The 144,179-nt window shown below is 47.7% G+C and overlaps 1 protein-coding gene and 4 long non-coding RNA genes across 10 annotated transcripts in view; 1 reads left to right on the plus strand and 4 right to left on the minus strand.

The window, feature by feature from the left end:
- Positions 1 to 4,645: 4,645 nt before the first annotated feature.
- On the minus strand, positions 4,646 to 20,341 carry LOC309626305. Its single transcript, XR_014243099.1, has 2 exons — positions 16,795 to 20,341; positions 4,646 to 8,973 (listed from the first exon to the last, which is right to left on the minus strand). It is a non-coding gene; the product is annotated as an uncharacterized lncRNA (long non-coding RNA).
- LOC309626310 lies at positions 17,226 to 41,020 on the plus strand. The gene is made up of 3 exons (XR_014243106.1): positions 17,226 to 17,344; positions 39,593 to 39,829; positions 40,632 to 41,020. It is a non-coding gene; the product is annotated as an uncharacterized lncRNA (long non-coding RNA).
- JCAD (junctional cadherin 5 associated) lies at positions 26,769 to 64,777 on the minus strand. Of its 6 annotated transcripts, none has more exons than XM_082386854.1 (6): positions 64,515 to 64,777; positions 50,090 to 50,425; positions 44,407 to 44,539; positions 41,030 to 41,214; positions 33,117 to 36,769; positions 26,769 to 28,488 (listed from the first exon to the last, which is right to left on the minus strand). In XM_082386854.1, exons 1-5 carry the CDS (start codon positions 64,664 to 64,666, stop codon positions 33,142 to 33,144), a joined length of 4,434 nt encoding a protein of 1,477 aa, XP_082242980.1. In that variant the 5' UTR covers positions 64,667 to 64,777; the 3' UTR covers positions 26,769 to 28,488; positions 33,117 to 33,141. The 6 variants fall into 6 exon arrangements, with proteins under 6 accessions (XP_082242980.1, XP_082242981.1, XP_082242982.1 ...); XM_082386855.1 differs by having other exon boundaries at positions 33,186 to 36,769; positions 64,515 to 64,775; XM_082386856.1 differs by lacking the exon at positions 64,515 to 64,777 and adding an exon at positions 63,411 to 63,583.
- Positions 64,778 to 77,470: 12,693 nt separating this feature from the next.
- LOC309626312 lies at positions 77,471 to 105,357 on the minus strand. The gene is made up of 2 exons (XR_014243109.1): positions 103,956 to 105,357; positions 77,471 to 98,112 (listed from the first exon to the last, which is right to left on the minus strand). It is a non-coding gene; the product is annotated as an uncharacterized lncRNA (long non-coding RNA).
- Positions 105,358 to 134,605: 29,248 nt separating this feature from the next.
- Positions 134,606 to 144,179, minus strand: part of LOC309626306 — an 11,773-nt gene continuing 2,199 nt past the window's right edge. The window contains exons 1-3 of the long non-coding RNA XR_014243100.1: positions 143,247 to 144,179; positions 137,841 to 137,969; positions 134,606 to 135,027 (exon numbers count right to left, since the gene is read on the minus strand). The exon at positions 143,247 to 144,179 is cut by the window's right edge and continues 2,199 nt beyond it. This is a non-coding gene — a long non-coding RNA (uncharacterized lncRNA). The remainder of the gene's footprint in view (positions 135,028 to 137,840; positions 137,970 to 143,246) is intronic.

Below are 144,179 nucleotides of genomic sequence, written 5' to 3' on the forward strand. Positions count from 1 at the left end.
AGTGGTCAATGGGGTTTCTGGGGTTCAAGCGCAGTTGATAGAGACGGGTTAGGCCCCCTGGCTAACCACAGAGAGCCAGGTCTGTGGAAAGCCAGACTGACTTCTGAGGAAACCTTTAAAAGAAGCAGGAATCAGGAAAATGATTCCAGCCAGAACCCCTAGGATTTCAGCCCAGGACAGGAGAAGCTCTGGTGGCTGGGAAGGCGCTGACTTCCTCCCAAAGGACGGGCCCGTTTCCTCCGTGGAGCATTAAGTCCCTGAAGCTTGGCCGATGGACCACACCGTGGACTCCCTCCATCACGGCTGAGAGGAGAGACCAGACCAACCAGAATGTCATGCCCAGACTTGGAGTGGAAACCAGATGATGAAGCCTGTAGCCTGTGGCAGGTGTGAGGAATGCTCCCAGGTACCAGTTGCAAGGTTGGGGGTTTGTGAAATGAGTCTGTGCTTCTAAGCCCCATCCAGTGGCCTCTCTTCAACACCCTCCAACAGCCTTCTCTGCCTGGTCCCAGCTGTCAGCACACGGGCCAATTCTAGTGCCTGACAGGTGATCTGCCAGTGAGGCTGAGCAAATGGAAGCATTAGATGTTGGTGAGACTTGCAGCAGAGTTAGCGAAGGTGGCCAAAGCAATGTGCCATGACATAGTCAGATACGCTTCCAGAGAAATTCTCTGAAAAGGCTCTTTGGAGCCTGGATAGAGAATAGCCATTTAGAGTGGATCTAGAGAATAAAATGCTTTATTCTGTTCCTCCTTTCCAAGCGGAATCCATTCTTGTGTTCATTTATGAATCCATTATTATGTTCGTGTATGTATTTCTTCTCAGTGTGCACCAAACTTTTTTCAGTGTGCACTGAACTTTGTTGGCCTTGTGAATATTATAGTACATTTTATTGGCATTTGTAAGCATTGCAATAAATTAGACATTTTAAAAAAATACACATCTCTGAAAATAATTACTGGAGTTTTGGCTAACGGAGAGGTATCCCCAAGAGAAGCATCAATTTCTTTTGTTGGAGAAAAGGCAAATATTTTTATGAAAACAGTGCTCACTCCACGTAGCGGTAGATGTGGGAGTATACACAAGAGATGATGCAAGTTCTTTTCCCACGCAGCTGAATTGAAAAACAAGACAAATATTTGAACAGCTTATATGTCAAGGAGACATGTGCAGACTCCACTTGTTAAAATAATAACGGTATCACGGTGCACTGATGTGGCGCTTTCATCTTCAAAGCAATTTATGAGTGTTCATGAATTGACTTGGAACAAAAGATCAGGAATTGGCGGGAGGTCCTGGGTATATGATTTTAAGAAGAATGGGTGGGATAGAGATCAAAGAAACAGCCATCCACCCCCGAGGCTTTGTTAAGTGTCCCTTGGAGCCTAAAAGGAAGCCTGTGATTCTGCCCTGGGGGGTGGTTTCTTCTGGATGTGGAAGCTGACAATTCAAAGGCAGGAAGAAAGGTTGTACCCGTTTTTCACCAAATCCCGCTTCCCTAGCCCCGTGTGGTCACGGTCCTAGAACCAGGGTGGGCCAGGAGATACATTGCCCACCAGGGTCCCAAGGACCACCTCACACCCAAAAGAGGGAAGAAATTTCAGCTCCTGATATGGCCTCTACCTCACTCCAATCTCCTTGGGCCAGGATGGGCCGTACAGCTTGAATCCGATGTCATAATAGTGATTCTGGAGGCAGGTAGGGGTGGGAAGGATAGATTGGGAGTTTGGGATTGACATGTACACACGGCTATATTTAAAACACATAACCAACAAGGACCTACTGTATAGCACAGGGAACTCTGCTCAATATTCTGTAATAACCTAAATGGGAAAAGAATTTGAAAAAGACTAGATACAGGTGTATGTAGAACTGAATCACTTGGCTGTACACCTGAAACTAACACAACATTGTTAATCAATATAAAATATTGATACACCAATATAAAATAAAAACGGAAAAAAAAATAGTGATTCTATTTACTGAGAGCCTATAATGGGCTAGGCCCATGTCACTCTTCATTTAGATTAGCCACTTAATCCACACAACTACTCTTTGAGGCAGGCACTCTGATTGTCCCCATTTTTCAGATGGAGACAGTGTGGTTAAATAACTTTCCGAGGTCAACAGCTATAGGCCGTGGAGCTGGGATTCATTTGCTGGCAGTCAGCCTGCAGGCCTCATACCAGCAAACCTGCACCATGATGCCTCCATATGATAGAGAAAGAAAACTCAAGTTTTTAAGCTTCAATATTCTGTATACAATAAGCTTGTCAGAACCTCAACTCTAGGTTTGTATTCGATCGTTAGGCTGTCCAAGGGTATTTAAGAATGTTGATGCAAAGGGCAAAAAATCCTAAGTGGCCTTTGGTACATCACATACCAGGGGTGACAGGGAGTTGAGCAGCAGACTTTTGATCTTAACTTGCTGGGTCAGGAAACGGTAAGAAGAAAGCCTTGAACTGGCCCTTGGTAAAACGTGTGCCTGCTTCCGCTGCCTGCTCTGTCCGTCCCCGGAGCTGTCCTGCTTGCCCCTGGGCCTGGGCTTTCTGTTTGTCCTCTTCCGTTGTGCACAGAGCTGTCGCCCTTTGCCCACCCCTCTCTGGGCTGAATGACTCTCAAGGTCCCAGTCACCTCACTTCCTTCTTTTCTGTTAACCTCACCTAACGATGGTGCCCTGGGGGCGGAGCTGATTCCATCGGGCACCCCGTGCCTGGATGTGTTTCCATGTGTCTTAATGGAGTGTTTCCGGAGTCCCCACTCTGTGCTGGGCTCCTTGCTGGGTGCTGGGGCCATGGCGTGAACAAGGCAGTGTTGTCATGGCCTTCATGGAGCTTCTGGTCTCGAGGAGCCAAGCATTCCACGCATGAGTGAGCACTAACTTATCAGGGGAAACGCGCCCTACGGATGAAGACTCCGCGGAGCCAAGTGAGCCAATAGCAGGAGGTCCTGACCTCATCTGGGAGTCAGGAAAGCCTCTCTTGACACGGTGTTTGAGGAGGATGCTGTGGGATCAACCGAGGGGGAAGAGGGGTGGGGGTGGGGGCAATTCCAGGAAGAGGCAAGGCCTGAGGTAGGCGGGAGCCAGGGAGCCGGGAGACTTTACAAAGGTTAGTGTGGCTTGAAGCCAGGGAGGGAGAGGCAGTGGGCGAGGGAAGGGGGGCTGGGCCAGGCCCTGCAGCATTCTGGGGGTCACAGGGCAGACTTGGGTTTTAAGCCTAAAAGCAGCGACAAGTCATCCAAGGGTTTTAAGTAGGAGGGTGATAGCATCTGATTTACATTTTTAGAGATCACCCTGGCTTCTATGTAGAAATCAGTTGCACAGGGCGGGGGAAAGGGATTCCCGAGCAGGACTCCACTGTAGCCGTCCAGTGAGAGAGGGTGGGCTTGATGAGGGCTGTCAGACGAGATGGAGGGGACTGGGGGGATGTTAGTTTCCACAGGCTCAAGAGAGGGTTTTTGCATATATTCTCGGTCAATAATCAATGTTTTATAAATGTCAACCATCATCATGCTTGTTATTGGTCCACGTATTTGGTTTGGAAATACATAAAGTAACATAACCTCATTAAGGGAAAGAGCATTCCAGATCAAGAGTTGGCAAACCACAGCCCATCTTGTGGGCCAAAGCTGGCCCACTGCCTGCTTTTGTAAATAAAGTTTTATTGGCACACAGCCACGCCCACTTCTTTCCCTATTGTTTATGGCTGCTTTTACCTGGCGAGTTGAGCAGTTGTAACAGAGACCACATGGCCTGCAAAGCTTAAACTACTTACAATTTTACAGAAAATTTGCCAGTCCCTGTTCCAAATCTTTATGCTTCCTGTTGATGAAAGCTGGATTTCTTAATACTTTCTCTCTGGCTTGGCCAGTTCTGAGAGCTATGGGCTCCTCTCTCACTTCTGCTCTTGAGGTGAAGGCAATTGCCAATCTTCCTGGGTAAAAGGAGAGCTGTAGATAAGTGCATACACTAGTTATAATTCTATGTCTTCTTGTTTTACAGAATAAGTAAAAATATAGTAGGAAGGCCACTGGCCCTGGTATTTTATTTTAGGTTGATGTTATGGGTAAACATACTTAGAATATTTTGACCAGACCCTACAAAAGTCCAAGTTGCTGGTAGGCACTTTAACAGAGGGTCTGCCCCATGGCTGCTCTCAGAAGCTCCTGGTTATCCAACAGGTGGGAAGCAGTAGCACACCTGTGTCTCACAAAGTGTTTTAACATCTTTGCCCCTAATAACAGGCAGGTGGAATGGCTCAGGTTTGAAAACATTTCTCAAAAAGAAAATGGCAGGATGGGTAGCTACCAGAGAGTTTTAAATGTCCATGTTCCATGAGGCTTAAACAAACAAAAATATATATACAAACGCATCCAATCACAGAGGTATTTTATTTGATTTTCCAAGAAGCAGTGACCTTCAACACCTATGGTCAGTGGGAAACTTTGAAGGGCAGAATCTTCAGCTTTATGTGACCATAGAAGGAATTAGAGCGGTGGCCTGGGGACAGCACAGGATTTAGAGGGGACAGAGCAGGCTTCACCACTCACTGGCTGCGTGAATTGGGGCCATTAGCAAATTCCTCCAAAACCTTAGTTTTCCCACTTGTAAAATGACGATAATGACAGCACTAACCTCATAGGGTTGTTTCAACAAATATTTATTGAATACCTACAAGGTACTAGGCATTGTCCTTGTTTTGGAGACTACAGTGTGAATAAATCAGATAATGTCCATGCTCCTGGAGCTTCCAGGGTGAGAAGAGGCATCAGTAGTGCCCAGCAGGGACAAAGTGCTGTGTAAATGAAGCTGGTACAGTCATGAAGGATTACCCATCCCACCACATCATTACCCGTCATCACCTGGACCTTGGTAGCAACCCAGGCTTCCAGGCTTGTTGCCATCTGAGAATCGTACACAAACTCAAAGCCGGACTAGGGTGAGGGAGAGGCAACGATCTCAGGTGCAAACTTTAAAGCGACCCCAGGGTTTCCCTGGTGGCGCAGTGGTTAAGAATCCGCCTGCCAGTGCAGGGGACACGGGTTCGAGCCCTGGTCTGGGAAGATCCCACATGCCACGGAGCAACTGGGCCCGTGAGCCACAACTACTGAGCCTGCGCGTCTGGAGCCTGTGCTCCGCAACGGGAGATGCCGCGATAGTGAGAGGCCCGCGCACTGCGATGAAGAGTGGCCCCCGCTTGCCGCAATTAGAGAAAGCCCTCGCACAGAAACGAAGACCCAACACAGCCAAAAATAAATAAATAAATAAATAAAGCGACCCCCAAAAACTCCAATTAATGAGACATCATCAAAATAAAAATTAATGCAGGGGGCAGAGTCAAGATGGCGAACTAGGAGGACGCGGAATTTGCATCTCCTCACAACGAGGGCACCTACCAGGCACCGGTGGGGGAACATGGACACCTAAGGGGACGGGAGGACCTCCAGCGACCAGGTAGGACGTGGGGCGTGGGGGGAGTGAGGGGGGAGGAGAAGTGGAGGTGGGATGGGACCAGCACCCCTGAGGGGTGGCTGGGGGAGGGGAAGGGATCCCATGCCCAAAGGGGGAAATCGGGTGACCATTGGGAGGGCAGAGGATCAAAAGGGAGCATGGCCAGTTTTCCCCTGCCCACTTGGGCCCCCAGGAGCCTGCTGAGATCCCGGGCCTGATCCTCTGCCCACCGAGGCCCCCTCCAGCCACTCAGGTCCTGAGGGAGTTGGGGGGGGGAAGGGGGCGCAAAAGTAAAGGACGGACCTCCCGGACGGCACCCCTGAGGGGCGGCTGGGGGAGGGGAGGAGCTCCTACACCCAGCGGGACCCACCCACGGTTAGGGGCCCAGCGGGCACGGGGGAGACCCTAGGAGAGACAGTGGAGGAGGGGCATGAAGGAACGGAAGGGAAGGGGGCCAGCGCTCTCCCTGTCCATTTAGGCACCGGGGACCCTGTTGGGCTCCCAGCCTAATCCCCCGCCCTCGGAGCCTCCCTCCTGCCGCGCAGAGCCCAAGCCCCGCCCCTACCCCCCCACCCAGGGCCCCACCTCTGCACTCGGAGACCCCCTCTGAGACCCCCTCCATCGCGCTGGGCCTAAACCCCACCCACACACCCGCACTCAGGGCCCTGCCTCCAGACCCTGGAACTCCACACGCCAGAGACCTTCCTTTCCACGGGCTGCCTCTCCCCTTCTGGCAGGTCCTAAGCAGAGGCCCCGCCCCACGCTCAAACATCACCCCCCACCTGCCTAGACCCCGCCCCACACTAAACCCCACCCCTTCCTAAGTTCCACCCTGCCTAAACTCCGCCCCCATAGCCAAGGCTTTTTTTTTTTCTTTTTTCCTCTTCTAGATTGGGATTCTGTTTTACCTTGCTGATTCATTGTTGTTAGTTCTTTTATATTTTTATTTTTCCTAATATACCTTTTATTTTTCTAATTTTATTTTATTCTTTATACTTTGATAGTGATCTCTCCTTTTGGCTTCTTGCCCTCCGCCCCCTCCCCTTTTTTTTTCTTTTTTCTGCTGTGGTTTTATTTTACCTTATTGCAGTTGTTTCAATTATAGTTTTATTTTTCCTAATATATTTTTTATCTTTGTAATTGTATTTTGTTTTTTATTCTTTGGTATTGAAGTGCTCTTTTCCTTTCTTCCTTTTTTTTTTTTTACCACAACATGAAGCTTGCAGGATCTTGGTTCCCAGGGCAGAGGTCGGGCCTTAGCTCCTGTGGTGGGAACTCTGAGTCCAAACCACTGGACTAACAGAGAAATTCAGACCCCAGGTAATATCATTCGGTGTAAGGCCTCCCAGAGGTCCTCATCTCAACACCAAGACCCAGCTCTATCTAACTGCCTGCAAACTTCAGTGCTGGACATCTCAGGCCAAGCAACCAGTAAGACAGGAATACAGCACCACCCATCAAAAAAAAAAAAAAAAAAAAAAAAAGAAAGAAACGACAAAAAAATATGTTACAGACAAAGGGGCAAGGTAAAAACCTAAAAGACCAAATAAATGAAGACAAAATAGGCAACCTACCTTAAAAAGAATTCAGAGTAATGATAGTAAAGATGATCAAAAATCTCGGAAACAGAATGGAGAAAATACAAGAAACAAGGATTTAGCAAGGATCTAGAAGAAATAAAGAGCAAACAAACAGTGATGAACAACACAATTACTGAAATTAAAAATACTCTAGAAGGAATCAATAGCAGAATAACAGAGGCAGAAGAACGCATAAGTGAGCTGGAAGATAAAATGGTGGAAATAACTACCACAGAGCAGAATAAGCAAAAAAGAATGAAGAGAATTGAGGACAGTCTCAGAGACCTCTGGGACAACAGTTAATGCACCAACATTCGAATTATAGGGGTCCCAGAATAAGAAGAGAAAAAGAAAGGGACTGAGAAAATATTTGAAGAAACTAGAGTCGAAAACTTCCCTAACACGGGAAAGGAAATAGTCAATCAAGTCCAGGAAGCGCAGAGAGTCCCATATAGGATAAGTCCAAGGAGAAACACGCCAAGACACATATTAATCAAACTATCAAAAATTAAATACAAAGAAAAAATATTAAAAGCAGCAAGGGAAAAGCAACAAATAACATACAAGGGAATCCCCATAAAGTTAGCAGCTGATTTTTCAGCAGAAACTCTGCAAGCCAGAAGGGAGTGGCAGGACATATTTAAAGTGATGAAAGGGAAAAACCTATAACCAAGATTAATCTACCCAGCCAGGATCTCATTCAGATTCGATGGAGAAATTAAAACCTTTACAGATAAGCAAAAGTTAAGAGAATTCAGCACCACCAAACCAGCTTTACAACAAATGCTAGAGGAACTTCTCTAGGTAGGAAGCACAAGAGAAGGAAAGGACCTACAATAACAAACCTAAAACAATTAAGAAAATGTTAATAGGAACATACATAGCGATCATTACCTTAAATGTAAATGGATTAAATGCTCCAACCAAAGGACATAGACTGGCTGAATGGATACAAAAATAAGACCCATGTATATGCTGTCTACAAGAGACCCACTTGAGACCTAGGGACACATAAAGACTGAAAGTGAGGGGATGGAAAAAGATATTCTAATATATACAATTACTCACCCATGAAAAGAAATGAAATTGAGTTATTTGTAGCAAGATGGATAGACCTAGAGTCTGTCATACAGAGTGAAGTAAGTCAGAAAGAGAAAAACAAATACTGTATGCTAACACATTCATACGGAATCTAAAATAAAAAATGGTTCTGATGAACCTAGGGGCAGAACAGGAATAAAGACGCAGACATAGAGAATGGACTTGAGGACACGGGGAGGGGGAAGGGTAAGCTTGGACGAAGTGAGAGAGTGGCATGGACATATATACACTACCAAATGTAAAATAGATAGCTAGTGGGAAGCAGCCGCATAGCACAGGGAGATCAGCTCAGTACTTTGTGACCACCTAGAGGGGTAGGATGGGCGGGGGGGAGGGAGGCGCAAGAGGGAGGGGATATGGGGATATATGTATATGTATAGCTGATTCACTTTGTTATACAGCAGAAACTAACACAACACTATAAAGCAATTATACTCCAATAGAAATGTTAAAAAAAAATTAATGCAAAAGAATCCACGATGAATAAACCATCGAAATTTTAAACAAAGATGGAATCACCTTTGCTGAATTCTCCTTTTGCCTCAGGGTCCAAGATGGCTTGGCCCCAGCTGCACAGACTCACAGACACAAGTCCAAGTGCATTGCTCTGCTCTTGGGTACGCACGACCCTGTCCTGGGGTGCAGGCACGTGTCCTCACTTCTTTGTGAAGCATAACCGTTAGATGGAACCCCGATGGCTGGGCACTCCATGTTCTGAAACTCTCTTTCCCTTTCCCCTCTTTGGATGCCTCGGAAATGGAGTTTTGCTGTGTTTTGTTTTGCTTTGTCGACGTTTGCCAGAACATAAACCAGAGAACTTCCAATTGTTATTGGCTTGGCCTAGGAAAGTAAAAACACATAAATAATTTAAATGGCACCCCATCAATCTAGAGACGCAGCCTCAGAGACCTACGGGCCGGACAGGGGCGACGTGCAGACCTCACAGTCGGGTGGGAAAGAACCCAGCCTAGAGACCTGAAGCAGAAGAGCCTTCTCCTCTCAGGTTCCCGGGCCTCCTGTGGGTCTTCCTTGTCTGTAACACACACACACTCACACTCACACACACATACACTCACACACACTCTCACACACAGACACACAAACACACACACACACACACACACACACTCACACAGACAAACAAACACAGACACACACACATAAGATATTCACACACACACACATCCATGTTGGTTATTTAATTATTTGTGTTTGCCAGAAAATTGAAACTCACCCTTTTAGGGAGTTGAAACAACAAAAGTTGAAATGATTTGTGTCACATTGAGTATATGTATTAATGCAGAAGACTTAACAAGTAAATTGTGTGTGCGTGTGTGTGTGTGTGTGTGTGACAGAGAGAGAGAGAAAAAATCCTCCCAGGAGCACTGAGGACCCTGATGACGTCATCCAGTGGCTACTGCGGTGCAGACATGGGGTTCAGGGCCGAGCCCCTCGCGGCTGCCCCAATGCCAGGGTGACAGGGAGCAGCCCCACGTGGCTGCTGACATTGGGAACAGCCAGGGCGTGGCCCGGCTTCTGAGTCACCCGGCCTGCGGACCCAGTTCACCAGAAGGGGATGGTAGGTGTCCAGCGCTTTGCTATAGATTTTGTTTCCAGGCGCGAGGCCTTCTTTGTTGCAGGTGGGAGAAAGTTCGATACATCACGTCCAAGAGGAGCCCCATGATGACGAAGGATGGTCCAGCAGGTGAGGGGGTGGGAGGGAAGACTCGGCTTGTCTGCCTCCCCAGGGGTCGAAAAGTGCACTTAGAAATCAGTAGACGGTCGGGGTGGGCTCTTCATCTCGGAAAATTACCTGTTTATCACGTGTTCATCACAGCCACTTGTGGTTTACTCTCCTGGGAGCTTTCGGTGAAAGGGATGGACGACGTGATTCCTGCCTTTGGGGGGCTAATAGGATCATCGATAACTAATAGAATAATTGATTATGAAATAATGACACTGTTTGAGGACCGGTCTGCGGAATCAGTTTTTTGAATCGGCACGACCCCTTCTACACACACCGTCATTGACTGGTAGAGACGGGACTCGGAGTGGAAGGACACTGGGCTTGGTTTGGCCAACTCTGTGACTTCAGGCTGGTGCTTCGCAAAGTGTGGCCCCTGACAGGTGGCACCGCCAGCATCACCATCATCACGGGAGCTTGTGAGAAATGCCAGTTCTCAGGCCCCACCACTGCCCTATGGAATCAGAAGCTCCAGGAAGGGGTCCAGAAGACTGTTTTAACAAGCCTTCCAGGTGGTCCTCAAACACACTCACACGTGAGGACATGGCCTTAGGCACGTGTCTTGATCCCTTTGGCCTTATTCCCCTCAGCGCCCACAGTGGGAAAGGGTGCATGTCACAGTCTATGCCTTTAAGTGATGGGGATCAAGGAGGCTAATCAAAGCACCTGATAGATACTAAGGACATCAACAAATTATCACCATAAAGAAGATGTGGTATATATACAACGGAATATTACTCAGCCATAAAAAAGAATGAAATAATGCCATTTACAGCAGCACGGATGGACCTAGAGATCATTATACTGAGAAAGGCAAATATCATATGGTATCACTTGTATGTGGAATCAAAAATTAATGAACTTATTTACAAAACAGAAACAGACTCGCAGACAGAAAACAAACTTACGGTTTCCAAAGGGGAAAAGCAGGGGGAGGGGTAAATTAGGAGTTTAGGATTAGCAGATACAATCTACTATATATAAAATAAACAACAAGGACTTACTGTATAGCACAGGGAACTATATTCAATATCTTGTAATAACTTAAAATGGAAAAGAATCTGAAAAAAAAATATATATATATAACTGAATCACTTTGCTGTACACCTGAAACTAACACAATGTTGTAAATCAGCTATACTTCAATTAAAAAAATAACAATTATCACCAATGCAAAGCATACAGCTTAAACCAGCAACTTTTGGCAATGACTAGGGCGTTCTATTTCAGGAGAGGCCCTCATCACAGAAGACGTCCCAGAGGTGCCTCCCACACAAGACCATACTTTAAACACCCACATCAGGATAAAACCCATCACGCATCCTAAGCAGGGCTGGTTCAAGGGGCTCAGCAGCCCTTGAGTGGACGGGATTCCACATCTTCAGATGCACAGGCCCAGCGGGGGTGGGTGCCGGGCCAGACAGGCTGGAACATTTTTCTTCAGTTCCTGAGGAGGGAGTGGTAATAAACTCAGGAGAGAAACGTCCAGGAAGGCTTAGGAAAATTACCCTATCACCTTAGAGGCAAGTTACATGTACAATAGTGAATAGAAGAGAGGAGTTTGCTTTTTATGAGACACTGGGGAAAAGATTACACAGACGGGCCACAGAAAACCACCCCACCATTAAAACCAGAGTGTTAAATCTACAGGCACAGTGGAGTATGAAAAAAGAGGAATTTTAGGATAGAAATTCTCGAACTGATCAAATAGTCTGTTTGTAATATCAATTTCTCACATGGCAGTATTTTTACTTTTTTATCGTGGCAAAATATATATAAAATTTGCCATTTTTTTTCATAAACATACTTGTCTGAGTACATTTTTTTTTTTTTTTGGCTGTGTTGGGTCTTCGTTGCTGCGTGCAGGCTTTCTCTAGTTGTGGCTCGCAGGCTTCCATAGTTGTGGCACGTGGGCTCAGTAGTTGTGGCGCACGGGCTTAGTTGCTCCGCGGCATGTGGGATCTTCCCAGGCCAGGGCTCGAACCTGTGTCCATTGGCAGGTGGATTCTTAACCCCTGTGCCACCAGGGAAGTCCCTAAATGTCACCATGTTAACCATTCTAAGTGTACAGTTGAGTGGCATTAAGCACATTCACATTACTGTGCAACTATCACCACCAGCCACCTTCAGAACTTTTTCATCTTCTCCAACTGAAATCTGTACCCACTCAATACTAAGTCTCCCCCTGGCAACCACCATTCTACTTTGTTTCTATGAATTTGACAAGAATTTGACTAGTCTAGGTACTTCACATAAGAGGAATCTTACAGTATTTACCTTCTGTGACTGGCTTATTTCAGTTACCATAATGTCTTCAAGTGCTTCCAGGTTGTAGTGTGTGTCAGAATTCCTTCCTTCTTAAGGCTGGGAAATATTCTGTTGTATGTCTATACCACATTTTGTGTATGCGTGCATCTACCGATGGACAGTATTTTTGACTTTCAGTCTCCTACATGCTCACTACGTGGAAAGGTGGAAAATAAATGAGGCGTCTGTAACACACTTTGCATAGCTGGAAGGGAGTCATTACCCCAGGCGGTTAGTCAGCGGGCAAGCGCACCCCAGATGTCACTGCTCACGGCTGGCTTGAGAAGTGATGGAAAAATGTGACCTAAATGTCCATTCGTATAAAAACAGATATGATCAGGGTAATGTGAATGGTGATGTCAGCTCTTCTGTCAAGAAGCTCCCAGCAACAGCATTCTGAAATACCAGAAATAATGGCACCGTGGTATACACTTATCTGGCAAAGGTTTACATGCACACACTGAGCCTGCGTCCACTAATAGTGATGACGGTGATACTTAGTGTCGGTGTTGATGATTCTGTTTTCAAATTAGTACTGTGTTTATTTCAGAAGAGCTACCGTCTTTCTAAGTGGTGTATAAACGCTTTTAGGATGGAAACGTTCAAAGTGCTAAATCATTGGGGAAGGAAACAGTGCATTTTTGCTTTCTCCTTTGTTCCAAAGTCTGCCTTATTAGGGTCCTAGTAAAGAGTTAAACTTCTGTTCAACTAAAAGGGAAGTAGCCAGGAAACAGGGGCTACCAACAGGCTGACCATCAGTGGGCAATGGCTTGGATGTGTGTGTCAATCAATAAACAAGAAGCATCACTGTCTATCGGCCTGTGATCCTGTCTCTGAAACCTCCCCATTGCCTCTTTTGATAAGAAACAGGAGACAAGGCCCTGCTGCTCCCAGCCCTCGCTGCCCTTGGCCCCTCACACACCAGCTTCCCTCCCCGTTGGCCCCCGTTGCAGACTGAATAGGATGCAGGTGTCGTTATTCAGGGTCTGCTTACTCAGCAGAGTGGAAGGGGAGAAGAAAAGTTCAGCTCCACATGTGCAAGGAAGCAAATGGCTCTCCAGGGGGGGGAGAGGAAACCCCAGCCAGCATTTGTGTAGGAAGAGCTGTGTGCTGGGGGAATATTTCATTCATGTGAGCTAGTGAGGCAGCAAAGGGGTGATTAACACATTATTCACCTCAAATCAGGAACCTAAGGGAACCAAGAGAGATGAATCCCTTTCCATCCCTCATGGGATCCCCCACAGAACAGGTCTTGTCGTTTTCCTTTGTGCCTCTATGTTTATTAATAAAGAACTGGACCGATGTAGACCTCTCAGGTGTCTTACTCACCACATCTGGGCTGAGCAGGTGAAACTATTCAGGGTTATCCCCCATCTGGGACAATTTCCAGCACATAACTCGTGGAAGTCTACGCCCTTCACAAACTGACCCCACGCAGATCCCGATGCAATGCAGTGGGAATGGCACGCATCACCAATGTGGTGTCCTAGTCCCAAGGAACAAGAGTTGGAAGAACTCCTTCAGAAAAGCCCATAGTTGAAGAATGCCAAATGTCCTGCTTCACTTCGGGGGACTTGAAATTCCCACCCAGCTATGAGTCAAGACATCCCATGCTCTGTGCTTTCCTGTACACTGTTCCTTCCTGTAGAAAGTTCTTTCCTCACTTCTCCCCCTAGAGATCACTTGCTCACTGTTCAAAATGCATCCCAAACTCTCTGCTCCTCTGGGAAGTCTCCGTGAGCCTCGCCAAGCACTGAATTGTGTTATCTCCCCTGATTCGAAATCCATTTATTTATAGATACCTCTACTCTGCTGCTTACAATCTGCTCACTGCACTGAAATTCTCTCTGTCCCTCTCTCAGTCTCTCCGTCTCTGTCTCTTTCTCAGAAGACATTGAGTATCTCTGGCCTGGGGACTAACTGCGTGCTTGGCAGAAGGTAGTTGTTGAATGAAGGAACAGTAAATCACCATGTACATCCAGAAGGCCACGTGGAATTGCAGAGCTGGGACATAGAAGGGAACAAGGCATTAATCCACCAGCTTATCAGTTCAGTTGGCTGCCACCTGGCACAGAGCAGAGACCTGAAAAAATGGGATTTAATCAGAAGGGAGGGATCTTAGGCCTCCCAGTACCTGGGCCCTACTGCTTTCTCCACCTGCCACGCTCGGAGGAGCCTGCCTGCAGTGGGGTAAGGACACGCAGCCACCGGCTTACAGGTGCTTCCAACACGTGAATGTCTGCACCACATGTTTTGGGATCTCCGGGAAGCTCAGCCATCAGACGTCATGCCGCGTTTTGTTCTCGTCTGTCCCCACCGTGGAGAATCCAGCCCTCCCCCAGTGCCTCTCAACCCATCACTGCCACCTTCCCCGCGCAAATTCACCCCTCAGCCTGGAAGCAGGCGGTTTAGCACAGAGCAGGGAACACCTGGACCGCAACAGACTTGAGCTAGAATTTCCTACTTGAGACTTCCGGTGGCCCCGCAGAGGACCGCTATTCGGGAATAATTCCGTGTTGGGCAAAGACCAGGGGGACCCCGATTTGTAAACGGGGACTCTTTCCTCAACCGCTTGAGGATGTTTGGACCCAACAACTGCTGCTCCGGGGACGGGGAGGAGAGGGTCGCTGAGGACCACCGTCAGCTGGGGAGCGTTAAACGTGGGAGTCGCACGTGTTGCGCACACACACCATCACGCCCACACACGCACACACACTGCACGCACGAGGAACGCGCTCACGTCACACGGGCACACGGCGCGCCGCGCACACCCCCGGGCTTCCGAGACCCGGCTGGGCACTTCCTACAACTGGCCAGCAGGGGGCAGCATTGCGAAGGCTGGAGGACAAGGACTGCGCGTCGGGGGCGCGCGCGGAGAGGGAGGATTAATGAACTGGGCAACCCGCGTCCGGTGCGTATGTGCCAGGCCCTGCGCTCGGTGCCTCGGGGCCCGCGGTGAAGAACACGGGGACATCTCCTGTTCCTGCCAAACCTCTCCAGAGTGGGCTTCATGCAGAGCCAGCGCGTGGCCGCCTGGCTGAGGCCGGAAGGGCAGGGGAGTCGCTGCCTTAGATGCAGACGCTACAGGCTTGTGACGCTGGGCGAGCACGCCACCCCTGCCCCTTTCCGGGAACACGTCGTGGCCGACAGAGCAGCGTCACCCAGGAGAGCTGTACTGTGAGCCACATATGCAGGCCTCGTTGGTGACTTTCAAACAGGAGAAGAAGCAGGTGAAACTAATTTAGTACTGTGTTCCATTTAACCCAATATACTAAAGTAGTATTTCCATGTGTAATATGCAAATACTGAGCTATTTTGCATGTGTGTTTTGAAGTCTTCAAAGCCGGGGCGTAGTTTACGCTTTTACAGTGTACGTCCCCGCGAGGACAGCACACCACAGGGGCTTCTCCGTGTGGCGCAGGTCCGGCGGCCGTGGGAGCCCGCTGGGCGCTCTCCCAAAGCCCCCGAGCCTGGGAGGAGGGACGAGGACCCACTCTGTGCCCAAGCCCCACAGTACGAATCTGGTGTCGTTCAAGACTTGTCACCAAAATACCAGATGCCAGCCAAGCCCATTTCTTTTCCTCTTTCCAGTGTGCACCCTACCCTTCTCTCCACACACACACTGGTACACACACAAATACACACAAACACACACACAAAATGTTTGGAACCTGCAGTCGGAGTTCCCTCAGAGGTCTCTTTTATTAAAAAATACACAGCAAAGGGACAGAAGGTTGGCCACTGTGGAGAACAGTATGGAGGTTCCATTAAAAACTAAAAATAGAGCTACCGTATGACCCAGCAATCCCACTCCCGGTCGTATATCCAGAAAAGATGAAAACTCTAATTTGAAAAGATACCTGCACCCCAGTGCTCATAACAGCACTATTTACAGTAGCCAAGACATGGAAGCAACCTAAGTGTCCATTGAGAGAGGAATGGATAAAGAAGATGTGGTACGTATATACCATGGAATATGACTCAGCCATAAAAAAGAATGAAATAATGCCATTTGCAGCAACGTGAATGGACCTAGAGATGATCATACTAAGTGATGTAAGCCAGACAGAGAAAGACAAATACCATATGATATCACTCATATGTGGAATCTAAAAAATAGTACAAATGAGCTTATTTACAAAACAGAAACAGACTCACAGACATAGAAAACAAACTTTTGGTTACCAAAGTGGGAGGGAGGAGGGATAAATTAAGACTATGGGATTAACAGATACACACTACTATATGTAAAATAAACAACAAGGATTTACTGTCTAGCACAGGGAACTATATTCAATATCCTGTAATAACCTGGGAAACAAACACAGTAACTTGAAAAGATATCTGCACCCATGTTCATTGGAACATTATTTACAATAGCCAAGATGTGGAAACAACCTAAGGGTCCATAGATGGATGAATGGAGAAAGAAACTGTAATAAATATATATATATATGGAGAGAGGTTTGGAGGAAATGCTGTTTTTAATTAGGTAATTAAATTTTCCAGATGTCTCCTCTGATGTGTGTTAGCTGACCTGGGAAATAGCTCTAAACTTCCGGAACCTCTGTTGCTTCGCCTGTAAAACAGGAATAAAAATATCTGCGTACCTGGCTCGCAGGATTGTGGTGAATAAGGGTTTTTCGGCTTTGGCTGAAAGGGGTTCCGAACTGTGAAGGCTCTGAAGCTGCCGCCCGCCCTGTAAGCGCGGCTGTCCCAGTGTCACAGACGGCGGCAGAAGACAGAAGCGTCCTGGGTCAGGAGGAGGGGCTGCGCAGCTGTCAGCAATGGCATTTAGCGGGAAGGCAGCATTTTCTTGCCCCGGATCCAGCTCCCTAACTGCCAGCTGGCACAGGGCGGAGTAAAGAGGGCCAGGTGACACCTGCCGCGGGACAGGAGCCCTGAGCTAAGGAAATGCACCCGGTCAGAGGGGCGATCAGCCTGAGCTTGGTCCCCGAGGGAGATGGTCTTCATCCCGCTGAGCCGTCAACAAACCTGCCCTTTGCCCGGGTGACAGATACTGTCTCTGTCTTTCCAGACTGTTCATTCTGTAAACATCCTTGGAAAGCTGGTGGAGAGCAAAATCTAGAACAAGAGCAGTCAGCAGCAGGGCAGGGGCCCCACAGAGAGCTGTCCCCCGATAAAAGCGCCATGTGACGTGTAAGTACCGGGCGTCCATCTGGTGTTCTCGATGCACTGATGCTGACAATTGTCCCCTGTGAGGGGAGGGGCCGAGACGACCCCACTGTGTTGCTTATGCGGATGGGGAGCTGGGGCAGGAAGAGGTGAAGTAGTTGCCCCAGGCCGCCTGGCTACTTGGTGAATGGCCGAGTCTAACCCTGAGAAATCTGGACTCCGGGCCACTGGCAGCATGATCTCTGATGTCACTCGAGCCCCGTTCATCCCCACGACAACCTACAAGTTACAGCGCCGGGAGCACTCAGCAGTCGCTGCCCTTGGAAACTTCGGAAGCTTCTGAGGCGGAGCGCCTTTGAGAACGGGTGAGACGTGTGCTGAGTAACCGGGCTTCGTCCCGGTCGTCGTGCTGCAGGGGTGGCAGAAGGCTGCAAGGGCGCTCAGGACCCCCAGGAGCAATCCGGACCTGGAGCCGCGCGGGCGGGGGGGCTGAGCCGGGCTGCGGGACGGGGGGCTGGTGGTCAGCCAGCCGCACTCGTGCCGGCACGGCCGCTGCTGCTCTGCCCCCCAAGGATCCGTACCCGAGGGGCAATTGCTCTGCAGTGAAGGTGGCCAGGCTCGAGAGGTCGAGTGGTCTGGCCTGAGGTCTGTCTCCGTGCTTCAACAGGCGTCGGCAAGGCGCTCTCGCCCGGGCAGGGCTCTGGCTGCGCCCCTGCTGGGAGCGGGGTGCCTGCAGGAGCCCCAGGTCCTGCCCCGTCTCCTCCGGGGCTTGTGCTCGGCCTGGCCTCTTCTCCAGGCCACAGCATGACTGCTGATGAACTCTGATTGAAGAGGGCTTTGCTAAGCTCTCCGCGTGCATTATTTTATCTGATCCTCGTGAAACCCTCTCCATGACAACATGCTGGAGTCACACAGTAAGTGACAAGACGCCTATTCGCCCAAGGCCCCACTGGCTCTAAGGCCCGTATATGCTTTTAACGAAAGGTTTGTGGTTATCTGCGTATTTTCACAGATCAAGTCCGGGTCCAGCAGCAGAATCCCTTAAGAGCCTTTCTTTCGTGCTGGCCCGTTGCAGCAAAGTACCTCAACCCGGATCTTAGATGAGTAGGTCTGGGGGTTCTGTTTGCGGGAAAAGCTGCCAGCCCTCCCCGCAGCCCCGAGGGATCAGATGATCTGGACCAGCTCGCTCCTCGGCATGAGCCGACGCTGCCCTCTAGTGTCTGAACACCGGTGGGACACCTCCTGTAAGGATGCTCTGGACGGCGGCCCCCGCCATCCCTGGAACCACAGAACAGAGCCCACACCTCGGAGCCCTGAGCAGTGGGCCACTTCCCAGCGTCTGCCCACACAGACAGCCAGGCGCTGCCTGCAAATCCCAAGCATGCCTGGCCTGAGCGGGGCTGCCAGCACCCTCCAGCAGGCTCTGCTCTACGGAAGGGCTTTTTTCTCTGGTGGGGATTTTGGGACACCCTTTGCCACAGTCGGTCATCCCTGAAGGCGTTTATCTCAACGGCCAAGGGCCAGTGTTGATATTTGGCTGGGATGCCAACTCGGATTCCATGACCCTCAAATGTTCTGTATTTCCTAGTCTCTCCCAAGTGACCATCCCTTTAGAAACCAAGGATATTTCCAAAGACATGAGTCTGAGCACTAAGAAACACAGCCGCTCCTTGTGTGAGGCTTTTGGAGAATGCACAAAAAGCAGAGATGCCTCTAATGATTTTTAGCCTTTGAAGAAGTGTCAGAGGAAGGCTCTGAGGTCAACTTGACCCTCAGGTATAAACCGGGTGGGTGAGAGGTGAGATATCCCAAGGCACCCAGCCCAGGTCAATCTAGCACTGATGGTTGCCAGGTAGGCACAGGGTCAAAGGGCAGAGAGCCAATCTCTTGAGCACACACCCTCTCCGGGTGATTCTTGATATCCCTGAAGGCCCTGACCTCAGGCATTTGCAAGTTATAAAAATTCCTGGATGCCTTGAGAGCACACGATTCTCCCTGTAAATGCAGCAGCATATAATGAACAATGGAATTGCCCGTGTCCCAGTCAGAAGCTTTGTCACTGTCATGCTGTGTTAACAAGCAAACAAGAACATTTCAAGAACATACACAGTAAGCACTGGTTTCTCACTCACACTTCTGTGGGTCAGCTGAGATGACCCTATTTCAAGCTACAGGTCTTTGGATTGACTGGGGTAAGAATGCCATTCATTTTTCCAGAATGAGGGGCTGCTGGGGTGTATTTTCGTGGCAATGGGAGTAAGCCAAACATCACATCCTGTGGACCCCAGTGTGCCTTTGAACTAATTGGTGGGTGGAACACACAGAGCTGTGTGGAGGCCCACGCTGGGCTGGTTCCCTAGTCAGTGATGTACTGAGACCCACCAGCTTCAAACCGGAGGATTTATGTGCAGCCTCAGAAAAATGACCAATTGCCACTTTTCATAAATATCACTCAAGAACAGACAAAACTGTGTAACCAACTTGGCAAAGGCTGAGGAGTGGCCCAACTTCCTAGGACTGGGAGTCTCCACCCAGGCAGGCGCTCGCTGTTGCCATTGTGGGGTTGCCTGTGGAGACGGCTGCTCGGTGGGAATCCTGGTTCTGATCCCAGAGATCACTCGAAGCAAGTGGCCCAGCGGAGATTCTTCGATAAGCCATGAGCAAGGCATATTGAAGAAACCTGCCCCAGACAACCACCTGTTATTTTCATAAGAAGATGTTTTCTCTCTATTGCATGTGATGGCAGGATCTAGGCAATGATTCTGTGACTTGAAACGTCTCTGGATAAAGAAAAAAATGAACCCCTTCACAGACACCATCCATTAGAGGTACCCAAACTTAATAAAGATGATCTATTGTAAATGAAATAAATTCTGCAAACTTTAGCTTGTTATCCTTCATAGTACAATCTTATGTATGTGGATTGTATCTGAACCAGATATGATATGGGCATGATTATAACTTCGACAGGGGACCCTCTGAGAGTAACAGACATTTATAATAAAGAGAGTCATTTTAAAATATTGGGGGCTTCCCTGGTGGCGCAGTGGTTGAGAATCTGCCTGCTAATGCAGGGCACACGGGTTCGAGCCCTGGTCTGGGAGGATCCCACATGCCGCGGAGCAACTGGGCCCGTGAGCCACAATTACTGAGCCTGCGCGTCTGGAGCCTGTGCTCCGCAACAGGAGAGGCCACGATAGTGAGAGGCCCGCGCACCGCAATGAAGAGTGGCCCCCACTTGCCGCAGCTGGAGGAAGCCCTCGCACAGAGACGAAGACCCAACACAAACAAAAAATAAATAAATAAATAAATAATAATTAAAGGTGCTAATAATTAAAAAAAAAAAAAAAAAAAAAAAATTGGTATAACCTGTGTGGCACAATATTGGTGTGACTCAAACACAGAGTTCTGTCCAAGTTCATCCATGTAGGGCTTCCCAAAGCAAAGTAACTCTCCTGACAGCTTGTATACAAAAAAGGCAGACCCTATGGTAAAATTACAAAACTCTCAAAATGAATCCTCCCAGGACCCATCTTACATTTCTTATTCTTTCCCCAATAGCCATTATAAGTTTCCCTTTTGCTTTCACTTGTAACAGAACTCTGATTATATTCAGATTCATAATGGTGTCCAATTTAAAGGATTACATTTCCCAGCCTCCCTTGCAGCTAGTTTGACCATGTGACTAAGTTCCAGCAAATGGAATAAAAAGCAGAAGAGTGTAGGACTTCCTGGAATTCTCTTTAAAGGAGGCTAACCTACCTGGGAGGAGAAGTCTTCCTCCTGTCAGCTACCTGGAAAGTGTCCGAGATGGCTGGCACTCTGGCAGCTGTCTTGGACCATGAGTTTACCTCGAGGATGGAAGCCACCATGTGAGGATGCTGGAACAGAAAGACGTAAGGAGCCTGGTTCCCCAGTTGCCATGGAGCTGAGACGCTAGCCCTGGACTGCCTGCCTCTGAACTCCATGGAAGTGTGAGAGACGTAAGCTTTTATCTCATTTAAGCTACTGTTGTTTCCAATTCTCTGACATAAGCAGCTGAGCCTGATTCTGACAGATGCATTTAGTATGGTAAGATGTTACCTTTGAATTTCCTGACTAACTGGAGGATCATTCTCTTGTCCTCCTGGGATGAAGCAAGCTAAGATGAACAGCATGCACTTTGGGGTAAAGAAATAGGTTTAAACCCCTCCCCTGCTGCGAGCTGCATCTGTAAGCAATTATTTGTCTTCTCTGTACCTGTTTGTCTTTTGTAAAGCATTGTACATTAAATTAATGCTATAACCTACCTGGCACACAGTAGGGACCCAGTGATGTTGGTTTCCTTGTTTTCCTCCATCCCCATGTTGAGCATTTAATTTTAAATACTCAGAAGAAACTCCAGGTAAATGCACATTTGGGTTTGTTTCTACACGAGCGGACCCTGCTGTGATAACCTTTGAAACTCCAGTGGGGTGAGGCGAGGTCAAAACAACCACAGTTAATGCAGCAGGAAGCACAGGACAGAAGGAGGAACCACGAGAAGGAACAGCAAATAGAGCCTCTATGTGATCCGGCACAAACCTCTGCCTCAAAGAAGAGCTGGGCTCTCCTGCTGAATCCAGACGAAACACCTACTGGGCCTGGGAGGAATAATGCTCAGTTTTCCACGGAGCTGTTGTCCCCCAAATGCCGAGCGATGGGGTGACCGACAGCATTTCCAGCCTGTGAAATACAAGCTGAGCAGCTGGGGGGAGATTTATGCTCGGGGCAGAAGCAGAAAGGCCGACTTAGCTGGTGAGACACAACTTCTCCCAACCTGCGTGCACTGAACTCGTGAGAAAAGAAGGCTACTCAGGCACTGCAGATTAATGCCTTGGACTGACTGCCAGGCTCATAAACATCCCGGTGCCCTGCGCTAACCTAAGAAAAATGTTTGGGAGAATTCAATGTTGTCAGTCTCTTGGCTGGTCCATAACTATGGCAGCGGAGAGAGAAGCATGATAAGTTATTGGAAGGGGGACGTGGACCACCCCGGTGAAAGAATAAGTCATGGCAGGGCTGCCTGCCCCAGCAATGACCCGGTTCTCTGTCATGCGCAGCCGTAATTTTCAAATTATTTTACTCTTGGACCGTTCTGGCAGCGCAAAAGACCCTATGGACTTCCAATTTTGCCAAAAAATAGTTATATCATCTTAGAGTTGGAAGAAACCAGCTAATTTAATTCAATCCCTTTTCTCCACTTGTGAAGTGTTTCCAGGTGGGTAGAGGAGGTGGCCTCAGTCACAGAGGGTTTATGCAGAGCCAGGCCCAGGACTGGGCCCCCGATTCCTGGCTTGCGTGTTTCATGTCATAGCATTAATTTGGTCAAGGGACTTCTTTTTCAGTTAGGTTCTAATATGTGCCTTGAATTACCAGCTGGCTGGGAATAGCTCTTATTTTAAAACCCGCATCTTAACATGATCTGAAATTTCAGGCTACCGAGAGGGCACTGGAGCTCTTGAGCTTTGAGGCCCACACACGTGGAGCCAGGAAAGAATGAGGGCAACGGTCTGAAAAGCTAATGGGAAAGAGGAAAAAAGAACCACACTTTCTTACAACTCAGAAACAACAGCTTAGCAGTTTACTGGGCTGCTAGAAACACACTGAGAGCCCGACGGGGTACCGAATTTGCATCTACCTCCAGACCCGCGATACTGAAAACAAGGCAGTAAATCCCTGAAGGACCAAGGCCTGGATTTGAAAACCTTCTGTCCGCTTCCCGTGAGTTGCAGGTCTTCGTGCATTTCCGTGCACTGAACACCCATCACCGGTCAGGCCGGGGCTTTTTCATACACTTGATTATTATGTTCAAGGGGTAACAGAGGCAGACGGGGAAACAGAAGTCAGGGAAGGGGCGTGTGCAAGGCCACACGGTTAGGGGTGGAGCCAAAATACAAACTCAGTCCCCAGACCGACTCCAGGCCTCTTCCCACCTTGCGGAAGATGCAGAGAGAAGCTGGAACACCCAGGAGGCGCTCGGTGGGGACCAGAGGTGCCCCAACTCCCTGGGCCCCATGTCCCTGCATCACCGCCCCCATCTGAGCTGCCCTCCTGCAGCCTGCTACCCTCCAGGGGCCAGCCTTTAAGGCTTAGGGGGCGGCTCTCACCCCCAAGGCCAAAGACAACAAACGCAGGTACTTGCAAGCGAAGTCTTTATTTGGAATGCGTGTCACCGAGCGGGTCAACCATCCCGAAATAGCCAGTATTTACATCGCGCAGGGAAACACAAGAAGAGCCCCTTGAAGGCAGTCAGCTGAGCTCTGCCGGGGCCACTCGTCTCCCCCGCTTCACCTCTCCCCAGTCAGGAGGGTCTCGGGGGCAGCCTGATGGGGGCCACGACCGCGGCTGGGAATCGGCCGTGACCCGCCGCGTCTTTTCCTGGGACCCTCTCTACCCGCCTTACTATGTTAATACATTATACCGGTGCCCCCAAGAAATGATGGGATTACGGGGCGCCGCCTTCACCAAACGCCCCGCGTTTCCGCCTGTCCCGCTTTGCGTCTCGAGGGCTTCGGCGCAGCGTCGCGCGGGCCGGGCGCGGGGCTGACTTCCATCGCGCGCGCGCGACGCTTCTCCCAGGGCTCTGGCTTCCCTGCCGAACGCACCTGCACTGGGACTGGCCTCCTGTCTCCCTCGGGCCCCTCGACGCTGGCCCCGCTGCGCGTGGGACGAGGGGCCGGAGACCCAGCGGGCGGGCTCACCTCGAGCGGGGGCTCCCCAGGCAAGGCCCTGGGACGCAGCGCTCGACGACCTGGACTTGCCGGAGGTTCAAGTCCAGTCGCTGAGCAGAGCCCACAGAACAAGGAGCTCCCTGCCCTGTGCAGTGAACGCCGCCGCGATGGGCTCTCAACAGCCGCGGGCGGGGATCTGCAGGCGCTCTGCCCCGTCCCTCGCGGCCCGCGGACCCGAGACTCTCCCGGGGAGCTGTGAGCTGGGCCCCGTCAACCTTTGCCAGAGGCTGAATTATAGTCTTCACCACTCCCCACACCCCCCTTTTCTTTTTAAAACAAAACATGCAGGCTGGGGGACCATTCTATCTTTCATGTTATTTTATCATCTCCCCCTTCTTGGCTTGGCGGGTCCCCAAGTGGACCAACCCACGCTCCTGGCAAAGGACCTCCCACCAGGCAGACTCTTAAAGGTCACTTGGAATCTGTCTCTTAAATCCTGTCCTGAGAAGCAACTCTCCTCCCACACACAGATGTACAGAATCTGCAGTTCAAAACAAAATAAGAGGAAAATGCGAAAATCCCCCAGGCCTGCAATAGCTTCAGCTTCAGAAACACAGTCCCACCCTTCACTCCATCCCTGGAGCACCAGCTCCTGTGCACACGTGGACCTGGCGGAACAAAGACAGTCCCAGCAGTAAAGTAACTGCGTACAAGTCTCTAAGCCCAGACCTTCAGAGAGGGATTCTGCTGTACTGGTCACTTAACTAGGAGATGTTAACCTGACACTGAATTGTGTATAATTTAGTCATTTTTAAACAAAACAAAAGAATAGCCAAAACACACAAACAGAATCTTGGAGGGTCACGGATGAGGTGGTGGGTTAATCTTATCTTCCATCAGCCCTTTTTGCTCAGAGCTGGGAAGGAGTCGTGTCAACAGAGGACCAGATTCATCACTTTTCCCCAGAAGGCCTAAACCAAGGTGCTATCAGAGCAGGTCATTTCACTGCTGTAAAAAGCGGTCGGTGTCTAGTTTCAGAGTCATTTGAGTTCAAACACTCGGACTTCCATTAACGACAGACAGCCCTTCACCAACAGTCACGTGGAAAAAAAAAGATCTACTGAGAATCTCCACATGAATCAAACCTCAACCTACAACTCTCAGAAGGAAGCCAGGATCTCAGAGAGCGCATACATTTTTAAGGGAGTTTTAAAAAAGGAACCCAAATAGTTAACGTACAACGTGGAAAAGGATTCTGAAGATGCAATCAGGGGCTGTGCATCCTTAGGTGTTTTCTGTGGTCTGCAGAAACGGAAGGTTCAAAACGATACTAAAGATATTTGGTTTTCAATCATTCAGAAATTTTCTTCAAAGAAAGGTAATTGCAGCTATATTAACAACATTTTCCCTTTCTTTTGCAAATCGAGAAATACAAATACATTTCAAATGTGATTCCTCATATAATTTTTTTAGTCCAAACAGCCAAAATTAGAACTTTTGATTTTATAAGCCACCAATTATTAAACAGTAATAGTAAGTCATCTGAATGAGAAAAAGAATGACAAACACAAAATATGAAAACTTCTTTTCCAGCCACAAATGATAACAGAGGGTTGTGTGTGTATAAGAAACAGAAATAATAAAAGAATAATCAGCTGAACTCCAAAACCCCTGGAAAAGCTATTTTTGATTAGAGACTGTATTATTTACCTCAGAATATGCAAGTTTAAAAGCCACATTTTCAAAGTTACCATCCCCACACCTCCCCACCCCTGGAAGACTTATGTACAGGCTGGAATCCAGAAATTAAGGTTAGAAGTATAAATACTGATAACTTCCACTACATTTTCAGAACGCTTTCAGAATGCTATGATACAACAATTCAGAAGAAAGGAAGAGTGTCGCAGTTTGGTTGGTTTGTGATATACATAAGGTTTGGTAATTTCTTCCCTTTAGGGTCCTTCTCTTTCTCTCAAGGAATAAGCTGTAATTGGATTCTTTGGGTTCAAAGAAGTGTTAGATGGGACCAACAAAATGTAAGGGGAGGGCTTCCCTGGTGGCGCAGTGGTTGAGAATCTGCCTGCCAGTGCAGGGGACACGGGTTCGAGCCCTGGTCTGGGAAGATCCCACATGCCGCGGAGCAACTAGGCCCGTGAGCCACAACTACTGAGCCTGCGCGTCTGGAGCCTGTGCTCCGCAACAAGAGAGGCCGCGATAGTGAGAGGCCCGCGCACCGCGATGAAGAGTGGCCCCCGCTTGCCGCAACTAGAGAAAGCCCTCGCACAGAAACGAAGACCCAACACAGCCAAAAATAAATAAATAAATAACTCTTTAAAAAAAAAAAAAATGTAAGGGGAAGTCAGAACCGTTAAGAGGTATGTACATGGATGACACAGGCATGTGTCTATGTGCATACGTATATACACACATGCCCTCCTTCATCTGCACTTAACAGGGAGGCACACCCCACGAGGACCCCCCCCCCCAGGAGCCGCCCTCACTGAGTGCTACCAGATGACCCCCGTGGTTCACCAACTACAGCAGAGTCAAGCGGCCTCTTCCCCACGACATCTTTCCTGGGAAAAAACAGTTTCAGCCATTCCTGGCAGAGGCCTGGCCCGTCATCCCCGGGTGTTGTAAGAAGCAGAGAGTCCTCTAATTTCACAGGAACCAAAATCTGGAAAGGAGTGACTATGAGTAACAGGTAAGAACCAAGGCTGCGGAGAAGTGTGTTTGAAAAGACTTTTCAGGACTGCTTGGATTCTGTGTTGTTTATTACCATCCAAATACATGAAGTTCTGATGAAATAAAATCATAAGGTACAGATAAAAACAGGCCATGAAAGCCCAGAGTCATTTTAGGGCCAAACTGCAGACCACCCAATAGTTCACATTTTAGGAATTTGAAATGCCTAAAAATAGATAAGGTGGTTTCTGAAAAAGAGAGAGAGAGAAGGAAAGAAGAAAGAAAGGAAAAAAAAAAAAAAAGGAGAGGAAAGGGAGGGAGGGAGGAGACAAGAAACCATTCAGGAAATGTTAGCTCACAAGAACGCCCGACTTAGAAAGAAGTGACAAATGCATAAAAAATGCATAAACTTTGTGCAGGTTAATGCAATAGTAAACAGTAGAATACATAGGCCTCATAATACTTTTGTAATGGCATACATATAATGTCTCTAGCACTTTTGAAAACTATGCAGATGCTAATTAAGGATGATTCTAGATAAAAATACATATTTCTTTAAAGGGGCGGGGTGGGAAGAAGGGAAGTATGGTCTCAGGGCGGATCCCCACAGACATACAAAGATGAAACTATGTTTTTTGGTAATTCTAGTGGATATGGCAGCAAAAATTTGTCATAAGGATGTTGGCTGGTTTTAAGAGGGTTATTTCCAAATATAACCGTACAGCTCTATTTGTAAAAAAATCTTTGTGAAAAGTTAATTTTATTAACCCTGAAAAATGCCTATATTGACATCTCTTTCTAAGATAAACTAAAAGTAGCAGAGTTGTGAACGGGTAAGGGCTATATGCTTTAAAGCAAATGTGAACCCTCTTTGGGTTCCTCTCACACAAAGGGATACAGACTCTTAAATACAATAAACTTCCTTAAAAATCTGCCACCTAACAATTGTTTACATCATAGAAAAATAGCATTTTTGTAAAAAGAAATATAGTTACTTTGTTAAAATGGTCTATTTTAAACCAGCAATTATTTTTCATATAAAGAATTTCTAAACATCCATACAGGAAATAAAAATAGATAATACTGAGTGCAAAGCAGACAACATCATGTTTGCAAACGATCAAAGTATCTCATTGCCAGATAAATAACACTCTTAGTTCATTATGGTACAAGTTTTAATCTTTCGGGAACTTAAAAGCTACAGCTTTATTCTCTGATGGCAAGTTACTTATACGTAAAGTGACTTCAGCAGAAGGCCAGACTGATGAGAAATGGATCATACATATGCGTTCACATTTCCCCAGAACTCAAAGTGCTGACACACTAGCAATGGCCTACATTCCAAACTCCGTGACATGAGCGTGGACCGCAGGCCACGGGGAAGCGAAGGGGGTTTTGCGACATTCACGGTCCTTTTAAAATCATTCATCATATCATCCACGTTTGAGTTTTCACATACAGCCAGATTAACACCAAACTCTTTACCAGCTTGGCTAAACCCATCATTAAGGAGGGTCTTTGTGACTCTTTTCTAAATATAGGTATTAACTCTTCGTGCTATAAAAACAGATGGTTTCAACGGACTACTGCTTTACTTCCACAGAGTGACTCTTTAGGGCTGATGAGTTTCCTGGCGGCAGTGGGGACAGGATATCACAGCGAGGGTCCCAGCTTCCTCCCGGGCGGCGGGGCTGAGGCCAGCTCGGAGATCACTCCGTTAGCAGATGACACAGCCCCGCACCCCACTCGCGCGTCATCACACCCTCTCCACCCTGCTAGGGTCGTACGAGTCTGCAAAAAAGAAAACAAAAGACAAGTAGCGGTATATTCAACTGGTCTGTTGTCTGTTTAATCCTCAGACCAGAAATAAATATGTTTAGGGAACCAAGTCCACATGTGTAGAAACGTTCATTTTCAGACATCTCACCCATCTTATTGGTATTTTTCACTACGGAGTAAAAAGCTATCTAAACAGTCTAAAGGCTGTTTTAAAGGGACGTGTATGACCACTACCTAATCACAGATGGAAAAATGGGAGTTGCTTAGTATTTTGATGGTCCCTTCCTGTTGTTCCCAGTGGAGCATAATTAACTTTAAATGCAACTCTTGTAAAGCAGCAGTGACGCTCTTAGCTGACGGTAAAGAGGATATTGCGTGTGCGTGTAAATTACGACTCTAAGGAAACCTTGCTGCAGAATGCGTGTCCTTGTGATCAGTGATGTCCCAGAAGGGCCTGAGGACCCTGAGACCCTGAGAGCTGGGCTGGCAATGACGGTGCTCCTGTCTCTGACCCGACAGCCGCCAGCAGGCCCTGGGAGTCTGGGCTGCCACGCTGATCTGTTCTGCAGGCACACACACTGGGCCCAGGTGGCCTGGGTTTCCGAAACGGGACACCACACGAAAGAACAACCGTCCTAGACCGTCATTAGGGCTGTGGCTAGGCCCTCGGGGGCCACAGATCTCTGGGGTCCAGGCAAACCTGAGGCTTACGCGTGTGGCTCCCATGGTCAGAATTTCCTGCCACGGCAGCTCAAACGGTTCCTAAGTTCTCAAGAGAAAACACGTAGGAAACCTGGAGGGGTGGTACAATTCGGCAGTTACTACAGCTGTTGCAGAGCCATCTCTTCCCAAAGCCTCTGGACCACGTGCATCCTGGAGGCCGCACGGAGGCCCACCCCTCTGGCAGCAAAATGTTTTGCCGCCTCCTCCGAACACCTTCTCGACGGCCCACGATGTGTTTACGACAAGACACCACAACCGCGATGACTAAGGCAGCGTGTGTCGCACTCGAGCCGCATGCCACAAGCCAGACAGGGCAGGCTCTTCCTGTGGGAAGCAGTCTGCTGCTCTATAAACATCTACTGCACCAAGTGCCCCTCGGTCTGGAAGCAAGCAGAGCTCCCGATGAGTCAGCCGCCTTCCGAGGGTCCACGCTTCACAGCCACCGTGACAGCGTGGGGTGGCAGCTGAGCTACATCTCTGTGCTCAATCGGCCTCATCTTACATGGATTCGGAGGGACCCCCTGTGAGCAAAGATGCCCTTTTCTCCGCTGAGAATGAGGCGGGTGGGCTCACTGCCAGCAGCAGAGAGGCCTGGAGAGGCTGTGTGTCTATTAAGCCTCCAGTGACACAGCCCCGGGGCCCCGAGCAGCCCACCCGAGGGCGGGTGCACGGAGAGGCCTCCACAGGACATGCCTGCTCCCTGACCGCCACTGCGGAAGCTGAGGGCCCAGAGACAGGGGGCCACGGACAGATTTCTGTAGAACAAGGGGCTCCTTCTTCAGATCATGGGGGGTTGAGGTCCAATAAAAATATAACGTGAGCCACAGCATGTTATTTTAAAGTTTTCAGTAGCCGTGTTAAAGCAAACAAAAGGAAATAGGTGAAATTAATTTCAATGATGTATTTTATTTCACCAGATAAAGCCAAAAGGTTATCATTTCAATAGGTGATCAATATAAAAATTATTGAGAAGTTTTAGATTTTGGGGGTGAATGTCTTTGAACTCTGGCGTGTGTTTTACGCTTACAGCACACCTCAATGTGGACAGGCCACATTTCAAGTGCTCAGGAGCCATGTGTGACCAGGGGCTACCACACCGGCCAGCAGAGGTCCAGAGAACAGAGAAGTCATTACCCTCGGTATTTGGAATCCTGGTTCCCATGGGCACCATTTCAGGTGAAGACAAATCACTAAGGCCCGCCCTCGTGGGTATTTCGAGTAGGAACACCCTCAAAAGCTATTGCCCTTGAGGACGTGCTGACGCCCAGCCTTCTAACGGCATTATTTGGCATCATTAAACTGCCTCAGGTTCCCCACCGCGGGCCCAAGCAGATAGGCTCCCCCTACTCTTCTCCTGAACTTCTATTAGGAGAGCAGCCAGCAGAGGCTGATGGGACCAGCAGGACCTGATGTGCCAGGATTACACTTCTGACCTGGAACGTAATCCATCCAGCAGAGATGGATTCTATGACCTGAATTAGTTTTGAGCTGCTGACTTCTTAGCTAGAGTCCAAAAAACCACTAAAAAATGTTCACTGAAATGACCATCTTTAAGCTGAAGGAAAGTCTTTATGACACAATGGGTACACAACATAGATAATAAGCTTCTAGAAGGGTGTGTGTGTGTGTGTGTGTGTGTGTGTGTGTGTGTGTTGTTACAGATATACACGGTATAATCTTGTTGGAAAATTCCAGAACAAAATCTGAATTTAAGCGGCCTGTGAGTTCAGGGGCAGTGAAGGGGGTCCGGCGCACTGGGGTGACAGAGGCAGGGGTTGGGCGGGGACGGAGATGATGACTCTTGTGCCTAAAATGATAAAATACATCAAAAGGAAAGAGTCCAAAAGCTTACGAGCAACAAGCCTTTACTATGTCAATCAAAGAACTCTCAGAAGGACTGGCTTTGAATACTGAGGCCTGGCGACCATCACCTGAAAGGCTGACGGCATCACCTGAGCTGCTGCACGTGCGCGAAATCGCCCCTGTGGGTCGTGCTATACGGCCACTTCAGGAAGCTCGAGGTAACTATCACCACGAGGAGCTCTCTGCCTTCAGATTTCTGCTCATCTTGTTGTGCGTCAATAACAAATGCACCAGATGGAGAGACAAAAAAGTAATCAAAGTCTCGAACTGTTGGAAACTATGGTTAAAAAATATAAAAGTCATGGGGGTGGGGTGGAGTTTGAATGGCTGGCTAAAACGAAAATCAACATTACCTAGGTGATTTCAGACACCTATCTGGCCCCATTCACGTGTCAAAGGGTCAGGCTACGAATTGAGGGAGTACTGAATTGAACTAGAAAATTTTTGTAACAACATATTCCCCGAAATACGTGGCCATGGACAGAGGCATAGCGATCTTTACAAACCGGTGTTTTCCTTATAACAGGATGTGTCTTACTTTAAAATCCTTATAATTCTCAGGAGCACTGACAAAATCATCCTGATTTTATAGATAAAGAAACGCACTTTAAAAGCCTGTGACGATGTCCTTTTAACCAGCACTTTAAAGCCAGGGGGCCTATTTTTGGTGGGGGGAGAGGGTCTCATGCTGCAGCCTGACAAATCCCGATGGCTCACAAAATGGGTCATGGAGTTCTTTCCACCGTAACGGCAAAGGCTCCACATTCCTGGTATTCTCTTCCGCAGCAAAGACCAACTTTGTCAACTCAGATGACCCAAGAGGGCGCCGACAAATGAGTTCTTTCGATCATGGATGCTGTGTGAGGGTGGGAGCAATGTTGGCTCGTAAGAATCACTCTGCATTTGTGGGAAAACTGAAAAAGTGCCAAGGAGATTTTTTTGTTTAACCAAAGTTTCGGGACTCTTCCAGCTGAAACCAGTGATCTTCTCCGTCTCCTTTTAAACCCTTGGATTTCAAAACAGGAAGCAGAGCAGCGAGGGTTGGGGGCCACCCGGTCGGGGCAGCTAGTCAGATGGGAGGGCCTGGCTGATGAGGCCGGGCTGGGGTCGGGGTCCGGGGACAGCGCCGGAACACTGAGGAAGGGGCGCGCTTCACCCTTCCAGCAGAAGGGGCCCTTCTAGTCGGTAGTTTATGATGTGGACTTTGAATTTCCTCTAATCGTGTCTAGGGTATATAATCGATAATCCCCGGCGCCTGAAACAGACATGCCTGAAACAGAGATGCCAAGGGCTCTCTCGCCTGTTCATGTCAGAGCCGAGAGGGTGAACAGGTGTTTGGGGGCGTCACTGTCGCTGTCATGGGAACCTGCCTTGTGGTTCTACATGCTGAAGAAGGCTCAGGGGACACGTGAAGGTGAGAGGACGCAGGACTCATGGGCCTGCAGGATGCTGCGGCCAGAGCCAGCTCCCCTGGGTCTCAGCCATCGGAGCTCAGGGGCTGGAAGAAAGAGGGTTGGCGGGTGAACTTCCAGGGGTAGGTGGGTACTGAGAAAAGCAAACTGCTAATTCTTTCTAGACCTCTCAAGTCTTATGAATGGTGTGGTGGTGAAAACAGATAAAAATGGGGACAAAGGATTCTGCAAGAATCACGGGGCAGGGAGTTTATTGAATCGACTGGTACGTCTTTTCCCATTAGGTTAATAAAGCAACGAGGGTTATCTGGGTGAATGGCTATTATTTGGGAAGAGAATACAGAGTACAAATGCCATGGTCTCCTACGAGACTGGTCAAGGGGCCTGCACTAAAGCTGGAATACTTTACTGATGGACCTCTTCACAGTTAGGGGCCCCCAAGTTTGTTTATGTCTGGAATTTTACCTAGTTGCTTACACAGATAATTTCTATCAAGACTGGATCATTTAACATACACTATAAGACCTCGCTTTTTAAGGAAAGCTTCTGGATGATTCTTGGTAAAATGAAGACTCTTTTGGCCCCTAATGCACAGGGTCAATTGCACCTTTTCTGAATCTGCAGGTGTCAGCATCCACCAACCTTGTGTTCTGATGCTCTCGGGACGTCAAATGAACACTGAACGCGCCCGCCCGCCTGCCCGATCCTCACCTGGGCACCAGAAGTCCTGACCGCCGTTCTCCTCCCTTTGTGCTGTCGGATGCCCGTCTTCCTCCAGCGGGAGGGCACCCCTGGGGTCAGAGAGCTTGTGCCTGGCGCTCAGAGCCCCCGGGCCTCCCGGCCGCGCCCCGGGGCCCCTCTCGGCCTTCGGCTCCTCGGCCTCCTCCGCAGCGTCTGCGCCCCGCGAGGTCAGGAGCCTCAACCGAGACACAGAGCTCACCTCCTTCATCCTCATCAGGCGGTCGGGGTCTGCCCTCCGCGGGGGGGACGCCAGTTTCTCCTGTAAACTTTCAATCACTTTGGACGTGCTTCGGAGCCTCTTCTCTGAGGCTGCCAAATTTGGGGTCCTTTCTATAAAATGGAACAAGGTGGACCTGAAGGGTGGCTTTGTCCCCACGTCCTTGGGATGGAAGGGCTGGCACTCCTGGGGGCGGGGCTGAGGCTCAGGGGCCTTGCTGGCGACGGCCCCGTCCACGCCCGCGGGCCCCGAGGCCCGGGGAACCTGCCGGGCGCTGGCCCCTTCTCCCACAAACAGCGGGCTTTCGGTCCAGCCGCACCTCCTCCTGCTGTAGAAGGCGTCGGCGGACGCGGCGGGGTCACACCGCTGGGCTGGGCCAGCCGCTGCCTCCTGCCTGGGGGCCTCAAGCCTGCGGGCACCTCCGTCGGCCTCGGGGTCTTGGCTCTGCCCTGTCCTTCGGGCGCCTGGCAGCAGGGACTCCACGGCCACCTCAATGCCCAGGATCCTGGCAGCCCTGGCTTGGAGAGACTCGTTTGGGGGTATTTCTACTGCACTGGCTTCCCCCGGAGACCCCGCTACCTGGCCGGCGCTCTGCTCCGGCCCCGGCGTCAGCCCCACAGACCTCAAGTCTGGCGCCGACAGGCCTCGGGGCTTGCCAGCCAGAGAGAGGGGGGCCCCCGTGGCCCCTTGCTCCCCACCGCCCTCCGTGGGTGCGCTGGCGGCGCTCAGCTCCGCAGCAGCGAGCCCGCCGCGGAGCTCCCGACTCGGCGGGGGCGCCCTCGGTTCCGCTGCATCGCGCGGGGGCCCCGCTCCGGCATCGCTCGGCCCGGAAGACGCTGCTCGTCTCGCAGGCCTCGGGCTGACGGCCGGCTCGGGCACCCCGGCCTCGACCTCCCGGTCCCCCTCCTCCGCCATCCAGCTCCCGGGGGGCGACGGCCCCGCGGGGCGTCCGCTGCCTTCTGCCTGCCGGGGCCCGGGGGACCGAGGCCTCGCCCCCTCGCCCCAGCTCTCGGGCTTGCCCTTGACGCTGCCCGGCCTGGGCTCCGGGTCCTCGGGTGCCCTGCCCTCCGGGAGGCCTGGGCGCTCGGGCGCGGGCTGGGCACGGCCTCCCCAGGGCGGCTCTGTCTCACTGTCCTCGCTGCCGCTGCCGTCGCCACCGCCGTCCCTGCTCCCTTCCTCCTCCTGAAGCTCCTTGTTGAAACTTTCCAACTGGCTGATCAAGTCCCAGGGGCGGCGGCTAACGGGCTTCAGGAGGAACTGCCCGAACGGCTGTCTACTGTTGCAGGGGCCTGTGGTCGCCCCCTTGACCACCTCGGCCCTGGGCACCGGGCTGCCTCCGCGGCCACGGCCGTCCACGCGTGGCTCACCCGGGCTGGGGGCCTGGTTCCTGGACGAGGAAGACCCTGAGAAGGCGCTGCCGCTGCACGGGCTGAGGGGCCCCCCTTGGCCTTTCGGGGAAGGAGCCCCGGGCCTCTGGCTCTGGTCACTGGACGCCAGCGCCACGTGCATCTGAACCCCGAAGGCGTCCAAACATCTTGGAGGCAGCGCGGCGTCGGGGGACCCTCCCCGCATCTCCCCGGGGAGGGCCCGCGGGCTGTGGGGTTCCTGGGCGAAGCTGGTCTGCGTCTGCTGGTCTCTGTACTGCTGCCCGGGCCACGAGCCAGGACACGCGAGCGCTCGGTGCTTCGCAGGCTGTGGGAACCTGGGGCCGTCGGTTGGCTGGTCTCCTCCGGGGCCCCCCGGGTCTGGTTCCCAGAGCTCCGTCCTCCCGGTCATGCCACCCGTGAGCGCCTGCAACTCCAGGTCGGTGGAGGACAAGCTCAGCAGGCTCTGCTCTGGCAGAGCCGCGCTCTTCTCGGGCCCAGGCCTCTTATCCGCGCTCTGCTTCAAGTCGTTGTTGTTCGTATCTGTAGCTGGCAGATGTGATTCTGACTTAACTGGGATGGAAACCAAACAGAATATCGTCTCGCTCATTTTTTTCTTTGAACTTTTCTTGGTCTGCAGCCCAGCTTCGAACTTTCTGAGCTGGGTTTGTGTCTCGCAGGTACCCTCGCCCTGGGGGCTCGGGGAGGAGACGAGGCTTTCTTCGCGCACGTCGGGCCGCTGACTCCGAGTGACGACGCAGGCGTCTCTTTGGTCAGCAAAGCCACCGTCTTCTCCACCCCTGGGGAGCCGGTCCCACAGCCAGGGGGCGCTGGGATCGGCCGGGGTGGGGCGGCTCTCGCTCCCCGAGGGGCCCCGAACGGCAGCCTCCCGCTGCAGGCTTCCAGGCGCCGGCTCTGGGGCAGGGACAGGGCCGTCCAGCTTCACGTCTTCCCAGAACCCGTGGGGTCGGGCGAGTCTAATGTGTCGTATCCGTGGGTCGTCGAAGGGGATGTACAGGACGGAGCCGTCACAAGCCGTGGCGGGGCGGGGCTGCGGGAGGACCCCGACAGGAGAGCACGGGCCGGGCCCCCGCTCCTCCCCGGCTCCCCGGGGGCCCCAAGGGGGCTGGCCGCCGGCGGCATCCTTCTCCATCGGGCGCCGCTGCGCACGGCGGCCTCCGCCCTCGGGCCTCCGCCCTCGGGCCTCCCCCGGGCAGGCGGGTGCGGCGGCCTGGAGCGGCCGGTAGGAGGGCGGAGGCACGTACACCGGGGGCTCCAGGCCGGGGTCGGGCGCGCACGGCTCCTGCCTGGCGGCGGCGTTCGCCTTGGCCGAGGGGGCAGCAGGCGAGTCCGGCTGCCGGCTGTCCGCGGAGCTGCCGTTTTCCGCGCCGGCCCTACAGTGTCGGTGGGAGCCGTAAGATGGAGGCTTGAGCGGTCTCCCAAACCGAGGCCGGGGTAAGGGGGCCAAGGAGCCGCCCTTCTCGGGGTTCCTGGTGGATTCCAAATCGCGAGCACCGTTTGGAGGCTGAAATGGCACTTGAGGGACAGCCGGCAAGTGCCCGTCGCTCAGCGGGATGGGAATCTCCACGCAGCTCAGGTCCTCGGGGGAAAGAACTCTCGGCAGCGACTGGGATGTCCCTGGGCTCTGGGAGGTCAAGCCGTGGCCTCCGAGTACGCACGGGTGCAGGTCTTGGAACAACTTCTCCCCGACGCCAGCCGGTATCTGCCCCCCCGGGTTCCGTGGCTGGCTCTGGCCTCCGACGCGGACGCTCTGCCATCTGGCGGGACCCGCCAGTCCCAGCCCTTCCTCGCCAAGGGCCTTCTTCATCACGTCCTCGCTCCTTCCTCCAGCCTCCCGGGGCCCCTGGGTGGCGTGCGCGGGCGGGCTGGGGGCCCGGGCCGGCTCCTCGCGGGCCTCCTGCTCCCTCCTCCGGTAGGTGTGGCTGCGGCCGGCCGGGGGCTGCTGGCGGAGCCTGCGAGACAGAGAGGCACGCGGTTACGCCAGGGAGGACGCGCACAGGGAGCCTGCCTGGGCCGCGACTGCTGAAAACCACACCCCGGGGCTTCCCTGGCGGCGCAGGGGTTAGGAGTCCGCCTGCCAGTGCAGGGGACGCGGGTTCGAGCCCTGGTCCGGGAAGATCCCACGTGCCACGGAGCAACTAAGCCTGTGCACCACAACTACTGAGCCTGCGCTCTAGAGCCCAGGAGCCACAACTACTGAGCCTGCGCTCTAGAGCCCACGAGCCACAACTACTGAGCCTGCGCTCTAGAGCCCACGAGCCACAACTACTGAGCCTGCGCTCTAGAGCCCACGTGCCACAACTACTGAGCCTGCGCTCTAGAGCCCACGAGCCACAACTACTGAGCCTGTGCTCTAGAGCCTGAGAGCCACAACTACTGAGCCTGCGCTCTAGAGCCCGCAAGCCACAACTACTAAGCCCGTGTGCCACAACTACTGAAGCCCACGCACCTAGAGCCCATGCTCCGCAACAAGAGAAGCCACCGCAGTGAGAAGCGTGCGCACTGCAACAAAGAATAGCCCCCGCTCGCCACAACTAGAGAAAGCTCGCGCGCAGCAACGAAGACCCAACGCAGCCAAAAATAAATAAATAAATAAAATTAAAAAAAAAAAAAAAAAAGCAATGGACTATAAAAAAAAAAAAAAAAAAAAACACTTCCAACCCCAGCACATCGACTTGGAAGAAGACACGGCCCACGAATGAGGGCTGGAAGGCAGCCAGCTGTTCTGCCATCGCGCGCCTAGCGACAAGATGCGCACAACAACTTCAGGACTTCGCATGCACGTGAGCGAGACCAAGCTCAGGGCTCTGAAATGCCCCAGGGGACCGGGCTTCCCGAGTGTGGCCCTGGGCCCGGGACTCCATCCCCAGCTCAGGCCGGACGGCCGCTTGCTCTCTGGGGGCGGGTCTGGGAACCCGCTTCGAGTGTGGGCAGGAATCACGAGGGGGCCGCTCAGGCGAGGACCCTGGGTCCCAGTCCAGAGGCTGACTCAGCAGGCCTGGCTGGGGCTCCGCAAGAGGCACTCCCGCCAGGTCCCTGGGTGCTGCCTGTGCTGTGGGTCCCAGCACCCCCGCTGAGCACCATCACTGCCGGCGGGCGTCAACCACGAGCGCACGGCAGTCGGGGGGCCCCGCCTCCCCACGCCCGCAGGCAGCACCCCAGCTCCGCCCCGTGAGAGTCTCCGAGGCAGGCGGGCAGCCAGGCACCGCGTCTCTCGGGGGCCCCCAGCTCTTCCCAGCGTCTGGATGAGACGGAGGCTCTAGCAGAGTTCCCACACCTCCCCGAAGGTAAGAACCACCCAGTGGGCTCGTTAAACATACACATTATCCATGTCCCTGACCCTAAAAGTTCAGATTCAGTAGCTCTGGGTTACGGTCCGGTGTCTATCGTGTCTATGCCCAAGGGTGGCATCTTGTCTTCAGGGGACGTAGGAAACACGCTCGGGCCGCCTTCTGAGACTGAGGGGCTCTGCTCCGGAGAAGAGCCCTCTGCCAGGCAAGGGATGCTGGCACCTGCGGCCGGCCAGCTCCAGGCTGTGGCCCACCGCCCGGCTGTGCACCAGGGTTTCCCTGTGAGCCTTTAAGCCATACCACCGCCCAGGGCTCACCCCCAGACAGGGGTCTAATCAGCGCCGCCAGGAGCCCGGGCCCGGATATTTCCAAACCTCCTCCAATGACTGTGGCAGCCCGAGTTTAGAGCTGCTCTACTGCAGCTGAAGGAAGGATCTGAACAACACCACTAAACTGTGCAGAAATATTAAGCTCCTGCCTACAAAGCGGCAGAGACCAGGCCTATAATGCAGAAAGCCCATGAGGCGGGGGGAAGCCCGGGGCGCCCCACTACCTCGACGAACCACGGGCTAAGCAGGAAGGGTTCCAACTCTAAAAGTCCCGAGTGCTTTTTAAATTATAAAAGTAACACGCACTCATTGTTGAGAATGTGGAAAAATATAGGGAAGTACAAAACCCCAAAATCGCTCGTAGTCTTTATACCCAGAGACAGTCATTTTGATGTATATCTTCTAGTCTCTGTGTGTGTGAGGATGTGGATTTCCAAACAGCCTTAGGGTTGATCTCCCTTCTGGTTTTACGTCAACATTTCCCAAGATCTGCAGCACAAACGACAGCCGACACTTACATAGTGGTGACAGTGTGCTAGGTCCTTACTAAGTGCTTTCCTAACCCATTTAAGCTTCACCAGCACCGCTCCGAGGTAGGAACTGCTGTCAGTCCCATTTTACAGGGGAGGAAACTGAGGCACAGAGAGGTTGAGCAACTCTCCCAAGTCACACAGCTTGTAAGTGGTGGGAAAAGAATTCAAACCCAACAAATGTGACCATAAAGCCCAGTTGGCCACCATGTTTTACTTCTTCCAGCATAATGACAAATTCCTCACGTGCACAGTTTCGATGGGAGAATAGTAGTCTGTCATGTGTACGTGCTTTATTTAACCATCATATTGCTATCAGACATCCATGTAGCTTACGTTCTAAAACACTTTTGAGAAACGCTATTCACCAACACTAAGCACGTCTCGGGTTATTTAGAATCAATCCGTAGAAAAGGAATCGGCAGATCAGGGGATCACGCTATCCCTGCTGTGCAATCTGACCTCAGATTGGCCAGGCCCGTGTAGTCTCCCACTCGCAGCGTGGAGCAGAGCTGGTCCTGCTGAACTGTTTCCGGGTCTGGTTATGACAGTCGATTTGTTTCCTTACTAGATAAGTGAAAGTAATCTCTCATTGGTTCTCTCTTTTTTTTTTTTTATGTGCTTAGGTGTCACTAAACCACATTTTGTGGTTTGGAACGATTTCTACACCATAGTCCACTCTTCAGCTGACAGGACGGCAGAGCAAGGGTGGTACGGAAAGCGGGGAGGGGCTCCGGGCCACTAGCTCCGTGCGGCCACAGCAGGTGGAGGCCTGGGGACCAGCAACTGCATGGGATGGGCTGCCGGAGCACCCTTCCCAACACACAGGCAGAAAGAAGGGCGGTTCAACAGGAGCCTAGATGGTGAATAAATGGTAAAAACCTACTGTTGTTACTATTGTTATTAATCATTATTCTGGAATTACTTCTCTGCCTTAAGAAGTGAGGGTAGCTCTTCAGGTCCTGCATCCCCACCTCAATGACTTGAGCAGCCACTTCAGCAAAGCTGAGTCATGGGCTGAAAAAGTAGAAAATGTATGAAGTGAATTTGAGGCAAAGCATTTGCTGCACAGCCGCCTAACTCCTGCATGTACTTTGCCCACACGCTGCAAGCTGCCTTAACCCTGCGCAGAGCTGACGGTTTCTTTGCTGCTTCTGTTGCCATCAGATGGCCATTCGAGCATTTAGGTTTTGAAGGCTGGCACAGCCCTCCTCGGGTCAGGTTCTACAAGGACTGGTCCCTGTGGAAGCCACCATGCTGGCCTCCTAGATGTGCCCCCCGCCACCAGCCGAGCTCCGGAAGCCGAGGTCCCTTCCCTTAGGGATGCCCTACGGCCGCCCCTCCGGAGCCTGATGCAGACGATGAACCGTGCAAAGGTCCTCGGCACCTACTGGCTTCAGGGTCTTAGACTCTATGCCAAGTCCAAGGGCAAGATTCAAAAAGTGCAGCTTAATAAGATGTCACAATTGTCACAGACCCAATTAAGAGAGAGTAAAATAAATCACTAGGAAGTAGGTGGTCAATGCCCGGCGTCAGAATCTCCTTTCTCACCTCTGTTCTGCAGCTGACGGTGAGCGGGCTTCCTTACAGACCTGTAAACATCTGGGGTGCCTGGTTTTTACAGAAGAAACCACACTGCATGGCTTTTGCTCACTTTCTCAATAGATATTCTGGTTTCTCGGCAAACGTCAGGAGGGACTGAAATCCTGAGGTGCAATTTGTCCACGTTTGGGGCACGAACATAATCAGAGACAAACAAAGAAGGACATAAACAGGACGAGGATATAAACAGGCTGTAGTTACCTATGCCAGTAAGGGGGCCAGTTTTCTTCCCCGCCCAAAAATGTTCCGTTATCACCTTAACTTTGTCAAAGCTGCCATCTGTGACTAATCAAAACGGCTAAGCATTCTAGGCAAAACGTTTTTCTATTTGCACAATACACCGAAATCCCAGTTTCAAGAAAACACAGATCCACCCGGAGAACTTTAAGTAATCTATTTTAAAGAGTACCCATGACACAGAAAACTATAAAGCAATTATTTCACAAACATCTAGTTTGTACCTAGTCTGAGCCTGGCTCTCACAGGCACACGTGGACCCACGTGGTGACAGTTCTGGTGAATGAATTTCTCCTTCAGACAAGTTATCAAGTTGGATATTTACTGGCTTCAGTGTATGACGTCCATTAGCAGCTAAAATGTGTGCCACTTCACATGGCTTCAAAGCCAAGAATGTGTTTTCCGGTACCTTTGAGAAAATAAGCTGAGATCAAATTTTTCTTTTTAAAAAATGAGACTAATAATTTACATTTACAAAACGTTAACAATGGGACGTTTCACAAAAAACATGCTGAACGCCTTAATACAGGGTGGGAAAAAGATAAGGAAAGCCAAGTGGCGTGTGAGAGCCCAAATAAACGGTGTCGACAAGGTCAGTGAGACAAGCAGGGTCTTTGTACAGAATCCCTGGGAGAACAGGTCAGAGAGGAGACAGAAGCCACACCTGCGAGCAGCTCCCTGAGTATCAGAAAAGAGACACGATGACGACAGAACCACTGATACGCGGTGTTTGGAAAATCTCTGAAACATGAACATGTGAATAACAACATGTCTCCAGGAAAAGAGGCAGGTCTATTTGCTGAAGATATTTAAAGGCTGATGATGAAAAAAGTGAGGAGACCTTTCTGTCTGTTCACATGACATTTTCAACCGCAACAGGAAATCCCACCATCCTTTTAAAAAGGAAAGCCTACTTAGAAGGGCAGCGTGGGCCATGATTTTTAACCATGGCTGTACCCACTGCAGGATTATCCCCTCCACGGTCCTCAGAGCTACACCAACCTGTGATCGCCTGGGCTCGATCCAGCCTAGCTCTGTGCCCGATACCCCGCGGCGGGGGGGAGATGCCCTCCTCCCTTCCCCACAAAATCCTGCATCTGGTCCCCCAAGGGCAGCCCCCAAAGTCTCGTCTTCTCTGTGGAGGTCGGGGTGGAGGGCGGGAGGCCCCACCCAAGTGGTCCCCAGTCCAGTGACTTCTTCCCGTTGGCAGGGCCACCACCCTAGCAGATGCTGGTGCCGCCCCATGACCTTGAAACCCTGGTGGCACTTCCTTCAGAGGCCACGCCCTCTTCCAGATGGGCGGGTCAGTCTTACCCAGGGGCACAGTCTGAGCATGAGGGTAGTACATGTCGCTTAAAAGACCTCCCACCCCATGAAGGAGAAGCGCTTTCCTTCTAGGTTGGGAGGGGCACCGGGGCATCTCTTCAGAGTGACTCAGCGTCACCAGCCCAGTGTTGGGTGTCTGGCATGTTTCTGGGATGCGGTCAGCTATCTAGTGCTACAGAATTTCCTCCCAATCCTCTCTGGGCCTGGAAGCCTGCAATTTTACTTTCCGGCGTGCCGTGGTATATTCAGTATACTACACCGTGTGACTAACCCTCTGACTCAGGGTAACAGATAAGCTAATTTTGGAAAGGGGAGCTATAAGTTCAGGAAGAGATCACGACTAAGGTTTAGAGGTTAGCGCAAGTTAAGATCAGTCAGAAAAGACAAAGCTGCTCTGGGAGCATAATGGACAAAGATCGCTATTCAGCCAAGCTCAAGCTGAACAAGAACTGCAGGTTGCACTGGCATAGAGGTAACTAAGAGACACACAACCGTCCGGTCAGACGCTACTGTACTGTTACGCCTGCTTTTCACAGTGTCGTGATAAGTGAGTGCCAATGATAAATACTAGAGATTCAGCTGAAATAAAGGACCAGGGAGACTATTCCAGGAGGTTACTGTTTGGTTATTTTTTTTTAGATACACACACACTTAACAGTGGGTCTGGAAGAGGAAGCATGATAAATGACAGGACTGAGGAATGATGCTAACTTTAGCGTATGGGGGAGGGGCGGGGCGGGAAGACAGTCCAAAGCGCTCTAGGTATCCACACGGACAGGTCACTAAGCAGTTCCACCCGGGAAGCACATCTGCTGACGCAGGGGACGGAAGGCCCTCAGTCTGGTCCTCCACCCGGGGGTTTGAACGCCTCAGCCCGGGTCCAGGGTCCACAGAGATGAGCTCAGGTTGGGCAGGGGAAGCTGTGCCGTGGGGCTGGCTATCAGACCGCGTCACCAGCAGTGGACACAACTTGCTCTCGTGGCGGCCGGCAGTTTTCTGCATCATCTTCGGGGTAGGACTTCAAGAGATTTTTGATTCTGCGAGGTCTGGTGAAGACCTTTTATCCAAGTGACCTAAGTCAGAGGCCCCGCCCAAGAGGCCCTGCTCCGGGGAGGGGCGTTTAGGGTCGTTGCTTGCGTTTTACAAACCAGCGCCTGGAGCTGCAGTTCTCGGGGATACACGTGGGGCAGACGCCGTTCCCTCCCTCCCAGATGTGGGACCCTCCCCCCAGCGGCTGGGCAGCTGCCCTGCACTTAGTCTGGGTGACCTGGCCCCTTCTGATGGATTTCCCAGCTTCAGGAAGAAAGGGCTGAAGTGGGGAGGAGTGGGATGAGAAGACAGGGCCTGCGGTCAGGTTGCCGGGGAACCTGCGGCGGACCCCCAAGGAGGGCGGCTCCCCGGCGATGGAGCTGCCCGGGACCGAGGGGCCCCTCGGCGGCGCCACCAGGGAGCGGGGTGGGGACGCTGCCCGGAGTGTGTGGGCGTCCCCTGGGGCGCTGGGCGGCGGGGGGTCCAGACGCCTGCAGCAGGGCTTCGTGACCACGTACCCTCGGCAACACGCCTCACCTCCTCTGGCCTCTGACTCCTCGCCCCTGTCCAGTGGATGGTCCGAACGCCTTCCTTTTCATGAGATAATACAGTTCAACTGTTTGGCAGAGTGTCTAACATACGAAACCCCTGTTTTTAGCTATTCGTACTATCATGAACCCCATTAAAAGAAATTCTCAGCAGAGTGGATCCATTTCGAAAGTCTTCGCCTCACATGGTACACGGAGGGGGTGAGGGGCAGGCAGGAAAGAGACAAGTTGAGTGTCTGTCTTCGAGTGGGGTTATTTTAGACCCGTACTGTCCTCTCCTAAGCTGTAATCAATGGGCCTGCACAGCAGCAGGGAGTCAGGACGCACTGACTGCCGTCACAAGACCCTGACCCTCCGGCCAGGCTCTACGGGAGGGTCCATAACAATGATGTCCAGCCAACCACTATCTAGTCTATTCAACCAAAGCAGGAAGAGCAAGCCGGGACCCATTTTCTCTCTCATGAATCCACTAGGTAAGGCAGATTATTCCAGAATTTTCCCATGTTCTCGTAATAAGGACATATCCTTATGGATATATATGGGTATTTCCTCACCTGCTAACTAACCCAGTTCTCTAGCTAAAGAAGGAACTCATCACCAACGAGTCTCCTCTTGGTGATAATGTGGCTGCCAAGACAAATGGAGCTCTTGGCTGTGCTGCTGATGTCTTCCCCCTAATTCTAGAAGCACCTCCTCACCAGTGTTCTCCCTGAAGTCTCACGTTCAAAGGGTCCAACCTGATTCTTCTTGGGAAAACATGGTGACGGCAGAGCAACATGGGAGCACGTGCAGGGAGAGGACCAGTGTCCGGGCTTCCGGAAGCTTACACTGCTGATGAACAAGAACAAAGTGCCTCAGAAGAAGGGTTTACAACAAGACAACGGGGAAGTCGGAGGTCTGAATCTTCACGTGCGTTGATGAGCACTCCAGCTCCCACAGTCCATACTTTGCTCTGTGAAGAGGTCAAACTAACAAGGCCTAACGCTTAGGAGATGAAGCAGCAGCTACAAGACAAACGATGTTTGTGGAAGTGTAATTCTGTACAGAGAAAGAGATACATGGAAACAGATGTTAAACTCGAGGCATTCCTTTTTTGGAAAACCATTATAAGCAGGATATGATTGGAGAGAAGCTTAAAAAGCCTCTGAAAAGGAACTGTTTACCATACCCAGTAGCACCACCTAGAACGATGTTCACTGATCAGATGTAAGGCTCCCCAGGCGAGGCCCCTCACCCCACATCAGAGATCCTCTCAGACTGCTGAGTCTCTAATTAGCTATGACTGCGCTGACGGCAGGACATAATTACAAGCTATTCTCAGGATTTCTGGGGCTGAGCAGAAAAGAGCTTATTGTGGTGCAACTTTCAGATTCAGACCTCTGCTATGTTACGTTATTTTACAGTTTCCTCTGATTATAACATTTCAAAGGAAACACAGTAAGGAAACAGGGAATGCCTGATAACAGTGTTTCACAAGTTTAATGGTAGCTGAGTATTATTCAGTGATGGCTACTTGCATTTAAGCATGCAGTTTCCTCCACATATAGATAACAGCTAGCTTTTCTCCTTTGCGTGTTTCCTCTGTTTCCCCTTTATCTTTGTGTGTGTGTGTGTGTGTGTGTGTGTTTTGGCAAGCACACCCTGGAACAAGGCAGTATGTGCAGAAATAATTAAACTTGGTATAAACTGAAGGACTGAAAGTCTACTCATTATAAGCTTTGAGCACAGATGTAAATACCAGCTTTCAGAAGCATCATTTTCATGTTGCCATGGGGAGGCCAGAGAGGCCACAGAGAAGATGCACATAGTTAGTATCTGTTGTTGGTTATACGGCCAAGATTAGGACACAACAAAAACCTAGCATTAAATCATCTGACATCTAGAACGCTGTCTGCAGTTTTACAGACATCCTCGGTTTTCCTGCTGTGAACCCAGGAATACTGTAGTGACATTTGACATGACCCGTGAGTTTTCTTCCGTACCACATGGGTGACTCTCACACAGCCAGTTTCATCACCCCAGTCCGATCCCTGAGATCATTTAGGAGTGGTTTAGCACCCAGGTGACCTCTCTGCGGAGTGAATGACTCAAGGGGGACGTGCCAGGGCTTTAGGGTTCCTAAATCAACGGTCTGGGAAGAGAAAAGAAAATATGCGTGGGGTGCACGGTCAGCCCCGCGCCCACCCTGGCCTGGGAAGCGCCCTCATCCGAAGCCCTCCGCCAGAGCGGGTGAGGCTCGGACACCCACCACCGTCCAGCCGCCCTCCCCTGGCCAGCCCCTCGCCGCACTGACCGCCGATCAGGACAGGGCCGGCACGCTCACCAAGCCCAAAACATCTCTGGCTGCCCCAAACGACACATACGTTCTCTCGGAAATTTAAACTAAGACCCAAGGGCGGAAGTCGGCGGGGGCTCTGGAGCCAAACCTCTGCCTCCATGCGGGACTGAAGTCCCGGGGAGCCCAAGTCAGCGGGAAGTGGGACCTGCTGGTGGCGTCTGCGGAGGAGCTGCAGTGCAGGGAGACGCAGTGACAGGCGACACCTCGGGCGGAGAGGGTCCCGCAGGGACGAGCCACAGCCTGGAGAGACCTGGGCTAGTGGCCCGTCCTGGGCCCAGCTTGCTCATCCCACATCGGGTGAGGCCGCCAGTCTTCGTGTCCTGCGGGCCAAGACCCCGTGGTATCCTCACACCTCTCCCCTCACGCAGGTGCCTCTGGTTCCCCGCACCCGGAGAACCCACAAGGACGGACGCTTTCCCGCCAGGGACCAGGCGGCCCCCTGGGGGTTCTGCTGAGCCTGTGATTGTCACCTCCTCCCCCCGCCCGTCCCCCAAGGTCGGCATAAACGAAGCCACCAAGACCACGACCTCAGAGCTGGGGTCGACGGCGCAGGTGACGGGGCCGCACAGCCAGGGTTTGCGCTTTACACGCTTGTCGCGTCGCCAGCCCTGGGAAGGTCGGTCTCGGCAACACGTGGGACGCGGCTTTGGAAAGCAGTGACTCTAACTGTCATTCTGGATAAACTGTGCCGAAGGAGAATGGTCTCGCCACTTGAGCCAAAGGGCTTCTCAGCAGGTTCAGCCGGTCCTGCACCCCTCCTGCCATCCCAGGAGCTCGGGATCGCTCGAGCTAACAATAGCGACAGCTCAGAGCACAGCCTCTCCGCCCACTTAGGAAGCGTGGATCCTGCCTTTGGGAACCTAGTGCAGGCTCCAAATCTGTTCCGTGTTCCTCCCCGCCTCTTTTTCAACATTTTGCTGTATATAACCAGCTCATACACGAGAAACTCTAAGGTGATGTGAGTTATCAATCCCATCATTCTTCATTCTCACCCCGGAATCCTGATGTTCTAGCCATGCCCAGATGACGGGCGACTCTGCTCCCCACCTCCGTGGCCCCGGCCTGTGTGCGCAGGGCGGCACCACTACCCGGCTCTGACCTGGGAGCACAGATGCCGTCCCTACGCAGCTCCCCAGACAGGAAGGGGCGCGGCGGCGCGTGGGAGCTGGTACCCCCGCCCACGGGCAGGGAGGGCAGGGGAGGCGGTGAGGATGGCCCAGCACAGGCGACGGGCCCCGCCAGGCACAGTGTGGCCAGGCCCGGTGCTGCTGTGGCCCGAGCCGGGCTTCCCTCCACGGTAGCACCGAGTGAGTGGCCCTTGCAGAGTCACTGACGTTCTCTGAGCTTCAGGCTCTTGGCTATAAAATAACGACATTGCTAACATGCCTACCTCTCCGCCATTCCACCAGAATAAAACAAACCAGTCTCCTTTCGGCCCCTGTGGCCTTCCAAACTGCTCTGAGCCCCCCGTCCCCAGGCGGTCCAGGGGTGCTGAGGACCGGCCTGTGGTGTGGGCACTCCCTAGGGCAGACCTCACCCCACCGAGGAACCGCAGGATGAGGGGCCCCTGTGATGCTCCTCAGTCACCCCGATGGCTTGGAGTTGGACAGCGCATCCTGGGGCCCAGCGGCCCCCCAGACCCGGAGACCAGCCCGGCAGGGTCACGGTGGGGACCAGGCCAGGTGCAGGACCACGGCTGCCTCGCCAAGTGACTAAAGGCTGGGATCTGGCTGAGTACCACTGATGCATCCAGATTCAGAATTCCCAGGAGCCAAAGAATTTGGCAGTTTCCTTTTTCTTTACATTTTTAAGCTTTAACTATTAGCACCTATTTATTTCCTCTCAAGGCACGCTTCTTCTGAAAGGGAAACACAATCCCCTCCCGCCTACCTTTCCGCTTGCCTCCTCTTTCCAGTTCTCTACTGGCCACTAAAGAAAGAAAACGTCTTTTCACTTCCAGCCAGGAAGCTGGGCAGCGGGTCTCTGAGGCGCTGGGCGCTGGCATGGATCTTTGCAAACATGAGTGCATTTTCTCTTTCTACCCTACAAGGCAACCTTCAATCCAAAAGCGCCTCGACACCTCCCAAGTTAACCGGCCAGCCTCAGAACCGGGGGGGGAAGGGCCAGATCTCTCAGAACTCTGTCAACAGGCAAAGACGTCCCAGCGCTGCTCTCAACCCAGCTGAGCCCTTCACTTATGACAGAAAGAAAGGCGCCTACAGGTCTGAGGGAGGCTGGGATGGAGGGCCTTGAGATTCCCAGGCCCCTGTGATCACACAGGGCTAGGGAACCCTGAGCGAGCTGTGAACGGGGCTGGGGGCCTCAGTGCCCACGTGGAATCCTCAAGGGGATTCTACTGCTTCCCAAGCGGGACCCAACTCTGATCTCTGATTCAGCCCTTTGCACTGGGATGGACCCCACTCGTGGCACGTGTGCAGGGATTCCAAGGCCACTGTCTTTACCTCGTTAGAAACTAAACCTTCTGCTTCTCAACAACTGTTACAGGGCTGGATGGATGAACTGAATCGTGGGCTTATACTGGACACACTGTGTGCCCAGCACGTAGCAAGCTCTGTAGGAAATGCAGGAGGAGGAGCAAGGCACAGCCTCGGTGCCCTGAAACCCAGGGCGGAAGGTGCAGGTGTACTCAGCACAGAACCTGAAGCGCAGGAGGCGGGGTAAAACCCAGCACGCGTTCATGCGGCAGCAGCTAAGGCTGTCCTGGCTCTCGGACAACATACCCACAATCACCCTCCTCCAAAACCCACGGTGGGCATGCTTTTCAAGGAATATGGCTGCAAAGGCAGTAGTGGACATAAGGGCAGGTTTTGAAGGGCAAGGTTAAATAAAAGCAGCTTCAAGCCCTTCTCCATCCTGGGTTCCCTCCTAAACCCGCCCCGTCAGTGACAACGCTTGCCCTCCACAAAGAGGCAGCTCTGACTTGGCAACACAAACCTGCTTCTACTCCACTGGGTGTGAAGAGGGGTCCTCCCCTTTGCTTCTACTCAGTGACCAAGGTGCTGAACGCTCCGACCTGTAAGAGCAAAATCCCTCCCCTGAAGGCTGTCGGCCAACAAGGAAGATCCTCCCTGTGAAAGGCGACCTGTCACGGTGGAAGCTAGTTCATTCCCTTTGGACTTGACTCACTGCCCTTTTTGTTTGCATGTCTGTTTGTTTCCCTTAAACAGAGGCCCTCTGCTCCCACCGGTTTGGGTGGCCCGTTTTGCGTGGCTGTACCCAGCCTCGCGCTCTTTGTAGGCAGGGCCCCTCCGCCGGCCTGAGCCTGGTCCCCAGGCAGCATTAAAGGCAAACACAGCTTTAGGAAGTAATGGCAAAGCGTTTCCCTAGGTTGAAACTGCCGGGTGAGGGCTGCGGAGTCCTCTCCAGCGCAGGCTCTGGGGCAAAGCCGCCGAAATTCCCTCTAATTTACCTCCCCTCTCCTCCACCAACCCTCCCCGGTCCACCCTCTTTTTGGTTATTAAGAAAACACCCACAGACGCAGCTGTATTCAGACGCGATCTCCACACTAGGGCCCGTGTGTGACGTGTGCGTGTTCGCGTGACGTGTGCGTGTGCACGTGTGTGAAAAGATGGGGTGGAGGCCAGTGGAATTACACAAATACGCGAGAAGAAAGGTTTGCTTCGGCATGCGTGGGGGAGGCGCATCGTCTTCCAACTGTGTAATGTACAAGATATTGAAACATGTTGAAGAGAAAGCAGAATGTGTTAGGAATGTGTGCCTGACATAAACGGGCTTCTCCAGGGTTTTCAAGTGATTCCTGGCTGGGGAGATACGAAGAGATTACACGGGAACAAAGCGGCTGAGGATTCAGACGCCGCGCCGCGGGGCAGAACGCGGTTCCTCGCCGCTCCGGGCTAAACGCCCGCTGCTCCAGCCCTGCGTCCCCGCGCACGCCGCCTTGCGCCGCTCTGCTCCTCCCCCTCCCAGGCCCCCAGCCACACCGGAGGCGGCCAGCGACGTACTCACACCCCCACTGCCAGACCCCCGGGGCGCAGGGAACGGTGGCTTGAGCTGGAGCTTACCCAGCCTCGGGAATCCGCGCAGCGGCAGCAGCGCTCGGGGGCTCCCCGAGGCTCCGAGGCCCGCGGCTTTCGGGCTCACTCAGGCGGCCGGTCCCCAGCGAGGCCTGGCCGCGTGGGGAGGCGGCAGGGCCATCGTCACAGCCGTTCAGCAGGCCGGGGCCCGCCGGCGCCCGGGGCCTCACGGGCTGGCGCCCCTCGCCGTCATCCTTGCGCGGTGCCGGCAGCTCTCTGGACAGCTTGTAGCCGTGGGAGATCAGGAGGTCTTCTACGCTGTACATAGCGCTCGGGCCGCGTCCAAGCCCCGCCGCCGGGGCCGTCGTGGTGGCAGGACCCACACTGTGGGACAAGGAAGGAGAGTGTCTGTGAGCCGTCACCGACTCCCCCTGGCGCCCAGCGCCTCGCCCGCCCTCGACCCCGACCAGTCCGGACCCTGGGCACGGTGCCAGCAGAGGAAGGGAAGAGGGGCTCCTCCAGCTCATTCAAGCCCGGGCTTGGGTGACTTGGCCCCTCGTGGACCAGAGAGGCGGCATCTGTTCTTTGATTCCACTGAGCCAGGGTGCGGCGCCGACTCTGGGGACCCCGCCCTCGGATGGCCGCCCCTCGCGGGAGAGTCCAGACTAGCGATTTAAGCCATGAAATGGTGACAGTGTCCCCAGCGCCCACACCCCAGACATCTGAGGACAACACACGTTACACCGGAGAGAGGACAAAATAACGAGAGACTCGGAAGCTGCAGTTACTACTCCATGCTGCTAAAAAGAGACATTCCCAGCTTAATCTCACTGTACTTCCCTGCTTTCATCTTGGAGACACACCTTTTGCTCCAAGAGGGCAGAGCGAGATCTGTAATCAACCCGGGGCCATGATGCACTTCAGCAGAAGCAATCAGCCGCTGAAAACAGATCTTCAGTCCTTGATGAGAAACGCTGGCCGAGCCTACGCACCCAACGCGCTACACGATCCCAAGTTTCTTCCCACACGAAACCTGTAAGAATCAAATCTCTCCGCAACACATCCTGGGGAGACGGTGTGCACCTCTGAGCCCAGGGTGCCCACGTCCGAATCCTGCCAGGGCACCTTAGTTTAACAGTGGCAACCTCCCCAAACAAACTGTCCTAAGACAACGGTACCGGCCAAGAAGAATGAAAATGGACAGAGCCCTACGTGAACGCACACGTGTGCACAGATGCGGCACTGCCATGTTTACTTTTACACCAGAGGATCTTCTTTCCTGCGTCTTCCCATCGCTAATAGGGTGGAAGGCGGTTTGGTGAGACCTGCCGCTGCCTCTCCTTGGGCTGTGATGCTGGCCTGGGAGAGCAGCACACAGAAGCGGGCCTGGAAGAGCCCGGCCAGCTCCAGCCCCGCTTGGCTGGTGGACGGAAATAGCAACGAGCACCGTGGCAGCCCCTGCAAACAATGGCCAGGAAATGCCTGCCGCCCGCGTGCAGGTGAAAGGGGGGCGCAGGGGGCACATGTGCTTCCTGCTGCCGGGACCGCTCACCAGGGCCCATCACAGGATCCGCTGTGCGTGTGCTCAGCCTCATCACACGCTAGGCCCGGCAGCAGCGAAGTCTCCACTGTCAGCACGGAGAGGGTGGGGGGACCAGACTGTGGAAGTCTGTGATTCTCCATCAGGCACCTCCAGGTCATGGGACATCCACAAGCTCCTGCTGTGACTATACTACTAGCAGAACCATCTCCACAGCAACTCTGCCGCTTCTGACCCTCCTGCTGTATGTCTTCTAGGGGGCTTGCACAGCACGGCCAGAGAAATGGAAGGACCAGAGAGGCGAGCATTTGTTCCGATTCCACTGAGCCGGGCCCTGGGCTGGGACTGCAGAGGAAAGGGATCCCCTCACAAACCCAGGGCCGTGGGAACGCGGAGGCAAGGTGTGTTTTGTTCAGTGCTAGGCCCCTGGCATCTAGCACACAGTATGCTCTCAATAAATCACTGTTGAATGAATGCACAGTGGGAGAAAGGGACATTTGAGCTAGGTTTTGAAGAATGATTAGGAGTTCACTCCATAAACTGCACATGCATGTGTCTGAGATGGGGAACTGGCATTTAAAATAGATTTGGGGTACAGTCATACCAGGAGTAAAGAAATGACATGGCAACAGAATCCTGGTAGCCTAGACTAGGGTCCCCAGACTCCCTGGCTCAAGGTCACACAGCCAGTCGGCACCACGGCTAAAGTTAGAGTTCAGGTCCGAGGACACTCAGTTTCTCTCTCCGTTACTACGTCAGGCTCTTTAAAAGCAAAGCAAAGTGCGCTGCACCCCAACTGGCCACCCAGTACGCGGAGGAGCAGGCCGGCGTCCGCCGCAGAATCCACTGTGAGAGTGGCAAGAAGCAGCGGCCCTCAGGGAAAATGTCCGTGGGTCACTGTCCTCCCGGGATTAGGTGAGCCGGTCCATCCTGGCTCTGTCTGTGTGTAAGTACAGTTAGCAAACCCTTCAGTGGCACGCCAGATCAGGCCAGGCCGTGAATACCTTTCAAAAAAGATCCAAACTCAAACAAGCCGTACTTGACCTTAGAGGTTTGAGGTCAAAAGTGTATTGATCTGGGGGGACCCCTAACCTGCTTGGCCTCAGAGGCCAGCAGCCTGGGGGAGCAGGAGGGTGGAGCACAGAAGCTTCAGCACACAGGCCGTGGGGCCCCACGGGAGGGGGTGACCCACAGGCCCCGCCGCCCAGGTGGGGTGCCCAGCACCCACCCAATCCCCAGAGGACCCCTCTCCCTCTGGCTGACACTTGCCACTTCTCGACCCCAACTCAGAGGCTGGTCTTCTACCTCCTTTCCACCCCAGGCCAAACATCACCCCTCCCCTCAGACAGAGTTCTCAATAGCCAGACGGCAGTTCCAACCCCTCTCGGATTCAGTGTCCTTCCCGTAGCATCCTTACCTACTGCAGAAGGACCGGCCCGTCCCTAATGCATCGATCCCCCCGGCCACTAGGAGGGGACGCCAAGGTGCTGAGGAGGAGATGCGCCCTTTCAAACTTTCTGCCCAGCCCTGAGACAGCGGCCTTCTAAACGGATGGTACCCGAGGTCACCCTCGCCCACCAGCCCAAAGGGCTGCTATTCAGACAAGCACACAGCAAAGCTGGACATAAATGCAAGTTATTATAACATGAGGGTTTACAACTTGGAGAGATGTGTGTGTACAGCTGACCCTTGGGGCACCAACGCCTGGGTCATCAAAAATCTGGGGGTAACTGTACAGTCAGGCCTCTGTACACAGGGTCCCTCTGTATCCTCGGTTCCCCATCCGCGGATTCAACCGAGCCTGGGCGTGCAGGCTCACACCCTGTAAGGAGGCGCTTACTGAAAGAATCTGTGTATCTGTGGCCCCGCGAAGGTCAAACCTGTGTTGTTCAAGGGCACCAGCACAGTCCCCGGGCATGAGCCTTTTCATCACCACGGTGGTGCTGTGTTGTTCAAGGGCACCACCCAGCCCCAGCCATGATCCCGGGCGCAAGTCGTTAACCACAGCAAACCTCAGTTTTCTGATCTGCAAAATGGCAAGGCCACTCTCTTCTTGGCTCACCAGACCGTTCTGAGGGCCAAATAAGTACAGGCAAAAGCGTAAATTGCACACAAATGTGAGACTGCGTTTATCATGCAGCGATGGCTCCTTTGTCTCTGAAGGGTTACCTGCCCGATGAAAAGCTTTCACCTTCGTTATTCATTGTGACCACTAGACCGTTTCCTGATTCCCTTCGTATCACTTGGGATGTGACTCTTGATTTCCAAAGTCACTCCCGCTTTCTATCACCCAGACAGCTGTCTTCCAGGAAGGGACACTTCCATCGCCATCCGAGTCACTGACAACAGCAAATGTTAATTTACAGAGTCCCAAACGTGGGAACACAATTCCTGAGGGCCTAGGATGCGCTGGACACTGAAACTATAATAACGAACCGGACACGTTCTTTGCTCTCGAGAAGCAGCTCACTGGCTTGCTGGAGCGACAGCGGGAAAGCAGGTCGCTGAAGCATGGCACACGCGTGCACACCGACGGGAGCTTGCCCCTCCCCACAGTGTCATAGCGCTGCGACGGGGGCAAGGACAGGAGGAGAGACGGGACCCTCACCCAGGGTCTCCAGGGGTCAGGAAGGCCTCTGGAAGATCGCTTCTAAGCCACACAAATCCCTCAAGGTACAGCTGCGCTGTGAGATCACCCTGTTAGTATGATTTTCTAGCCAGTCCATGTAAGAAATGTTTTTCTTTGCTACTTTGTCACCTTGTATCAAATACTCATAGTGGAACATCTAATAAAGAGCGGTCCAGTCAGCGCAGGTACCTAGATGCACTCTCAGGGAAGGAGTCCCAGGACACAAGGACAGAGACAAAGGAGCCCACTTTCAGTATCTTTTTCATTCTATGACTATCTGAATACCATTAATGCAGAGGAGACATTTAAGATAAGGACACACGTGTTAACAGGACAGCCCATCAGGGCCTGGCTGCCTCTGAAAGTGGGGAGTTCGTGGCTGGGAGAGTCTTCAGTGGTGGTCAAGGCAATGGATTTGTAAACTCTGTTGTTTTTACAGCAATCCACTGAAGGTGTGTGTACACACATTAGTCAAAACTTGAAAGGAAAAATATTTACCCTCACATCCTGATGGGTGCTGTGATGTTTTCTATTCTATTTTCACTTTTGAAAAATGCTGGTCACTACCCACTAAATTCAGTGCCACACGAATCGGTCACAACCTACAGTTTGGAAAGCACTGATGTAGAAATCAATCCTGCGCTGGTCAGGATGCTGGACCAGATGACCCCTGAAATTTTGTCAAGTTCAATGATCCCATCAAGCTATGAGAAATTCCTTAGTCTAACAAGTTCCTTGCTCTGTTCTCAACAGCAAATACACCTCTTCTATCCTATCAAAAATTTCCTTTCAAGAAAAGTCACAGCAACTAAGTGAAGCTACTTTCCTATTCTTAAGAGCATAAGATGAAAAGAAATAAATCTCCTTAAGGGAAAGTACTGTCTCCTGCTTCCTTCCTCTACCTGTGATGTACCTGGGGCTTGAGACCTGAGGCCTTGGAATACAGCATCACTGGTTGACAGATAAAACCCAGTGTAGCAGGAGCTAAGAGGGCCACCAAGGAACCCTCGGCATGAATTGGACCTGCAATGCTGCCGCTTTTATTCTTTTTGGTTTGAGAGAGCCAGGAAGCAGCATTTTGTCTCTTTTGAGTTCACTATGGCTCTTTTCATCTTTTCCTACTATTCTCTGCCCCATAAATTGCTAGAGTTAAGTCCATCATTTCAAAGACAGAATTGAGAAAGCAGTTTAAAAACTCTACCACCCCAACAAAAACCTGATGGCCTGGTAAAAGGGCCATGTATCCTGGTGGGTCTCCTACTCTGGGGGACGTGTGTTCAGCTGTTTCTTCTCATCTCAGGTGGAAGGTGCCTGCAGACTTCCACCTGATCAGAGCGAAAACGGAGCAGATCAGAGAGCTTTCTTGGCAGAAAGGCCTAGCTTTCCATCCTGGCTTCTGCTTGGTGGATGGCCTTTACCAAGTGACTTAACTTCCAAGCCTCAGTTTTCTAATCTGTAAAATTGATGGATCGGCCACTTATTCCAAAGAAAAGTGTGTGGCTTCTAGTAGCTATTAGGATGTCAGGATAGCAATTGCTACTGGACTTCGTGGCGTTGCTCAATGTTACCAAAGAGAAATCAGGGCCCAACCTGGCCGCCCGGCTCAGAGAACTTCTCACCCGGTTATACAACTTGAGTTGGGCGACACAAGCCATTTGATTAAAGCAAACTTTGTAGGACAGTATACAGAAAGAAGGAAAACTGGATTTATAGCAAGTCTCTTTTTACAGAAGAAAACTTTTGTGCTGAGTGTGCGACAACACACCAAAAAATAGTTACACTAAATGCAAACTATTGCTTTTTTCCCCCTCTGTTCTGTTGTTAAGATGCATACTTATAAGCATCAAGACTCCTAACATAATTGAAGAAACAGTGAAGGAAATAAAAAACAAGGAACACTGAGCTGGGTGAGAAGACTGGGTTTAGTCCACAGTTCTCTTGTTCACCTCGACAGGACTGGTTTAGATTAGATTAAATTCATGAGATGAGGCCCAAAGAGAAATGCTTACGGCACACAGGCTCTGACGGAGGTGGCTTAGAGGGGTAGGGTGGGAGGAAGAGGAATAACAATGCTGAAAAGCTCAGTTTCCCTCCCGGGTTGGGTTTTTTCATTGATTCATGACATCACTAGGTTTATATTCTATTACTTTTCTTCCCCTTGAGGATGCTTGGGCTAGGTGGTAAGATGCTCAAATACCCTCCAGGAGATGCATAATGAATTCACCAAGAGCATCTTCCAATGTGTGGTTAATTGATCCCCCTGCCACCGCTGCAATTAACTCTCTCTGTACAAAGCAGAAGAGCGAGCCTGTGCTATAAGCTCAGAATAGCAGCACATGAAAGATAATAACATCATCCATCCCCGGAGTATCTGCAGTCTGCCAGCTACTCTGCTAGCTGCCTGGCACACTTTATTTTCTACTCCCAGTAAATGTCCTGCTGTGGATATGAATGTCTCCATTTTATAGACAAGAAAACCGAGGCTGAGAGTCCAAGGTTACCCAGCCTGTAAGCACAGATCCAAGGGTCAAACCAAGGTCTGTCTAGCTTCAAAGCCCGTGCTACTATCTTAGGCTCTAAATTTCCTTCCTTAATAAGCAACAGAAGTTTCCTAATTTACCAAATAATGCATAAATATAAACAAGAAAGGAGAGAAGGCATGGTGGCATGAAGATGAAAAACTGTATTTAAAAGGAAAAAATTCTTCTTTATTCTCTTGGACTAGGATGGCTCTTCCAGGCGATACTTCCCTTGTACACTGAGCACACACACCACACACACACGCATGTACACGCACACACACGAGGGCTCACGCCTCGCTGACGGCAACGTCTTGATGGCCATACTAGCACTGACTTCCAAACACTCAAATACTCAGTAACGCAATTCATTCACAAATACACCACACGATGCTCTCTGACCTTCAGCAGACCTCTTCAATTATTTTGGGTTCCAGGCTCTTAGTCGGGGACCTGGTGTTCTCATAAAAGCTGCCATGTGAAGCTGAAAAGCAGACAAACTGCACATATGAGAAATGGGAGGGGAGCTTGTAACTTTCAGAAAAAACTAAATTCTAAAAGAAAAAAATTATCTACATAGAAATAGCCACCCTTGGGACTTCCCTGGTGGTGCAGAGGTTAAGAATCCACCTGCCAATGCAGGGGACACGGGTTCGAGCCCTGGTCCGGGAAGATCCCACATGCCGCGGAGCAACTAAGCCCGTGTGCCACAACTGCTGAGCCTGCGCTCTAGAGCCCACGAGCCACAACTACTGAGCCCACGAGCCACAACCACTGAGCCTGTGAGCCACAACTACTGGGCCTGAGCTCTAGAGCCTGTGAACCACAACTACCGAGGCCTCGCGCCACAACTGCTGAAGCCTGCGTGCCTAGAGCCCGTGGTCCGCAACAAGAGAAGCCACCGCAATGCGAAGCCCGCGCACCGTAAGGAGGAGTAGCCTGTGCTCGCCGCGGCTAGAGAAAGCCCACACGCATCCCGATGCAGCCAACGCAGCCAAATATAAATAAATAAATAAATTTATAAAAATGAAAAAAGAAATAGCCACCCTTATCTGCAACGATAATAGGATCTGGACTTAAATGAGCACACGGTGTGAAACCACGGAAGGGTTTGGGCAGATAAAGGAAAGGCGCTTTACACTGACTCTGGCAGGAGAGTGAAGGACTAACACGGTCAGAACAAGGACAGACGTGCAGACAAGTAGTCACGAGTCCCCTCTTTCGTAACGTGCAGGGGTGGTGGCAGAGGGGTAAGGAAAAAAGGGAATTAATGAGAGTAACTTTCGAGGGAAGAAGTACAATGGATCTTGGTCTTGGTGACTAAGACTTGGTCTTGGTCCTTTCATTAGCAGAAACACAGAAATCGGAAATAACTCTCGGTTGGAGAAGATGACAGGTCATTCGATTTTAATTTAACCAGCTTATTCCTGCAAAATTTCTTTGTGCCCAAATCATTCTCGAATGGTTTTTCATCAGAGTTTTTGTCCTTTCCAAAGAACCCGAATGAGACCACTTAAAGCCATCTTACTCTGTGGTGGGCTTCTAAGTTCTCTAAGTATCGGCTGTATCCTTTATATTCAGGCTGAAGGGACGGTGAGGTTAGGAAAGCACTGCTAAGAACCCATCAGATTTGAACATGAACTTGAGTTGTCCGCCCCCTCGCTGTAGGGATGAATTTCCGTTCCTCCACGTTGCTCAGTACACATCTGCTGTGGGGAACGAAGCCTGAGATGATGCACAGGAGAAAAGGAGAGAACCTATGGGTTTCAGTCTTCTCCCAAAAAAAGTAAATTAAGAAGGCTGAACTAGAGGTTCTTCGGGGTCCTTCTAGCTCTAGAAATCGCCCCTCTCTCTAGCCTCTTCTCCCCTGTGTTGAGCAGCAGGCATTTCTAAGTCAGCCGGCCCCGGTGAAGAGAAAACAGCTTGTGGCTCTGACACAGAACAAAGCTAACTGGGTCACAGGGAGATAGACCCTCTGACCTTGGCCTCGTAAGTGGCACCCATAGAGAGGCCAGCCCGGAAAGCAGAGCTAAGCGGCCACACGCTGAGAGGAAGAGGAGGCAAGTAGGGCTGGGGAGTCCACCATCCAGCACCCCCCCTCCCTCCCAGGAGACCCCGAGCACAGCAGCGCCCACTGACTGCTGCTTGCTTGGCACCGGGTGTGCAGGCCCCGCGCTCTGAGAACACAAAGACACACAAGCCCCGCCGACACCCTCGCCTGGGACCTCCTAGGCTGGGAGGCGTGACTTCAGTCCTGGGGAGGTCGAGCCTTGCAAACGAACGTTACCCAAACAGGTTCCACTGCCTCTTCCCTTCCCATTTATAAAAATGTTCCGTCTTTTCATATTGACGGTTAGCAGGCTCCGCTAGACAGCGAAATGCAACAAAATATTCATGAACTCATGAAATCAACCAGCACTTTTCTGCCTTTTTAACATTTGCCTAGCACGGAAAACTAAGAAAGAGACAAATACCCAATTAAAATTATGAAACAAACGTTCGCCCTCACCTGTGATCAAGGATATGCAAATTAAACCCAAATGCCACTATTCACTTCTCAAATTACTGAAGCTTCTAGAAGGCAATAGCTGTTCTTGGTGAGGGCACGGTGAGTGAGCTGTAAGGGCTCTCCTATTTGTGTATGAATGCGTGCAGGGATCTGTAGGTAAATGCTATTTCCTTTCTTGAAAGTGATTAATGTTATAAAATCTTTAAAAATCTGAAACCCTATAGACTAATAATCTCACTTCTTGGGATCCATCCTAATGAAACCATCCAAGATACACACAAAATTTTATATAAGGATACTTATCCAAGTTTTAATTATGATAATAAAAAAAAAGCTAAACTAAATGTTCATTTAAGGGATGGTTAAAATTCTGGTGCATCCACGTGGTAGACTATAATATGCACACAGGTGTATAAAATGATGTTTTCAGATATATAATGGCACAGGAGAAAATGCTACTGGTACCATGTTAAACAGACAGTTTACAAAAGCCTAGATTCAGTGCATATAATACAATTTCATTTATATACACACACACACACACACACACACACACACACACACACACACACACAGTGTGGGGAAGAGGAAACATACCAAAATATCAACAGTGGTATTGGATTCTGAGTTTTTAAAAAAATGTCCTTATTTATACTTTACTGTATTTTATGATGTTCTGTCATGAAATGTATTAGATCGAACCATATGAAGTTTTGCGGGTAAAATAATGGTCAAATATCGGCACTTTCTTATACTTTTAACTTATTATTATTTCATCATCAGGGAAAAAAAAAACCTTAAAAACAAAAAGCTACATAGGTAGGATTAGGAAAATGTACCACTGAAAACGTACTGCATATTTGGAAGACTCAATGAGCATAAAAGAGACACAGAAGAAAAGAATAAATGAATAGTAAATTACGTAAGGCTCAAAGGGTCTGGTATATGGTATTTGCGTCGTATCTGCTACAGATATACTTAACCTGATTATAGTAGGCTCAAAATCACGCTCTGCTGATAGAATTGGATGTAAGATTACAAGCAGCATTCTGAAGGTCTCGATGAGACATTGTTACTCTTCTAGAAAACCTTCTCAGTTGCATTCCCTGACATTCCAGCCTTAAGATGCAATTAGTCCCTCAAATTGTTGGCAGTTGACTGTAAATATTTCTTCAACTGACAATTTTTTGGTCAAATGTTATGATTAATATATAACAAAGTACTTTCTTTAAACAAGAGGTGAATAGCCAAGACACAAAACAAACCAGATTGAGGCATGTTGCTAACTGATGCATGGATTTTTATTGCTTTCTACAGCTTTTTTTTTGGTGTTTTTTTCGATGGTAGAACCATGTATTTTATTATGAGCAAGAGAATTGCCATTTCCCTTTCCAGTCTTAATAATTAAATAAAGAGCTCAACAGTTTAAGTTCTGGGACAGTAAGTTCTCACACACTGTCGTCACCACACCACAGAGGGATGACCAGCTCTGCCAGGGCCCTCAAGTGGTGAAAACCTCCTAAGACATAAAAAGCATATTGAATCTGGGAAGTAATAGTTTTTAGTAGGGCAACCATCATGGAGTTGTTTCTTTAAGGTGACAAAAAAAAAACAAAAAACAAAAAACAAAGAGATGGAAAACTTGGGTCTGAGATCAAAAGGTTCCTGGAACACTAATCTTGCTGGGTTGGGTTGGTATTAAGGCATTGATTCAAAAAGAGAAGAAAATAAAGTACCAAATATTACAGACTTTATTTTTTTCATAAATATTATCTCTTCTAACTTCTTTGTCTCTTCATCCACAACTTGTATGAACACACATACCTACACATTCACACACACACACACACACACTCACACTCTCCCGTTGTCTTCTCTTTCACCTCTAAATTCTGTCACACAATTATTGCTTTGGAGACCTCACCCATTTGTAAGAGACCCTAACTATCTCATTAACATTTCCAAAAGATTAGCAGTCATTAAGAAAAGGACTGAAATTGGATAAGATTTTTTAAACTTCTGGAATTGTTGGCTATTTGCAGAAACAACTGTAAAACTTATAATAGGTTAGAATTAAATTCCACTATCATCATAGACATCAAACTCCACATCTAAAGATTCCTAAAGTAGTCTATTAAACGTATAACACACTCGTTTTGTTTTGAATAAAAGAGCCAACATTTTAATATTTAAAAATGTTAAAGTTTAAATTATTTCATATAATTCTTACATTATTTATTTTCTAATTACTAAAGTCATATAATGTTATTCTAGAAATAAACACTGAAAAATTCAGCGTTTAAGTAAAAAGTAAAAGTTCCCCCAAACCCCACTGTGTCAAGAGATAACCATCTGGTTTCTATTTCTCCAATTAGTCTTCCTATACATACAGTTGCTTTCTCTCTCTCCCTTTTCTTTCCCTCTTTGAAATATGTATCTTGGTGTCTCTTTATAATAGTATCTAAATTCTTAGACTTACATACAGAAGAAACAAGCTGAATGAGAAAGCTCTAGAGAGATAACCAAAAAGCAGCAAACTACAAGGGCATTTAGTGGTCTGATAATAAGGCTCTGTCGGTTGGGCCAGGCTGTTCCCAACTATCTATATATTACCTTTAGAAAGTTTCTGGAAAATATATTTAGTTAAAGAAAGTTAAGGTAATAAGCCAAACTAAACAAAATATCACAAATTCAAAACAAGATCATTGAGGTTTTAGCGTCCGGACGGTTCCTGTATTTTTCAATAACATGTAAGGTTTAAAGACTATATCAAAGTATTGGAGACTGTTCTAGCCCCTCTGGGCTGCTGGCTTTAGCAAGTGAGTGCCCCTTTAGTGAGTGCAGCATTCCTTAAGTCAGCCCGCCCCCGAAACAAAGCACAATAGCAAGGTTTCAACGACTGAGATAACACTTCCCATCCAAAAGGTGAACAACAACATCTGCTGAAAAACCAAATAAACTGCAGTAATGGGTTCAGCCACCGGCCTAGAGGATTTCAGAGACGTAGTCCTTGCTTCTCAAAATAAAAACCACAACAGAACAATTGTTTCAATCCAACGCTCTGCGTTCTAAACTCTCTTTAGATTCATTAGTGAGAAGACCGGCCAAGCTCATTAACAGAGAAACGCTGGACTCCGAACAGCCCGGCCCGTGTTTGCTGTGTCCTCCCAAACTCGAGGGCTCTCCAGCAAGGACACTGAGAACCTGCTGGGGCTGCGGACTGCTGGGTTTTCTTTACGCATAGCATTTCTAAGATTTATTTTTAAACTGCATTTTAAAGATTAGACTCCAAGGATCTTTTCAAAGGTTTTTTTTTCTGTTTTTTTTTTTTTTACTGAAAAATTGGTCCTTATTTATTCTCCTTTTGTACCTCCAGTCGCCAGTTACCTTTTATAGCTAACATTTTACGGCCCAATGTCTCTGGAATCTGTGACTTACTCAGATGCGTTACTGGATAACTCTGATTAGCCTGTCAAACCCTCCAGAGCATGTGGACACTCGGGCATTTTAAGTTATGTTCCAAGGAGGTGGAAAGACAAAAATTCTTCTTTTTTTTTTTTTCCTTTCTGACACGGGATTCCTCCACCCACCCAATCCCCCTAAATCTCCTGGGCCTGCCAAAGGCCTGACCTTCCCATCTCTGCAACAGCGGGTGAAGTTTGGAGGGAGGAAGGCCCAGCAGATGAAGGCCTCTGTTCAACAAATATTTGCTCACCCCTCTAGCGGGAGGGATACCGTTTGCTGCACGCTGCCTGCCCTGAGTAACACTTGGAGCCCTTCAGGAAGCTTGCTCAGCTGGTGGCCAATAATTAGACACCTACTATCAAGGTAAATATAAAGTCCAGACCCACAGAGCATTACGGAAAACCGAACGAATTTACCAAACTCCCCACTTCACACGAAAACCAACATGAGTTCCCCGAAACAGAATCTGCGTGAAACTTCCAAAAAAACTTACACTCGCCTGCCTTGCTGGACGGTCTTAATCCATTCATCTTAAATTCTAAAACTACCTGACATAAGGCAACGTTTCCCTGAAGTTTTGCCCACTCAGACTACTGACTGCGATTTTCGCCCAAGCGTTTCTGGCCGCCTGAATCCCGGTCCCACTCCCCCTCCCAAGAATCCCATCCCGTCGTCCAACCCGCATCTCAGATCCCCGGGATACACACTTGCGAAAGTGAGAAGACGAGAGGAAGACCTCCGAGTTGTGTGGTCCGCGCGGCTCCGCTCTCTCCCCAGGACAGGCCAGGCGTCTAGAGCCGGGGCGGGGGACGCAGCAGGGGGTGGCCAGGGGCGGCAGGGGACGGGCGGGGGTAGGAGCCCGCCTAAGCTAGCTCCCCGAAGCCTTCTGCCCCCGGAGAGCGCGTACGAGCGAGGGCTGGGGCGCGGCCAGGTTGCGCGGGCGTCAAGTTCCCGTTTCCATTTTTTCCTTCGGTAGTGAAATCACAGCTGCTTTTCCAAACCCCGAGGAGAATCCCAGGCGCTCGGCTGCTCTGGCCCGTTTCGGGGGCGAGAGCGGCGCCCTGAGCCGTAGGTCGGGCGTGCAGGAAAGCGCTGGCCCTCGGGGGCGAGCCGCTGGCGACCGCGGGTGCGGGGCGCGGAGGGCGCGCGCGGAGACCCGGGCCCGGCGGGCGGGCGCGCTGCAGACCGCACAGGGGGCTGGTCGGCCAGACGCACGGCGCTCTCGGGCGGGGCCCTGCCCTTCTCCCCCCCGGTTTCCCTTTCCCTCCTCCGCTTCACCGCCCGCAGCCGGGGGCCGAGCCGCCGCGGGCACTGGCGGCGATCTGCGCCCTAATCCCGGCCCTGACCCCCCGGCGGCGGGCGCGCGCGGCCGGGCGGAGACGGCGCGGCGCGGGGGGGCCGTGGGAACCGGGACCTCGGGGACCCCACGCAGCGGCTGTCAGCTCAAAGGGTGGACACGCCCGCGAAGGCGCCGGACCCGGCAGCGACCCCCGCCCTCCGGGGCCCCCCCCCGCGCCGAGGGGCGACACACGCGCCGACGCCAGCCGCGGCCCTCGGCGCCGGCCGGGCAGCGCGCGCCCGGGGCTGGGCACCTGAGGGCGGGGACTCGCGCTCCCAGCAGAGCGGCGCCCCCCGCCCGAGGCCGCGCGGCGGGCTGCGGACATCCCCCCGCGCTGGGGAGGGCGCCGACCCGAGCCGCGTCCGGGCTGGAGAAGTTGGGGGGCGAGCGCGGGAAGCTGGGGGCGAGGCGCCGTGGGAGCAGACCGGATGGGCGGTGGGAGTCAGGAGGGGCGAGGGACGCCGGGACTTACCGAGCGCCTCCCTCATGCTGCCCCGCGCCGCCGCCGCCGCCGCCGCTTCGGCCGGCCGGGGACCAGCGCGACCCGCCCCGCTCGCAGCCGCCGCGGCCGAGCATGCCCGGAGCCGCCGCCACCGCCCCGCCCACCCCGGCCGCCCCGCCCATCGCCCCCCGGCCGCCCCGCCCATCGCCCCCCGCCCACCCCCGCGCTCCGCCCCCCGCCCCGCCCCGCCCGCCAGGCGGCCTCCGGGCTCTGGTCTCCGGCCGGAGGGCGGCACCCGAGCGGCGGACGCAGAGCCGAGGGCGCAGGCCTCCTCCCGCCCCGCCGAAGCCACAGGTGAGCGGGCCACCCTTCCCTCTCTCTCCTGTCCCTTGGGTTTGGGCTGCTTCAACCCTGTGCGAATGTCCACACACACACACACACACAAATACACAGAGCCACACAGAGATGCACACAGACATATTCACACACAGATGCACACAGACACGCACACAGATGCACACAGGTGCACACATTTACGCTCATATACAGCCACACACAGATGCACACAGACACACTCATACACACACACTTTCACAAAAACCTGCACGCAGGAAAGGCGCGAAGAGCAGAAGACAGCTGGCAACAGCTTAGTGCTTGGGATCGCCTTCTTTAAACGCAGGCACCCGCGAGTCTTCGCTGGAGGCTGCAAGAGCCCTTACAGGTCAGCTGCTCCGTCCCGGCTCCTGTCTCTGACAGATGAGGAAGCTGAAGCCAGGAGGAGGTGGAGCTCAGCGGGATGAGCATTCACCTGCTTGCAGCCCCGCCACCTCTCTCGAAGCAGTGATCAGGCTGTTGCCAGTTCTGTGGCGGCAGAAGTCCTTGCACTTTGGAGGGCAGAGAAAAGACAAAGTGTTCCGCTTTGCTGATGAGTCACAGAGAGGGAGAGGGTATCGGCGAAGTCAGTTTCACTGAGGCAAAGATGGGTGGGCGGAGCGGCCTGGGATCCCTGCAGAACGAATTTTTAGAGAAACGTTCAGCCCCACTATGGATTTCGGGCTGTGCTCGTTGCCATCATACCAATAATATCTGAAGTCGTTTGTACTCTCACCGCGGGCAGCCCCCCTCTGAGCCCTTCAAATGCATTAGTTTCTTTTAATCCTCACCATCGTCCTTTGAGATGGTGGGTCTCGTGGAGGCACCACAGTTAGCAAATCGCAGAATCTGGCCCAAGACTCTCATTCTGAACCCTAATCACAAGGAGTGTGCAGTCTTCGAGAGAAAAAAAAAAAAAAGCCAAACACACCAGTGCTGGGAAAGAAAGAGAATATGATCAAGGGCTGTGTCGTGCGCTCTCCATAGTGCATCCGAGGAAACCAGGACCGGGAGATGGAAGCAGACTGCATGATCAGACTGCTCAAGGGGCAGACGGCTTGGGTCCTGATCTTGGGCGCTTCTGCCACTTTCTAGATGTGGGACTTCACTTCCGTGGGCCTCAGTTTCTTGTCTGTTGAGATGGGCACAGCGGCAGTGCTCACCTCATAGGGAAGCCATGAGAGTTAAGTGAGATCATGCCTTTTCAGCACTCAGCGTACTGCTGGCACAAGGTAAGAATGCAGAAATGTTAGCTCCTGCCACTGACACCTGTCCTAATAGTGCTCTGTGGGAAGGTTTTGCGGGGAGCACCCTGAAGGCCTGGTAGGTTGCACTTAGGCAAAGAGGAAGGCGATCATCTCCGGGCTGGGAAAATAAGATGAGAAAAAAGCAAAGAAAATAAAACGCAGAGGCTTTTCTGGGAAATCGCAGTTATATACAGCGGTGACATTACTTCTTGTTATAAAAGCATCTCTCAGGGATAGACGGCTTCAATGGCACACCACTCCCGTTTGTCCTCAGTTTGTCAACACCATGAAATAACTTTTTTGGGGTGTGGAACATCTACCCGTGCCCAGCATACACATATGCACACACACGGAGCCAAATGTTCCCGCAAGATCATTTATCAACCAGCGCATTGAGATCAGGACACGGTTCCCCATAGAACAGCGTTATAGTGTCGGGTTTCTGGGTCAACCCCACGGAAACTTCCTAATGTAGCTGAAATGCTGTGTAGTTGCAGCAGAAGACAACACTGAAGCAGTGGGAGAAACAAGCTCAACCAACCCACATAAAGCTGCTTCAGAAAGAAACGGTTGGAGCAGAAAGGTAGGGTAAAGGCAGCTTTCATTAGAGGGAGGTACCGAGACTGCGATACTGGAGATGCCGGAGAAGATGACTTCACGATTTCCAAGATTCCTGTGGTTTCCTGACACTGCCTGTTTATCATGACAACCTCGTTCAGAATGTTTGCCTTCCCTATTTCTTCAGCACGGATACATCACTGGCCCTGCTCTAATCACGGCCATGACTAAGGCCGTTTCAGATGAACAAGCAGAATGAAAAAATGAGGATGGGGCAGGGGGAAGCAAGGAAGAAGGTGGGAGACTTTTCTGCAGATTTGGGGATACCGTTGTGAAGAGGGAGGAGGGCAAGATAGAAAAGGCACATGAGTATGAGGGGTGGGTGTCTGAATTATAAACGGAAGAAAACAGAGGTGAACGGGAGCATGATGTTTCCCCCAGTGAAGGTAAAGGTTGGGGAGGAAAATCCATTGTGCCCATGTCCCACACTGGTCACCAGTACATAGACCAGGGGTGGTGGACAGATGTGCGAACCAGCTGTGTATACATGTGCGTATATGTGGTCTTTTGCCTTTTATATATACACGCACGTATACGTGTATACGTATGTTTATTATTGTTTTTAGAAAAAAAAGGCAGGTCTCTGTAACTCAGAAAGCACCTGCATAGGTTTTATTTTGACCGCAAGGAGAACCCCTTTCCTTCCCCCCACCACCTCCCACTCTCAGTTTGGTGTAACTTCACTCCCTCTCTCTCATCTACTTGATTTTGGGAGATTTAAACACAGGAAAAAAAAAAATCTATCTACTGCTTATGCAATTGTAAGAAAACAAAAAATGTGGTTTAAAGCAACCCTGAGTGGGACCCTGTGCCAGGATCCAGCCCCAGATGCCCGCGCGTCTCCGCCTCTCTCCGAGTCCTGGAGAAGGGATTTCACAGACTCAGGAAGGAACTGGATTACTGAGTCATCAGGGCAGATGTGCGATGACCAGAGAGAGAATGCTTAACGGCCTTCTTAAGGAAAAAAATAACAAAAAGGACAAAACCCTTGTTCCTTTGACTTGCTGCTTTTATAAGGACCTAGAAACCCGCCCCCCGCCCCCCGTCCTTGCTTTAGGGCCTCGGTGATGACGTACCACAGGGTTTCTTTTAACTTACTATTTTTTGATGTTTTTCTCAGTCTGTAAAAACACTACCAGTTCTCATTTTCTAAAAAGATTAATGTTCTCGATAAGATCTTGAAGTCCCTCCTGTTGGCTTGTTCTAGAAAGTCAGACAATAACAGTTATACAAAAACTAGAAAGGGTTTTATAGCAACAGGTGCTAAGAAAACTTGTTTTTAGACCTCGACATACTTTCTATTAATTCAGATGCTATGCTGCATTATTAGTTTTAACCAAGAACTAGAAATCTGTTTTCCCAAGTGTACTCCCTGGACCACTGACTTCCGGATCAACCGGGGGGTTTGCCTGAAAGCCAGATCCCTGGGCCTCATTGGACACAATCAGAATTTCCAGTTGCTACAGTTGAAAGCCTGGAACCTGTACTTTCAGTGAATGCCCAGATAATTCGCATACACTGGAAAGTTTGAGAAGCAGGGAGAGAGCACGAGAAACAGAACCAGTGCGTCGAGGGCCCAACGGAATGATTGGCACGTAATAAACATTCTCAGAACAACAGCCATCGTCATCATTACGTGATGCTGGCGGACGCCCTGGGGGAGTAAAGTGCATTAGGCGTCTGTTAACTTCGGACTTAGAAGACTGGGCACCACCCCCAACAGAAATTCTACAACCCTGGGGATTGAGAGAAAGGCTGACAAATGTATTTCAGTCCTATACCTTCACTCTAAGGAGATTGGATCTGCATGGTTATTGCATGAGAAAACCCATTTTTCATTGTTTGCTCTTTGCCCACTTTCTCCTCCATCAGGCCACGCACTTGTGGGAAAGCCTCTCGGCCTCCCTCCCGAGCCCTGCCACCTGCCACTGGAGCAGAGGTGCAGTTCGTTCGAAGCATCCCCCTGCCTGCGGTCTACAAGTCTTTGCCAGATTCATAAGGAAAACCCAATTTTCCTGTCCTCCGGGGAATGACGGTGGCTGGCTGGGAGCACCTGGGACACGGGAGATACAGATGTGGCTTTAGGAGGACAGTGACGTAGGCCAGCACCGCAGTGTCCAGACACAGACACAGGCACAGGCACTCTGGCCTCCTCGCCCGACATCTCACACCAGCTGATCGAGAAGCAACCAGAACTGAGTATTTTCTTTAACCCTGTGTGACTTTTAATTTAAAAAATGGGAGGGACTTCCCCGGCGGTCCAGTGGTTAAGACTCTGTGCTTCCACTGCAAGAGGCACAGGTTTGATCCCTGGTCAGGGAACTAAGATCCCGTAAGCCGAGTGGCACGGCCAAAATAATAAGGTAAAAAAAAAAAAAAAAAAAAGGGAGATACGTGAACAACTATGAAACAAGTTGGTTATCAACATTAATTGCAAAAAAAAAAAAAAAAAGAAGCTTCCATTGGGGGAGAGAATAAGATATCAGGCTTTTATTGAGTAGGTGATGGCTAGCATACAAAAAGGACACCAAGGTGGGGAGAGGCAAGACCTTCCTTTGGTTTCGTGTTCATTGTGTGCCAGGCACTTGGCTAGGCCTTGACTTAAGCTCTTCCATGGATTCATTACCAGGGTTGGATGATTTTGAAGGAGTGATTCAAGTCAAGTGCTGGAGAGACTATAAATCCCCCATATAAGAAAGCTTTCCACATCTTTGCTTGTTTGCCTTTATAAAACTCCCACAGCATTTGGCTTAAGCTGCTAGGGTAGCGTTTATCATGATATACCTGGATTTGCTGTATCAGCCTACATATTTAGTTCCGCTACTGGATTCTGAGTTCCTGATGGAAGAGATTGGCTCATCCCTGTCCTACCTGTGTTTTCTTAGGTCTCATATTTATCTATTTGTCATCCATTAGTCACAGGGCCAAAGCAGTGGCCTCCGTTGTTTATAACTCTTCTGTGATCTGGTGTCCATACTGTAAACCACCTCCTTATCTAACCCTCACACGGCAAGCCAATGTTTTCCATGCCCTAAATCAACCCAGACAACAAGGACAGCCCTGAGGCCCCAGAGCCCACCAGAGTCATTCAAACCAGCCAGTCCCAAGCTGTTTCCCAGCCCCGCCTTGCCTTACCCACAGAGACCCCAGTAAAAGCTGTGGCCTCTGCTTTCCCGTCACTCCTTTCTGGACCCCGGCAGACACTGGTGCTTCCCCCCATGGCCCTGCATGACGTGGCATGCCTCTCCTTTCTAGGGGATCTGTGAGGCACGTTAAACTTTTCTGTCAAAGGCATTGACCTCTCTGAGTTGTCACTCACTCACCTTTATAAATTAAGACCCAAATCAATCCCTCTGTTTACCACACCCAGCACCATAGGGTTGAAGTGAATTGTTGAATATCTCTGAAGTGGAAAATGGCCACCTAAACTCCCATTGTGCAAATCCTGAGTTATAAATCCTCACCATATGAACAGGGTAAAAGCAGTGAGCAGAGAGCTGAGGGTCACTGAAGGAAAAATGACCAACACTTTCAGAAAGTGCCTAGGTTTTCTCAAATTTTTGGTCTATTGGTTTTCAGTTTGTTTTGAGCTTTACTTCTGCTATTTCCATGTTCTGTCTTAAACCCAGCCTACTGTTCCTTTATTAGTCTCTTAAGTACTCAGGTGATTGATTGATCCACTATATCTATAGATATAGATACAGATATATCACATTGCATGCTATTTGGTGTAATCCCACAAAAATTAAATTTTCTAAAATCAAATGATGTAAAACATGCAAATAAGAGAGTCAAGGAGAATAATTAGTGGTTTGTAGGAAAGCATCTAATAGACATGAAACATAAGTCTGAGGAAAGAAAATAAATCATTAGTGAAAGTCAGCTTTTCATCAGCAGTGGTTAAAAATTAACAATAAAAGTCCAAACCCAGTGTCTCATTTGGCTGGGACGATTGTTAGTAAGCTCCTGGGTAACACCTTAACTCCTGCAATGTTTCTTTTGTCACCCACTGTCCCCTGGATAAATGGAAACTTAGTCCATTGTTCGGGGTCACCACTAATAAGTCGCCCCCATCTCAGCATCTGCCTGGGCCAGAGCCTCTGTTCCCGCGTGGGAACCCACGGCAAACCTCCCTTGGAGAGGATGAATTGAGTGCAGTTTTCAAGTCAGCAGGGAGATGTATGTACTTTCTAGTTTTCTCAAACTAGTGAATGCATTAATTCTTTGTCTCAATATTTTTACAGTCTTCGCTATAGTTCTTGATGCCTGGAATGTGTATTAGAACTTTTGCTGAAACCACCAAATACCTGAAGGTTACCATAACTAACTAGTCACAGATGTAGTATTAAATCCGTTCCTATTTTTTTTTCCTCTCTACACAGCATATGCTGGAGCCATAATATTATACATTCTTGGAACAGATGCTATTCATAAGGAAAACTAATATCTTTTCCAGAGAACACTGCCTGATTTGTGGTCAGGGCCCACCTGCTTATCAGTGGGCAAATCTACATATGAAGTTATGATGGATTTTATATGTGGAAAGGTTAATTTAAAATGTAGAACATTTCCTAGTTACTAATTCTCTGCTGCTAACTCACAATAAATTGTTCCATTATAATTATTAATTTCTTTTTATTTTTACTTTCCCCAGCTTTCCTAATGAACTGTAGTATGAACAGGGCACCAGCACATGGAAACAGAGATGGTGACAGAAGGAGGATATGAGGACTAAATATTCTAATGTTGAAGCAATTGCTGGAGGGTAAATCTGACTTTCAGCCATTTGATGTAAAATTTTAAGGTCTTTTTTTAAATCGAAGTATAGTTGATTTACAATGTTGTGTTAGTTTCAGGTATACAGCACAGTTATTCAGTTATGTAATACATATATATATATGTATATATATATATTCTTTTTCAGATTCTTTTCCATTATAGGTTATTATAAGATATTGAACATAGTTCCCTGTGCTATATACTAGGTCCTTGTTGTTTATCTTATATATATTAGTGTGTATATGTTAATCCTAAACTCTTAATTTATCCCCCCCGCTTTACCCTTTGATAACTGTAAGTTTGTTTTCTATGTCCGTGGGTCTATTTCTGTTTTGTAAATAAGTTCATTTGTATTGCTTTTGTTTTTTGTAAGAGTCCACATATAGGCGTTGTCATATGATATTTGCCTTTATCTGGCTAACTTCACTTAGTATGATAATCTCTAGGTTTTAAGGTCTTAATGCCTAGGTTTAAGGGAATATATTTAAAAGTTAAAAGACAGATAGGTTTTCTTAGATGTAGGTTTGAAACTCTAATATAAAGACAATAAGAAAGAGCCCCACAGATGCCAGTACATCGTTGCTTTGGGAAAACAAAATGCTCTCTTCTTTCTCATAAAGGTGTGTGACCAGAGGTTAGTATCATAAAAACTTACATGACATTTAAATTAAAGGCCATGAAACATCTTTAGTGCACAGTTAACTCCCACTGCTACTTAGTAAAGTATATTTATTGAACATTCCCATTTTCGAGGTTATGTGCTACACTTTGTATTCCATGCTATAGTAGACATTATTTTTGCTAATATCTCAAAATAAGCGCATGCTTCCTGCAGAACCTACACACACAAAGGCCTCCTTCATCACACCAGATTGTAAGCTTCTAAATGACAAGATACCCGATGACAACTACCATTCACAACAGAAACCATTAAGGCTGAAAATGTCACCATCTGATTTTATTAAAGTAATGGGCCGTTTGAAAAAAAAAGAAGTGGGTAGCTGTCATTGGCTAGGAATCCAGAGTTGGGGCTCAGAAATCTGCATTTTACATAAGTTCCTTGGTTCAAATGAGCAGCAAAGTTTAAGAGCCACGGTTTGCAACATATCCTGGTATTAACTTGCTACTGACAGGTCCTCTTAGTAATGCTTCTTCACTTGCCCTGTAGATCTCGTTACCTACAAAGCCACCGGCTGCGCAGTGTGGGGAGTGAATGCGTTCACGGTGACATGTGTCCCAATTCCCCTGTTTGTCAGGCGGTGACATAACCTGAGGGTTTGGGTTGGGTCTTCAGGCTGCCATTTATTGACTGTGTGTCTTTAGGGAAATCACTTTGTTCTCTGAGCCTCAGTTTCCTTACAGGATTACAAACCACATTGTGGTTACAAGGATCAAATGAGATCTTTTATGAAAGCATTCAGAACAGAGTCAACATTCCATAAATGTTAGCTGTTATAAATGTTGAAGGCTGCGCCTTTCCTGGGGCTCACGTGAGAATGAGTGAGAGAGATGGAAACTGCTGGCCATCACACACTCTCAACAAGAGCTCCCAGTGTCTTCAAGTTCTGGGGACTAAATGTAACTGCTGAGCACAGCCCCTCATTTGTTGAGAACCAAGGGAGAAACTTCTTTCTCTTCAGGCAGACGTCATTTTAGTGCATTTTGCTTTAATGTGCTTCCCAGATATTGTGTTTTTTACAAATGGAAGGTTTGTGGCAACCCTGCGTTGAGCAAGTCTATCGGTGCCATTTTTCCAACAGCATTTGCTGACTTCGTGTCTCTGTGTCACATTTTGATAATTCTCACAATATTTCTAAATTTTTCATTATTATATTTATTTTGGCGATCTGTGATCAGTGATCTTTGTCATTACAACTCACTGGAGGCTCAGATGATGGTTAGTATTTTTAATAATAAAATGTTTCATTAATGTATGTACTTTTTTTAGACATAATGCTATTGCACACTTAAGAGACGTGTAAACATGACTTATATATGCATTAGGAAACAAAAAAATTTGTGTGACTTGCTTTGTTTCTATCTTCAGTTTACCGAGGTGGTCTGGAACTGAACCCACGAGATCTCTGAGTCCTGCCGGTATTCATTTGCTTGTGGTAGGAAAAACGTTGCAGAGATATTAGGTGATTAACAGATTGTAGGGACTGTTCCACTTAGCCTCTTAATTGAAAGGCAAGACTGTGATTTCCTTCCTTCCTTCCTGCTCTGCAGACAAGAGAATGGTATCACAAAGACCATTGCATTTTTGAGTTAAAACAAAGGGTTAGAGCTTCTAAAGCTACTGAAATATCATAATGAATTTAGTTAAAAGACTGTGCAAGGCAGGATACTTAGAGCTACCTTGATTCTGACAGGGATCCCAGATACCACAAGATCCCAAGAGAACGCTTTAATGAGAGGACTCTTACCTACTGTAAAATGTAAAGGAAGGCTCAGAGCTTACTCTAAGCATATGGCTCTGTGTGTGTGTGTGTGTGTGTGTGTGTGTGTGTGTGTGTGTGTGTGTGTGTGTGCGTGTGTTTGTGTGTGTGTGTGAGAGAGAGAGAGAGAAGAGGGCAGTAAAAGAACTAGCTTTCAGGATTTAGAAAAGTAGTTTTAACCCAATGACGACAGAATGGAGAAACGTGTTAGAAATCTCGACAGAAATACTGTGGACAAAATAGCTCTCTGAGTCTAAATCAAGTGTACTCTGAAGCATCCCTGATGGGGGTCAATTTGCATGACTCTTCTTTTGCATATTACCACATAGTGTACCTGTGGCTAGGACATTACTGCACTGACCTTTCACCCTTTTCTTCCAAATTCAGGGGGAGGGCACCAAGCAGGCAACTGGCCAAGATGAACATAATGTGACCATATTATAAACTCACTGAGGGAATTCCCGGGCTGTCCAGTGGTTAGGACTCCACTCTGTCACTGCCGAGGGCCCGGGTTCAATCCCTGGTCGGGGAACTAAGGTCCCAGAAGCCGCTCAGCGCGGCCAAAAAAAAGGGAAAGAAAAAACTCACTGAAAGTTTCGGCAATTTCAAGTTTAAGTCCCCTTTGTGTGTCTTGAGCCAGATTCTCTGGCCTGGACATTCAGAAGAGCCAGCCTGGCTATCTGGCCTGGCTTTTAAACGTTCCCAGGTGGATCGTGTCTCACGTCACGTGTGAGTGCGTCACAGCAGGGGTAGTGCTGATGGGCACAGCTCTGGATCCACCCGGACACACAACGGCAGCGATTTCCGGAGATCTGCAGCTGCCATGATCCCCACAGGGGAGAGGAATCCAGAAAGGGCAGAAGGCATGACAATCCTCACAATCCTCAGAACAGGGTTGTGGTGGGAGGTGACAGGGCAAATGTTAGCTCTGTCAACCCCCCAGGTCCCTGTCCTGTATCCATCCCGTCCCAACACACCATGCTTTCAATACTTGCTGAGTCTTAGGAGGCTGACTCCCTTTTTTCCATTTCCCACATCCAACTAATTTTTAAAGGCTTTACTTATTTTATTTAAATCTGGATTTCACAAGCAGGAAATCTCTATAGACTTCTAGGAGCCATCGTCTTCCTTGGGGCAAAAGGCCCTGGAATCCAGAGTGGACTGGGTTGGGATGGTCCTCCTCCCTGACGGAAATAAATGGGCTTTGGGGATGGAGGATCCAGTGCGATCATAGTTCCCGCCGATACCAAGGAAAAGCCCACAAAACAGACTCTTACATCTGCTTTCAATGTGCTTTTAGTAGGATTCCTTAGGAATAATGTCCTCTCCTCATTAAACCCATTAGCCTGGTGACATTTCACACAGTTTTATCCCAGCTCCAGGGAATGGCCTCATTGATCTAATCTTCCTGTCAGCAGCAGTGACACTGAGTAGTTGTTATATAATAAGTGACTAAGGAGAGAAGGTGCCCAAGGTTTGCTCTGACTTTGGTGGATTTCGAAGCAAAGCTGGACCCTTAACCCACTCTAGAAACTTACATTTATTCCAGAGAAAAATTCTTGTCTCCAATGAAGCCAATGTCACGTCAGAAACGCCAAACGCCAAACACTGGCAGATGCCAACCTGCCAGAACCGTGCCATCAGATTATGCGGCAGCACAGTGGAAAAAGCCAGAGCGAGTGGGAAGGGAAAAGTGCACTCGAAATGAGGGCAGTTTGTCTTTGTTTTGCTAGTATCTGCTAAAGGGGGAAGACATCCCTTGGAAGAATTAGAGGAGAAAGCAAAGAGCTGTCACGCCTCCGTTTGCCCAGCCTGCCTCTCCTGCATCCTCATTTCATGAGAACACGCACTTCCCAGAGCTGTCATTTGTTCTGAATCTTCTCCACTGAGATGACAATTGGAGTTAGCCTGATGCTTCCTGGGGCAAACGTGTTTTCACTTCTAATTTAGCAATATGGTTCACGCAGGCACTTTCTGAGCATTGGGTACCCACCCAGAAATCTGACAGAGTGGTTTCTTTCTAGAGTTCGCACGCCTGTGTTTGCATTTTATCAGAATAGCTACACCGCCCAGGCGGGCCTTGATGGCAGAAACCACAGCTGGGGCTGAGTTTCAAAGTCAGGTCCTCCAAGACTGTGGAGCTCACTCCGCCAGACAGAGAAGCAGGGCTGCCTGTTTCAGCAAGGGACAGCATCCCAGCACTGCCCCGGTCATCCCTTCTCTAATTATGCAGCGGGACTGTGAAGGGCCATCTCTGCGGGGTTAGGACAACAGAAGGACACACGTGTAACCCTGGGGAGCGTGGCCTTGCTAATCATTAGTCTAAATTGAACTCTGGTGTGATGGGACCGACAGGCGCCTGCCAGCCTCAACTTCCCAGGAATCAAAGTCAGCCTGAGAGCAAAGCCATCATGCTTGTCGAGGATGGAAGGAAACAAAAGATGCACTATAAGCTGGCGAGACCAGCTGCGAAGGCTGAATTGCTCGGGCCCATGTTTTATTCATTTGAGAAGGGTTTCTCGGGGAGAGAAGAAGGGACATTCCCCAACAGAACTCACTTGCCCAGAATGGCAGGCAGAAAAATGGACATGTATGTGATTGAATTGGGGAAAATGGAAGAAGACATTTGGAATTGCAGAATATTAACCACGCTGCTGCAAGGCACCTGGACTGGTCCAGCGCCACCTGCCTTCAGAGTGAGAGCTCCCGGTGTTCTCTGCGGCAAGGTGACACACAGGTGTGGGCAGAAGACGGTACCTGGAACTGAGGTGTCTACACCCTTGGCAAGGAATTGAACAAAGAAATGTACTTTTCAATACTTTTTTTTTTTTTTTACCATTTTTAAGTATACAGTTCAGTGGCACTAAGTATCAATACATTCACCATGTTGTACAACCATCACCACTATCCATTTCCAGAACTTTTTCATCAATGCTAATAGAAATTCTACCTATTAAACAGTAAGCCCTCATTCCTCCTCCCTTCAGCCCCTGGTAACCTCTCTTCTATTTTCTGTCTATAAATTTCCCTATTCTACGTACCTCATAGAAGTGGAATCATATACTATTTCTCATTTTGTGTCTGGCTTATTTCACTTAGCATAATGTCCTCAAGGTTCATCCATGTGGCAGCATGAGTCAGAATGTCCTTCCTTTCTATGGCTGAATAATATTCCATTGTACGTATATATCACATCTTGTTTATCCATTTGTCTGTTGATCAATGGATGCTTGTGTTGTCTCCACCTTTTGGCGATTGTGAATAATGCTGCTGTGAACATTGGTGAAGAAATATCTGTTTGAGACCCTGCTTTCAATTCTTTTGAGTATGTACCTAGGAGTGGAATTAAAGATCATACAGTAACTCTATGTTTAACTTTTTGAGGAACTGCCAAACTATTTTTTACACTAGCTGCACCATTTTACATCCCACTAGCAATAGATGATGGTTCTAATTTCTACACATCCTTGCCAACACTTGTTATTTTTTTCTTTATGATTGGTCTTTTTAAAAAATAAATTTAATTAATTAATTTATTTATTTATTTATTTATGGCTGTGTTGGGTCTTTGTTGCTGCGCGCGGGCTTTCTTTAGTTGAGGCAAGCGGGGCCTACTCTTCATTGCGGTGCGCGGGCTTCTCATTGCCACGGCCCCTCTTGTTGCGGAGCACAGGCTCTAGGTGTGCGGGCTTCAGTAGTTGTGACACACAGTCTCAGTAGTTGTGGCTCGTGGGCTCTAGAGCACAAGCTCAGTAGCTGTGGCGCATGGGCTTAGTTGCTCTGCGGCATGTGAATTTTTCCCGGACCAGAGCTCGAACCCGTGTCCCCTGCATTGGCAGGCGGATTCTTGACCACTGTGCCACCAGGGAAGCCCATGTAATTTTTTATTTTCTTTTTTAAAAATAACCATCCTAATGGGGGTGTGATGTGGTATCTCATTGTGGTTTTGATTTGCATTCCATGTTCTTAATAATTTAGTCACTAAGGACAGGTATGGCTTACCCTTTGAAATTCCAGTAGCTCACCCTGGTCAACCAAACAGGGTGTGTATGAAGCCTATTTCCTGACAAGTCTCAGAGCTGCTCTGGAGGGGTTTCACCTTGTAACCCTCACAACCGCATAGCACACAGAGACTGATGGCAATTGTAGGAAGGCAGACTGGGTCAGGAAAGGCACTCTGTGCTCCTGGGCCAGATGGCGGTCTTTCTCTTTCTTTCTTTTTCTTCCTTCCTCCCTTCCTTCCTTTCTTCCTTTCTTTCTTTCTTTTCTTCCTTTCTTTTCTTCCTTTCTTTCTTTCTTTCTTTTCCTTTCTTTCTTTCTTTTCTTTCTTTTCTTTCTTTCTTTCTCTTTCTTTCTTTCCTCCTTTCTTTCTTTCTTTCTTTCTTTCTTTCTTTCTTTCTTTCTTTCTTCTTTCTCTCTCTTTCTTTTTCTTTCTTTCTTCCTCCCTCCCTCCCTTCCTTCCTTCCTTCCTTCCTCCCTTTTCCTTTTAATGTAGCAGCATCAAAGATCTGCCATTTAGTGCAAACCAGGCACTTCGCCCATCAAGCCTGTGAAGATGGTTGAAGTAGCTGCTCTAATGGCTGACAGGCTAGACAGTGGTGAGCAGTGCAAAGCTTGCTCTGTTGGAGGGAAGAGCCGATTACTCTAATGCAACAGCAAGATCCGTAAATTATACCTGTGATGATTGGAAAGAGCTGGATCTAGAAGAATCAATCAGAGAAATCTCTTCTCTAGTGATTGGCTGACGGCAGCAGGCCCTTTTATACTACTTCTTGGAAAGTCCACAAGAAAATAATGCATCGCTCTTCAGAATTAGAGGTATTGGAGCTGCCCCAGGCATTTCTCCTTGATGACACTTAGGAGGATGGTGCCGCTGGAATAAGGATGTTGGCAGCATTCAGGAGGGAAGGGGTGCAGACAGTATTCTTAAACACACCTTGGTAATGGATGGTCAGAGGCCATAGTCATCCTCTTTTGTGTGCCCTTGAAGCAGGAAAGTTTATTTGATGCTGTGGGGATGGCAGGAAGGGCTCCACAAATCTGGTTCTGGGCTCCAGTTGTCAGACACTGGTGAGGCTATTCCAGTCAATGCCAATGAAACTCACCTCCACTACTGTTGCTGTTCCAGGGATGTGACTTTGTTTGTTTGTAGGCCAAGAAGAGTAGTGATTATAGGAGCTTCTGGCCTATGGCAGCAGAGTGCAGAAAGGTACAATTGAACTTCTTAGTGATGGAGATATTACTACTCTAGATGGGCTTTTTGAGTTTCTAAGGAGCAAAATTTCCAAGAGGCAGAAATTGATTAGTGCATTTAATCACCATTATCTCTGAGCAAAGCTTTTTTTTTCCCCCCCCCCACAAAACCTCTGCTAGGATTTCTGGCCATGGATTGGCTAACCTTGTGTCAGTTTCTTGACCAGGCTCCAATCAGCTGTGTCTAGGGACCTGGGTCACATGACACATCACATGGCTGCTCCCATTCAGATACTGAAGGGCAGTGGGCAAGAGAGTTTCAGGAGTTGGGGACCTTGAATTGCATCCATGGTTGGTGGGTCTAATACATTCACACCTAAGTCTGCACTTACAGAAACCAGACACTAGGTTTTCACATTTCTCTCCCCTGCTTAGAACAGTTTCTGCAGATTTATGAGAATAAGTTATAAAAAATATATAGCTCAAGTCTTACTTGCACAATTATTCCTATCATTATTCATCACTTATTTAATTTTTCAAACAACCCCTCCCTCCCAAAGAGAGAACAGGAATAAAAATGAATATTCATATAAATCTCTTGGCAGAAAAAAATATCTGTAAGAGGGTTTCCTTAATGAATTGTCTGAGTTGAGTAGTTTAGATGTTTTCCAGAGTAAGTCCAGATGGAATTAATTCTCCTACTGTCCAGTAGTTTGATTTAACAGTGATTGAGTGAAAGAAAAAATTCTTCTCTCCTTTTGGAATTCTCATCTTAGAAGAACCACCAAGTTCTGAACCCTCACTTGCATCTTCCTTCTTCAAGATTCAGTTGTTTTTCCTTTGCCCCTCTTCTCTCCTCCCCACCTTCAAATAGCTACATTAATGGCACTCTCCTCTTGGTTCCTGGGGCTCACAGCTTTGAGTCAGCTTAGTCCTTCCCTTCTCTCCTCTCTTTCCCCAACAGTAAGTCATCAGTGAGTCCTGTCTTCATATCCTTCAACCTATCCCTTCCAATATATTCCTGCAAATTTGGCAAGTGTCCCGTCTGGGGCTTTGCCTTTGGCCTTCCTCTACTCCCTCAGACTTCCTACACAAAGCTTAAATCTCACTTGGATCACACCACTCCCCTCTTTGCAAACCTATGGTACAGCCTCTGTCAAATTCAAATGCTACTTTGCACACTTTCTACATGAAAGTTCCTAATCACGTGCTTCATGGATTGTCAACCTGTTACCGACCAGAGTTCTTGGCCTCCTTAATCAACAGAAATTGATCAGAGGCCAGACAAGGAATTCAGGCAAGGCTTTATTGGGGCCCCTGCTGCCGCTGAGGGGAGCGAGATCAAGTAAGAGGTTCCCTTGCTCGCTCGCTCCCCAAGGGAGGTGAGCTGCTTCCTTATATGAGGCAAGGTTAGGGGCGGGTCCAGGGGTTGGGTTGGAGGCATGGCTTAGGTGGATTGCCCACCCCTTTGGTGGTGTCGAGTGCAGGGGGCATGCACAGTACCCTGCTTCTGCTTCTGGCTCTTCAGAAATGGCATTTGGTCTTTTTGGTCTTTTTGTGTCTTCTTGTCCATAATTTGCCCCAACTGTGCATGCATGCAGTTATTTTTAGTCCCTTATAGTTCCTTTGTATTTGTTGCTCAAGGAGATATTTGTCCAGGTGCCAGCATCACAGCAAAGGGTCCCAGGTCCCAGACTATCTCAATTCCTCCCCCATTCTGTAGGATGGCCCCACCTCTGACCCCTCCCCTTCTCATCCTTTCTACAGGCCATCGCCTCTCTGGAATTCTCCCCTGCATCATCACCCCCAGGGCCCCGTGCAATCCCAAGTCCAACAGCAAGCCCCCAGCTTGTACCACAGACCCGATACACCCGTGCCTTCCTTTAACTGTCCTCCTTACAGCTCAACCTGCGTCTCCTTGTCCATGATGCCTGCTGTCCTGTTGGTTCCATTAAGCTCATCTCCCACGTGGGAGTCTACCAACACTTGCTCTTGGCTTCCAGAAAGAGGAAAGCCGATTCTCTTTTCACCAGGGCAGCTCTATTGTAGAGTTATACCAGGTGATGTTTGTATTCTAAATTCACTGAAGAACGGGACACATCCTTCCTCTGGCCCAAATCTCCTTACTGCTGACCATCTGTCGTGCCCCAGATGACGGCAAATTCCCCCAGAGGTCAAGTTCAAGAGGCATCTATGTTACCTGGGAGGGATAAGATATTATTGGCATGTAGTGAACTCATACCATGGACTAGTTAACCAGATTAGCTAGAGAATAAGGAATAAAAGACTAGAACAAAGGGCCACTATAGTTTGATATTTTATATATCAGTCAGGATTTTCTTTTTTTCTTGGTGTTTTTTTTTTTAGGGGGGGGTGGTGTAAAATGACAAAAACCCAGTTAGAACTAGCTTGGTTATACAGGGAGCTTTAAATGGATCACGGAATTGAAGAAAGGGTTGAACAAACAAATTGGGTAAGTTAAGGCATGGAGTTGAATCAGAACCTGGAATTCAAATGGCAGCAGGTAGAACCATGGTCCTAGCAGGGCTCTGACGAGAAGAGAAATCAGTGTCACTGAGACACACCCATAAGGACAGCACACAGCTGTTGCAGAGCAGCTCCTGGAATTAGGAGACACCCGTTTAGAAGTTGTATGTAGTACTATTACCTCCAGCATTGACTGCAATTCTGGTGCAAAAAGATGTTCCTTTTGTTTAGTTTTTAGAGATATCAATCAAATGTGTATATAACTAGAAGGTCTACACGTATATCAAATTTCTTGATTTGCTGCAATTTAAACAGCTGCATTTGTATAAATGTTATATCTTTGAAACCTAAGTGTAATTGTTTTTACCTTTTTCTTAGAAATGAGTAATTATGAATATATATTTTACATCTCACACATAATGGTGATGATGAAAACCTTTAAAAGTGCCTTGGAACAGATGGTAGCTTTAGAACAAAACAGACCAATTAGCTGTCAAATCCAGCTACCCGTAGGATGAAAAACAGAGTCAGTTCTCAGGTAGTGCTAAGAAAAGCTCCCACTTATTCTAATACCTTAAGATATGAATTCTTTTGTAAAAATTTTGCCATGGGAAGAACTATGACAGCTCACTGTTATTGAAGGTCACAAACTGGAAGGAAAAAAGAAAAGGCTTCCCTTATCAAATGATATAAAACCTAATTCAAACTGATGCCATTGATTCCAGACCAAACGGTGCAGATTTCTAAGGTTTTCCAAATATGCATTATTTTCCTGTCCCCATTTGTAGAAAAGTTTTATCTCTTTATCTTCTTGTTAGCCATAAGAAGGAGGAAGAGTTAATCTCCTATTTTACAAAAGTAGAGTTTTCTTCGCAGATACAGAGAACAAACTAGTGGTTACCAGTGGAGATAGGGAAGCGGATTAAGAGGTACAAACTATTAGGTATAAAATAAGCTACAAGTATATATTGTACAACACATGAATATAGTCAATATTTTACAATAACTATAAATGGAGTATAATCTTTAAAAATTGCAAATCACTGTATTGTACACTTGTAACTTATATAATATTGTACATCAACTATACTTCAATTAAAAAAAGAAAAGAAAAATACCAGTAAAAAATAGCAGAGTTTTCTAGAACTGGAGAAACCTTAGAAGTCATTACAGATGAAGCAAATGACTTGTCTGAGATCAGACAGCAGTTCAGAGTCAGAGCAGGCACCAGAAAACAAGCGCCCTCTCCAGCATCTTTCGACTACCTCCCTGCACTGCTAAGAAGTTACTTGCTAAAGGACTGTTTCTATAAATAGTCACTCATATCAGACTTTCTTATATGTATATTCATGTGGATCTACTAAATGATTCGATAAAAGATTTTTAGACAACATCTTACATGACCACAAACAGTTTTCAAGATAAATATATTTATGGATGTCCTGCTGTACTCGATAGATATAGCAGGGTTCTTTGTACAGCCCAGAATACGGGGTCTACAGATAGCTGGCAGAAGTTTAATTTAATAGCTAAAGCTTAAATGCCTATTTACTAAGCCATCAAATCTGTGTTTAAATAACTGAATCCATGATTTTACATGAGGATGAATTGAAATGTCTGTCTATTAGCCCTAATACAGGTCAGTCAAGAATCAGAACAGAAATACAGGCATTGAAATCATAAGACAAAGAAAACATGCGAATGAGCAAAGCAGATTTAAGGAATCTGAAAATGTCTATTATTCATGAGGTGGGAGAGTAAGTTAAATTAATTTAATAAAAATTGCAATTATTTGCACTCTGGAAATCATCACAGTTACCCAATCCATGTTTGTTCTGTTCTCTACTTTTATACAGTTTTCAGATTAGTTTGTCCTCATACCCTTCCCACAAAATAAAGTAACAATCCTGATATTAGACCTAGCAGAATACTAGAATCCTGATTCTAAAATACTAGCAGGTATTCTGCTATCACTGGTGTCTTTTCTTCCCGTTACATAATTCTTTTCTTTTTAATCTTTTGGTTTCTTTATGAACTCAAGTTCAATTTTTACGTGTTCACTCTTTCAGAGGAGTAATGTCTTTTTGGTATGGCTTACATACTTGGTGTTAAAGAGGGAGTCCCTCAAATTGTAAAATTGAGGAGAAAAGAAGGCTGAACTAAAATGATCCGCCATGAGCACATTTTGAGGCCCTGTTCTGTGTGAACTGTCTGCTTTATTTGCCACTCCTTTTTAAAAAAAATTATAATATTGTGTTTAATTTCTGCTGAACAGCAAAGTTATATTCTTTTTCATATTCTTTTCCATGATGGTTTATCACAGGATATTGAATATAGTTCCCTGTGCTATACAGTAGGACCTTATTGTTTATCCATCCTACATATAATAGTTTGCCTCTGCTAATCCCAAACTCCCAGTCCATCCCTCCCCCACCCCCTACACTTGGCAACCACAAGTCTGTTCTCTATGTCTGTAAGTCTATTTTTGTTTCATAGATACATTCATCTGTATATATTAGATTCCACATATAAGTGATATCATATGGTATTTGTCTCTCTCTTTCTGACTTAACTTTGCTTAGTGTGATAATCTCTAGGTCCATCCGTGTTGCTGCAAATGGCATTATTTCTTTCTTTTAAATGGCTGAGTAATATTCCATTGTATATATGTACCCCATCTTCTTTATCCATTCATCTGTCGATGGACATTTAGGTTGTTTCCACATCTTGGCTATTGTAAATTGTGCTTATTTGCCATTCTTTTTATGTGACCTTGTATTGGTCTTTACATTTCAATAGTATCTCAACATTTGTCCTTTAGTCTTTACCGTAAGATTCTCTCTAGCTCAAGATTTCTGTAATAAATCACAGTCATAGTTCTTGCTTTCAATAAATTTACTGTCAAGTTAGAGCAAAGATGTGCTGGATTGCAATATGGGACACAGGTTTTGCAAAAATCTGAGAAAACAGAGGTCAGTCAGAGCTGTGCAATCGCAAAAGGGTACTTGAAGGGGATGAGATGCCCTTACAGAATGGGAAGAAGGAAGGCTTCCAAGTAATGGACAATACGAGTTACAAGCCAAAGTTGTGAGAACTACTTTCAAGAACCAAAGCTATGTGTTGGAAAGTGTGTGTGTGAGTGAGGAACGATGCACTGACCCTGAAGATTCTCTTCGGTCACTTTGCAGCTAGGCCAAGAGCCCTAATCTCCAGCATCACCCATGACTCAGTTTACCTGTTCTATCTAAGAGTGCCCATGGACCTAAGGTGATGTCTAATCCATGAGATTCTATCTTCTCATCAACACAGCGAGAATCTATGGCATCAAAGAGAATTTTGTTTAGCCAAATTCTAACACCAATCCAGTGCTCCCTCTGGAAAGTCTATTTATTTAAATGAACTCATTTAAAACGTTCAAAATTGAAATTACATGACAAATTGGATGGGATTTTATAGACAAAATTTGCAAAACTCTGTAACTCTACTAACTCTTTTGAAAATGGGCAATTTAGAATTTTTTAAGCATTAAACTGTCACCAAAATTAAAACTGTACATTGAATTTTATAAAAAGGGATTTTTCTCAAGGAAAAATGAACATGTACAAAGCGCACTAAAGATTAACTGCCCAGAAAAACAATTCGAAACAAAGCTTACTTATTGTCTGCCTCTTCTTGGATATTGAACTTCTTCTCTCCACAGAGAACTGGTTTGTCCCTTTGGCAGACAAGTCAGTTGTGCATTTTACTGACAGGGCAGAAAATAAAGTCTACCACCGAATTTGAAATGAGCCACATCCGACAACCCAGTGGAGAGCTCACTTCTTTTTGTTTGCCTGCAGGATGGTGTCAGGGGGCCTAATGTGGGACGTTCTGTCTGTGTTTGGACCTCACCAGTTGCCTTAGCTTTGGACTTTCAACAGTGAATTCTGCGTGCTGAGGGCCACGTCACAAATCCAGATCATTAATTACTACCTAGGTTGGGTGGAAATCCAATCCCACTATTAGAAAAAAAAGTCGTTCAGTGCTTTGTTCCAACTGACACAAGGCACCCTCACTTTTGTCACCCTGCTCTTTCCCACAGATCAAGAGATGGGGAGATATCCACCTAGCTTTTTCCAACCAGTGGCTCTGAACTCTTTGCAATCTGAGGCATATGATTTGAAAATGTTCACCTACTTCTTATAAACAAAGAAGCTAGATCTTCCTGATAAGTCAGAAATAGTTTTCTAAAAGGTATACTGATAGATTTCTCTCTGTTTTGAAAGTATGGAATACATTTCTTAGTTTTGGTAGATTTTTATTTCTTGCTAAAGAACTCCTGCTGTTACCTGTCAGATCAGCAGGATAGGTATGGGGGGATGAAGTCCAGACTTGGGGGCTGGAGCCTTGGGTGGGAATCCTGGCTCTTCTGAGTTAGGGGCACCTGCATGATGGAGACGGTGCTGTTCCCCACCGGTGATGTAGCCACAACCCGCCTCTCCACCCCTGCACACTCTCTACCCCAGGTGGGAGGCCAAGAAGTGTCCGATTGTCAAGTTAGGGAGGAGCATTCTCCAACATCATTTTATCAGTAACACAATTGCCTGACTTAACTGGTACCCAGTGTGGGATGGGAAAAAGGGGAGGAGGTTATTTCTCTATCCTTATTCAAAAAGACCTAACATGGTCCCTGGAACCTCACTGGACTTTAGTCAATTTTTGCTTGAAAGTAATGAAAGTAGAGAGAGTGGATCTAGTAGAAAAAATCCAAGTAGGTTGTGTGTGAAGATTACAAATAGGCACTGGAAGCAGTTGATGTGGCTTCCAACTCCCCAGGACAGATCATTAACATTCGAATAGAAAGCAGCAGTCTTTCTCCCTGTGCGAAGTTCAGGAGAGAACGTTCACCCTTAGGAGTTCCAGAACACACCACTGTTCTGAGTGTGTGGGTCTCAGCCAATGCTGGAGGAATCCTCAAAGCAACCTCCACCCCTACCCCCATCCCCGGTTCATTCGTTGACTTAGAACAAATGGAGAGGTCTGCCAGCTCAGTGTTCAGGTTTTAAATCAAAGAGTTTGGGAGATAGCAAGATAAAGGGCCTGATTCCACTTCAGTTTCTTTCTCTTTTAAAAATAATAAGGTTCAGAAACACAGTGACCCCAAAGCAGGGGCTGGATGAAGTCCATCTGGTTTCCAGGCCTTGATGTGGAAGAAAAGACACGGCACAGACCATTAATCTCTATCCCAAGAAGGAAGGCGATGTACAAAAAATACGGCTCATTAACCAAAATGGAGACTTTTATTTTTGCTCTTTGGGGAAATTTTTGAGAAGCCGTTGATGGTAAGGGTGGGCCTCTACCTGGCCGTGGAACCGAACTGCGAAGGTGTTGGTCAGAGCATGGCTACCTGAGAGAGAGCGGGGCTCAGAGACGAGCATCTGTCTCCTGGAACCTTGAATGGTAGGCACCTCTCTGCTCCCGCCTCATCTGGCTGGGGAACCTTCGTGGAACATCAGGTATGAGGGCTGTGAAATGTGGATGCTCCTTCCATATTAGCTTAGTTGATGCTAATGGCTGTTCAGGGACAGAAATGTTGGGGGATCTTTTTGGCAGTCCCTTCAGAAATACATAGAAATACATAAAACTATCCAGCGTTCACTGGACAGTTGTTTCCTAGGATACGGGATGGCCACCGCCATTTCTGTAGCCAGTGATGCCGTCTGATTTATCCAAGGGGTGAGGAGTCACTGTAGGTGAGTTAATCACTCGGAAGAGAACGGCAGATGCCAGCTGTCTAGCGAACAGCAAGGCTCTTCTGTATTTTGAGGCTTTTAAAGTACACACACACACACTCACAGTCCCATCAACTCTGCTGTATAAAAGCTATTCACAATTCATAAAAATGTGATTGTGTCAGAATACATTCAAAATGCATTTTGTTCCCAATTATGTTTATGAAAATGGTCCAAATAATGTCTGTGTCCCACTAGCGAACATCAATGCTCTATAACCTGGTTATTCTCACCTTCTCAACCTAATGGGTGCTTATCTAACTAACTGTTTCTCATGCTTCATTTAGGGGGTATCACCCAAAAAGCTGCAGAGCCCAGCCATGGGATAAAGGTGTTCTGTATATTCCTTTGTGTGCCAATAATTTAACTAAAAATACTCCGAGTACTTCAAGGTCCCAAACTCATCGTGGACACTACCTACTTCCTTGTTGATTGCTTGAGTCACTTTTAGGAGAAATATTTGCCCAGGTGACAGGCAGCCACGGGGGTGGGTGGGGGGTGGGGTGGATAAAAGAGGTGGTTAAGAGAAGAAAGATGTGAACCTTCTAGATTTTTCCCTTACCTCCTCCTAAACCCCCTTCCATACTCAGCCAAAGGTCCCATCAAACCATGAGCGGCAGGAACCCAGAAACTGCAAGTCAAGGTCGAGGCATTGCAAGAAGGCAGTGTGTCCAGGCCTCCAGGCAGGGCGGTCCTCACAGGGCGGGGGATGGTCTGCTCTAATTCACATGCTATTGATTTATCGAGGTCGAGGGAGGGGACGGGAGACAAGCTCACGGCAAGATTAGAAACAGCCTGATGCAGACCCAGCCTCAGAAAACCTGAGCCCTGGCCTCACAGCCAGGCCGGGCCACGCTCACTCATCTCCTTCCGGGTCTGACTTCCCTGGACCACAGGGGCAGAGACATCTCTCCATCCTCACGGCTAAACAAACCCCTTAAAACCCTGGAGGATGAACAGTAGGGTGACTTAAAGGCAGCTGACTGGTCCATTTGTGAGAAGCTCTGTCTGCAATAGGATTTCCGACAGTTGTTTGGCATAATTAAAGGATCACTAAACAAAGCTAAGAAAAAACATCTCAAAAATAGATGTGATTCTGGATGGGATTCTAATGGCACAATGGGCTTTCTGTTTAAATTTATCTTTAAAGGGAGCTCCTGTCAGAGCAGGGCTTCGAGGATGGTTAAAGCTGGCAGCACGAACACGTGGTGACTGACGTCAGAACTTCTTGGAGGGGCGTAGGATTTAGGGAGGGGAAAGACGTGAAAAGATGACTTTAGCAGCTATTGAATTTTCTCGGGGTGGCGGTAACTATATTTTAAACTCTCTTCAAGTTCTTTAACGTCAGCTTACTTTAGGGCTAAACCCTATGTATTCTCCAACACATAGGGATCTCCTAAAAAAAGAAAGAAGAGTGGAGAATGGGAATGGGGGGTGGGTGAGGGGAGGGGGTGTGCCCTGGGTTGTTGGCTGTGGGGATCCAAGTAGGCCCGGAGCAGTGGGGAGACAAACGTTTACGTGGCAGGACCCAGCTGCAGCTCCTAGCACACAGTGGCAGGCCAAGCAGAGCGGCTGGGGGCTTCCATAGTTGTCAAAACCATCCCAGCCACCCGACCCTCCCCCATCCATCCAAACAAGAGCCAGCAGGCCGAAAGGTCCTAGCTTACCAAACCTGGGGGAAGAAGCCCCCGAGGGCTCGCAGGGATGCCTGAGCTCGTGGACAACGTCCCAGGCAGAAGCCTCCCCTCCGAGCACACAGCCCAGTGCTGTATGCCACACGGTCCCCGAAGAGGCTTAGAAGCTTCCAGAATGAAGACTTTCCCTTCCTTGGGCAGCATTAATAGTAGCACCTGAGCCAGGATGTTGGCTGCCAGGCATTTGCTGCTTGCATGTTCCTGGTTTGACTATTTGTGAACAACCCCCAAAGCCTGTGACATGTGATCACTTGTTCTCCCGCTAAGGCGCAGAGTGGAATTAGCCTGAGAGCCCGGTTTGGGGAAAGAGTGAGCCACGTAGCTGGCGAAATGAGCTCAGCTTATGGCTTAGCGTCTACATTTCAATGCAGGTGTTGCTGTTTCTCTGCTCAGCACCTCTGTGAGTTGCTAGAAACAGAAAATGTTCTGTTATAGGAAAGTGTTCATAAAGAGAGATAACTACATACGTGGATTTTGAAAGAGAAAAGGATGCAAAATGCTCCAAATAAGCCATGGGTTTTAGCCAGAAAATAGAAATTTTGGATAAATTAGAAAATAGCGGAAAGGATATACTATAGACGGAATTCAAAATCTACAGATGTGCCAGGGTCCTGGATGTTGAGTCTACTGTCCTTTCCGATATCGAGATGTGAAGGAGCTGTGCTCTCCGTGTAGATCCTGAGACCAAGTAATGAAAGGGATCTACCTCCAGCCAAAACTAAGTATCACTCAAGCTGGGCATGGTTTAAATTCTGATAAAACCCAGTCTTCTAGTTTTCCCATGTGGATCCCAATGGCATACTCTTTCTGTAACAAGTTTCTGGTGTCCACGTATGGAGAGTTGTTTACAAGCTCATTGTTTCCCACATCTGGGCACCCACGTCAGTTTGGATAATTTGGAACTGGCATGTCAGTGAAATCGGTGGTGCATTCAAGCTGCCTTGGAGAGGTGGGTGAGGCAGAGGCCCCGAGCTGGCCCCCTTGAGGACAGCAGAACAAACAGAGAGAGACTGAGGGCTTTCTGAGCCAACCATGAGGACCTGCTTATAGGATGGCTTGGTGCTTGTGTCCCTGAGCCACTGCAAATATGTCCTGAACTCCAGCCCCTTGTATTATCAGGACAGCACCCTAACTCTAGTTGGCAGCACCGAAGTCAAGGGAACCCCAGGGACAGAGTGTAGCTTAGAGATTCAGCAAGTTTCTGGAGGTCAAGTTTCATTAGTAGGCATCTCCGAAGTAAACTCTAAACTCTTTGGTTTTGTAGAATATTGGTTTATTTGATATCGCTTGCAGTAATGAAGCCCTCACCTGAGAGCTTGGGCACCCTGTTAGAAAGAGCTGGAGACTCCGTAGGGTTCTGACTTTCTTGCCCAGCACTTTGCTAGGCCCCTGAGGACTTGCTGAGTGTGAGATGGTTTCCGCCACACGAAAGGAAGGAGTGTGATACTTCTTTTGGGAATGCTCTAGGAAGTCATAGGGAACTCGCCTCCCTGCTTTGTCATTTCTTGTACTGAAGTCAAGATGAAGTTTCAGGAACTGTGTCCTGGGGACTACTGTGAAATATGGCTGTGGGGTCACTGTCACTGTGTGAGGGGCCGTATAGAAGAGTCACCTTCACATTGAAGGCAGAGGACCTTTACCACCGCCTGCGCTCCCCTGTGTAGCCCTCGGGGTGGTGGATGGTGTTCTTATGGAAAGAAATCTCTTCTCCTACTGCTCAGAATTAACAAGCACCATACCTGCCTTTGTAAAGGGCGACCGCCCACTCCCACCGTTTTTCTTCTTGCCCACGCACCTCACAGACTCAGCCCGCCGGTTCTCTGTCATCCTCATCACCCCGTCTCCTGCCTGGCTTTCTCTCCCCCCGATCTCCCTGAGGCGTGGCCTGGTTTCCCATCTTTTCCTCCTCCCACACTCTCTCTGAAACAAGCATACTGAGTACCCTCTTTCGGGAGAGCAAAAAGAACATCCTGTTCTGGCCAGAAATTAGTTACATTCAAATGATCTGAGTAGGATGTTTGACCCAGGGATGCAGATCTCAGTCTGGGGTGGGTTCAGCCTGGTCTGGCTGAGTCCTTTTCATCTCTTTATCCTTTTCCCTAGTATTGCCTGTGGCCCAGGGTCAAACTTTATGTCCATCCTCCGTGCCCTGGAACTCTGGCTCATGCCGTGGTTCACACTCCCATTTTTTCTCTCCTGCCTTGAACTTGCAGTTCCCAATTTTGCCCCTGAGGGATAATCTGTGGCTCTCATCTCTTGAAGTTAGTTTCTGATGCCTGACTAATTTCTTTACTTCTAGTATTGCTGATAGATACTTACTAGTCAATGATTAAAGCTGATCCTATTCCTGGGTGAATCATGACTATTGCTCTAAATTAAGTCCTGGGCCAGCCTTACCAGTGGCCCCGTGACCTCAGTGATGGGTGCCAGTGTCCTAGGTGCCTTGTCTGCATTGCCTCACCTCTAACCAGAGCCTATAGCCTGCCCCCCCTACCATTTTACCCCATTTCTAAGCTTACATCCTCGTCTCACCCACCATAACTTAGAATTTTTGCTTGGAAGTGTGCATTTAGTTTTCCGCTCATTTACACTTCACCTGTCCTGGTTTCATAGCATTTATCCTGCTGTGTTTTAAGTACAGGCAGACCTCAGAGATATTGTGGGTTCGGTTCCAGACCACCACAATAAAGTGAATATCATACTAAAGCAAGTCTCAGGAATTTTTTGGTTTCCCAGTGCATATAAAATTTTGTTTACACTACACTGCAGTCTATTAAGTGTGCAATAGCATTATGTCTTTAAAAAAACAATGTACATACCTTAATTTAAAAATATTGCTAAGAAATGCTAACCATCATCTGAGCCTTCAGCGAGTTGTCATATTTTTGCTGGTGGAGGGTTTGAAATACCGTGACAATTATCAAAATGTGACACAGAGACATGAAGTGAGCAAATGCTGTTAGACAAATGGCGCCGATAGACTTGCTCAATGCAGGGTTGCCACAAACCTTCCATTTGTAAAACATGCAATATCTGTGAAGCACAATACAACAAAGTATGCCTGGATTTGCTCACCCGTTGGTCTCCTAGGCCAGACTACAAGCTCCTCTTGGGCAAGAACTGCATCTCACTCATCTTTGGATGACAAGACAGGTGCTCAGAAAATACTTACAAACCATTGGGGTTAGCAGCTGAGGTTCTCAAGGGGAGAGACCTTACAGAATCCTCCAACCTCAGCCTCGCTGCAGACAGCACTTTATCCTGGAAGCAGTGGTAAGAAAAAATGACCGATAACAAATGCTGGAGAGGGTGTGGAGAAAAGGGAACCCTCCTACACTGTTGGTGGAAATGTAAATTGGTGCAGCCACTATGGAAAACAGTATGGAGGTTCCTAAAAAACTAAAAGTAGAGTTGTCATATGATTCAGCAATCCCACGCCTGGGCATATATCTGGACAAAAATATAATTCAAAAAGATACATGTGACCCCTATATTCATGCAGACAAGGCAGTTAATATAGCACTACTCACAATAGTGCTATATTCATAGCACTATTCACAAGAGCCAAGACATGGAAACAACTTAAATGTCCATTGACAGATAAAGATGTCATGTATATATACAATGGAATATTACTCAGCCAAGAAAAAGAAGGAAATAATGCCATTTGCTGCAATATGGATGGACCTAGAGATTATCATACTAAGTGAAATAAGTCAGAAAGAGAAAGACAAATACCATATAATATCACTTATATGTGGAATCTAATATACACAGATGAATGTATCTATGAAACAAAAACAGACTTACAGACATAGAGGACAGACCTGTGGTGGCCAAGGGAGAGGAGGGTCAGTGCAGGGATGGATTAGAGTTTGGGATTAGCAGATGCAAAGTATTATATACAGGATGGATAAACAACAAGGTCCTACTGTGTAGCACAGGGAACTATATTCAATATCCTGTGATAAACCATAATGGCAAAGAATTTTTAAAAAGAACAAATGACTGAATTAGCAAGAGACAGGCTGTTTCCATTCACCCCAGAGACTTTCTGTAGTTCTGTTTGTCTGCTTCTATTTGCTTATTTGTTCCTTTTTAAACAGAGTGGAATTCTCTCTGAAACTCAGGTCATGTTGAGTCAGCTGACCACAACAGTCAGAAAAAAATTTGCTGCGTTCCACTTTTTTTTTCATTGTCAGTAAAAGCCAAGGTTCAAAGCACACAAACCATACCATCACCAGAGGAATGAGAGGGTATAGAAGCTTCCAGAAAGACGCAATCAGCTTGGACCGTTAAAGCCTCCTCTCCCCATCACTCTGCTTTGCTGTGTCTTCCTGACCCATCTCCCCAGGCTTCCTCAACTCCAGAAGTGCCAGGAGACAGAGGTCTGTGCATCTGAGGGCAGAGGGCTGGGGCCGGCCCTGGGGGAGGCAACGTCACAGGACATAGAGCTGTACTCCTGCTGTGCCCCACCTCCTGAGCCTCAGTTTCTTCATCTGTAACATGTGGGAGATGCCACCCACCTTACAGAGTCGTTACAAGGATGAGTGATGTCTAAGTGCTATTATTATTGTGACGATTATGGAAACCTCTAGGCTCAGATGACATTCTCAAGCTGGCACATCATGAAAATCAAGGAATCGCTCATGCATTATTCATCACACCTTGACATGATTTTCATATAACATTCAGCTGGAATATCTTCGATCTGTTTCTTGTTTCATTTGTGGTTCTGAGCCCAGAACACAGGATAACTAGCTCACCAGTTCAATAAGCTGATTTTTTTTTTTCTCAGAAAATGAACATCTGTTTGTGCCAAGGTCTCAGGTTCCTGAATTACCTGGTTTTCTGAGGTTGAGGTATGGACTGAGGAAGGCTCAGGTGGTATCTTGGAATTTCTCAACTAGATTATTAAGGCTGCGTGACACGTATGTGACAGGTATCTATTTGGAGTCACCGTGGGAAGGTGAATCAAGCTCAGATTTTCCAGGAAGCAACTGTCGAATTTTAATTAGCTTTGAGTCCATTTCTCTGCTGGAAATAGCAGATCCCTGAGTACTTTTTCAATAGCCTTCCGGTAATTATAACAATTCCGAAAGGAATAATTTACACAATGTATTTTTGTATGCTTAGAGGAACGAGAAAGGCTGGTACATGCCTGGAGTTACTGTCAGAGAGACGTTTAAAAAATATGAATGACAATAGTGTACACCATCTGGCTCGTGGTCTCCACCAGCACTCTGGGACGGTGCTGTGCAATTGAACTTCCTGGGATAATACCAGTGTTCAGATCTGTGCTGTCTCATATAGTGGCCACTGGCCACACGCGGCCATCAGGCCCTTGAAATGTGGCCAGTGTGACTAAGGCCTGATTTTTTTACTTTATTTCATTTAAGCGAATTGAGATTTAAATAGCACTCGTGAGCAGTGGCCACCATATTGGATAGTGCAGCTCGAAGGCACCATTTGGAGCACCACTGGGGCAGAGGAGGAAACCCACAGGGCACCCGCGGAGCCACAAAGCCCATGAACTTCAGCTCAGCTGAAGCCTCTCGATTGGGTTCTCTGGTTTCTTATCCCACAATAGATTGGAAGCATCCAATGAGAGAGAGAGGCAGACATGATGGAAAGGAAAAGTTGAAATCCTTTTCAAAAGAGAAAAGAGAAAAATAGTCTAAGATCACTGAACATAGGACAAGCAGGCTTTATACCTCAAAAGTATGGTATTTGGTGCCTTGGACCATCGAGAAAATGTTAAGAGTTCAGGAACATAAGAAAGGACAAGACAGAATAAGAGAAACCCTCATCCAGACCTTTGTCCATCAAAGGTGGTGAAGATATAAACGGTTTTGGCACATAAATTGGTGAGTACAGTATTGGTTATCTGGAGAGTCCAGCTCTTGGTCACATCCCATCCCTCCCACAAGCAAGAGACGTCCTGTGATGTCCTACTGCTCTTGGGATGAAACCAAATAACTACCATGACCCTCTGGCCTGCCTGATGGAGCTTTTCCCACCGCCCCTGCTTCAGTTGACCCCATTTCTCCTGACTCTCTGCTCTCCAGCGGTGCTGATCTTCCTTCTGTTTCTAGAAGGTGCCATGAACCTTCCTCCAAAGGACTTTGTGTGCTCTGTCCCTTCTCTCTAGAAGGATCCTTCCACCCGGCCCCAGCCCTCTCCCCCTTCGGATCTCAGCTCAAATGCCCCTGCGTGGAAAGCCTGCTTACATGTCTACTCCTTCTCAGCCCATCTGGACCTGGTTCCTTTGTTATTCACTCTTCCACATGAAAGCCTTGGGCCAACACCTACTTGAATATATATATGCATATATATATATTCATCAGTGAGATTATCTGCTTTATTCATTTGTAAACTCCAAGAAAGCAGGGTTTGTGTTTGGCCTGATCCTTTCTCCTTTGTGCCTGCTTGATATTCGAGAAATGCTAAGTGAGAGAATGGATGAGTTCTGGTGTGTTTCTAAGACAATTTTCAGGATGTCAAGTGTCCTCCAATTCCTAACACTTTCACATCTTTTTATAAAGTCTCTTAGTCTCTGGGATGACTCATCTCCTCTGTAAGAGCCATTTCAAAGTTCTTACCATCCCATAACTTTTTGTCATGAAATCTTCAGCCTTCAAATTCCACCCACTTTACCCTTATTTGCTCCACTGACTACAATCACCCCCAAACTTCCTGTTTCCTTTAAACCATTCATTCTCCTGTTGGCAAGCTGGATGGTTCTGCCATCTGTGGCTCTTTCCTCAGCAATGCAATTTTCTTGATTTTTTTTTCCACTGTTTCTTTCACTTGATTTCCCAGATAGCCTTTGAACTCCTAGCTTACCTTCTCTCTGGCAGGATAGCTGCACTGTCTTTTGAGATTTTTAATTTATGCTCCATGAAATCTTTTTCTATCATCTCTTCCATGGACTTCCTCTAAATTTGCAATCTTTCTATTCCTTATTCTTTCCCTTTTAAAGAAAAATATTCAAAAGTGGGGGAAATGAAGTCTACACTTATTCCCAACTCTTCTTACCTCTGAAACATAAAACATTACAAAATTTCTAAAACCTTTAGAGGTTACCACCTTCTCATTTTCTGTCTGATTCCATTTTTTTCCTAAACAAATCAGGAGTAAAAAACTCCCATTAACCCTATGCCCCCCTCCCTAAACCTCAGTTATGCCTAAGGCTACATTCTCTTTTGTAGAATGTGCTTTCTTCTTTGCTTAAATGATTTTCCCTTTCTAGTAGACCTTATTTAGTGCCATATTCTTGATATAAATTTCTATTCTCTTTAGCAAGTATTTTGATCCACTATTATGTACTAGGCACTGTGTTAAGGAAATGGTAATGAATATGATGAAAGAAAAATCCTTATCCTTGTGGAGATTACATTTTACAGGGAGAGGTATAATAACCATAATGACATATATAATTTTAGATAGTGGTAAACTCTACAAATAATGCTATATAATAAATGCTATCTATAACAAAAGAATCTGAATTTATAACTCCTAGCCTACAGGGCTGTTGTGAGCTAATCACATGTGAGCTAATGTATACATAAGGTATAGAGGAAGGTTCATTATTCTTTTTTTTTTTTCAGAGAAGAAAGGATTTATTACCTGCAGCAAGTAAGGAGAGGGTTCATTATTCTTGATGGAAGTCCTGACTGTTTTTTAAGCACAGAGTCCTGCCAAAAATGTATTAAAAATCTTGTCATTATTATTTTTTTTAATGAAAAGGAAGATTATTCACCCAGTCGCTCAAGAGATTTTTATGGGGTGTCTTCTGTGGCTAAGGTACGAACATACATGCCAAGTGTTGCCACGAAGAAGAGAAAATCTGCGACATTCTGCCTTTGAAAGCAGCACTGAAATAACAAGTAAACTCACGGTGGCCTTTGCCCGAGGAAGGCCACTGGGGGCAGAGAGTGAGCTGATGCATTACCCTCAGACTACTCGGGGAGACTCACCTCCCAGCCAGTCCACTTCCCACGGCTCGAGGTGGCAGAGCCCTGACTGTTCTGCTACAGTGTTTAAAGGTGCTTTATAAGAACAGCAAGGCCAGTAACTCAGATTGAGGGCTTAGAGTTGGAAGGAACTTCATGTGCCATTTGTCTATTTCACAGATGAGAAAATATATGTAAAAACATATATAAACACACACATATACATAAACACATGTATATATACATACATATCCGTTCTTTTGATCCCAAACAATCCCTTTCTCTACTGTTACTTTAATGACCTTCTTTTTTTTTAATTTAATTTTTATTTTATATTGGGGCATAGTTGATTTACAATGTTGTGTTAGTTTCAGGGGTACAGCAAAGTGATTCAGCTATATATATTTATAGATATATATTCTTTTAGATCCTTTTCCATTATAGGTTATTACAATATATTGAGTAGAGTTCCCTGTGCTATACAGCAGGTCCTTGTTAATTATCTATTTTATATATAGTAGTACGCATATGCTAATCCCAACCTCCTAATTTATCCACCCCCCAACCTTTCCCCTTTGGTAACCATAAGTTTGTAATGACCTTCTGACCAAAAACATTCCAAGAGTCAACTTTTCAATTCAATTCGACCAACCTTTTCTGTTTGGTTAGGTGCAGAATTGCTTGCAAAGCACAATAGGAGACGTAAAAATGAACAAGGGCTTGTTTCCATGTTCAAGGAGTTTGCTGCATAACATGGGAGATATCATTCACAGTGGTAAGTGATACATAACAGCACAGAACAAGTAGCATGGACACGCACCAAAGGAGATGAACTCTAGCTTAAATCGTCCTGCAGGGAACTAGCCCACAGGAGGAATGAGGGGTCAGAAGCGGGTTCCCAGAGGCTGGTCCTGGGGTGCAGGGCTCACAAGGCTGGAGAGGGTGGTAGGTGGAAGAGAGAGTGAAGTGCCTTCACGAGGGGCTTCCCAGGCCACGCAAGGGGAGTTTGAACTTGATTCAGTCAAGGTTTTGAGTGGAGGAGTAACTTCATCACAACCGTGCCTTAGGATGCAACTTCCAGGAGAGAGAAGAGAGGCAGGTTGGCATTCGTTCGGCTGGAAAATGGCAGCTCGATTCTGTGATTCACATGTTCCCTGTGATAATGATAGTTCATTATCATTGATAATGATGTTGAATGTCCATTGCAGCTCTATTTACAATAGCCACGACATGGAACCAACCTCCGTGTCCATCAGCAGATGAATGGATAAAGAAGATGTGGCACATATATACAATGGAATATTACTCAGCCATAAAAAGGACCGAAACTGAGTTATCTGTAGTGAGGTGGATGGACCTAGAGACTGTCATACAGAGTGAAACAAGTCAGAAAGAGAAAAACAAATACCCTATGCTAACACATATATACAGAATCTAAAAATAAAAATGGTTCTGATGAACCTAGGGCTAGGACAGGAATAAAGACACAGACATAGAGAATGGACTTGAGGACACGAGGAGGGGGAAGGGTAAGCTGGGACGAAGTGAGAGAGTGGCATGGACATATATACACTACCAAATGTAAAATAGATAGCTAGTGGGAAGTAGCCGCATAGCACAGGGAGATCAGCTAGGTGCTTTGTGACCACCTAGAGGGGTGGGAGGGAGATGCAAGAGGGAGGGGTTATGGGGATATATGTATACGTATAGCTGATTCGCTTTGTTACACAGCAGAAACTGACACACCATTGTAAAGCAATTATACTCCAATAAAGATACTTAAAAAAAATAATAGTTCATGTTGATTGAGTGAGCAGAGAGCTTTGCATACATTAGCTCACTTAATTGTCACAACACTCCTCTGGGCTGGGAGCTTTTATTATTTTGATTTTAGGATGGGGGAAACTGAAGCTTTGAGAAGTTACACGCTAGAAAGAGGCAGATTTGGGGACCCAACCAGGTCAATTCTATTCCTAAATCCACTCTCTCACCTGCGATACTATATTGCCCTGCAATGCCAACTGCAGTTGGCAATGATTTTGTGAAGGGGGTACAGAGGGGAGAGGTGAAAATAATTGTTAGACACCCCTACTCTGGCTGGTGTTGAAAAGGATGGTTAGAGGACAAAAGTGGAGCTTGCTCGTCACCAGCCTGCACTGCGGGGGACTTTTAACCCCTGAGGGGCTCCTTCTGCCAATTTTCTGGCCCCCATTCCTCACCTTCAGTTTGTCTGCACTGAAATCCTCAGCATAATTTTCATATTAATTTAAGAAAATTAAGAATCAGGAAAGCAAGGCTATTATAAAATAATCCCAAGTAGTATTTTTCAAAGCCTAATGCCAGTAGAGTAGTGGTTTTATTTGTGTCACCTGCTCTTGTAAATTAGCCTTGACATTAATAGCCATGAATGCTCTACATAAATATAAAAGATCAAAGGGCGATTTTACAATTTACGTGCACAAATCAGAACGGTGATTTTATATCATTCCTGTATCCTGAATTGGTTCAGCCCCAGCGTTAACCTTACGCTAAACTTTCTAATCAGTTATTTCCTGGTGGCAACATCTAGGGAAAAACACACCACTCCCTTCAGCACAAAACATCTTATGGTACTAAAACTCCAATTCTTTATTTGTGTTTCACCCCAATTCCAGAACAATAGGACCATGATTACAGATGATGCTTTAAACATCTGCTATCACTTTAGAGAGATGTTTTACAACAGGAAAAGGTGCATCTCGAAAAAGCAAATGCACACTCAGTAGGATTTTGTCGCTGTGAACACTGCAGGAGCGCGCTAGGTTCATTTGGTTGAACACGGAGGCCTGTAGCCCTCAGAGGTCAGACCTGACTCTTTGTTAAGACTGGAGAATGGGGACAGGTCTCGTGTGTCCCTCCCAGTGGGACTGTCAATGGGCTCACAGCGAGCTTACACGAAGATTTGTTAGAGGAATACGTATATAAATTAATCAGTGATCGAATGAAATTGGAAAACACCTCATCCAAGGAAGTCAGTCCTGAATCCCCATCGTTTCAGAATGAAGACGAAACTCTTATCTGCTTTTAAATTGCTTAAGGGACAATTTCCTGAAAGCTTTTTCATTTTTATTTTTGGCCATACTCAGAACTGGAGGAGTGTAGGCTTCCAGCATTACGCCTCGGAGGAGATTTCAGCCACTAGACACTCTTCCTCAGGTCAAAGTTTTCTAGGCTGGGTACCAAGCACCTTATTCATAACCTCACATTGCAGCCCGCACGCCCCTCCCTCCCGCCCTCCCTCCTTCCCTCCTGTCTTTCTCTTCTCTGAGCAGGTGGGAAGTGTTCTGGGGTACCAGCCCCTCTCCTCTTTCCTTCTTACTTCTCTCTCTTGTCTGTGTCCTACTTCACCTCCATCCTTCTCCTGCTCCAACGCCTCCCTGTTGTGGGTTTCTCCCCACATCCTGGTCCCCTCTCCCCTCCTGACTTTACTCAGTCTTCTTCTACCCAACCCCTCACCAGAGAAACGTTTCTGTGTTTGGCATCTCTCTCTCCCCTTCTCTCTGTCTCTCAGAAACTTTGCCCGTTCTCTGAATTTCACTGATTTCTTTGATGCTTCACTCCGGCCTTCCCAAACAGGCTCTCCGCCCTCGCCCCTCATGTCCTGTGCTCCCCATTAAGCTCCAGGGCTGTACCTGCCACTGCACCCCGGCTTCGTACACTCAGATCTCTAGTTCTTGTCTCAAACTCAATATAAAATAAGCCTCCCCTTTCCCCTGCTCCCAAATAGACTCTTTCCCCCAACTTCCTTTTATTGTTCATGGTGCCACCACTTTCCCAACCTTCCCAGTTCAAAATCTGAAGTGACCTTGATTGACACCCCAGCCAGTCACAGAGTCTTGCCGATTTTTCCTTAAATATCCGCCTCGCATCTCCTCCTCCCACTCTGCCCTCCTTGCCACTGCCTGGGCTCAGGATCTCTTCACCACAAACCTTGCTTATCTCTCTGAGCACTGCTGCTCCAGCCTCTCGCCCCACAAGCCAAGGGGGTGGGTGGAATGCAGAGGGCACGCTATTGCTAAGGCCAAAGCATTGTTCTGTTTTTAAAAAAACAAAAAACAAAAAACAATGCTTTGGCCTTAGCAACGTCAGCCAGGGGTAAGGAGGGTGGGGAATGATGTCAGGGACTGGTGTGCAGAGCAGCTTTGATGCTGCCCCACTGCTGAGCCACCTGCAGGAAAGGGAGGCTCCAGGTGCAGGGCTGGGGGAATAACCATGATTCTGCAGATATATATTGAGTCCCCACAATACTGGATCCTGTCTTAGGCACAGAGATACAATAGTGAACAAAACAGTTCCTGTCCTGATGGAGCGTACTTAGTCACAGGAGGAGGTAGATCGTAAATAAATAAAGAGGGAATGTGATAGGGAGTGATAAGTCATAGGACTTATGAATAAAGAAATCAGAGCCAAATAAAGGGAATAAAAAGTGAATGGGACCAACGGCCAATAAACATTAAAAACTATTCAGTGTTATGAGGGAAATGGTAATCAAAGCCATAATGATGAACCACTTCACACCCCCTAAGATGGCTATAATAACAAACATAGAAAGTAGCAAATGCTGGCAAGGAGGTGAAGAAATTGAGGATTTCATCCGTTGCTGACGGGAATGTAAAATGGGGCAGCTGCTGTGGAAAAGAGTCTGGCAGTTCCTCAAAAAGTTAAACGTCGAGTCACCATATGACCCAGCGATTTCACTCCTACAGAGTCACCCAAGAGAATTGAAAACACGTGTTCAAACAAAAACTTGTACATGACTGTTCACAGCTGCACTATTCACAATAGTCAAAGGGTGGGGACGACTCCAATGGCCATCAGGTGATGAACGGATAGACAGAATGGGTTCTATACGTTCAGTGGAATATCGCTCAGCTGCAAAAAGGAAGGACGTACTGATTCGTGCCACGTCATGGAAGACCCTTAAAAACATCATGCTCAGTGAAAGACGCCAGACACAAAGGCCACATATTGTATGATTCCATTTATAGGAAACATCCAGAACAGGCAAATCCATCGAGACAGAAAGCAGATCAGTGGTCGTCAGGGGCTGGGGGGCTGGGGGAAATGGGGAAGGACAGCTTGGTGGGCAAGGGATTTCCTTTGGGGATCATGAGAATGTTAAGGGACTAGACGGTGGTGATGGTTGCACAGCTTTGTGAACGTACTAAATACCACTTAATTGTACACTTTTAAAATGGTTAAAAAGGTAAATTTTACCACAGTAAAAACAAGTGAATGGGATGGTCCAGGGTTGTCCTTGAATAAAAGGGTCAAGGAAGCCTCTCAACTGAGGGGTGATTTAGGCCAATACCTGAAGCTGGAGGGTGTATAGTGACAAGGGCAGAGAGCCTTCCGGGCTGGGGGCCGCAAAGCAACAGGACATGATGGGTGCATGTCCTGATGCCTGCCAGACCCTGAGCGCTGGACCCGCACATCAGCTGCGGGAGATGGGCACTTAGCCCTCCCTCACGTGTGAAACGAGTGCTGCCGAGGCAGTAAGAGAAGATGCTTGCCGAGTGCTTAACTTAGTACCTGGCGCCTGGTGAGCTCTCAGGAATGGGGGTCGTATTATGACTTCAACCTCACCTGCAATCTGAAGCTTGAAACTGAGCACTTCATTTTGTCCTATCTGATAATGTTTGGTAATTATTTAATGAATATAGGTAGGAGTCAAAATACATGATCAACACCAATGAGGGTATTTATATGTATTGGGATAACCCTCCCCCAAGCCTGGTGGCTCTTCCGATACAAAGCATAGAGAATGCACTTGAGTCAGTGTTCGACTGACCAATGATTGATTGACTATTGACTGATTGTTTTGGCTCTATCATCAAATAGGAGTGGAATTTTCTTCAAACTAAAACTTAAAAGGAAACAATGACCTCTGGGAGGAGGGGGAACAGAGAGAGAGAGAAAGAGAGAAACAGAGAGAGGTGGAGGGAGGGAGGGGAGAGAGAAAGAGAGAGAGAGATGGAGAATTGGCAAATAAACACCTGGTCCTGCCAGGTGGGGCTATATTGAAAGATTTCATAGGCACAAATGCTTGCAAAAATAAAAAATAAAACAATTTGCGCAAAGAAAGATCTGGAGGAGTGGTGGTAAGTTTTGCCCAAAACTGGCTTCTGCACATAAATTCCTCTTTTGTCTCCAGAGATTGTAGTTATCGGTGTTCAAAGAAATTGTTAACATGTTTTACAAAGAGATGGAAGGCAAATCTTTAATGTCTTATCACCGGAGAAAGGCATAAATTAGAAAATATGAGAACATGAGATAGTAGGCTAACATTTCACAACAATTTAGAAGCAGGATATAGATGGATGGATAGATAGATAGATAGAAAGATAGATCATAGACAGATAGATCATAGATAGATAGATCATAGATAGACAGATAGATAGATACTCAATAGATCAATGGATGTAATGGTACCCACCTGCTTGAGGAGGAAGCAGTTAGGGAAAGAGAACCGGTTCAGTTTCATTTGATAAGAAGAGAAGATGTCAAGAGAGGGCTTGCACCCGTGCCTGTGTGAGCTGGTCACATGACCAAGCAGCTGCACCAGAGGGCGAATAAGACCAACGGACCCTTGTTTCCCACCTTTCTGACCCGCACGCACCCAAAGGCATTTGGGTGGTTCCACCGAGGAACAAGTACTCCTCAAACCTCCAGCCCTTTCTGCACAGAGAGAATCGCCCCTGCAATTTTCCCTCCCTAAGATCCTTGTTTCCCCACTTTATCCTCTTTCAGAGAAACAGACACAAGCCCTGTGCAGCAGTCAAAAGCTAGGAAGCAGCTGGCTTCTCCCAGCGCCCACTGGCACAGTTTTCCCAATCATCTTTTCAGCAAATCAATGACAAAGGAAAGAAAATATTTACCTGAGGTTCCCGCTTTCCTCGTGAAAGTCTAAAATGGAATAATTACAAAGCAGCCCGATGCCTCTTCCCAGAGTGGTTTAAATCCCAAATCTGCCTCTGAGAGCAGCTCTGAGTTTGAGCTCTGAATAGAGGCTGTGTGTTATTTTAACCACAAGGTTTCTAGCCGGGAGGAGGAGAGATGGAAATGAGCTTGGCAAAAGCAGAGGCACGGCCACCTCAAATGCAACGAGCTCGCAGAGCTGATGGAACAGCTTGGGGACGTTCGAAGAACCCTCAAACCAACGTTTCCTAAATGAGAGGTGAAATAACTGTGGAACATTCCAGAGGAGTAAGATAAGACACTTATGGTCTTTTCTAAAAAAAGGCACACTGGTCCGCCCTGTCTGATACCGTGTGCAGGGAAGCCCCGCTCAGAGCTGGCCCGGGGAGCCCTGGGTCTGGACAGGAGCAAGTCACACCTGCAGACAGCCGTGCTCCACGCAGCAGGGAGCCTTCTGGGGGCTAAGGGACAGAGGGACCAAGGAGCGGGACCAAGTCCGATCCTTCGCGTAAAAGCAAAACCATCATCCTGAGAACCCACAGGAGGTTATAGGGTAAGGGAGGAGCTCTTCTGGACTACGTTATTAGGGAAGATGAACCTGTGAGTGTGTGTGTGTGTGTGAGTGTGTGTGTGTGTGTGTCCCTCACTTCCCAAACAACTTAAAAGGCAAAGATCCAGCCACAGCTTGGACCACCGTTAGAGGCCCTCCTCCTCCTCAGCATTTTGGCAAAAGGCAAACGCCACCTTTGGACTTGGAGGAGGAGGAAGAGTTATCGCACAACAGAATCAACAGCTCAAACCAGGGCCCCTGAAATGGCCAGCGGTCCTTTACTGCCAGCCCTTCGCAGAGGCCAAAGGGGGTTAACTCCGCTTTTGGAAAAACTCAGCAGTGCTTCCCTTCAGCAGGGTCGTAACTCACTTTTATATAGAGCCTTTCATCTCAAAGGAGCTTGAGGTGCGTTTACACCAAAATATAAATTATCCTGTGCGCAGTCATCTCGGGGACAAAAAAAATGGCCCAGCAGCCGCGGGCCAGGACACGGCCAGTCAGTGTGGACACTGGATGGGTGGACGGCAGGATGGGGCCAGGAGGGCCTGTAAGAAAGAACAAGAGGGACCTGTGATGCTAATATCACCCTTTCCTCCCTGGAGCTAGAAGGAACCCCTCCCATGTGGGCGTTCCTTCTTGACTCCCCCTGTGTCTTCTTCCCTTCGTACCTACACACACAGCCTCCTAAGGGACCTCGATATCATAAACTAGGAGGAAAACAGTGACTGCGTCTTCCGACTGGATCTTGTAGACCAGGGGCTGGCAAACCCAGACCTGTTGTTTTTAATTAAGTTGTGTTGGTCATAGCCACGCTCGTGGCAGGCAGGGGCTGCCTCTTGTTCTGTGACAGGGGTGGCGTGGAGGTGGCAGAGACTGTATGTCGACTATTGTTTCGTTTTGCATTGTTTAATTTTTTGGAAGTAGAAGAAAGGAACAAGGAGGCTCTCGCAGTTATCTCTCAGGCTCCGCCACAGAAGAAGCACTGACCCCTGTCACCCACCCTATATTCGGGCCCTGAGCCTCCACTCTTATTAACCCTTCATCAGAGAAACTCTTCACCCATGTCCCCTCCCTGCCTGCTCAGCCCCACGCCCCAGCTCACCAGCTTCATCCCCAAGAAATGCCCGTGGCTGCATGCAGTCGCTCTCTCAAATAGAAGCTCTGGGAGGGCCCTCAAGACCGCTCCACGTCCTTGTCTTTGCGACCCTTTCTGGTGACTCCCTCCTCCAGGCTCTCATCATATTTTGTTCATTCTTCTCTCTGGTAGTTCTTGTCATTATATCCCAATGATCTCTTTCTGAACTCAACAAAAACTATAAATGACTATCACATGCCCATTCGTACTCAATGGCTCCCGATGACCTACAGAATAAAGACTAATACTCTTCATACGGCGTTATATATACATGTGTATTTAACGATCTCGGGACTGTGGGTTTCCCGAGAGCAAGAGCAATATCTTATTCAGCGTTTTATCCCCAGAATCCAACACCACAAGAGACACACAAGGGGACACCCTAGTAATGGGTGTTCTTATCACAGAAAGGGCTCAATCTGTCTTACCCCACCGGAGCAGAATCTTAAAGGAAGTGAACGAAAGGGTGTCTGGTACTCTCCGAGGACTCGGCTTTCTTAACACAGCCTTCCTCAGGGATGACCTTGGCCTGTTCCTTCTAACCCTGGCGCCTCAGTGGGGCTGACTTTCGCATGTTCTTTGTTAGTCCGTCATCTCATTTTGAATCTGTGCGGGAAGATCCTCATTGCAGGAATAGATACCAGCAGCAGCTAGAAAAAGGTGGCCTTTGTGACAACTAGGGCTGTCAGAAGGATTGGTAGGGTCCAGCACAGGGTGGGAAGTGTCCCTTCTCATGCTAAGGTGATAGCTCAACTTCTGTGGTGTGGCCCCATCTGTCACGTGGCCAAGGGATGCAGACGTGCCCCGTCAGGTCTGGAGCTAACGGGAACCAGCCCTCTCATGTGACAAGTGGCACTGGCGCTGTACCAGTGGTGCCAGCAGGGCCACCACTGTCCTCATTTGTATCCTTTTTAATGGTCACAAGTGTGGCAAGACCTGGTAACATTTTGTGGTGAACAAAAGGCGGTAACCTGGGTGTACAGGACGTTTATTAAATGTGTGGCCACCCCACGTCTTGTGAACAGAATTCCTGTGATTATCGTGGACTCCACATTGAGTTTTTGTCTCAGTGCTCGGACTGCGTAACAAAACACCACAGATTGGGGTACTTAAGCAACAGAAGTGCATTTTCTCACGGTTCTGGAGGCCGCAAGTCTGAGATCAGGGTGCCAGCGTGGCCAGGCTCTGGTGAGAGTGCTCTCCCTGGCTTGCAGGCTGCCCGGTCACCTCTCGCTTTGTCCTCGCCTGGCCTTTCCTTGCTGCTTGTGTGAGGACAGATCGCGCTCTCTCTTCCTCCCCTACAAGGGCACCGATCCTATCAGATTCAGACCCCACCCTTATGACCTCACTTAACCGTATTTACCCCCTAAACGCCCTTGTTCAAATACAGTCATATCGGGCATTAGGGCTTCAACATATGAATTTGGTGGGGGGAACACAGCTCAGTTTGTAGCAGTTGCTCTTCCCCAAAGTAGAAGCCTAACTCTCTCCTCCAGCCTTCTCTGCAGCTGGGGTGCAGGCATATATCACAGGCTGGGCAGTCAGATGCCTTCAACTCAGTAAAAACCAGGAGAGGGGTGGAATCCACTTTACAGGAGGTCAGTGCCACTTGGCAGGGAGACATCAGCTCTCAGAGGCAGCCCTGGGGAGGGCCGGTCATGTGTCTGGAACCGATTTTCTGCTGGGTGAGTCCAGGGTCCCAGCCCCGCCTCTACAGGGACAGCCAGCTCCCCCCGCAGCATAACTTGGGCTCCTGGCGGTGCAGCTTCTATGCCTGACCCTGGTCTCCTGTAGATGCTGTGACCTACTGATAATTTTCGGTAAATCATCTTTTGGCTCAAACTAGCTAGAGGTACCAGTTGCAGCAAAGAACACAGATGTGTGCGACTGATGTGGGTGCTTAAATTTTTTAAACCACTTAGTTCCTTTTGCTTGCTTTCTTGGCTGGCTTCTCCAGAGGATTTTTCTCTCTTGCCCCAGTGCTCTTGGGAGTGAGTCTTTGGAATGTGACTTTGTACCGATTCTTGGCTTGTTTGCTTTGGGCTCATTCCTCATCCTTTTCCTACTTCACTTGGTATCATAGGCGGTGTGTGGTGGGGGGGGGGGGGTTCAGCCCAGCAAGTTGTGTGTTGCAGGCTCTTGTGACACCTGGGTTCAACCCAGGAGAGGCAGCGGCGGGGGACTGGGCAGCAGGAGAGAAGGAGCACCCGGGGTGCTTCTCCCCATCTCTCCGCCTTGGGTAGCCTCTCCAGCAGGGCTGCGTCTCTCCCTCGGACTTCAGCTCTGCGGGGACCGGCCCCCAGGTCCAGCTCCCATCAGGTGACTCTGGCTCTGGGCTTCAGCCCCAGGAAGTTGTGACCTCCTGTTACCTCTGATCGCCTCACATCCCTGTTGGGCTTCTCGACTTTTCCATCGGCTGTGTCACCACCTCACTGCATTTACACGTCCTCCGTTTGAATGCTGAGGGTGGATCTCATGTTCCTGGTCAGACCCTGATTGATACAGCTACCCATGCCACTTCCACTTCCGGTCAAAGAGCCACCAACCCCGTGGGCTGGAGTGGAACTCTCCGGGAGGCACCTTCGCCCTGTTGGGTAGAACCTTTCCTGTTGTGTTGGAAAAGGTCACTTCTCCAAAGTGGATGACCATGAGGCAAGTGTTGTCAGGTCACATACCTAACTCTTCTGGCCTCTCAGAGAATAAGAAACAGCCTTCGGAGAGACTTGCTGATGGAAAAAAATCATGATCAGAAACAGCAGCTAAATCCTCGCCTCACAGACCAGAACATCCCAGGAGGATAAAACAAGATGAAGCAGAGATGGGTCAGCGAAGGCTGATAAATACACAGGGGATTTAGAAAATTGTGCCTGGCTTTTAGAAAAAAAAAAAGTATAAAGACTTTTCCTTCTAATTCATAAGGGGGAAAATGGCTATAAACCCAAGGTATTCATTCTGGCAGTATTTATTAAAATCAATCTAAATGTCCAACAGTAATAAAATTATGTTTCATCATGAGACATTTTACCCCACGGAATAGTTTTCAACCAGTAGCCAAAACAATTACGAAGGTGATGTAGCAACTCGGGAAATGTTCACAGTGCTGTTAAATAAGTAGAATTAACAGAAGCAGATAATGCGTCTACTCTGTGATCACAGCCATGTGAAAATCATAAATGCGCAGAGACAAACTAAAAGTGTGGGAGTCAATGTGCTAAGGTGATACCATGATAGGTGGATGGTTCTTTATAAAATTGCTGTTCTTAAAAAATAAGGACGTTGGGCAACAAGGTCCTACTGTAGAGCACAGGGAACTATATTCAATGTCTTGTGTTAACCTATAATGGAAAAGAATCTGAAAAAGAATAGATATATGTGTGCGTGTGTGTGTGTGTGTGTGTATGGATAACTGAATCACTTTGTTGTACACCTGAATCATTGTAAATCAACTGTACTTCGATTTAAAAATTCAATAAACAAATAAATCAAATCATAAATAAATTTTAAAAAATTTCAGCCAATAAATAAATAAATAAAATACAAAATAAACAAAAATAGGATGTTTGTACAACAATAAATATTCTTCCCCTTCCTATCGAAGCTCGTGCGATACTGAGTGACAACAGGAAGAGGACAGGCAGGGTTGAGATGCAGCCACTAGCAGGACTTGGGACACATTGAAGGGGCGTAGAAGTAGTGAAGGATATTAAAAAGAATAAAATACTCTATACTGAGGAACCAGCAATATTGAATTTTAGTGCTCCTTAGGACCTATGTAGAAACAGGCACACATAGGATTTGGCTGGGCTTGAATAATAGCCTGCAGCTTTCATTTTCATGCTCATTCCCATGGCATCGGCAAAGGGGCTGGGGAAGCTCCCTTCCTGCCACTGTTAAAAGATGCGGAAGCTGGAGCGGTGAGGTGAGAAGGGACCTGCTCAGATTCACAGACGTCTTCTTTGATTCCGAGTCCGGCACGTTGATCTCTGCCCCATGGTTGCTTCTAAACAATTAACCTGTGGCTGATCAAAACCAGGGTCCTTTCAACAACCTTTAACTCAGATTCAATTGTATTTCATCTGTATACTCACCTTATCTTCTACCTGATGACTTTGAAGTTAATACCAATTATCATATGACCTAATCTGTTCATCCGAAATAAAGTTGAGGTATTATAAAAACGAGCAAATAAACAAACCAGGGTCCTCAGTGACCGCAGATGGTTCTTCCCTGTTCATTCCTGAGACCTGGTCCTGAGTCCCCTGGGGCTGCTCTGGCAGCTCACAGCCCCGTGTGCCTGCCCTTCCCTCTAGATCAAAGCTGTCTCTGAAGTGGGGTCTTCTTATCTCCCGTCGTGCAGGCTTCCCGTTGACTGCATCTCACGCTCTGCATGTCGATTCCCGGGCTGGAGAAGACCTGCTGCTTTCAGGAAGGGCAGCCTGCAAGAAGGGGCGAATTATAGGACCTACTCACAGGGCAGTTAGAGGATTAAATTTTTTTTAATGTGTGTATGGGATTTAGTGCAGTGCCAGGCACGTAAGAAGTTGGCTAGCTGGTGGTCATGGTCCCCCTAGTAGTAAAACTAGGAGTAGCAGCAATTAACTAAGGGCTTGGGGTTAGAAATAGCCCCGTGAAAAAACTTCCTTCAGGAATTAGGAGCAAGAAGAAAGGTTTCTTCTTTCTTCTCTCACAAACTTACTTAATTCCTAGTTCTAGGGATCTCATGTGCTTTCTTTTTAGCCCAAACTGCAAGAAATCTCACTTCTTTTAGTCCAGTTTCTTTTAGTTTTTTCTGCCCCATTCCTCACCCTCTTTATATCTTGGTCCTATCTTGGGTCTTATACATTGTTTAGTATCAAATCTGTGCTGGATATAAATTAGTTGATTACAAAATAAACCAGGTAGTTACTGTACGAAGCTTAGCTGATTGAATAGGCATCTCTCTTGTTTCCTTGTTATATTGTGAATCAATGAATTTACACAGCAAATATTTCATCTATTCACTGCAAATAAACAATATTTAGTATGTGCCATTCATTTAGTTACTGCTTAATAAATGATGGCCACAAATAATACACAGATTAACCTTAGCAAGAAGGCATGCTCTCCTAAATTTCTCACTCATGTAACTTCCTGATAAAATAGGTTCATAATTTCATTGATGAAAAGCCTTGTGTGTGTGTGTGTGTGTGTGTGTGTGTGTGTGTTGTCTCTCGAGCACGCTGTACCTACCTGCCAAGGCATAGCTCAAACCTTACCATCATCCAGTTATTTATTTATCCATTTGACAGGTTTTATCGAGTACTTGCTACATGCCAGGCCCTGTATTAGATTAAGTTCTCCAATTCTCCATTTTTTCATGGTCAAGGCTTCCTCCAAAGCCTGAGGGTGATTAGTGCCTGGGCCATTCATTTGGTATTTGGTATCTGCTGCCTGGCCTTGTAAATTGCTTTCTTACGAATGGCGTTCTGTATCTCCCATCAGAGTATGGTCCTGTCTAGAGCAAAGACCTTATATTATAAATCTTTGAAGCCTCAGTATCTACCCCGTACATTGCCCTACATGTATTAGGTTCTCAATAAATGGTTTTATTAATATTGATATTATGTCATCCTGGTAATTCAACATAAAATAAGTGGATATTACATGGAAAGTGAAATTTAATGCCTCCAAGCTCAGAAAAATTTCTCATGTGAACATAGTAAAGCATATCCAAGGCTCAAGACTAGAGGCTTATGGGACAGTCCAAGCCACAGACTAGCAAGGATGCAGGCAAACATCTGAGCAAAGCTGGCTGTGTGAGCCTAACGGTTAGAGCCTGCAACCTCAGCTCTGCCTGAAAGGGCGAATGGTCACCCAGCCCGACCCCACAGTTAAACAGGCACTGCCTCAGAAAGTATGATGAACATGGCAATGAGAGAGGCTGGGGGTGTCCCTCCTGAGAATGGACAAGCACGTCGTGAACAAAATCATTACTGAGCACTAAGCTGAATAGAATCGATCCTGTATGTTGGCCAAAGAAGAACCATCTTGCGAAGCAGAACGGATGGAAAATGATAGTTACCCAGCAAAGCCTTGTTTATCTCAATGCAGAATCAGTTAACTTGTAAGAGCCATGGTATTTAGTTTGAAGGTGAATGTGATGCAGGATATAAAAATAATTAATTTCATAAATCTCTCCAGGGAATGGAAAGCCAGTATGTCAATGTGTATAGTGTCACAGCAGCCCAATGCTCCCTGGACCCCAACGCAAGACTCACAGACCACCTCCTAGGAGGCTGTTTTGGTTTCGTGGGACCAACCCCAAGTCTCAGCAGCTCTACCCTCTAAGCACCAAGAACCTGGCACAATTTCCTCTCACATCTTGGCAATTCTCGGACTTGATCGATCATCAGATTCACATCCTGAACCTTTTTTTTCTAAAGCAGATTCTTGGGCCTCATCTCCATAGATTTTGATTCAGGAGGTCTTTAGCAAAACTTTCCAGGTAATTCTGGAAACTGGCCATGTCTAGGTCCCCTGGTCTAGATCTCTTTCTTCTTCACTGTGCTCTGCTGGCTGGGAACGAGGGCTGGAAAAGACGTGTAGCTCCTGGTTGCCCCTGAGTGCTGCTCAATGATGAGTTATTGGGAAGACAAAACTTGCAGATATGAACAAGCAGAGAGTAATGACAGTGAGGAAGGAAGGCTCGGGGCTCATTTAAGCGCTGTACAAGACGGCCCGAGACTGGAAAAGGCAGGGCACCCCTGGCAAGAAGACAGTGTTAGCAAAGCCACAGAACCAAGACTCACCGGGGGCAGGGGGTGGGGCCAGCTGCCTGGGGTGGACGCGACACACACTGGAGGCGAAGGAAATAAATCTGACTTATGGATGTTTAACAAGGGGTTATGCAACTCTCTCTGAAGAACAGCACTCAGAAACAGTGACCCAGTGGAAACCGTGACTTGAACCAATAATTCCTGACACAGTCAGAGGACATTGTAATTGTCTGCCTGATTTCACAAAGTCCCACTTTCCCCTCCCTATCTCGCCAAAGAGTTCATCAGAATGGCATCTGGGCCCTAAGCACATCAAGTTTTCCCTTTGGGAGGTTTTGCAAATGATTCTTGAGAATTTCCAACTCGAAGATAAAATAACACTTGGGTAAAAAAAATCTAAGAAACACATTTCCACTTGGGCATGCAGTGCTTGAGAGAAATCACATCTCTCTACACACTTCACAGCCATGTCCGGGTGGGAATATGAGAGAGGAAACCTTTCAGGAAATGTCACCTCAGGGCCTACCTTGGTCCTAACAGGACCTAACACCCCACATTGCCAGGAAATGTATCTACCAGTGTATCACAGAAGATCTCCTGTGAACCAGGCGTCACGCTGAGCACCAGGAGGTAGAGTTCAATGTCTTACCTCAAGGAGCTCACCTTGCCCATTAGATTGAAGGATGAGTCCAAATTTGGATGTGAGTATAGCACCTTGGACAGACTCAAAAAGACCGTAAGAGCCCAGAAGGGTGAATGACAGATAGAAGAAAAGGATGAGACACTGAAGAAGTTCAGAAGGGTCCCGTCCGTTGACAAGTAGGGGTCATTCATGAATATCTTTGACTGTGGCCACGAGGATGAGTATGGTACCAAGACGGAATAGGCAGGGAATGGACGGGAGCTAGGAAGTAACCTCTCCCTCACCTGTGGCATCAGCAAGAATTGTCGTCACTTGCTCATTTCATGGTGGCTTTGGTTTCTAAGAGTGATTGGCAGAAAACAAGAAGGCAAGAGCAAGAACCGTTCCAGTAGCAAGAACCTTTCAATTGAAAGGAGCCCTAGAGAAAAGTTAAATGATTCTAATTCTCTTCAAGAAAAGCAAAGCCAGAAAAGGGATTTAATAGATCATTTAAACACTGGAGAGTTATTTTAAGGAGAAAAGCACTTCTCTATCTTAAAGTGGCTTCAGTGAGAGGAAGTGGCTTTAATTTCAAGAAGAGAGGTTAATGAACTTACAAGGGAAAGTTTCTGGCATGAAGGACTGTTACAGATCAGATAACGGAAGAATTGGTGGGCTCTCCTTTCGTCAAGATGAGGAGAAGCAGACTTGTGTCTGGAATACAGAATTCTGGCAGGGGAAAGAAGAGGTGGGTGGATGGCACTCGTAAATTTCCAGCAATTCGGGCTCTGGCATCCTATAGAACAAAGAAGGAGGTTTTTAAGATAACAGCAGCAGTAATCATAGCTATAGCCTTCACCTACCTAGTACTTGCCATGAGCCAATTTCAACCCTAGCCATGATATATATTAACTCTAATCCTCATGACAAGTTGGGCAAGTGACTACAGATCTTCCTCAACTTAAGATGAGCTTACGTCCGAATAAACCCATCTTAAGTTGAAGATATTGTAAATTGAACATGCATTTAATACACCTAACCTACCGTAAACGTGCTCAGAACATTTATATTAGCCTACAGTTGGGCAAAATCATCTAACACGAAGCCCGCTTTACAGTAAAGTGTTGAATATCGGTTGTAACTGACGGACTGCTGTCCTGAGAGTGAAAAGCAGAACGGCTGTAAGTGTAGGGGTGGTTCGCCTTCTAGTCACGTGGCTGACGGGGCGCTCCGATCCTGAGGGCGTATCCTCCCGCATATCGCTCGCCAGCCTGGGAGAAGAGCAGGATTCAAAATTACAGGTATGGGTCCCACTGCCTGCCTGTTGGCTTCCACACATTGTAAGGTCAACAAATCCTAAGTCGAACCATGGTAAGTCTGGGACCATCTGTATCTGCATATTACAGGTAAGGAAAGCGACGCACACACAGGTTCCGTTCCTGGTTCAAGGTGACACGTTGGTAAGGACCTGGGTTCTGAATGTCCCACTCCTCTCCACCCTGAGGACCTGCATCTCCCTTGTGGCACTGATCAATCCCTTTCCCATCCCTGACTCACTGTTCTTCTAGAAGGCAAGAAGAAGAAGAGATCTATGTGAACTGTAGTCTAGCCTTTGTAAAGTTTAAAGCTTGTGGTTGAGGGAAGGAATTCTTCTAAGACCTGGCTTCTCCCAGGATCTCCCTCTCTGCACGTAGTAAACAGGCAGCCCCAGGACTCTTGGCTGGGTCACCTCCTGGCTCAGCTCAGAATCCATTTCCGGTTATGAACCAGGGTCCAAATCCTTTATTAATCTACCTCCACGTGCCTTATTCCAAAAATTATTTATGGAAGCTCAAGGTTAAAATCAATTCTTAGACTCAAGCAAACCAGTACCCCTGCCGCTCCAGGCCACCCAAGGATTTCTGAGTGTATTCACCCATTGTGAACCAGATGCTGCAGAGAACCCAGCCCTCACCCAGTTTCAGGTATAACCAGACAAGTTAAGCAAAAGAACAAAATACCTTCGTTTCGGTATTATTTCAGAGGTGTGAGGGTTGGCCCTTAACCCACCAAAGGGAGGCTATTTTCAGGTTGGAGACAGGATGGGAAAGAAGGAAGAAATGATGCACAAGAACTTTGTCCCCCAGCTATCAAGGCCAATTTTCTTCAACCAAAGATAAATGGAAAAGTTGACAGTAGGTTCCATGGCTTTCTGGATAGTTCTGGAAAGAGAGATCTTGAGATGTGAATGTCCAGATTTTTGTCAAGCCTCCTCTTACCTTGGACCACAATAACCTGGGTCCAGTGTGCTGGATTGTCCACAATTCAGAGGGTTTTATTTCTGACGCAACCTCTATTCCGAAGAAGATTGTTAGCCACTTGGAAACATTTGGTGTTTGGGGTTTTTATCTCCCTACCTTCACCCTGATTAGGTTTGTTCCTTGTGGGAATTCAACGTTCAGCTCTTACTTCAGCAAAATGAGTGAGAAAGACCAGGGCCCAGCTCCCCCATCTCTGCTCAGCTGGGCAGTATTTGTCTTGTCCCTGGAGGCCCCTCAAGTTCAAGAGCCTGTCTAAAAGGTAAGCAAGAGCACCTGTGATTCCCAATGAAGCCTCCAGCACGGGGGGGCAAGGCCCCTTGGCTCGGCTGACGCGCGGGCCCACCTACCCTTCACACCAGTAAATCCAGCCCCCCACAGACTCTTGTAAATCACCTCACAGCAGGCCAGCAAGGGCCCTCCCCAGCTCCCCACTCAGAGATGGTCCAGAATCCACTGACTCTGGGCGACACGTCAGACAAAGGTGGCAGCTGGGCAGGTCTGCGGGGACGGTGACTGTCACTGCCTTTCACTTCAGGTCACCGTCACATAAGCCCCGGGATCGACTCCTAATAATTGAACAAGAGGGGGTGGACCACAGAAATAGTGGGAGGCAAGAGAAAGCCGAGAAGAGGGGCACATGGTGTGGTAAATTGATGTGACCCTCTGTCACAGTGTTCTTAACAGTTTGGCGGACACCAGCATTTTGAGAATCAGTGAAATTTTGCATCCTTTCTTCAAAAAAAAAAACCAACACAACACCATGCATACCCACAACACCTTGCACACAGTTTCAAGGGGTTTTCACGGGTGCCCTGAAGCCCAGCTTCGGACGTGGACAAAAGCCCCACGAAGAATCCCTGCCCTACCCTGAATGGCCAGACACACTGTCCCCATGAAGGCAGGCAAAGGGCTGGGGCTGCCCCGTCAGCCTCCTTCCCCAGATGCTTGTTGCCTTTAAGTCTTGCCGTCCTGGGGGGAATAGAATACTCTGGTTCTGGTGAACTGACCTACCTTGGGTTCCAGCTCACAGTTAATTAGCTGTGTGACTTTACCCAAGAGACTTAACCTCTCTGAGCCTCAGTTCCCTCACCTGAAAAATGGGGATTACAGCAGTGTCTCCCGTGCGGGATCATGTGAAGTTTAAATATGAAAGCGCACGTGCACACACACACACACACACACACACACACACACCCGCTTGGTACAGTGCTTAGCACACTAAGTGCTCAGACTATATTAGCCAGGTGCAGTCCCTGTCAAAAGTCACGCCATCCACACATGGTCAGGGCTTGGGAGGAAGAGACACCATCCGTGGCGGCCCACAGAGGTGACAGAGCCACGGGGCTGACTCTGGGGCAGGCGTCCCTCCATCCATCCCAGGCTCCCGGCGCTGCCGTCCTGTGAGGTGGCAGAGAAGGTGAGCCTGAGACGGGGTGTGTGAGGGAACCTCAAACCCTGGGGCAGCTTTAGGGATGTGAAATGTTATGTAAACAACACGAAACTCAGCTGTCTGACCAATAATATACACCAACACGGTAGAAATACCCGAGAACCTTGCTGCAGTTTGCCGGAGAGCAGACGAGAAGGAGAGGTTCCTCCCAGCGCTTGGTGGCTGCAGCCCGAGCCCCACGACGCACTGCCGCAGCTCCAGAGGGACCATCATGAGACCTCAGGCACCCAGGAGCTTCCAGATTAGGCCATGAAGGCCTTTTCCTCAGGCACAGCCCATTGCATTCCATTAAAAAATATGTCCTTGACAGCATCCGTCAAAACCAGCCATGTGGGGGCTTCCCCGGTGGCGCAGTGGTTAAGAACCCGCCTGCCAATGCAGGAGACACGCGTTCGAGCCCTGGTCTGGGAAGATCCCACATGCCACGGAGCAACTAAGCCCGTGCACCACAACTACTGAGCCTGCGCTCTAGAGCCCGTGAGCCACAACTACTGAGCCTGTGAGCCACAACTACTGAGCCCGTGAGCCACAACTACTGAGCCCGTGAGCCACAACTACTGAAGACCATGCACCTAGAGCCCATGCTCCGCAACAAGAGAAGCCACTGCAAGGAGAAGCCCGCTCACTGCACCGAAGAGTAGCCCCCGCTCCCTGCAACTAGAGAAAGCCCGCACACAGCAACCAAGACCCAACACAGCCAAAAATAAATTAAATAAAATAAATAAATTAAAAAAAACAACAGCCACGTGTCTCCCATCCTCTCTCTGTTTGTCAGACAGTCGCATGTCAGGGTGTTCAGGGCGGCGAGGGGGGAGGAAGATGGAGGAGAGAGGTGTAGGTCGGGGTGTGGAGGGACCAAGAAGGAAAGAAGACAGCATCCTTCACACCTGGCGCTTTGGGTATAGACTGTTCACTTCCTAAGCGTAGGGGTAGTTATGGTTTTGTGTTTCTTGTTTTCTAGGTGCACATTCGGCAGTGACGCCCTTGGACTATCCATCCCTATGAGACAGTTCCAGGCTGGACCAAACTCATCTGTCTTCTAGGGAGCAAAGTCGTTCCTCCGTGCTGCCCGAGGCAACGGGGTGAGGCCGAGCCCTGGCTGGTGCCAGTATCTGGGCTCGGGCAGGTGCTTCCAGCTGGCGGCACACGCAGGTCCCTCGGAAGGAGAGGAGGTGGCAGACGGCTCGCACTTCGTGGAGGAGTGGGGCAGTCATTCAGCAGAAACACACATTTCGTTCTGGAGCCTTCGTTCTAAAGCTGCTCTGTGCAATCTATTGTCCGGCCTTGAAAATAACCGTGGGACAAAGCCAGCCAGGGAGGGAGAAAAGAGGGGCCTCCTTGCTGCCCGAGTCTAACCACAGACCCCTGTCCCCATGCTGACGAAGTCACTCTGCAGTACTGTCACAGCAGGTCCCAAGAGGGGACTAGAGGAGAGGTGACTGACTAGTCCAGCGGTCGGTGTGCGAAAGCCACTCTGTGGGTAAACCATTTAGCAAAGGCTCAGCTGATCCTACGCACATCCGGGGGGGCTGAATCCGGGGGCAAGAGGCACGGGGCCAAGCTCATCCTCAGGCCCCGTCTCAGTTGGACAGCGGACCCTCCCATCATCTGGGGGCCACGGAGCTGGGGGCCACTCCGTGCCAGGCTGCTGCAGAGAGACTCCGCCGAGGCCCCTGTACGTCCTCGGGCCAGGAAAAGGGGGGGCCTCCCTGTGGAGCTCAGGAAAGGCCGCTCCTCTTTGAAGCCAGGAAAGCAGCCGGCGCCTTCCCTTCTCGGGGCAGAGGCTGACTTCTGTCCAGGGCGCGGGTCTGAGACCAGGGAGGCACAGGTGCCGGGGCTGGAGCCGTCCACGCTGGACGCCGACGGGGCGGGGGGAGCTGAGGGACTGAGGAAGTGCCCCTGCTGGGCAAAGGCGAGGACACAGCGCACACACACGTGCACACGCCCTGCACACCCACCACACACACTATACCACAGGCACACATATATCACACACACACAGACACACACACACGTGCACACGCACTGCACACACACGCCACACACACTATACCACAGGCGCACATATATCACACACACAGACACACACACACGTGCACACGCACTGCACACACACTATACCACAGGCGCACATATATCACACACACACAGACACACACACACGTGCACACGCACTGCACACACACGCCACACACACTATACCACAGGCGCACATATATCACACACACACAGACACACACACACGTGCACACGCACTGCACACCCACGCCACACACACTATACCACAGGCGCACATATATCACACACACACAGACACACACACACGTGCACACGCACTGCACACCCACGCCACACACACTATACCACAGGCGCACATATATCACACACACACAGACACACACACACGTGCACACGCACTGCACACCCACGCCACACACACTATACCACAGGCACACATATATCACACACACACAGACACACACACGTGCACACGCACTGCACACACACACCACACACACTATGCCACAGGCACACATATATCACACACACACACACAACGTACACTGACACACACGCACGACACACGGACACGCACACAGCCAGACCCCGGGCCTGGCTGGCTCCCTGCGGGGTCTGCCCCGGGGACCAACCCCACGGGCCCTGCAGAGGGTGCGAATTTCACAGGCGGTCCCCCAGGGCCCAGAACGGAGCCGTGTGAAGGGACAGGGGGCGGGCGGGGGCAGCGGGCAGTGGCCAGGCGCCCTGCGCACACGTCTGTCACCTGGGCTGATAAGGAAACAGAGCACTGTGAAGTGGAAGGACCCTAAGAGACGGGGGACACACATGGCGAATATTTATTTTCAAAAGTCATTTTGTTATTTGCGGACCCCGATATGGGTCAGGCCCTTGGCGGGTGCGGTGCAGAGATGCCCCTCATCCTCTGACCCCTTGGTGAGTGGGCTCCGCCATCGTCACTTTGGTGACAGAGGAAGGAGGCGAAGGGTGCCTCAGAGGTCCACAGACAGCAAAAGCAGGGCTCGAGCAGGTGTGTCTGACTCCAGAGCCCAAGCTCTCCACCCCTGAACCACACTGCTGTTGTGTTGGGAGATGTAATTGCCCTTGAGAGAAAGATCCCGGACGGAATGGACCAGTGGGGTCTAAGGGGTGAGGTCTGAGCGGAGGCACGTGGTATAAAATTTGTTTCCAATTCAATCTGACACAAAATTTTAAAATAGGTAATCCATATATTGAGTTGCAAAACAAAAAAAAATGTTTCCAAATGGCAGGCACAATCACCAATTTCTCAGAGCTTTATAGCAGCAAGCTGCCTTTGTATGTAAATGTAAAAACCCAAGTACAGAACTGAGCTCACCCTGAGGTCCTCACTGCGCCTTCAGTCAGGAGGCAGGGTGGTTCCCCTTCCCCTAGTGGAGGCCACATGTCTAAAAAATAGCCTTTTGTTGGAACATCGACTGCATGGTTTTTAAGTCTTTTTTTTTTTTTTAATTTTTAATTTTTGGCCACACCGCACAGCATGTGGGATTTTTGTTACCCAACCAGGGATCGAAACCGTGCCCCCAGCAGTGGAAGCACAGAGTTTCCACCACTGGACCATTAGGGAAGGCCCTTAAGTCTTAAAAACGTAAACCCATGGGTATCAGAAAGCTGCCCACGAAAATATCTTGCCCTTAATAGATTCTCTGTGCTGGGGTGTGGTCACCCCACGATCTGATGCCCACAGGACACACTCTTGTGACACGCTTCCAAGGCGGCTGTGGTCATCTGCTCTGTCACCTCGTGGCTCCATCTCCTCCACCCCCATCCTGAGGCTGGTGACCTGCTGGGGACAACTCTGACAATCAGATGCTAGAGGTGGTCTCAGGATAATGCCATGTGCGTGTTTTCTAGACCCTGCTTCACACAGGCCCTCAGTTCATGTTCAGCTGCAGAAAGTAACAGGGCAACGTGGGTCAAAGACATCATGGCGAGACCAGACTCTGATTTCCTTAAAAATTAAATCAATGAAGTAAGAATCTCCAAGGAAGGACAGCTGGGCCCCTGTAATCCTGACGCCTCTTTCCCTGGAAATCAACTTCCTTGTAGGGCTGTTTTAGGCCAGCCCACAAGGACCTGCTGTTCTTTAAAGCTCTGACCCGAACGTGGACATAAACTCTCTCCATTTACTCCTTACAACACAGCTGATAGTGCTGGAATGTTAAACTAAAGGTTTATGGACAACAAAAGAGAAATAAACAAAGAAACTAACATACAACCGGACCATCTGGCATCAAAATACCATCATCTCCTCCTCCCCAGGATCCCTGCTTCTTTGAGTTGCTCCCCGCCTGTCCCCAAAGGGCCATCTTCATTGCCTGGAACCATCATGGATGGTGTTCAGGGACCTCAAAATCCAAACTCATGGGAGAAAGATCTGGAAAGACAGAAGTTCCCTCTCCCTCATGTCCAAGGTCCCCTTGCTGTCGTCCGGGTGATCCATGAATTCATTCTTTCAATCATCAGATCTTTATGGAGCACTTACTACGTGCTAGACATTTGGATGGGCTCCAAAGACAAAGTGGTGGACAAACAATGTCTCTTCCACCATGGAGCTGCATTCGGGGATCCCCGGGGTTCCTTCACAAGTCACAGGGGAGTCCGTGCTTTTGTCATGAATAATTTTGACGTTTCTACAAAAGCTTCCCTTGGCTATTGACTTCCACTCACTTTAGTCCCTGCCCAAAGGATCAAACTCTGAATTTAATCCTCAGAAAGAATCCCAACAGCCATTTCTGGTTGGATTGGGGTGGAGCTGATGGGCCCCTGAATGTCCCAACTTTCCTTTGTTCTACGTATCAACAGTGCCAAGACACTCTCGGAGAAGAGATTTTTTAAAAGCATCTCTTGTGATCCCTCATTGCAATGCATTAAGCATCATGGCCACACCTGCACCACAAACTTGCTCTCTGGCTATCTTGAGGCTCCAAAGGAATCCCTTTGACCCTGGAGACTTGTTGTTGGATGTATTCTACCCTATACCAAAACCAGTCTGGTCAAGCCAAAACCAAGGAAGCACTGTGTCTCAATTCAAGTCTGAGAGCAGGGATTGGCGTATGTGGGGAGAGGGGTGAGAAAAGAGCCTGGAAGCCAGAAAAGCCAAGTCAGACCTGGGGATGCTTCATAGAAAAACTTCTACTCCAGGGCAAGTTGGAGGTCTGTAGGGCAAGGAGTCAAGATGAGGGGTCCAAGCCTCCACGTCAGGGGAAGACAAGGGTATAGGATGATGTAGGATGTGGTGCTGAAGTGGCTGCCACCTTGGAGTCGCAAGAGTGGGACTCAGAAGCTGGACTCTGCTGACCTTTGGTCCCTCTCTGAGTTGGGAGTGGCCGAACCCAGTTCAGCAGGTGGGATTTCAAAAGAAATCCCTTGATGTGAAACTTCCAAGTGCTGCCTGGAGACTGATTACCTTAGCCTTGCTCTTTATCTATGATGCTTTCCATGAAGTCCCAGTTCTTCTATGTTTTTTTTCCCTCTTTTTAGAAGTATTCATCTTTAACCTCACTTTAGCTTATATATAACTAATAGAAATATTCATAACTGGGCAAGTGAACCTTGCACTTTGCTCTAATTTCTCCTGCCAATTTTGGAGCAGGAGTTAAAGATTTTTTTTTTTAATTTTTAAATTTATTTATTTATTTATTTTTGGCTGTGTTGGGTCTTCTTTGCTGCACATGGGCTTTCTCTAGTTGCGGTGAGCGGGGGCTACTCTTCGTTACGGTGCACAGGCTTCTCATTGCGGTGGCTTCTCTTGTTGTGGAGCATGGGCTCTAAGCATGTGGGCTTCAGTAGTTGTGGCACGCGGGCTCAGTAGTTGTGGCTCGAGGGCTCTAGAGTGCAGGCTCAGCTGTTGTGGCGCACGGGCTCAGTTACTCCTGGGCATGTGGGATCTTCCCAGACCAGGGCTCGAACCCGTGTCCCCTGCATTGGCAGGCGGATTCTTAACCACTGCACCACGAGGGAAGCCCAAAGGATCCATTTTTGAATGCCAAATACATGCTTAGGACACCCTACCATCTTCTTCCAGGATGCATGTCTGCCTGTCACCAAAATTGCCGCCCCCAAAAAATGTTTACAGACTTGTATGAGTTTGTTGGGAGGGGGTGGTTCTTGGCCTGGCAAGGCTAACATATGTGCAGAACCTTGAAAGAAAGTCTACTTTTTTTTTAATTTAATTTTTATTTTATATTATAGTCTAGTTGATTTAGAATGCTGTGTTAGTTTCAGGTGTACAGCAAAATAATTCAGTTATGCATATACAAGTATCTACCCGTTTTCAAATTCTTTTCCCATATAGGTTACTACAGAGTATTGAGTAGAGTTCTCCATGCTATACGGTAGGTCCTTGTTGACTCTTGGCCAGGACCATATCATCATCACCTGCTGAGTGCTCCTGAGGCTATTTCAGCACCTCAGGGAGGAAAAGATAGGATGGAGGCTGCTGGGCACAGGGACCTCAATGTTCTTAGCCTACACTCTCCTACTGAGCTTCTGGAGCACACACCAGGTGCCTAATCTTGGGGGGAGGGAAGCATAAAAGGCCACATCTATTATCCTTTCGGCAGGACCACCCTATGTCAGATGCGTCATCCTCACGTTCTTCAAGAGCTCCAGAGAAAGAGTCCATGCCTTCATTTCCTCCCTCTAATGACACTAAAGAGGATGCTCTGGGAGATATTCTGCAGGTGTCCCTCTCCACTGTGGTACCACTTATCCCATACGAGATGCTATTGGATCAGTCAGGGCTCCTGGTAACAAGTAATAGAAACTGGTTCTGGGTCTTTGAAGCACTAAAGGATTAAGGGGAAATTATGTGAGGCTCTCAGAATTGGTGTGAAGTTGGAAGAATAGTTTTGGGATGGCAAGAACCACGGAAGACCTGGAGAGAAGGGTCATAATGCATAAAACAGGGCAACAGTCTTGTTGCAGGCAGAGCATGATCAAGACATCACTGTGACAGTGACAGGCACCACTGCGATGACTCCAACCTCTGAAACCCCTCTCCTTCCCTATGTCACATGCACAGAACCCAAAGTCTTCAAGAGCGAGCATCTGATTATCCAAGCTTAGGTCACTGGCCCAAACTGACCATAGCAAGAGGCAGATGGAGGAAGTATTTGGCCCCCTTGGTGTCCATGGTGAGGAGAGTGGAGAGAGGCAGGAACCAGGAACCAAGAAAAAGCTCAACAAGAAGATGTAATTCCCAATAAGACAATTTGGGTGGCTATTGGGAAGGAAAATGGATATATTGTAGCCAATAACAGTAACATACCAGTCCTTCCCCCAAAGAGATGTAGGTATTGAATGTTGTGGTTTCAATAAATCCTGGGATGAGCTCTGTGAACTCACCAAAGGTATTCGTGGTCCCACCAAGTTTGATTTCCACGAACTTTCGTTGCAGTACTTCCTCCTCACATACTTTCCCTACATTTCTTGAGGCTGCTGGCCGAGCAATTAGACAGTCCTCCACTGCATCACCCAGGCTGCCTTGCGAACATTGGCCGATGTTTTGTACTTTGACATATTTTTCACTATTCCATCTCTGAGCTTTGCTTCTTACCAGGTGCAGTGATTTGAAAAGCATTTATCAACATAGATCTTGATGTAGGTGACTCCTGTGAGTGTCTTGAAATGGAAAAATAAAGGATGTTCTGTGGCTACAGCTGAATCAAGCCACCAGGGCAGAAGGAAACTGACACATCACCGCGAAATCCTACCAACTAAGAATCCACGTCACACCCAAAGGAGGACCAGTGGGCCATACTTGAGGACAGCGTCTTCTTCTCAGGAACCAAATGGAACACATATTACATGCTCTGAAAGCCACTGTCTGTAAAGTACACCTTTTCTAAGAAAGAAAAAACACTGCCAAACAGTGAGAAAATGTTTCCTTATCATGGAGAATTTTTTTTTTTATAAATTTATTTATTTTATTTATTTATTTTTGGCTGCATTGGGTCTTCGTTGCTGCGCATGGGCTTTCTCTATTTGTGGCGAGCAGGGGTCACTCTTCATTGTGGTGCATGGGCTTCTCATTGTAGTGGCCTCTCCTGTTGTGGAGCACCAGCTCTAGGCATGTGGGCTTCAGTAGTTGTGGCACGTGGGCTCAGTAGTTGTGGCTCTTGGGCTCCAGAGTGGAGGCTCAGCAGTTTCGGCGCACAGGCTTAGTTGCTCCGTGGCATGTGGGATCTTCCTGGACTAGGGATCAAACCTGTGCCCCCTCCATTGGCAAGTGGATTCTTAACCACTGTGCAACCAGGGAAGTCCTTCATGGAGAATTTTTATCTTATATGTTTTAAAAGAGATGTTTTAGTCTTATTTAGATACTGGTTTTATAATATACATGCAACAATAAAAAGGAAAACCCAAGAGAAATAAATTAGAAACATCTTCACATTCATACTCTTCCAAATGGCTTTTTAACTCAGAGTCACTGAAAGCTGTGTTTCACTACATAAACTCTCCTCTGTGCCATGAAGAGTTTAATGCTACAGTACATCTTAAAAGAATCCATCGAAGACCTGAAAGCCAGTGGTACTGACTTCCTAAGGTGGCTCCACAATTATTTAGAGTTTGCCTTCTTCTGAATTCTCCTTTAAGAGTTGGCAAACCCATCTGATGCACCATCTTTCCGTCCCCTCCACCCCTACCAAGGAATTTGGCCCCCAGGGACTACGAGAGGACCATCCCTGGGACTGTTCCAGGCTGCTGCCACCCATGCTGTCGACTTTGACGTGGCATTTTCAAAGCTGAAGCAATGACAACAGGTAACAACTGACACCTGGCCCATAGTGATTGCAAAATACTGACTGCAAGATGCACAGAGATTTCAGAAGTGTTACAATATATGTTAAAAATATATCTTACCATTTTGGAATTAATTAAATATGAGATGTGAAGATGCTCTTTAGGGGGAATTCCCTGGCGGTCCAGTGGTTAGGACTCCCACTTCCACTGCAGGGGCACAGGTTCGATCCCTGGTCGGGGAACTAAGATCCCACAAGCCGTGCAGCCAAAAAATAAATAAACAAATTAATTAATTAATTAATTAATTCTGATTACTGTTTAAAAAAATTTTTTTTAAAGGTGCTCTTTGAACTCAGAAATGCTGCAGAATGACAGTTATTTTAACAGCTATTGTCACACAAGATGTGGTCAGCAGGGCTACATGTTTTTATGGTGCTATCCTGACTCTGTCTTTTTTAAAATTTAGTTTAATTTTTATTTTATATTGCAGTATAGTTGATTTACAATGTTGTGTTAGTTTCAGGTATACAGCAAAGTGAATCAGTTATACATATACATATATCTATTCAGACCAATCACCTGTAATGAAATTGAAACCATGATTAAAAATCTTCCAACAAACAAAAGTCCAGGACCAGATGGCTTCACAGGTGAATTCTATCAAACATTTAGAGAAGAGTTAACACCCATCCTTCTTAAACTCTTCCAAAAATTTGCAGAGGAAGGAACACTCCCAAACTCATTCTATGAGGCCACCATCACCCTGATACCAAAACCAAAGATACTACAAAAAAAGAAAATTACAGACCAATATCACTGGTGAATATAGATGCAAAAATCCTCAACAAAATACTAGCAAACAGAATCCAACAACACGTTAAAAGGATCATACACCACGATCAAGTGGGATTTATCCCAGGGATGCAAGGATTCTTCAATATATGCAAATCAATCAATGTGATACACCATATTAACAAACTGAAGAATAAAAACCAAATGATCATCTCAATAGATGCAGAAAAAGCTTTTGACAAAATTCAACACCCATTTATGATAAAAACTCTCCAGAAAGTAGGCATAGAGGGAACCTACCTCAACATAATAAAGGCCATATACGACAAACCCACAGCAAACATCATTCTCAATGGTGAAAAACTGAAAGCATTTACACTAAGATCAGGAACAAGACAAGGATGTCCACTCTCACCACTATTATTCAACATAGTTTTGGAAGTCCTAGCCACGGCAATCAGAGGAGAAAAAGAAATAAAAGGAATACAAATTGGAAGAGAAGAAGTAAAACTGTCACTGTTTGCAGATGACATGATACTATATATACAGAATCCTAAAGATGCCACCAGAAAACTACTAGAGCTAATCAATGAATTTGGTAAAGTTGCAGGATACAAAATGAATGCACAGAAATCTCTTGCATTTCTATATACTAGTGATGAAAAATCTGAAAGAGAAATTAAGGAAACACTCCCATTTACCATTGCAACAAAAAGAATAAAATACCTAGGAATAAACCGACCTAGGGAGACAAAAGACCTGTATGCAGAAAACTATAAGACACTGATGAAAGAAATTAAATATGATACCAACAGATGGAGAGATATACCATGTTCTTGGATTGGAAGAATCAATATTGTGAAATTGACTCTACTACCCAAAGCAATCTACAGATTCAGTGCAATCCCTATCAAATTACCAATGGCATTTTTTACAGAACTAGAACAAAAAATCTTAAAATTTGTATGGAGACACAAAAGACCCTGAATAGCCAAAGCAGTATTGAGGGAAAAAAACAGAGCTGGAGGAATCAGACTCCCTAACTTCAGACTATACTACAAAGCTACAGTAATCAAGACAATATGGTACTGACACAAAAACAGAAATATAGATCAATGGAACAAGATAGAAAGCCCAGAGAAAAACCCACGCACCTATGGTCAACTAATCTACGACAAAGGAGGCAAGGAAATACAATGGAGAAAAGACAGTCTCTTCAATAAGTGGTGCTGGGAAAACTGGACAACTACATGTAAAATAATGAAATTAGAACACTCCCTAACACCATACACAAAAATAAACTCAAAATGGATTTGAGACCTAAATGTAAGACTGGACACTATAAAACTCTTAGAGGGAAATATAGGAAAAACACTGTTTGACATAAATCACAGCAAGATCTTTTTTGATCCAGCTCCTAGAGTAATGGAAATAAAAACAAAAATAAACAAATGGGACCTAATGAAACTTCAAAGCTTTTGCACAGCAAAGGAAACCATAAACAAGACCAAAAGACAACCCTCAGAATGGGAGAAAATATTTGCAAACAAATCAATGGACAAAGGATTAATCTCCAAAATATATAAACAGCTCATGCAGCTCAATATTAAAAAAACAAACAACCCAATCCAAAAATGGGCAGAAGACCTAAATGGACATTTCTTCAAAGAAGACATACAGATGGCCAAGAAGCACATGAAAAGCTTCTCAACATCACTAATTATTAGAGAAATGCAAATCAAAACTACAATGAGGTATCACCTCACACCAGTTAGAATGGGCATTATCAGAAAACCTACAAACAACAAATACTGGAGAGGATGTGGAGAAAAGGGAACCCTCCTGCACTGTTGGTGGGAATGTAAATTGATACAGCCACTATGGAGAACAGTATGGAGGTTCCTTAAAAAACTAAAAATAGAATTACCATATGATCCAGCAATCCCACTACTGGGCATATACCCAGAGAAAACCATAATTCAAAAAGGCACATGCACCCTAATGTTCATTGCAGCACTATTTACAATAGCCAGGTCATGGAAGCAACCTAAATGTCCATCGACAGATGAATGGATAAAGAAGTTGTGGTACATACATACAATGGAATATTACTCAGCCATAAAAAGGAACGAAATTGGGTCATTTGTTGAGACGTGGCTGGATCTAGAGACTGTCATGCAGAGTGAAGTAAGTCAGAAAGAGAAAAACAAATATTGTATATTAACGCATACATGTGGAACCTAGAAAAATGGTACAGATCAACTGGTTTACAGGGCAGAAATTGAGACACAGATGCAGAGAACAAATGTATGGACACCACGGGGGAAAGTGGCGGGGGGGGTGAGGTGGTGGTGTGATAAATTTTGCAATTGGGATTGACATGTATACACTGATGTGTATAAAATTGATGACTAATAAGAACCTGCTGTATAAAAAAATTTTTTTAATAAAATAAATAAAAATTAAAAAAAAGAAATCACAATCTCAGTACCATAGACAATCATAAGCAGTGCACAACTCAGACCCTAAGCTTAAATTAAAAAACAAACAAACAAACAAACAAACAAAATCAAGCTAGAGTAGAGGTGATTGAACCAAGATCCAGAGTGTCAGAGCATAGCTGATCTTGAGTGTAGTTGAGCCAGAGTTTCGACAGTTGAAGCAAAATCAAAGACTAGGAGGAAAGCATTGGCCAAGAACACAGGGGGGTCCAGAGAGTTAAGCAAATTAAGCCACAGGCAGGCACCAATGATCTGAGTACAGCGGATCAGCAGGTCTTGGTTAGACTTCATATACACTTCCTGCCAGAGCAGATGCCGGGCAGGGCCCAGGTCTACAGAAATGAACAGTGCATGAACTACAGCTGGAAAAGGTGAAGAGCACTGGGGCCACCATGGAGGCTGATTATTCCCAGGGCATGTGTGGGGTTGACACAGGATCCTTTGCGCATCTTGGTCCAATGAAGAATTCCTTCTCTGGCTCTCGGAAAGATTTCCTGATCCTTTTCCCTGGTTATTCCCTGGAGTCACCTTGACTACCCTCAGCAGGATGACTAAGTTCCAGATGTAGAAACACCCTTGGATATGTTTTCATCTGATGTTGTTGGACACAATAAAAGATGACGAGCACTTGAAACAAAAATGAAACTTTCCTTAAGGCACGGCCACCCCACCTCCACACGCACAGCTGGAGTTTCCTGTTAACGTGATGCTGGCATATCTAGAGGTTCTGGCCAACTGACAAAACAATTTGCTGGTGATGGTGGCTTAATGACAAAGCGGAAATCTCTTATGGACTGCTGGGGAAGCAAAAAGTGTCCAAAGAACACAGCTTTGTGTTATTGTAGCCACAGGGAACAGCGGGAAGAGGGATACCTTTATTTTCCACTGTGAAAGTTCCAAAGAGGACAAACTCTGCAGGAAAGCCCGGGCCTATATATATACATTTCTACTGCTGGTCCTATTCAGTCCTAATCAAGGCCTACATCATCCATGAGCTTATCCACATCGGAAAAGAAGAAAAACAAAACCCCGGTTGCAAACCCCTGCACAACTTGCTTTTGACAGCATTTCCCTGGGCTCTGCGGGAGATAGGAAGCTTTGGAAATGTTTGTACAAGCGGCCGCAGGGCAGCGAGCTAGCAGAAAGCTTAGTGTTTCAGGGATTGTGTTTTCTTGTAGCTCAGTATAGCTCATTTTGATTAGCCCTTGGTCTGATCAAAAGGTAAAGCGTTGGGATCTATAAGTTGATCTTTTTTAGAAGTTGAAGATAAAAGACACCGAGTACTGATACCACACAACTGAGTATCTTCTGATCTCTTACGAAATAAAATGAACAACCGAAATCATCAAAGGCGCTTATTTACTTCACACCAGACCAGAATAAGTTCCATGATTTTATTAATAATTTCCTTGAGGGGGGTCCACTCTTGCCTGATGGGAGGGTCACTCCCTTGAATACACCATGTAATTTAAGACTCCAAGGGCTCCTGAAGAGAGAGAGTCTCCTGCTGGCCTTGAAGTGAGCTGCCATGTTGACAGGGACCCATGTGGCCGGGGAATGTGGGCAGCTTCCAGGACTGACAGCAGCCCCCAGTTGACAGCCAGCAAAAAACAGGGACCTCAGTCCTACAACCTCAAGGAATTGAATTCCACGTGAGTTTGCAAGAGGGCCCAGAGCTCCAGAAAGGAAAGCTGATTCCCTGGCTGCATTTGTCTATTACAAGCGCAGCAGTTAACCACCTTCTACACACATGTAAGTGTTTCTGAGGGCATGTTATACAAAGTGGATTTTGTAAATGGATGTTGCCAAATCGCCCTCCATGGCTGTACCAATTGACACTCCCACCATGACCAACCCTGTTTGAGAATGCCCAGTCCCCAGTACAATATGAATATGGGTACTAATAAAGTGAGCCCCAATCACTTTATTGATTGATCACTAACAAAGTGGAACATCTTTTCGTATATATATTGCCCACTTGGTTTTCCTCTTCTGTGAAATGCCTTTTTGTTTCTTTTGCCAGTTTTGCTATTGGATTATTTATCCTTTTTTATTGGCCCATAGAAATTCTTTATTAATTCTGAATACAAATCCCATTTCAGTTATATGTTGTAAATATACAATATTTGCATGTCAAAATCCATAGCTCATTTTTCCCCTAAAATTTGTGTATGGTTTTTTTTTTATCATATAGAAATTTTTAATTATTGATGGTGCAGTCAAATGTATTCATTTTTATGTGTTTTGATTTTGTTTCTTTCAAAGCCTTCCTACCCCAAGATTATAAAAAAAATTCTCCTATATTTGCTTACAATATTTTCATAGTTTTGTTATTATGTTTTCCCTTTCATTCCATCTGGAATTTATTGTGAGTCATGCATTCTTCCACCCCCCAATCTGGTGTCCACCCTCACCACTCACCTGATATTGCTTTGGGAAAGGTCTCTAGGGATCTCTGTGCTGCTGAATCAAAAAGACAGTTCTGTGGCCTTGTTTTATGTAACTTCTCAGCAGCATGTGTAGAAGTTGAGCACACCTCCTACTGTGGACACGTGCCTCCCTTGGCCTCTGGGACAGCATCCTTTCCGAGCTTTCCCTCCATCTCACTGGCCTTCCTCTGTCTCCTTTATTGGATCATCTTCTTCCCAATCTCTAATTCTTGGTATTTCTCAAGGTTCAGTTCTGAGCTGTCTTCTCTGTGTCCCCCTTGGGGACCCAAGCTTTATATACACTAGAGTGATTCCTTAATTACTATGTCTTTAGCCTTTGTCTTTCCTGAGCTGCGGCTTTGAACATTCGGACACTTGTCTGACGTGTCTCTCTGGACAATCCACAGCCATCTCAGACTTCACATGTTCCAAGCTGAATTTTTTAAAAAATTTATATTGGATTATAATTGCTTTACAATATTGTATTAGTTTCTACTGTACAGCAAAGTGAGTCAGCCATACGTATACACATACCCCCTCCTTTTTGGATTTCCTTCCCATTTAGGTCACCACAGAGCACCAAGTAGAGTTCCCTGAGCTACACAGTAGGTTCTCATTAGTTATCCATTCCATACATAGTATCAATAGTGTATGTATGTCAAGAACTCTTGACCCCATCCACTGCTCCAAACCTGTTTTCCCTCTAGGCTTCATCACAATCCACTCCTTCAACTTGAACCAGACACCTAGGAATCACCCTTGGTTTCTTCCTTTCTTCTACCACTGTATCCAATCCGTCAGCAAGTCCTGTCAACTTTCTCTCCCCCATACATCTTGATCTAATGGGCTTCCCCTCATCTCCTCCACCAGCCTCGTCCAGGCAGCTAATATCTCTCACTCCTGCTTTGGCATCAACTTCCCTGCATCTCTTCCCTCTCCTCCCTGGAACGGTCTCTTTTTAAAACGTACGTCATTATCATTCCTGCTTCCAATGTTTCCGTGGCTTCTCATTGTACTTAAACAACCCAAACTTCCCCCCAGGGTCTCTGAGACCTCCTGTGGCCTGGACCCCGACTCCCACACTCATCTTAGGTTACCCTTGCTCACAGGTCCTCCCTCGGTTCTTTGAACAAACCCACATCTCCCCCATGTCAGGGCTGGATTCGTATCCTGGGGCTGCTGGGACAAATTCCCGCCAACTTGGTGATTTAAAACAAAAGAAAATATTCTCTCACAGTTCCCAGGGGCCAGAAATCCAAAATCAAGTATTTCACAGATGAGAAACTGGGGTTTAAAGCAGGGCCCACAGCCTCAAGGATGTGCCCTAGTTCCTGCCCTCAAAACTAAAGATCCACAGTAAGATACCTTTTATAACAACAAATCACTTTACAAGGGCAAAGACCAGAGAAAATATTTGTCATCTAGAGTTATTCAGTGAAGCAGCTAGACTAGACCCAGATCAAAAAAGCTCTGTGACTGTGGATCAGGTTATGGAAATAACTGAAATGCAACGCCTGTGGATTTGTTGCATTTACATTATAGAAAAGGAGAATTTGAGACTAAGGATGTAGGGTGATCCGTAGGTATTGTCTCATACGAGGAGGATTTCCCTAGACATGTTTGAACCTCCAATTCTGTGTTTCATTCTGAGTTTTGTCTGTCCCTGAGGCTTTTAAGTCGACCCAAGAGAGGGATTATGACTATTTATGACTCTGCCTATAAAACACCACAGGGCTTAACCTTCCAGCAGGCGAAGGGCCACCACATTTACACTTCAGTCTCCCTGCGGCTGCTTTGAAACGCTCTGCTTTTCTTCTCAGAGGCTTTGGGATCTGGGCAGACACACACTCTGGAGTTACCTCCTCTTAAGCAGATCATGCAAGGATTAATTTATCTCAGTAAACACAGGGATCCCAGAAAGACAGCCAATCACTTCCCAGGAGGATCAGAAAACCTCGAGGGTGAAAGAGAAGCCATCCCAGGCCTCTCCATCAGGTCGACAGCACAGTGCTGGAGCCTCCCACAGAGGTCTGGGGTTGCCTGCATCTCCCGTCACCTGACACCACGGTGTGGGCAGTGGCCTTAGGCAGGGAAGGCTCTTCTGGAGCTGCTTCTGCTGCCCCAGAGCTGGCGCTTAGCTCACGGTGTGAACCTGCAGAACAGGACTTCATGGTTTCCCAGAGCCCTCACCCGTCCCAACCCTTGCCCTTCCAGGGTAAAAGTGCCTCAACCAGCAGCGGCTGGCCTTGCTCGGGGCCTCGCACAGATGCTGTCCCACGCCACCCTTACGATTGCTTTATGAGCAGCTAGTGGCCAACGTCTGCATCTGCTTGGTAGATGTTTAGTCTTCAAACTTCTATTTCCTCCAACCTTCTGCCTGGCCTCCTGTGCTTGACTAGATAAGGATTTCTACTGGTTCAGGGGTGGATACATCACACACAGTAAGAGTTCAGTGCGTCTGGGGGATTTTAGTTAAAGAAAATTAAGCTTCTCCGAGCCTCCAACAGGCCAAAATGCACATTGCAAACTCCAAGAGAAGGGTATGGTGCAGGAATTTCCCAAACGTATGTGTTTACACACATTATCTTGGGTCCTAAAAGTGATGGGCAGAACACAATTTGGGGAACCCTGTTCTGGGCCACATACCCCTCTGTGCTCAGGAGGGTGGGAAGAGAGGGCAGAGTATCTACTGTGAGTCTGTACGTGCCAAGAGCCGTGGTACTTTCGGCAGGCATTGCCCCAGCATCTGTAGTCTCTCAGCGACCCAGCGAGGCGGGCACGGTCAACTCCGCTCCCTAGATCCGAGATGACGCCACGTGCAACCACAGTAAGGCCCAAACACCAGAAGAATCCAAACAATAAAACTTCCCCCGAAGGATAGCTTTATGATCATCCATTTACAAAATCAGGCCATTGTACTGAGCAAGGAACCATATGCCGTGGTGCATGGTGCGTGGCAGTGGTGAGCTCTGCCTGCTGGGCCCGAACGCCTAGTCAGTGAGGTCATGGTGGCCTTGGCCATGCGATACGGACGGGATGGGGGCGGGGATGCCCATGGATGATCACAGATAGTCAGAAGACACTTTGTGCTGTGAAAATCTCAGAAATTCACCCAACAAAGGTCATTTACAGTCGAACAGGAGCTACTGCAGAGTCCAAGGCTGCAGGGGAAATTCTGGAAAGAAAGGAGTGGCCAGAGCCAACCAGAGCTCTCAGAGGCCTGTGAACCAAGGAAAGGAGGATGCAGATGAATTTCCAGATTTTGGAAAGAGAATTGATAAGCAGTATTCTTGCTTTTTATTTTTTAAATTAGCGTTTCATTTTAGAACAATTTTGAATTTCCAGAAAAGTTGCAAAGATACTCCAGAGCCCCACGTGCCCATACCCGGTTTACTGAATTATTAACATTTGTCACAGTGAATGAACCAGCATCGTTACATCACTAACTGAAGTCCAGATTTTATTCAGATGTCTTTAGTTTTTACCTAACGCCCACTCTCTTTCTGTTCCAGGATCTCATCCAGGACGCCACGTCACACTTAATCCTGTCTCCTTAGATTCCTCTTGACTCATCAGAGTCTCCTTGTTTTTGGTGATCTTGACAGTTTTGAGGGGTACAGGTCCAGTATTTTAAGGAATGTTCTTCTATTTGGGTTTGTTGGATGCTCTCCTTGTGGTTAGACAGGGGTTCTGCGTCTGGGGAGGAAAGCCACAGAAGTCAGGTGCCCTTCTCATCACATCACACTGAGGGCAGGTACTATCAATGTGATTTATGTTGCTGTTGACCTTGAGCGCCTGGCTGAGGTTGTGGCTATCAGATTTCTCCATTGCAAAGCCACTCTTGCGGGCTCCCCTTTCCATGCTGTCCTCTTGGAGGGAAGTCACTATGAAGTCACAGCCCACACTTGAGGGACGGGAGTGATGTTCCTCCTTGACAAGGCAGTATCTACAGGAGTCATTTGGAATTCTTCTGCGTGGGAACCATGTCTATTCTCCTCCGTTTAAAACAATGTATTGGGATCAACAGACGAATGGATAAAGAAGATGTGGCACATATATACAATGGAATATTACTCAGCCATAAAAAGGAACAAAACTGGGTCATTTGTAGAGACGTGGATGGACCTAGAGACTGTCATACAGAGTGAAGTAAGTCAGAAAGAGAGAAACATATCGTATATTAACGCATATATGTGGAATCTAGAAAAATGGCACAGATGAACTGGTTTGCAGGGCAGAAATAGAGACATGGATGTAGAGAACAAATGTATGGACACCAAGTGGGGAAGGAGGGGTGGGATATGAACTGGGAGATTGGGATTGACTTATGTACACTAATATGTATAAAAGAGATAACTAATGAGAACCTGCTGTAGAGCACAGGGAACTCTACTCCACTTTGCTGTACAGTAGAAACTAACACAACATTGTAAAACAACTATGCCCCAATTAAAAAAAAAAGAAAATGGTGACAAAAAAAAGTGTTGGGGGAGAGGGGTAAATTAGGGGTTTGGGATTAACATATACACACGACTGTATATAAAATAGATAACCAACAAGGTCTTCCTGTGTAGCACAGGGAACTCTACTCCAGATTTTGTAATTACCTATAAGGGAAAAGAATCTGAAAAAAAAAAAATATATATATATATATATATATAACTGAATCACTGTGCTGTACACTTGAAACTAACACGACATTATAAATTAACTATACTTCAATTTAAAAATGTATTCAATTTTTAATTTATATCATGATGGACTCATGAATAGTTATACTCTACGTTGTACAAATATGTGTATACAATATTACGTTATTTATTTTGTTGCTAAAATTACTCAACCTTGGTCATTGGGAACTCCTTCAGCAGTTCCTGGGTCCCTTAGATGAGCCCCCATTGGTGTGTGTGTGGGCTTATTCTGGGAGAGTTTTGTTTCTTTAGCCCGCCCTTGTTTGTTAGCACTCCAAAATGCTCTAAGCTCATCTTGTGTATTTCCTGCCCCAGCTCTTTCTAGAAACAGCCGTTTCTCCAAGAAGCCCTGCTCCGTTCTATCGGAGAATGGTGTTAGAAACCAAGACTAGATCTTGGTGGGGGGCTTGTTATTCCTGGGGAGTCATTTCTTCTAGGACCTCCCAGCAAACAGAGCCAAAGAATCTATGCGTGTGTACTAACCTGACCGTGTAACCATCTGTATCTAAATTAAGCTACCCCCTGTCTCCACCTCTGATCCAACATTACATGGATTATTCTCGCCTCTGCTTCTTGCTGGTCCGTAACCTTACAACCCAACGGTGTGAAACCTGGCTCCCGCCATCCCCTGGACATTGACCTCACGATTCAGTTCCAGTTTACACATCTTGTGGCTTCAGAATTCTTAACCCACATCCTCATGGGAGACAACTTTACACCTAGAGTCCTGTGCTTATGAGCAGCTCCTTTTGCCTTTAGTCTTAGAGTCTCCACTCATTCCCAAAGTTACTTGATCACCGTTCCTCCAACCCCCTCCAGGGAAGGTGTGTCATACATTTGTAGCACAGTTAGATTCTTTTGTCACAGCCTGCCTTCCATCCTGGGATCCTCTGACCTCCTAAATGATTTTTTAAAATTTATTTTATTGAAGTATAGTTGATTTACAATGTTGTGTTAATTTCTGCTGTACAGCAATGTGATTCAGTTATACATATACATACATTCTTTTTCATATCCTTTTCCATTAGAGTTTATCACAGGATATTGAATATAGTTCCCTGTGCTATACAGGGGAACTTATTGTTTATTAAATGATTTTTTTAATTTGCATATACTAAGGTTAATGCTGTGCCATGAATAGGATAGTTTTGACAAATGAATAGCGTAATGTATCCGCCATTATAGAATAGTTTCACCGTCCTGAAAGATGCCCTGTGTTTCACCTATTCCATTCTCCCCCTGTATTTTTGTTTTTTCCTCCCATTTTCAAGTAAGCAGATATTTTAGATACCAAATAATGTTACATGTCATGTAATTTTTAATTGCTTGACATCAAGTAGTTACAAGAAATAAAAGGTTGTTTTAGAATCACATTATTATCAAATATGTTCATTTTGTATTAGACCCATGTAACTTATTAGTCACAATAATTTAGAGGTGCAAACTTTCTCTTTTAGGTCACTGTGCACTTTCAGAGTTGAGAAAGCTGAGTTCCAGAAACTTCACTACCCCCCAAAAGAGGTCAGGGCCTGGCCATGCCCAGGAAGCCATCGATACTGTAGCAAGTGCAGAGCCAGCGTTGATACATGGATTCAACTTCCCACCTGACCACGTTACCTTTCAGAATTTTCATAAATCCGGGGGCTTAAAAACTTAGCAAGGACCTTCTTTTCGCCCAGCAACCAGCCCTTGCCCGACCCCATTTTCTTAAAAGTCCAAATCATGTCTATTTACAAACTCCAAGTTTTGCCACAAAGGCTTTACTATGCCCACTTTGCAGCCCAGATTAGAGCAAAACGCAGAGACGAATTTCCTCACCCCATGCTTGCAGTCAGTCGCTGCTTGTCGTTGACTACAGCTTCATGATCTCAAGAGCACATGTCGTGGAGGTAAAACTTTATGACTTTCATTAATTCCGTGTCCTCGGCTGTCATGTTTCTCAGCTTGCTGTCAAACCACAGAAGTATATTTTTAGGATATTTTGAAGGGAAGCGGTGTGACAAAATTTATAGCAAGGCTTCCGGAGAGACTGAAGCAGGTGGATTCTGCTAAACACACACATGCGCACACACACACAGAGACACACGTGCGCACGCACACGTAGAGACACACGCGCACACACACACGCAGAGACACACACATACACAGAGACACACACGCACACACACACACACAGACACACACACGCAGAGAAACCCAGGCACAGACACGCGCACACACATGCAGAGACACACACGTGCGCACACACGCAGAGACACACACACACATGCAGAGACACACGTGCACAGACACACGCAGGGACACACACATGCAGAGAAACACACGGACAGACACACGCACACACACACAGAGACACACACACATACACAGAGACACACGCGCTAACACATGTAGAGACACACATGTGCACACACACGCAGAGAAACACACGCACACACACACACACAGAGACACACGCACACACACACACACTGCCTGGCACATAAAAAGGATAGGAAATGCATTCTTTGGGACCTCAGCTACATCACAAGAACGTCCTTCTGTGTGTGTATTCTGATTCCTGGGCCTGCGTTTTCCCTTTCGGTGTCACCTCAGGCACAGGGAAAAGCATGCCACAGTAGCAGGGAAGGAGGGAAACCAGGAGGGAGGGAGAGAATAAAGTGAAAGGACAGGAGGAAAGAAGGGAAGAGAGAAGGAGAGAGACGCGGAGAGGAAGAAGACTGCTGCAGTCCCGTCAGTGATGCCAAAAATGGGCAGGGGGAACACTGATGGCGGGAATCAGGAAAAAAGTTCTCCTTCCAGTGAAGAAGCCACAACAAGCCTCTCCCCAGGTGGTCAATCGTCTCTCTCAAAGTGACTTTTTAAAAAATAACGTTATTAAAATGTTCTGCCTCTAGCAAATCCTCTCCTGATCAGAGATAGTAAATATGCAACTTTATTATTGCATTATTCATCACTAACCCTGAACAATACCGACGGCCCTGGGCTCTTTGGCCTTCAAAGGACCTTCCTTCATTAAAAAGATTATATTTTATAACTGTTTGGGTATAAAGACGAATATATTGATAATATCTATTAACTTCTCATTTGGCCTAAAATTGTGTATTTTTTTCCTTCTGGTTTTAAATGAAATTAGGACATTTTTGTGGGTCCTGGGCACACAAAAGTACTATGGGCCCTGGACACTGTCCCCACTGGGTACGTTGGCCCTGACGATACACTTTTGTCAATTGGTTGGTGCAGTTCACGTATGTCACCACGTGGTCCCCGGATCCTGACCCCAACCTGGGGTGTGGAGTTAATGCCATACGTGACCCAGGTGTGAGTTTGTATTGCCAAGCGCCAGTGGTTGAATTCATTGCTCTACGTTCACTAAGTCTGTTCTTAAAAATCAGCAGGAAATATGTGCATATCTGTACCATAAAGTTTACAAAAGCAGCGCTCGTGTGACAGAGAGGGGCTGAGTTTACTCAGAAAGATGAGTTCTGTCCCGCTCCACCGAGAGCACGTCTCTGTCCTGTAGGACCACCCAGAGTGGAGGAAAGTGACCTGGAAAAGGTAAGGTGTCAGCAGGAGAGGTTTGTCATTCTTTTCTGGGTGAAGATTCTGAGGGCATAGGCATTAAAAAACAGAAAAAAAGAAAGAAGATAAGATAAATGGAAAAGCAAATTCCAAAGACTCTCCTTTTCTTCTTGAGAATTAGATACTGTCCCTCAAGTCTTTCACAATGTTTAGGATTTGTTCTTAGGAAGGTTTTCAGAATGAAATAAGGCGTTTGTTTGCCAAATTGATCTATTGTCAAAATATAGTGTTTACACTTTAGTAACTCAAATCACTAGAGAAGTTCGCGGAGGAACCTTGGAGGAGCTGCGTTTAAAGTAACAAACAGCCTCTAATGTAGCCATTGCACAGGCTGTGGGAGTGAATGGGCGCCTGTACAGCGAGTTCCCTTAAATGTACATACACCAGGCAAGTAGAGCGGAACAGTCCATTATTTTGCACTTAAATTGCATTGTTTTGTAGACCATTTCTCCCAGATCTTTGCATGACTCATGTCTTATCTTTAAGGTCGCAGCTCAACTATTCCCCCCTAGAATGAGAACTTTCCTGACCACCCTACTATTTTTTATGCCACTTTGGTATTTTATTTTCCTGTTAGTATTGGTGACCCTCAGAAATTATTTAGATATTTGTGGATTGGTGGTTGGTTCACTCGTGTGTTGTTTATCTTCCACTACTAGAATTTAAGCCCTACGAGCGCAGACCACTTACATGTTTTGTTCACTGTTGTATTTCCAGTGTCTGGAATAGTGTCTGGCACACATTTGTTGAATAAACGGTTGAATGAATGAATGAATGAATGAATGAATGAATTTGAAGTCTCCTCCAGAGACAATTGGAAACAGACTTCTGAATATTTCTGGGAAGTAACAAGGAGTTAGAATCGGAGGTCCTGGACGGTCCTCTGACCTCACTCACTCATTTACAGATGAAGACAATGCTGTGACCTAAAAAGGTAAGAATTGCCCTGGCAGGACCACTCTGTGGTTCAGAGGCCCCAGCTGTTTCCAATTCCTGAGGCAGCCCTCAAACCACAATTTGAAAATAAAGGCACATGAAAATCAGACCGAGAACCAACCCAAGTCATCTTCTCTAAGATAAATAACGGTCTGTCTGCTCTCACGCAGCTGATATTAATCAAGGCGAGGCCATCGGACACCAAAACCAAACATGTGTCTCTCTCTCCGAGCTTTTAGGCCAAGCTCGCGATCTCTGGTTCCCGTTCCCTCTCCTGGCTCCCCCATCCCTCACTCAAGGTTAGTAAAAATGAAAAGAGCTACAGCTTATGAAGAATTCACCATATCCTGGGTATTACACTAAGTGTTTTATATTCCTCATCTCCCGGAGGAGACACCGTTATCCCCAATTCATAGGAGAAGAATTTAGGCTTAAGATGTTAGACATTTGCCTGAGGTCACACAGCTAAGAATATGGGAGCTTGAGCACCAGCTCAAAAAAATTAAATAATTTTTTGAATAGAGAATACATTCTTAGTGTCCCAAATTGGAAAAATACGTATAAATTTACTAAAAAAAACCCCACCCTCCTACTCATAACTACCCAGTGTCTCGCGCCACCCACAGACAACCATCATAGGTTTCTTGCGGCTCTTTCTAGAGATACATTATGCATATACAAGTCAATAGGGTGTGTGTGTGTGTGTGTGTGTGTGCCCGCGCACACACACACACACACGGACATTCTTTTGTAACTTTTTGCTGTGGAAAACGATGAACATATACAAAACCAGACAAAATCCTATAATGGAAACCCATGTTCCCATCATCCTGCTTCAAGTAGTATCACCTCAAGAACAATCCTGCTTCAACCACACCTGACCTGCCCCCTCCCAGACATCACAGCATTTCATCTCTAAATATTTCCGGGTGTCTACCTAAAGGATGAAGACTTTTAAAACATAACCAAAATACAATAATCACAACCTAAAAGTTAACAACAATTTCTTAAAAACCTAAAACATCCAGGGAGTATTCAAATTTCTAATGGCTTCACAAATGTCAGCCTTTTTAAAAAGTTTGTTTATTTGAATCAGGAGCCAAATAATACACATGGTGCAGTCGCGGATACATCTTTTAAGTCTCTTTTTTATATATATTTTTTATTTTTTATGTTTTAATTTTCATTTTATATTGGAGTATAGTTGATTTACAATGTTGTGTTAGTTTCAGGTGTACAGCAAAGTGATTCAGTTATACATATACGTATGTCTATTCTTTTTCAAATTCTTTTCCCATTTAGGTTGTTACAGAATACTGAGTAGAGTTCCCTGTGCTATACAGTAGGTCCTTGTTGCTTATCTATTTTTTATATATAGTAGTGTGTATATGCCAATCCAATCTCCCAGTTTATCCCTCCCCCTCACCTTTCCCCTTAAGTCTCTTTTAATCTATAGATTCTCCCTTTACTTTTATTCTTTTACACTCCTTGCAGTTTATTTGTTGACAAAATTGTTTGTTTGTTCTGTAGGATTTCCAACAGTCTAGATTATGTAAGGGGGGAAAAATCCCTTCTCCACAAATGGTAGCATAAAATTCATACTGTTTTGTACTTTTTTCACTTAACAGACCTGGCTAATCCATTTGACAAATCCTTGTTGAGCACCTAAAGCTTTTCTGGGTGCTGGAGACATAACAGTATGTAAAGCAAACAGGCAAAGCAAACATCCCAGGGGATGGAGATGGGCACACCTAAATAAATAAAGAAAGAAATGGGCACAACATTGAACATGTATTATCAGGAGAATAAAGCAGGGAAAGGACAGCAACTGCGTGATGAGAACTTCAAGTTTCGGCCATCTGAGAAGACGGCATTTGAGCCAACTCTGAAAGCAGATGAGAGCCTGAGTCACGCGTCTCTCTGTGGGAACAGCGTTTTAAGTAGAGGAACAGCAAGTACAGTGGCTCCACGTACACTAGAGAAACAAGACTTTAGGCCAGGAGTTGCAAATATTTTCCCTTCAGTGTAATTTTTCCCTTTTGCTTTTTGTATGGTGACTCTCACCATTTAGGAAGTTTTGACTTTTAAAAATGTAGTCATCTGTAAATTTTCTCTTTTATGGCCCTTGGGTTTTGGGTCAGAGTTAAAAAAGAGCTTGGATTTTGAGTCACCGTGTTATTTCACGGCCCAAGATGGCCTTGGTTTAACTACGGTTCTAAATAACCACAGAATCTCAATGGTTGAACATCACAAAGCTAGTTTCTTGCTCACACCATCCATCCATCCAGGGCAGACCAGTTCAGCCTACCTTCACTCAGGGACCCAAGCTCCAGATGCGTCCACCACCGCTGTGTCAGAGGAGCTGTAGCGAATTGCACACCAGCACTGGCGGGCTTTTGTTCACGTTTCACGGGCTAAAGCTCCACCTACAGCCCACCTGAGCACAAGGTGGTGGGCAGTGCAACTCCAGGAGTGCCCGGCAGGGGAAGGGACCATGTGTGAACAGCCCAGGAGGGTCATTAGACCACCTAGCTCAAGTCAAGGTGAGGGAGCTTTTCTATTAACCCCAATTCTAGGACTTTCCCTAACCCAGTCAAAAGCAAAGTAGTGCAAAACAGACACACGACTAGACCCAGCTGATTGGATTGTGTAGCCAGTTTGAGAATCTGTACAGGACAGATGCCTCAGAGAGCATCACCTACTCACCCACAAAGCGCCACGGCTTCCACCGTCTTCCAGAATGAAGAGGCTGTATCCTCACACTTCAGGAGCCAAGAGGGCACGGTTACCCCCTGACTAGTTTAGCTTTTCTGGGTGCAACATCTGGAACCAATGCATAAATGAATGCTGGTTACTCTCAGATAAAAATAAATAGTCTGTACCCTACAGACCCAGAGAAAGGTGCTGTTTGTTTAGATGATGGATCTTTTGCAGATTTAGTGAAGCCCATGGGTCTTGGAACTTTCAACATAAACAATGAGGAAACCAAAATAAACCCTTACAGAGCAGAAGAGATAGAAACATTTTCTTCAGCATGAATCATGAGTTAATGACTGTTCCTAAAAATGTAAACAAAATTAATTTATGCTCAGTCAGCAGCTAGAGAAGAGGAAGAACCCAGTACCTGCCTTGTCTTCAAATAGAGAATATTTGGAGACAAGAGTTGCGTCCGATTTTTCTGCTTGCTAGAATACAATCTCCAGTAATGGGGGCTTCTTTTGAAAACATACATGAGTTGTAATAGAAACGGGGATCTCATGGGAAACTCAGCCTAGAAACCAGTGGACACCCAGACTTTGATGGACATGAAACCACATCCAAAGCATCCTCGGAATCTCGCCCAGCAGCAGAAGTGGGGTTCTACGTAAAAGAACCTCAGGGGAAAGTGGGGACCTGAGAGTTAGTGCTGGTGCCTTGCTGGGACGGGTAGCGGTGAATCTTCTTCATAATCTGGGACAGAATGCAGTGGTAAAGGAGCTCATCGAAGTTCAGTTACCTTTTGGGGATCCAGGCCACGCACTCTTTGAAGAGACAGGGATGGTAAGGAAAGAGATGTCACATGACAACCTCTTACTTCATTAGAACAGGATAGCGTGAAAAAGACAAATCCCAGTTTTGGATGAATCGGTTTAAAGAAGA

Source organism: Balaenoptera borealis (genome assembly GCF_965194805.1).
Source record: "Balaenoptera borealis genome assembly, chromosome: 3".
Taxonomy (NCBI): Eukaryota; Metazoa; Chordata; class Mammalia; order Artiodactyla; family Balaenopteridae; genus Balaenoptera; species Balaenoptera borealis.

Excerpts from the sequence above, each read along its gene's own strand:
- JCAD (XM_082386854.1), bottom strand. The coding sequence starts at position 64,666 with ATGGGCGGGGCGGCCGGGGTGGGCGGGGCGGTGGCGGCGGCTCCGGGC. Across the intron at positions 50,426-64,514 it reads CAGCATGAGGGAGGCGCTCG|TGTGGGTCCTGCCACCACGA; the intron begins GTAAGTCCCGGC and ends CTTGTCCCACAG. Across the intron at positions 41,215-44,406 it reads AGACTTCAGGGAGAACACTG|GTACCGGAAAACACATTCTT; the intron begins GTGAGGAGGTGC and ends ATTTTCTCAAAG.